This window comes from Lytechinus pictus, chromosome 6, assembly GCF_037042905.1.
Source record: "Lytechinus pictus isolate F3 Inbred chromosome 6, Lp3.0, whole genome shotgun sequence".
Taxonomy (NCBI): domain Eukaryota; kingdom Metazoa; phylum Echinodermata; class Echinoidea; order Temnopleuroida; family Toxopneustidae; genus Lytechinus; species Lytechinus pictus.
This window is the reverse complement of record NC_087250.1, coordinates 8,447,772-8,591,950: the sequence shown is the minus strand read 5'-3', so window position 1 is coordinate 8,591,950 and position 144,179 is coordinate 8,447,772. Positions and strand designations below refer to the sequence as shown.

Sequence of the window (144,179 nt, the reverse complement as noted above, 5' to 3'; positions counted from 1 at the left end):
TCCTCTTTTCATTCCTCGTTCTTTTCTCTTTTACCTCCTTTTCCGCCGCCAACAGAGGTAGGGGGTTGCCAGCGGCCGCTTCGACCCCATGGATCTGCATGCCTTGCCTATGCATGTACATCTTTTAGCACAATTCTGAATGATCCTGTCTTCATTACAGAACATTTTTACTTTGAATATTTACAAAGGCGGATCCAGGAAGGGGGGCGAGGTGCCCGCCCCCCTTGGCGGAGCAAAAAAAAACTGAAGAAAAAGGTTGAAAGAAAGAAAATTGAAAAATAAGGGGGAAAAGAGAGAAGAAAAAGAAATAAAAGGAGGAGGCGAAAGAATAAAATAAGATGAGTGGACGACTTTGAAAATAAAACAAAATATCAGCTTTTTATTAAGTGCGATCAATATCCACCTAGCAATTTTCCACCAAAGTACTTGAAACACAGAGCTTAGATGGACCCTTATTTTCATTTCAGATTTCCAAAAGTTTTCTGCTCGCGTTTGGCGCGCTCGCATTATTCATGTAGAAAGATTCCCAATTATTCATCCTTTTCATGATTTACAAAACATGAAAAATGTGTCCCGTTTTAGGCTAAATCTCAATTTTTTTACGCTCACGCTTTTCTCACGCATCAATTGTTCGGTGATATACCTATCATGTTCACATTGACAAAAAGAGCTTAGATTTTCCCTTCTTTAGGTAGAAATGTAAAAAAAATCAGCTCGCACTCGCATGCACTATTTGATTGTTGAAATATGCAACGCATTCATGGCCAACTGCAAGTATAGTTCTTGAAAGGTGGTCCCTTTTTGATCAGATCAAAACGTATTATAATTTCTGTTCACGCTATACGCAGTAATATTAATCAGTTACATGACGTTCAGGCTCACAAACATTGCCCAGAATGTTCAAGTTTTAGGACAAAATACATTTAAAAAAAAAATTAGTTCGCACTTTGCGCACGAACTAAGGCTTATGAGATTATGTTTATGATGATTTATTAAAATAAAGCTAAGAGATGCACTGTTAGGACTACCCCTTCAAATAAACATAAACAAATCAACTTCGAGAGGCCGATCAGGGAAAATTTTGGGCTGACAAAATTCGCCCCCCCCCCCCCATCAGCGAAGGCTGCCCCTGTATCCAACATATTATTTCTGAATAGGCCTCAAGAGCTATATAGTTCTTTACTTGTGTTTCTACTTAGACTCATTAGAAAGGTGCAAATTGGAAACTTGAAACTGAGCATGCATTAAATACCATTTTGCCAGGGTATAGGTGAACATCTTCTTTTTTTTCTTAACAATCATGGTACAAGAACGATTTATCAGTAATGTTTATGGCAATGTTCGGTCAATATCAAATTGGAATGAAAGTGTGTCAGGCAAGCACACCAATTATAGTAGAAGATTCTTATACAAAATTAACGTTGTGAAGAAAAAAATAAAAAGTGGTGGAAATAGCAAACAGACGGGCCCATAATGGCCATTTTCGAACATTTAGCTCTCTTGTGCAAGACTCTCTTACCTTGGGTAAATGAAACAGAATACATGATAAATGAATGAATTAATTAATAGATTAAAAAATGCATTAAAGTAAATAAATAAAAAATGTAAGTCCATGAGCAAATTTCAAAATATTCCTGGGGTGCCCCCATCCTGGATCCCTCAATTATATACTGTATTGTTGACCTCTGCTCTTTCTCAATTAATAAGATATGTTGTAATTTATAAAATTATAAAGTCAGCTCAGATATTTTTTCATTACAAGAGATTCGTGCTATGTTTCGTTGACAAACAAAAATTACACGTTTAATATAGGATATAGGATATTTTACAGGAAGGTCAACTACTTGCTCAGTATAATTTTGTCCACCCTCTGCGAAGGTGAGGTTGGGGGAGCGGTAAGCCATGTTCCTATTCACAAGAAAGTGTGTTATTTTTTTAATGAAGAAATAACATTATTTCAATGCACTATCAATTATGATGCCGATATCACAACATTTTTTTTTTGCTTTTCTCTCATAACAGTCCGATTGACAATATCCGGATATTTCTCCCTTTTATAATGAGGGGCGTGTACATGGCTTGTTTGTCAAGTTAGAAACGAAAAAAAAATGCAATAAAGTTTGTCAGACTAAAGAAATTCCCAACGACGCAATCCCATGCAGCCCCCATCCCTTCTCCATTTTTTTTCTTTCTTTATACTAATTTCTTTCTTTCATTGCATTTTTTCTCTTCGCACCGTTCTCAATTTCACCTCCTTGTGCTTATGACTTGAAAATCAGTGCTTATATAATGACTTGTAAATCATTGTCCCTATTTTTTTGCACCTCGCCACTAGCGTATACCTAAGGGGGTAGACTGCCCCCTGATGAGTCACAACTGATCCAGGGGATATCCCCCCCCCCCTGACGAGTCACAACATTACTGATCCAGGGGACAGGTGCCCCCCCCCCCCCCCTGACGAGTCATAACTGATCCAGGGGACATGCCCCCCTTTTGAGAAGCAAAATTAATAATTTGGAATGTAAAAATGCAATGAAAACAGACGTGTGGATCCTCTTTTGAACTTAAAGACCTTATTTTTCTTTTTTTTTTGGCTTGTCCATTTTTGTGTGGTACGAAATCCTTTATTTGTGGTTGAAGACCTTTCCTTTTTTTTGCTTGTCAATTCTTTTCGCGCACGAAATATCCTCCAAAAAATTTGCTCCCCTTTTGGAAAATCCTGGGTACGCCGCTGCACCTCGACCATAGTTCAATGTTTAAAGGTCAAGTCCACCCCAGAAAAGAATGTTAATTTGAATCAATAGAAATATCCAACAAGCATAATTTTGAAGATTTCAACAAAATCGGATGTAAAATATGAGAAAATTAAAACATTTCAAAATTTCGCATAGCGCACATTTTTCACAGAATAGTTATGCACAACTCAATCATATGAAAATGAGAGTTGATGATGTCCGATCGATCACTTTTTCTTTTATTTTTTTATTGTTTGAATTATATTTCAATTTTTAGAGATTTCAAAATAATAAGGACCAATTACTTGACTGAACCATAGAAATATAATCCACAGCGATAATATATTAATGAAAATGTCACATACAATTAGGAGAAAATTAGAATATTTATTTATATTTGACAAAGAATACAATTAAGTGTGTGACGTCATCATGCAGTCATACAGACCAGGATGTGCATATAACTGGTCTGTGAAATTTGATCATAAAAAATGTCCCAACTTTCTTTTTTTACATCCGATTTTGATTAAATTTCCAGTGCTTGTTGGATTTTCCTTTTTAATCAAATAAACTTTTTGTTGGGATATGGACTGATCGTTCCATCGCTGTGCTTCCTAATTCATGTTTCATTTAGATACAAAACTAGAAGTTATATAGTAGCAGATCAAATGACTCAGCTTTCGCCATATTTTTCACGTGAAAATGACCCCCTGCCCCCCTCCCCCCCCCCCAAAAAAAAAAAAAAAACTTTATAAAAATCATAAATTTATTTCAGTCTAAAATAGAGAAGGAAAAATCCTGCACATCGATCACTAAAAAATAGAGACCTGAGACTTAGTGAGACAGCTCTGCATGACAGTAACACTTTGGCGTCCCACAAAACAAATTATGGCGTCAGTGTTTCCCCATTGCCAGTTTTCGAAAGAGAAAGGGGAAAGGTATTTGAAATATGGGGGAAAATGATGATCGCGGCCTTAGTATCGACGTTACATCCGACACGACTTCTATATATTGCACATTATTATTTTTGGTAGGTCTATTTATTAGTGATATAGTGGTTATTACCCCGAAATGGTCTTCATCCAATTATCGAAAAGTATACGATCGAACTGAATTATGTACAGAACTTTATCCAATAATTAATTACAAAAAAATGAAGTTCATTACTAATTCCATAGGATTGCCAGTTTTCCGCAACTTGACACTGACATGCTAGTTGTTATAGGTCCATGCATGGTTTAGTTAGAGCTCGATTGAATTATCTCAGGACACGTACTCATTTATACCTTGGTCACATTTGTTCTACGGCGGCCGTACGGCGAGTTTTAACATTTTTTTTGTACCAGCTACATATACATGTATATAGATGGTTTGAATAAAAATGAATAACTGTTTTCGTTCGACTCGCCGTACGGCCGCCGTATGACAAATGTGACCAATGTATTATGAACCACTGGTCAGGAGCAATGGGTTGTAATTACATCGCCATGTACATGACCAGTGGACTGAACTCTTCATGACATTTTACTAGTATGCCTACACACACGAGTATATCGATATAGTAGGCCTATACAGTTCATGGTGTCATACAGTGCTGTTGACCTTACACCATATAGCTCTATGCTTACACACACTCCGGCCTCACACACACACAAGTAAATACAATTCCGCCAGGCCTACTGCATACATAGAAAGGACAGTGCAACCAACGTGGATAATGTACTGTACTAGTCTATGAATTCAGACACAATTTACCCAAAGACGGTTTACATAACATTTTAGTGAGAGTACAGTGCATTTCCAAAACATAAACAGGATGTATAATCTTGGAATTTCCTTTGTATGTAAGGGTTTCTTTCTGTTGGTTTCACTGCCCTTTTTTCTCTTGATTCATCAGAATCATAATAAAACTTTTTTCATCAATCTGAAACAACATATGAGCCGAGACTAAAACGCGGAAAGTCGGAGAATATGACCGAAAAAGAATGTGTTTTTTTCCCAACTGCTGTGCTGTACGTAGTGTTCACTCTGAAATCACTTTTCTAAATTGTTCCCGTGTTATATTGGAAATTAGACTTAGACAATAGGGGATGTACTCGCAAGCCCCAGCCCCCGCCAGCCAAGGCAAGAGCAAGGAAGGTAGGAAAACAGAATGGTGTTGTGTGTTGTGCATGTGAGGAACGTACTAATTGATGATCCTAATGTCGATACGCGATCAAGGCTTTTTAGATAAAAGTCTGCTCTGCCGTTCACTGCACCGAGTGACAAGGCAATGTAGCGGACTACATTATCGTTCTTGCGTAGCACACTCACGGCAGCGGTGGTGGTGTGTCTGCAGAGGGGTGGATAACTGGATTTGGGTGATAGAGGGGGTATGTTACAATTTTGAAATTACTTTGTCGGGATATCCGACAAGGTAAAATTCCCGGGGGGGCCACTTCCATTCACGAGTGGATACCATGCGCGACCATGGGGTCTCGAAAAGCACCCTAAACACGTAATTTCCATATTCTGAAAATGCACCCCTTAACAAGTATTGGCGTGTGAAACCCTACCCTTAACAAGTATTGGAAAAAAACGATACTCTTGGCAAATATTCCCTGAAATCAACCCCTAAACAAGTACAGGAATGTTATATTGTTACGGGTCCTTCGGTCGTCGGCTTTACCTTATTTGGTTAAGTACGACCCCACCTTCTACACCTCGCGCAAATCGGACTCTAAACACGAAGTGTTGGGGCAAAATGGACATCCTTTATAAAACGTTTTTTTTTTGTTGGTTTTATCATTCCCGCAAATTCGACCCTAAACACGTAATTTTCCTAGCGAAATAGACACCCTTTTTTCATTATTTTTGTGTTTTTGACACCCTTATCACGTTACGTTAGTAACGTGCCCTATCGTGAAAAGGACATCCTTTTTACGTGTTTTTTTGGTCGCGCATGGTATCCACTCGTCAATGTAAGTGGCCCCCCCGGGTAAAATTCACACATATAAGAGCATAATTTATCATGAAAAACACCTTTTCATTTCATATCATCCACATCACGACTGTTTTAGGACATACACATTCATATAATATACAAATTAATTAGAATGGTGACAGGCCAATTTCGAGGAATTACCAAAACTATCCACCCTGTTTAAAACCCACCTCTTAAGTTTCACCATCGATCCCATCCTTCGCTTCCATTGTGTTAGGTATAAAACCATTCCCCTCAGTTTATTTGCATTGTTAATCATATCGTGTTAAGATTCTTAAAAGTCGGATCATATTTTTTAATTATTAGGGTTATCTGAATTTACTTACGTAATTATCGACCCGTTGTATTTCTGTTGTATATTTACCGACTAATATCTCTGTATTTGCATGTATGATTTGTTTTCACTTTCAGTTTCTTCTCCGTCATGTCCGTTCTTTTACTGAGAAATCTTGTACATGTATATTCTCTTTTTTTCTCTCTCTCTCTCTCTTAGCCCTTTGAAACATCCGTATAAAGCGCTTTATAAATTTTGTATATTATTATTTATTATTATTTCACGAAACTCTCCCCAGACTACTCTCTATTTTTCTGATTTCTTCCTTTTTCTTCTCTTTGTTTTCCCTCCCCTGCCGCCGCCCCATATGTTTTTGCTTCTTTAAAAATTATGTAACGACGATCCGGTCAGAAAGTCAAATCCATAAAACATGCTCTGAAACTCATTACAGAAAAATATATATGAACAAATGCTGGTACGAAACATTATTTATTGCATATAGGTTAGTAAAGAGAACAGGGCTTGGTCATTCTCGAACATATGTCAGTCAGGGCCATAGTCTGGCTCCATATATCTCTATAGCTGGTAAGGATCAGGGGGGATCAGGAAGAAGCAAGAAATTTGAGTGACTGATACAGAAAAAAGGGGTGAGTGATATATATTTTCTGGCCTTAGTCAGTTATTCACAACGAAATGGGGATTATTGTGTATATACATAGATAACCAAACAAGTCCTTTTTCTCAGGTGTTGATTTTGTGTGTATGTGTGTGTGAGTGTTAGCCCAACACCCGGGGATGTCATAACAACGTATTTGGATGTTACTTTAATAATGCTCGTGTTGTGTTGAAACTATAGGGTGTAATTCTAACATCTTCTACGGACACCAACTGTTATCAGTTTCAACATCTTACAGTGTCTTATCACAAAGTGCTGTATGAATTATGTTTGTTTTGTACAATATTCGTAAAGCATTTTGCCTTTTATAATTTCGGTACGAAATATTTGAATAGTCATATAAATTTGTATAGGTTATATGACACTTGGGGCTAGGGAAACCACTTGCATTTCGCAACGTCACAACGTAAGAAATTCAACTCTTTTATCCTTCGAGTCTCGACAGTGTCTTTTTTTGGGGGGCGGTCAAACCTTCAAACTTTTGTAATTATTGTTATGATTTAATTTAAATGAACTGATCGTCATAGCAAACTCACGTTTTGAAGACACTTCTCATACTGTCCGGAGTTTTTCTGAGATTTATCTTTTACAGCGACATTAATTTGGAAGTCGTGGTCTAATAGAAAAGTTCAGACTTCTTTAATTAGGGAATAGCCCACAAATATAATTATTTTAATCCTGAAAGGAGAACTAACATCATTGCTCCATTTTTGTTTCTTCAGTTAAAAAGTGACGTCATAATGGAGTCTGTCATCGTCATCATATTCCTCTGCATTTGTTCGTCCTCTGGTAAGAAACTGTATGTTTCGAATTCATAAAAGTGTAATTTGTCTTTTAGATAATGTTGTAAAAATAGGGAATTTGTGGATTTCGGTGCGTAACGAATACAAGAACACACAACATGTATTGTTAAAGGAAACCAAAATACAAGGAGAAAATCTACCGTATCATAAATAATAAAATGAGAGGAGCAATCTAAAACTTGTTTTATCAAAATTGGTTATAGAATAAGTCAGTTATGGAAGTTCGACAACTCTTGTTGTACTTTCTATCGGGATCCTCCAATTGGCGAACGTGCTTCTAAATGACTGAGTTTGTGGACAACTCTCCATTTGTTTAGTAAATTTTCAGATTTTCCTCATTATCTTTCAAATTGCATCTTGCCTCCTTCTGAGCACAATATATGACATGGGAAAATATAATTCACACCACATGTCAAGGTCAGGAGGAGATAATGTGAAATATGTAAAATAAACGGGAAAATCTAAAAAATTTGTGTACAAAACAAATGGAGAACTGTCCACAAATCAGCCACTTTGAAGCACCAATTTGAGGATCTCCATAGAAAGTACAACAAGACTTATTAAACGTCCATACATAACTTGCTTATTTAACAACCGATTTTGATGAAGCTTGTTTTAAATTGTTCCTCTCATTTTACTTTTTCCAATAAGATTGCTTCTCTTCTTGGGTTTTTGTTTCCTTTAAAGATATCCTTGTCGAAAGTTTGTGAATAAAAACGGCAGTCAATTCCTGTACTCTGGACAAACGGCATATTTGCAATTTTTAATCAGCTTCAGAACTTAGGACGAAATTACTTTTCCACTTCACCAATTTTGGACAAAGACCTCCAGCTGTTCTTTGTCATTTGACGGTATTTTCAATACATTTTCTAAAAAAGTCACTCTTTTTAACTGAGACGTTTATACTATTATAGTGTCGATTTAACGATCCTAAAAAAATATGTTGTGGTAGTAATTGTATTGTGTATTAAAAGTTTTTCTTCTAAATATTCATTATTAATGTAAATTAAATATTTCACAGGCTGTGCGGTTTTACTGCCATAAATATGTAATATTTGGTTGTATGTTTAATCTCACACAGAGACCAACCCCACACCAAAACAGAACGACATGTACCATATGCAGTGTGATCTAAATTTATATATATTTTCAACTCTGCAGCCCATTCTTTTTATCATGTTTATAAAGACGATTAAAGCTAGTATTATCGACACAGAAAGAGTCGATTAAAATTAGAGGGGTAAATTTGTCTCTCAACACTGTCCTAACTGGTTTCATTTCGCTGTTTACTAAAGCCTCGTTTTCTGTAATGATATATATATATCCTTGTTAATCTATAAGTTGCCCTCGATCTCGAACCCATGACAGGGGGCCCGTTTCATAAAACCTGTTATAGTAACACATTTGCAATAACAGTTTAAAGCTACGGATGTCCTTCTATTTGATTGGCTGATAGTAAACTTGTAATAGAAATTAGGAATTTGTTATTGTAACAAGTCTTTATGAAACGGGACCTAGATGACCGTTTAATAGAACTAGTCATTATAGTGTTATATCTCAAGTACACACGAACATGAAGGCTTTACCTGACACTTTGGGAGGTGCTCTCTGCTTGGCTGCTAAGTAGTGAAGTGGCATTAAAGTTCAGAGTAGAGACATTCTTTCTATAGCCAATGGTATTCCATTCAGGTATCCATCTATTGTTCTATTGTCATGGGATGGCATGTAGATTACTGGGAAGCATGTACATTACATTGGTGTGTACATTACAGCTGGCACTTCTATTCATAGGTTCTTCAATAGTATACATAACACTCTTTCCCCATCACTTAGTTTGTTGATCATAATCAAAATAAATTTTCCTATCCATATTCCATGTCACTTGTATAATCAACATAATATCGTCCAAATAACATGTTCTTCTTTGCGTATGGCTTCCAAACATTTTCCTGTAGCACAAATAATTGATACCTCCTGGTTGCAAGTCAAATAAATCAAATGTTTCTCCTACTTGGAGATCCAATGAAATGATTATTACTCCTCCTCGGAGATCCAAAGAAATTATTATTATGTATATAGTACATAACAATTAGCACCAGTTATTAGCAAACGTGCATGTTAAATGAAATACTTATAATGATCACGTGATGATATTTCTAGCAAGTCATAGCACCGGTCTATTTCCAATTCGTTCTAATGCAAATTCGTCCAATTGCCAACTCGTCTACTATCATTTGGTCTACTATCAGTTCGTCCAATATCCACATGGTCTAATATCCACTTCGTCCACTCACCATTTCGTCCATGACCAGTTGTCCACTAACCATTTAGTCCATATACCATTCGGTTTAATTGGACCTAAGTCACTTAGGTCCAATTAAACCTAAGTGTTAATTGTGCAAAATGGATAAAATGAAATGGATATTAGACCAACTGGTTATGAGACGAAATGGTAATAGACCAACTGGTGATTAGACGAAGTGATGATTGAGCCAAATGGTTATTGGACCAAATGGTTTTTAGACGAAATGTTCGTGGACGGGATGGCATTAGACTAATTAAATGAATGTAGACCTTTTGATGAGTGGACGAGTTGGCCGTAGGCAATTTACCGCAGCATCATCTTATAATAAACATAATAATAATTATAATAATAATATAGGATTTGTATAGCGCACGTATCCAAGGCGCTCCTATATTACCCCGGCTAAGCTAGTCTACCGATTCTGGTGCGCACAGCCTTTGATGAGTTACTTCCTGCCGGTACCCATTTACCTCACCTGGGTCGAGAGCAGCACATTCTGGATAAATTTCTTGCTGAAGGAAAACACGTCATGGCTAGGATTCGAACCCACGACCCTCTGTTTGAAAGGCGAGAGTCAGAACCACTAGAACCACGACGCATCCACATGATAAATGATGATAAATGATTATTTCTCCCTAGCTGTGGACAAGGTGTTATTCGTGGACCAGATCAACTACGGAATCTACCACAGTAACATAGAGCATGGAAAGCTCCTGACTCAACAGGTGTACCAAAGGGCTCGGTTTGAACACATCTACCGTCCAGGCGTCATGACCTATGATTTCATGACCAATATGGTCATATGGGGCCAGCGGTCCCCCCATAAGATTGGCGGAGACATTCTGGACGGAGTGCCCAACACGGTTAACATCGTTCCAGGCATTAGTAAGTACAACCGACTACTAGTTTTATATAGTTTTTTTTATAGACCTGTAGTTTTGGTATAGTAAATTTATTTATTTATTTCACGTATTTAATAAAAAGTGTAGCCCAATCAACACAAACTCTGGTTTTCATTGGGGCCATGCATTCGAAATACAAAGGAAATATACAGATATGGGAGCAAGTTTTAAAGGTAGACAAACCTATGTAGACAAATTTAATTACTTGTATGTAAATCCTGAACGTACGCCCTATGCGTTAATTCTTCTATTATACATTAACATCAGTGAGGTATTCAGTAAGAATCGCCCCGATTCTTTAAGGACGGGTCTATATTTTATCTTCAATCACAATTTATCACTCGGGCTCCACTATTTGTATTCTAAACTGATGTGACTCATGAGTAGCTAGCTATCTTGGCGAATTCATAGCCATGCATACATGGAGCTGCCTTTGGAAGGTGTTACATACTAGACATATTCATGTATTGGTTTATAAGGTCTACTTGCTAGTTTACCCTTTTTTCCACTGCCAAGTGACATATTTACCACTAACATGACTGATATGTATCTGGCATGTTAATCTGTTGTCCATAATAAGCCCACCCCCCCCTCCCCCCCCCCCTCCCAACTCCCGAACTTTCTGATATGACCACATCAAGGGGATGTGTGTATGTGCGTCTTGCAAATGATATTTCCAGGTCGATTTTTAAAGTCTTTCTAAATTATTTTAGGCCTGCAAGTGATTACTTATTAAATCTTTAGTTTTACTGTTGAAAAGCGCAATGTGATTAAAATGTTCATGAGATAATATTTTCAATCGCCTGTGAATAAGATACCAGAACCTTATTATGATGAGACTTACTTATGTCGTTTATGTAAATGACAAGTAACAATGGACCTCGAATAATTCCCTGTGGAACACCACAACTTATTGGTCGTAATGTTAAAATGTTATCATTTATCTACATCGTTACATATTATGCATCATTCCGAGGCTTTCCCATGGGCACCTTTGTGTGATATCTTGTCCAGAAGAATATTATAGTTTATTCAATAAATTTAAATATATCGAAGACTTTGAAGAGTCCATGGTCTCGTAATACAAACAAATCAATCATCGTAGAGCTCTTTTTTAAAGATTGATTGATTGCATTGACTACAAGGTACACAAGGTACACAAAATCGTGAAAATCAACCTTACGGTTAATCACTAATCTCTGTGTTACGCTACCCAAAAGGGGAAGGCCGAATGTTTCCTACGTTTGTCAACATCAAACAATAATCTGCTCGGCCTATCTTCAATGTAAAATAAAAGATAATATTAATAATAATGTTAATAGCTATTATGAAAATGATAATACAGCTTCTTTTTCTAACAATAATAACAGTATTAACAAACATAATTTAAAACACTTAAATACTTAACGACTGAAGTAGGCCTACTTGTACTTCTCTTACACCTGAAAAAGATAATGACTACCCTACATGATCTTCCTGACGGTTGCGTAACTTCATGACTGTTGCTGGTAGTCGTAAGGAATTTTGCAAGGGTACTTGGAATTAAAGGGATGCTCCGGGCTGAACATAGTCTGATTTAAACAGATAAAGAAAAATCAGACAAACAAAACAATGAAAATTTGATCAAAATCGGACAAGGGATAACAAAGTTTTGGCATTTTAAACATTTGCATTATTCCAGTGACACAGATCTTAGCATTTAGTACGCTCTCCATTTTAAAAGTAGAGTATATCACAGAGTTTAAAAACATATCAAACTACATAATTACCATACAAATGCATGTAAAATTGAGATAAAATGGAAATAACTGGAAGAGGTACGTTTTTGTTTAAGATTTCTTAAATTGATTCTGTAGTTTTTGATGATTTGACAAAGGAGGGGATGTTGACCCATTCTTTAGATGCGGTTACACTGAAAAAAACTCCGGTGTTGATTTAACACCAGCCCGGAATCTATATATGTCCACACCCGAGAAGTATTGAAACAGCACCAGTTTGGAATCAAACCGATGCTGTTCTAATACTAGTTGGTGTTGTATAAACACTAATCTGGTGTTAGATCAAAACGAAACTGATGTTGTTTAACTCTTCTCTGGTGTGGACATATGTAGATTCCGGGCTGGTGTTAAATCAACACGAGAGCAGTGTGCGGTTACAGTAAAATTGGGATCATCTGATTTTGTACGGGTCTTCTTTCAGCTGGCCTTTGATGGACAGAGACAAGGGCGAGATGGTCTATGGGAAGCAAGACTGTCTTTGATATATTTTGGCATCTGGTTATGAAGTGCTCTGAAGACAAAAAGTAGTAGTTTAAAGGACATGTCTACCCCGACCAAAAGTTGATTTGAATAAAAAGAGAAAAATCCAACAAGCATAACACTGAAAATTTTCATAAAAATCGGATGTAAAATAAGAACATTATGACATTTTTAAGTTTCGCTTAATTACATGCAAATCTGATCAGTATGCCAATGAGAGGTGACTGATGACGTCACCCACTCACTGTTTATTATTTATTATCTTATATAAAATATGAAATATTCTGATTACAATTTTTTCTCATGATAATGTGAAACAAAGTTTTCCTCTTCCCCGAAACATAATGGTAGATAATAATAATAATTATAACGGTATATTCACCCAGTTCCGAAAACTGTTCTCCCAGCAAGCCCTGCTATCATTATATTATTACCTCGGCTAAGTTAGGCTACCCATTAAGGTGCACACAGCTTTTTAAGTAATTACTTCCTGCCGGTATCCATTTACCTCCCCTGGGTCGAGTGCAGCACATTGTGGATGAATTCCTTGCTGAAGGAAACTACGCCATGGCTGGGATTCGAACCTATGTTTCAAAGTCCGGGGACAAATCCACTGGGCCACGCGCTCCACACTGTTCAACATTTTATGGTTCTGTCAAGTTGGTCCTTATTGTATCATCGGTAAAAATTGAAACATTGTACAATTCATACCAAAAAAAAAGAAATACGACTCTTTCATTTCCATATCACTGAGTTGTGCATTTTGTTTTGTGAAGACTAAGCAAAACTTTAGAATGCCTTATTTCTTATTTTACATCCGATTCTGATGAAATTTTTAGTGTTGTGCTTGATTTTTCTTTATTCATTCAAATAATCATTTTTCTGGGAAGGACTTGACCTTTAAAGACAAATTTTTTTCTTCTTTATGGAAAGCCAATAGAGAGATTTAAAGGGGAAGTTCACCCTGATGAAAAGTATGTTGTAAAAATAGTTCCCCCCCAAAAAAAAAAAAAAATAATAATAATAAATAAATGAAATAAAAATAATAATAATAACAATAATAAATATTGCTGAAAATTTCAAGAAAATCCATTAAAGATTAAGAAAGTTATTAGAATGTTAAGTTTCAGGTTTGTGACGTCATAAACGAACAGCTGTCGCATAATTATATGCAATACAAATTGCATAAATATAAAATTTTCAATGGTTCGTGATGACTTGTGTTTTTTTTAGGAGCGGGTTTGAAATGATTTGTTTATTGATGTACTGAAGGAAGAGTGAAAACCATTTTCAATTTTCTGAGAAAATTAAATTTCATTGATTCTTTTACCATACGATATGTAGGAAAGCTGCTGGCATATAAAACATCACAAATCAAATAATTAAAATTACATTCTTTGATGGATTTTCTCAAACCTTCGGCAATATTTTTTTTCTGCTATTTGTACAATTAAATTTTCTTCAGGGTTAACTTCCCCTTAAATGACCGGATTCATGGCGTCTATCTACCTTAAAGGGATGGCCCGGGCTGGAAGTATTTATAGCTAAATAAATAGAATTCACTAAGCAAAATGCCCAAAATTTCATGATGTCACATCCCCACTTGTTCTTTTGTATTTTGTTATATGAAATTAGGTTTATTCATTTTTTTCCTCCAAGAACTAGAAAAATTGGATTGACAACTGATTTAGTGCATTAGATATTTTATTGCTGCAACTTATTTCATTACAAGGGAGACATATTATTTACACAAATATGAAATAATGAAAAAAATATGATTTTATGTAATAACATAAGAAAACGGAAAGTGGGGATGTGACATCATCAGCCCACCTAATAAATATTCATGACGACTGTTTCCACAAAATATTGCTAAACTTTAAACTTCAATAACTTTATCATTTGTTATTCGAATTTGATGACATTTTCGGCATTTCGCTCAGTGAATTCTACTCTATGTATAAAGATATAAATGTTTCCAGCCCGGACCATTCCATTAAAGATAATGCGGGCTGCCCAGTTTTGTAAGCAATAGCCGCTTCAAATACACGTGTGTAACAGGTGCTAAAAGGTTGTTAAAGTAATCTAATCTGGACAAAATATGACATCTAACTTCACTGTACGCAGGTACGTGACAGGTGTCTTCAGTTATATACTTTCTAATTTACGATATATTTTTGAGATGGAATCTTGCTCTAACATAGGCCTACTCATATCACAATCAAAGTAAGCACCATGCAATTTTTCTAAAGGCGACCGCACACATTACGATTGGTCTGTTACCCGATTTCAGAATAAAATGTAGTAGAATTTGGTGCTAATATTGTGAATTAGAATTTCTTACTGTGTAATGTTCGAAATCATCGTACGAATACCTATGTTTAAATCTGTGACTATGCTCAATTGGATACGATTTGAAACTAATTTGGCCTTAATTTGCTCCAAAATAAAGGCTTGCAATCTTTCAAAATGATTATATTAGTATTTTAACCTCAAATAAAATTATATTTTCCATTCACATTTTCAGAAAATGAGCAAAATTTGATTTGTTCCAAAATCGGATCGCGAACAACCGTAAGGTGTGCGGTGGCCTTAACAGATTTAGATGGTACAATCGTAGTATAGTCAATAACGAAGCCAACATGACTGAGGGAACAAGGATATGACTTGACCCTTTGACAAGAAATTCACTACTTATGTATTTCAGTAGGCCAACTTGTAGTTTTCTAACACATGAAGAAGATAGTGATTATCCTATATATATTCTTGAAATGTCTTCCCGACGATAATTACGTAACGTTGTGACTGTTACTGGTAGTCCTCTGGGATACTGAGTTATAATTTCCCAACTTGTCACCAAGACGTGTAATGGGATCGTTGAACTTTTGTTTAACATTCACTCTCGTCTTATGATGCTTCCACAAGTGCCAATCATCGTGTTTGTGTTAATGGTATACCTTCTATGACTGGGCTGATGTTACCAGTGGAATTCTGTAAGGGAGTGTCCTCGGACCCCTACTTTTGTCATGTACATTAATGATCTGCCTGATCAGATTTCATCGAGTAATATTTATTTATTTATGGACGATATTTGTGTGTGTGCGTGTGTGTTTTCATGAATTAAACAGCCGGAGGCCTGGGGCCCGTTTCATAAATAACTCGTGTTTATTACGTTGTCATCATGGTTTAATGTCAACTTGCCGTAGAGTCGTGTTAGCACGGTAGTTACAACAATCGTAAATATTTTTTTATGAAACGAGGGCCTGGGTCATGTTGCGATTAAGGATTTTTCACTCTGAGACGTATATATGGAGGTTTCAAGAACACAGTAAATGTAAATTGAAAATGCCCATCATTGCTGGGAGGCCTTTGTCGAAAATTCCTGAACTGGAACATCAGTTTCGTCCGAAGTTTCAGAGCTCACAAAAAGTGTGTTGTTTTGACTAGGGTCAAGGACCATAAACTGCTGTTTTGAATCACCAATTTTCGACAAAGACTTCTTGGTTGTTCTTTGTCATTCAGGGCATTCGACACCTTGACATTCATTCGCACTTGGGCTGTAATACTGTGGTAGAGTTACTAGTACTGTAATCGTGCCCCACTTGATATATATATATATATATATACTAATTATATCCTTGTATACATGTAGAGTGCTCGATGTCCTTTACAAGAAGAGCTTTGAATAATGAATACAAGTTCACAAGGTTGAATGGAGGTTCAACCTTGATGAACCTCCAGTGAACCTTATGAACTTGTATTTATTATTATTATATATATATATATATGTATGTATGTATATGCATGTATGTATATAATATATATATACATATATACTTGGAAGACAGAAATAACGACTAGTGAGACGTAGCTCTCATGTTTCCTTTTTTATTGCAAGCTGTCGGCCATCATCGGCCTTCGTCAGGCCTACAAAAGAGGAAAATCAGATGGAACGAACATAGTATTTACATATATATAAATAAGGTATAATATTAGGTATAATATTGCATGTGTTTATAGTACTACAGAGTTACGCTTTAGAGTTTTACATATGTGGTTAGAATATGATTAATTAACATTTAAAATTATTTAGTTGTAGTTACCGTAATTTTATTGCTGAACTCTCATCGACCTGAGAGGGCGGTGTGTTGTCTGGTGGGATGGTGACCTGTACGGGGCATTAATATCTGTATTATCAGTCGTCGTAAGGTTATGATCTATCATCGTATCTTGAACAGAATTTAACGTATATATATATATATTGTCCCATGTCCAAAATAATGTAAAAGTGGGTGTGAATTGACTTTGGGATACAAGTCATGACGTGAGGAAGTGGGCAGTATCTATCTACGTATCTGAAATTACAGATATTGCGGACGCATTAAGATGACTGGTCGGAACAAACGTCGTGGCGCGCCTCAAGAACATATAGCAATCATTTACCAAATATCGATGACTGGTGTGAATGGGATATTTGGATTATATGGCAAGTGACGGTGCTTCTTCCCGGCTTCTTCATGAAATGGGGCCTTGAATTTATTCCTTTCCTTTCCAGAACCCTTTCTCATTGCCTTCAACAAACACGATAGGAGGATCTACTGGTTCGGCAATGTCTCCTTGATCCTAGCTTCGGCCAGGCTGGACGGAACGAACAAGATCAGAGTCCACGTCAATGACAAACGTATCTTTGGATTGTGCATTGATGGCCAGAACAGGTAAATGAGATCAAAGTTATTTCAGAGCATTGTTACTGTATCTGGCATCTCCAGAGTCACACTGCAAAAACTCCGGTGTTGATTTAACACCAGCCCGGAATCTATGTCCATACCAGACAAGCCAGAGAAGTATTGAAACAACACCAGTTTGGAATCAAACCGATGCTGTTTTAATACTAAGTTGGTGTTGTATGAACACCTATCTGGTGTTAGACCAAAACGATACTGGTGTTGTTTAATACTTCTCTGGTATGGACATATACAGATCCCGGGCTGGTGTTAAATCAACACCAGAGTTTTGCAGTGCATTACTAGAGATATAGTTCGGCCAATCGGGACTCAAGATTGGTTACCAACATGGCGCATAATGCGTTGTTAGGCAAGCCCAATTTCACAAGAAATTGCGCCATGTTGGCAACCTATTGAAACCGGGTTGGCCGAACTCTTTCAATGGCTCTGGGTGGGTTCTTGGGCAGAGCGCCGTCCTCATGAACGGGAGGTCGCGGGTCGATCCCGGATGAGTCATACAAAAGAGTTTGATAATAGGACCTTCTGCCTTCTTGTCAAGCTCTCGACGACATGAGAATAAAAAATATTAATACTGCAGCGCATGCTGGATTAAAACATGAAGAAAAGCATCCCCGGTAAAATCCCATTCAATTCTCCCTCTTTCGACGGTGACACGACATTTGCTCCGGGCCTAATTTCATTTATGATTTGTAAAGTTTGGGTTAGGGTCAGTGGCGTACCTATGATTTTCTAAAGGGGGGGGGCAAAATCGTCCGCCAAAAAAATGACAAGCAAAAAAAAAATAAATAAATAAAAATAAAATAAAGGCCTTCAACCGCAAGTAAAGGACATTTCGCACCCCCACAAAACAAATTGAAAAGCAAAAAAAAAAAAAGGTCTTCAAGTTAAAAGGAGGGGGCCACTTGTGACTCGTCAGGGATCAGTTGTGACTCGTCAGGGGGGTAGGGATACCTCCATTGCGTGAGTTGTGACTCGTCAGGGGGGCAGTCTGGCCCCCCTGCCCCTCCCCTCTTAGGAACGCTAGTGGTTAGGGTTACAAGGTTCATTTTTAGACTAAGGACTCTGCCCCTCCTCTCCCAGCGGGAACCAAAAGAAATTAACTTGTACATTGTACGTAGCAATCGGACCTCTCCGTGCAAACATATTGTGGCGAAGGCATACATACCTGCACGAAAATACGCGTAACGATAATCATTTCCTTTTTTTTCTTACTTTTTTTTACTAGTATGCTCTATTTTTCCGAGGGGGATAGCATCATGCAAATGAACGTGGATGGAACTGGCAAAAAAAGTCTTGTCGATGAGGATCTTGTAAACGTCACTGCATTCACAAGAAACGCGCAGGGTAAGAACACTATCAACGGACGTAAAAGGAAGCAACAACGGCAAAGACGTGACGCCCTCTACGTTTGTTAATCACTATGTGGAATCAAGGGGCGGTGCTACGGGGGCAAGGGGCTACGCAACACAGAGAAAAAAAAGGGAGATCAGGGAGTGTTTCACAAACATTTAAGTGTGACGTAGAGTCGAACTTCAATTTCAGTTTCCTGCGCTATATACAAGGCATCACCTTATTGGTCAGATAATGCGAACGGGACGCGCACTATACATATCAATCAACCAGATAACGCGTTAAATGACATGTGCGCGTTGGCTTGACTCTCATTTTCACACTTGACCTTTTGTGGAACACCCTCCTGGAAAAAAAATAACGAAAATACAGGTCAATAACAGACATGGATGGCACAAGTATATTTTGAAAGGAGAGGGCCGGGGGAGATAAGATTGCCTATGTCATTATGTTTGCAAAGGCCTCAGGGATTACACACGCCTCTCTCCTTTTTTCTACATTCTTCCCTTACCTCCCTCTGAATTTTTTTTTGTGTTCACCACTTTAAAAGTCAAGTCCATCCCAATATTTGAATAAATAGAGAAAAAATCAAACTAGCATAACGCTGAAAATTTCATCAAAATCGGATGTAAAATAAGAAAGTTATGGCATTTTAAAGTTTCGCTTATTTTTCACAAAACAGTGATATGCACAACTCGGTGACATGCGAATGAGTCAGTCGATGATGTCCATCACTCACTATTTCTTTTGTTTTTTATTGTTTGAATTAAACAATATTTCATTTTTTTCAGATTTGACAATGAGGTCCAACTTGACTGAACCATAATAGCACTAAACAAGGCTAGTTCCACATGTTCAGGGAGGAATTAATCCTTGTTTTACTTGACAATGGAGAGAAAATTATAATATTTCATATAATAAAATACAAAAGAAAAAAGTGAGTGGATGACGTCATCAGTCTCCTCATTTGCATACCGACCAGGATGTACATATAACTGTTTTGTGAAATAAAGCTAAACTTTAAAAAGTCATAATTTTCTTATTTTACATCCGATTTTGATGAAATTTTCAGTGTTATGCTTGGTGGATTTTTCTCTTTTTATTAAAACAAACTTTTTGTTGGGGTGGACTTGTCCTTTAAAGACATTAGGGAAAACAGAGTGTAACCATAGAAAATAATACACTGCAAAAAATATTGGGCAAAAATGCTCCATAAGGGTAATTATGTGTCCACCCAACATTGGGAATTTCTTTGGGGCATTTTTATTTATCCAGTGTGATGAAAATATTGCCCATTCTAAAGTAAATGCTGCTTATTTGTTTAACCTTACAGGACAACATGCTTCCCGCATTGGTTGAAATATTGCCCCAAATTGGTTGGACACATAATGACCCTCGTGTTGGTTAAAATTTTACCCAATAGATTTAACAATGTAGAAGTCGGTTAATGTAATCATTTTTGGTCAAATTATAATTTTTGCCACTTCCTTCGGCCTCTTTGCCCTTCTTTCTTCTGGCCCTTTCGGCTGTGTCTTCAGGTTTAGGATCATTTAAATTGTGATTTTTTTTTTTCTTTACACTTTTGCAGACGGGAACCTGTTTTGGATCAACCACGATCGCACTATCGAGATGTACGATATCGTGAAACACGTGAGGAATATCGTGACAACGATATCGATAGAGCTAGGATATGTCGAACAGATTCTGATATACGACGATATTTTCTACTGGGTCGATATCGGGCGAGGTGGGATCGGTTATTTGAACCTGTTGGATCATGTAAGATCCGGATTTTCTGACTCCATACCGGTAAACGGGGAACATCAGAGCTTGGCCGGTATACTGCGTATGAAAGTATTCATCAACGAGAGTGGTAGGTCGAAAAAAGGGATATCATGCTCTATCTAATTTATATCGAATGATACACTGTTAGAAACAGAAAACTTTACAGAAGAAAAGTAAAAAAACAGATTTTACAGAAAGAAATAACGAAATCATTATGTAAATTGTTATAACAGGAAAGATTTTTTTACACTTTCACAGAACGGGCCTGTTTAAGAAAAGGGAAAACAGTTTTATTACAATAAGTCTGTAAGGTTACATACACCAAATACCAATTTTCTTTAATTTTACACAAATGCATGTAAAATGACACAGTGCAGTAAGATAACAGGTGTTCTTGAGACTCTGCTGCAGGAATTTTTTTGGGGGGGTTTTAAGTAGAATTTTTATAACAGTGTAGATAACTGAAGCGATGACATCACATTTATTTTTCTGGACGCGTGGTAAAAAATCGTGTAAATCAAATCGTGTTAATAATAATAATAATGTGACTTATAAAGCGCCGAATCCACTCTGTAGAGTGCTCAAGGCGCATAAAAAGCTAAGAGTTAAATAAAAAAGATTTTTGACAGTTTCGACAGAGGAACATTTTTTAATGTCTTCAGGAAGCAAATGATCTTTCCCCCAAGTTTTTGAAACTTTTGGAATAACAAGGAAGCCAGAAGTGGAAGAGCGCAAAGACCTGCTTCGTCTGTAGTAATTGATAAATGAAAGACTGCATTGTGGTGCTCATCCAAGAATACTATGAAAAGCAAGCAACAACAATCTTAAATATTCCGATTTTTTATAGGGTGCCAGTGCAGCGAATTCAAGATTGGAGTGATATGAGAGCGTTTATTTGATCTTGCTCAAGATGCAGGGTGAACAAGTAAAAATGCTGAGTGTGCATCTGAATGTGGCTTACGAGCAAATGAAGTGATTGAAAACACTATTTGGTCATAGTTCGGGACATTTTTTCTCACATAAAAAAAACAAATATTTTCTTCTATGTTGTACCAAAAGTCGTAATAAGGCGATTCCATACGTTTCGTACGGGACATTTTGACAACAATTTCTAGTTTCCTAGCCGAATGCTTAAGCAATAAAATATTCTCTTTTGTCAATGGTAAAGCTATAGTGGGTAGTCACGTGAAAAACTAATAACCAACACAAAAAAAAATTATTATGGGTAGATTATAGGTGAAAATGTTGTGTGTCACACGGGACGCAGAAATGTCCCGTACGACACGCAATATTTTAAGTTCTAATTCACCTATGGACAACATATTTTCGTTGGGTGTTTTTTTTGGCATGTCTACCCAGTAGTACATTAATATTACCACAAAGCAAATTGAAGTTCTTAGTTCGTTTGGACAGCAGGTTGAAAAATGATGTGAAAATGGCTGATTTTTCTAGCATGGAATCACCCAATAGTCACTAAAGAATGAAACTCAAAATCACCAACAAATCCGCTACACTTCTTGGACCCATTTCATAAAATACCTGTTGTAATAACAAATGCACACAGTTTCTATAACAAATTTACTATCAGCCAATCAGATTGAAGGATTTCAGTATATATCTATTAACTGTTATTGCAAAGCTGTTATTATAAGAAGTTTTATGAGACGGACCCTGGTCACAGCTAAACATGGCTGCTATTCGTTCGAGTTTTTTGCTTACCATAGCTGCCCACTGCATCCCAATTATTTGCTCTTCCTTGTAGCCTATTTTTTTAATCGTTACTATTCTGTAAATGTCACGTTTTTAATTCGATCAATGATTTGATTTGTTTGTCCGTTTAGTCATTATTGTGAACGCGTAATTGATATTTATCAATAAAAGGAGAAACACCTATACAGACAACATGGGAACATTTCCCAGGCCTATTTTTTTTTCCATAAACATGGTAAATAGTATATTTTCATTTCATATCGTCAGATTAAAAAAAATACTCTATCATCAACTTATAATTATTGTAAAAATTAATCATGTCATTACTCGTTTCTGTAAATATTATGTCTATATTCAAGTTGACTTGTGCCATCCATCGCCTTGTGAGCCTGGCCTTCAGTGCGTCAGTACAATATATAACTATGAGTGTGTCGCAACGAATCTCACCGGGAACGGCACGGGCAGTGGAGCGACAGTTGAACCCCATACCCGTGAGTAGGCCTTAAAAAATATATAAAACTTTTTTAAAGATAAATCTAAGGTTCTGTTTTGCAATAGATCATGATAATAGTAAACAATGCACAATTTTTATAACAAATTTACTATCAGCCAATGATATGAGATGATTTCTGTTAGCTTTGCATTGCTGCTGGAAATTTGTTATCATAACAAGTTATTTGAAACCGGACCCCGTTTGCTTGAGTCCACGATGGCATATATTCTACCTACGTTCAGCAGCACCCATCCATCTTCTCAGGGCATTCTCCCCTTTTTTCTTCTCTTTTTCTGGGGGGTGGGGTGGGGAAGGGTGGATATATTTTAGGACGGGTTGTTTTGTCCTATATCAAACTATATTTTTTGATAACTTCGTATTTATTTTGTGAGTATTATTTATCTCTCATTTATTTTTTTTTCTCATTTGATTACATATATCTGTATTTGTACTTTGTTATTTTGTTATTTGTTGTGTTATCTATTTTTTGAGGGGCCCACTTTGTACAAGCATTGCTTTTTAGTGGGTCCCTCCATTTCCATCTTAATTTATTTTTATTGAAAAATAGTATACATATTTAAAACCTACAATGTGTTGCCCAAATTGTCTAAGTGTTTTTTTTTCACAACATATGTATTATTTTTTTTTTTTGCAACGGATACCAATATTTATGGTTATATATGGTATACAATTTGTTTTTGTTTGATAGAAGTGAAATAAATAAATTTGAATTTGAATTTGAGTTTGACTGTCAATACAGACCATTCAAATTCCGACGGTTATTTGAATTTCAAAGATTTATTCTGAAATCTCCATTGGTTTGTAATCAATTAGGATAAAATACAATTAGGGCCTCCCTTTTAACTCACCTGGGTTGACTGCAGCAGAATATGACTAAAAATCTTGTTGAAGGAAATTGACGTCCAGAGAAGGACTTGAACCCACGGGGGGGGGGGGGGGTCAGAACCTCGTCTCAGTGAAGCCTCTGTGGCTCCATCAACCAACGTAGGGGGCGTCAATATTTCGCAGCAGTGTTGACGCCCTCTACGTTTGTAAGCTCCACCATCGATTCCATGTTTGTTTGTTTGTTTTTTAACAAGTCCACAGATTGGTATTCATAATGCATATGGCATTTTCATTTATTTCATGTACGATACAACATCAATGTGGGAAAAAAATGCCTTGCTCAAGGGCATAAGTACCGTGATGGGAATCGATCCCCCGACCCGAGGGTCTCCTATTAAGCCCCTTAAACCCCTCGGCCACGGCACTTCTATTTCGTTTTCTTGCAGACACTAATCTTTGTGAAGCAAGCGGTGAACACTACCCTTGCGATTATATTCGTGGCGTATGTTTGTACGTCAATGGATCGGCTGTGTGTGGATGTGAAGGCGGATACCTCCTTGCAGACGATAACGTCACGTGCTTAGGTATTACTTTCCTTATTATTATAACTAGTAGTAGTAGTAGTAGAAGTAGTATTAGGAGAAGTAGTAGTAGATTTGGTGGTAATAGTAGTAGAAGAAGAAGAAGTAGTAGTATAGTAGTAGTGATCGTAGAAGTAGTATATGTCGTAGTAGAAGTAGTAATAGTAGTAGTAGTAGTAGTAGTAGTAGTAGTAGTAGTAGTAGTAGTAGTAGTAGTAGTAGTGGCGGTAGTAGTAGTAGTAGTAGAAGTAGTAGTAGTAGTAGTAGTAGTAGTAGTAGTAGTAGTAGTAGTAGTTTTGTGTCACCTGTGCTTGGGAGGCGAAAAGCGAACTAAATCACTATGACCCACAGGTCTCTCACACTGATCTCTACACTATCTGTGGATGGGCGGTGAAGCCATCGCCCGCCATCTTAGGACCATCAACACAAATAACGAAGCCGTTTGCTTTGCATGTCGTCGACGGGATTGGTATGCCTTTCCCGTGTTTTGGCATCGCAGAAAATAAATACTTATATCATTTTAAATGTTAAGTATGAACAGCCATTTTAGAATCAATTTTTGGGAGCCATATTGGACTTTTTGGTCAAACCAGACCACTAACTGTCCTTAAAACATGTCCTAATATATTATTTTGAACCCTTTAAACCAGTGGTTTAGACACCAAAATCGCATCTCCCGGGCCGATATAAAATAAGCTATGTCCGCTTTAAGTAACAGCAGTCAATTTACACTTTTACACTTATTTTTTATTTCCTAAATAGTTTTTTGTAAAGCCTATTTGAACCTTCTTTACTATCTTTAATTTTTTAGAGTTCTTTAATTGCTCCCTTCTTTCGTTTTCCCTGCTCTTCACTTTGATATTATTTATTCCCTCCCTCTTCTTTTTGCTTTTTTTTTTAATCCTCTATTTACTTTGGTGTTTGCGAAGATATCCTTACGTCCCAGTTGTAAATGGTCTTTTCCTTGTTCATATAATTATTCAGTTTTAACTTCATGTACAAAAGGCCGATTGTTGCGTTTTCATCATGTATCATATCAATTTTTATTCAATAATTTGTTCCTTTCGTAAAAATCCTAAATTCGGACAACATTTGCTATTCTATTAACTATTATGATTCATTTTCACAACGATGAAAAGACAATTATTTTTATGCTATTTTATTAACTATTATGATTCATTTTTACAACGATGAAAGCACAATGATTTTTATATTGATTACATGGTCTGGATAGTCATTTTTACGGGGAATTCGCCGCATAAAACCTCAGCATTGAACAATTATTTTTATACAATTATGATTTCTGATATTCATTACTATAATAATAATAATTGTACATTATAATTGCGCAATTTCTATATGTATATACTCAACTGCGCAATACAATAATGTTTTTAATTATTATTATTACCCCGGCTATAGCCGAAATGGGCTCTGGCATTCAAGGAATTTCTTCCTACCGGGTACCCATTCATTTTACCTGGGTTGAGTGCAGCACAATGTGGGTGGATTTCTTGCTGAAGAACGCACGCCATGGTTGGGAATTGAACCCACGACCTTCGGATTGAAAGACGAGAGTCTTAACCACTAGACTGCGACGCCCCTACATGATTGTGATTGTTATCATTTTACTATTAGGCCCTTTTACTCTAAGTTTTCGTTTTTTTCAAATTTCATGATTTACAGCTTAGTATTATTTTTTATCGTTTTGCATTGATTAATTTGATAATTAATTAGGGATATAAATACCCAATTATGTTTCTTTCAATCAAATTTCTTTATTTTGGTTACGTTGTTCTTTCGAGTAAACCAAACCCGTTTCCCCCTCGTTTTGAACACACGGTCGTCTCATTTTAAACCTCCTTGGATCGATAGCTTAAGAAGTAATAGGATTTGCCTAATTAGTGTCCCAACTTTGGAACAAACTAAAAGCCCCCTAAACTTTAATGAGATCTAATCTTATTTTTTGTCACCCTTGCACAATTTTGTGTGAGGGTACATGTCCTTTAATAGACTTGTTAACTTTAATCCCTGTTTTCTCAAAAGGTTTCTCATGTAACATTCTATGGTAGTGAGCGTTCTCCTCTTGGTAATGGTATAGTAAGTTTTATAATATTTCAAAGCTGAGAATTACTCATTTCAGTAAGGCTATTGAACTGAAAATTCATCCCTGGCGACTTTTTGCCATGCATGGGGGCCGTTTCATAAAGCTGTTCGTAAGTTAAGAGCGACTTTAAAAACAACTGGTGATCCTTTCTTACGTGCCAAACCATCGACAATGAATATATCATTTACCACAAGAAAGGATCACCAGTCGTTCTTAAAGTCGCTCGTAACTTACGAACAGTTTTATGAAACACCCACCAGGTGACATAAATTATGTAGTATATCCTCTGTGAAACATTAACTGCGCTCATACAAAAGGTAACATATGGGACTATCTCCCGGGACTATCTCTCCTTCAAAAAACACTGGTTTTCCGGGGGGGGGGGGTTCTCTCCTTATCATCACGATTTAATAGTACCAAAAAAAAAGAAGAGTCTAATACAAGTTTATAGCGCAAAATAAAATTGAAAAACCTCACATTTCTTTAGTATTGGTGAAAAATATGATGGAAGCCCATGCCTTTTCGTGCAGAGCCGATGTCTTGTTGATGGTCCCTTGATGGCGACCGGTCCGCATCGGTGACTCCATTTCTGAATAGATCAACATGAGAGAACCCATCCAAACAATATTCAGATCCGTGGTCTCTCCTCCCAGCATGTGTTACTGCCCTCTAAGTTCGTTGGTTTATGAGCCATACTATATAGTTTCAAGTCAGTAACGTAATGAGCCAGAAAGTTTAAGGGGGTCAGATATGTTATGTAGGGCAAAATTTCTAAAAAGCCAAAAAATAAATAAATTTAAATACAAAAGTACAATGTGCTGGAATTTGACAAAATATTCAGAAATTGATATATTTTTTACCCCATTTCCCTTGCCTTTTCTTTTTTGTTCTATTTGTTTTTTGTTCTTAGGAAAATAATGCTGTATTACGATCTACTGTAGATAGTTAATGCATAAATCTACGTAAATATATCAATATAGCCTCAATGACATTCTGTATAGGCCTGGGCCCCGTTGCATGAGAGTTACCATTATAGCAACTCTGTCAATAGTAACTTGCATGGAATCCTTGATTCTGGCATGCTGTAGATCATCGTTACCATGGTAGTTACCATTGATGGCAAAGTTACCATTTTTTTCTTTTATTGATTTATTCAAGTCCATTCAAAGACATTGAGCATATAAAAAATAACAAAAACACATTAAGAAAAAAGAAACAAAGATACATAGTAAGATGCAAGTAAGATAAAATAAAGAAAAGAATAGGGCTAAGATTGTACAAGGCTATTTACAGTACATGCATAAAAATGAACATGAAATGGGAAGCTGCAAAAGAACAAGACAAAGGCTCTGTCGAGGCAGTCCCTATGGACAGTAAAATATGACATTCAAGACTTGTACTGATAAAATAAACATATGATGATAAGGAAATATTAAGGGATGAATTAAATTAGGATGTTGAATGATTGAAAAGAAAGTTTTTCAGTTTGGACTTTAAGGAATTTAGATATGAAATATGTTTGATGTTACGGGGAAGAGAATTCCAAATGTAATAGTAACTTCTTATACAACGGGGCCCTGGTAGGTATTATATGGTGTTCATGTCACACTGTTCAATGACGAGGTTTTCGCAATCACTACTCAGCCCTTTCTGTAGAACGTTGAAAATCTGAAAAACGCTGAGAGGTCATTGTCGAGAATTGGTGAACCGGGACAGCACGTACATCGTCCTATGAATCGGAGCTGACGAAAAGTTACGTGTATGTCGTTCGTGCAGAGTCAAGGACGGCACTGCTGTTTTGATTCAACGATATTCGACAAAGGCTTCTCTGATATGAAGGGTTTTTTGCATTAGGTTCTCAACGTTCAAGGAAGCGTCTGCGTAGTGGTTGCGAAAACTCCCTATTGACAAATGTAGTACAAACCAAGACCTGTGGTCATCAATACATACCAACGTGTGTTACGGTCTTAAACTGTAAACTGCTGCTATAGAGTAACTCGCTCCCTAGCTTATTGAAAATGTGTCCAGTGTGCGCGCGCACTGCATCTGTGTTGTTTGGTACCATTATTTGTTGGCGATATTACATGGAGATTGTAGATATATCGAATGAAGTGTATTAGATTGTATAAATTCACGCCCGCAATTATATAATTACTCCCTAACATTACATAACCGATATAGTACGATTCTTTCAATAATACGTATTTTATGGAAAATTGGTGGTACCATTTACTGACGCGATTTTCTCGCACAAACTCCCCATTCAGTGCGCGCGTGTACATTATTATTTGCAATAGAACACTTTTTCGCGAACTTACCCGGCAAGTTGCAGGTTAAGCCCGAGTCGCTCATAAGATCGTAACAAACGTGTCACACACGAAGATGAATCATATGCAACACACGGGGTAAATTGCCAGTTCGTCTACTGCCAACTCTACTTTTATTTCTCTCTTGTGTTTAAGTTCTTTTATGGTCACCACACCACATGGTCTTCCTTCATTTAGTCTTATGCCATTCCATCCATCAACATATTGTCTAAGACCCATTTGGTCCAATAATAACGTCTTCTAATCACCAGTTGGCCTAATACCCATTTTCTTTTCATTCCTTTCGCCTAATAATTTATCCGATTAGACCAAAGGGTTTATGGACTAAATGGCTATTGGACCAACTGGTTGTTAGACGAAATGATGAGTGAACGAAATGGCCATTAGACCATGTGGACATTGGACGAATTGATGATAAACCAAATGATAATAGACGAGTTGGTAATTAGACAAATTGTCATTAGACCAATTGGAAATAAACCTTGACAACTCGCAGTTTCCCCGCCTAATTTGGCTATGTTGAAACCTAAATAGAAAAAAAAACGAGGTAATCGGTTTTCGGGCAATGATTTGAACCAATTTTTCTAAAGGTAAATAAAAGAGTTTTAGACAATAACAGTAGTCACTAGCGGTTTTTTTTTTAAGATATGCGATTTTGGGTTCTTTTTTAAAGGATGATCCTAGTGCCATTGGGGATTTCTCCAGGTCGGACCTGGCAATTAACACTAATATTGCATTTATTTAATCATCTGATTTAGCCCTTTTGATAACCCTTTTTCCGATATGGATTTCCCATCGAAAAAAAATGAATACATATATCGCTGTGTACTGGCACCCATGACACATTTAACAGTATATAGGACCATACCAATCGTATGAAAGAACTTACACACAAGAGAGAAATGAAAGTATGGAATTTTGCACACGCTTGACTGTTTGAAGTACTTCTAAGTGTTTCCGGTAACCTCAAAACAACGCGTTATTGTTGCTCCGTCCAGTTTATGTAATGCATATAGTTGCCCCCCCCCCTTGTTTCTACATAAGCTCCTGAAAACTGCAGCCACTGTGACAACGGCGAGTGTGTCAATAGGAACGGCATGTATAGCTGTGTGTGTGACGAGGGATTCAGACCAGACGCCGCAGGATACTGCCAAGATGTCAATGAATGTGAAAACATCACTTGTGACGTGGAATTCGGCGTGTGTATGAACACGGTGGGAGGATACTATTGCACCTGCGCAGAAGGGTTTTTCATGGGTGGAGACGGCATCACGTGTCACGGTAGGATCGGTTATTATGACGTGCTGTAACATGTAAATTTGGATCCTAACCAAGTGATTGGCTGAAATAAATCACGTGACTAGTCATTCATTTTTATATCACATGTTTTCATCAATTTCTCATTCATTATTAACTCTTGATGCAACATTAATTGGCATTGAGAAAAAGTAGTAGATTTCTTTTTGATCTTTGGTATAATATGAAAAATCTTTGTTTGGTCTCAATAAGTGGAAATTAATCCGTAGACACAATACAATTGATAATGCTGATTTCAGAAAGCTTGTATTGCTAGTATACTATACTGTTCAATACTATTTTTCCTCTTTTTTTTTTTTTGCTTTTTAAAAACAAAATTAGTAAATGATAAACGTAATTCGTTATGATCAAATACAAAGTTTTACTTACCGTTGTTTGTTATGATAAAATTCAAAAGAATATAAAATAGTGAGCGAAATTTCATCATCAGCTCACCTATGGAACCATACATACAACTGCATGCCTTCCTGAAGTAGAAAATAACTACATGTAGGCCCATGTTGATTCTTGCATTTTCCAATTTTCATAATCTTTTCAGTCTTTTGTTTGTCTGATTTTGTCGGATCTGTTATCATGGAGTATCCCTTTAAAATCTGTATTCAATCCATAACATTACTATTGTATTATTATTACTATTGTTATTATTATTATTATTGCTGTTATCATTATTATTAATATCAGTATTATTAATATTATTAATTTTATTATTATCATCATCATCATTATGATTACTGTTGTTAATATTATCATTATTAGTATTATTGGCAATATCATTATTGTTATTATCATAATTATTATCATCATCATCATCATTATTATTATCATTCTTATTATTATTATTATTATCATTATTATTATTGCTTTTCTTGGAATACCATATGCCTACATTTTACCCCCGTTTTTTCAATATTGCAGGGGATGTGGAATCCGAAGATGATGATGATGATGATGATGAGTATAGCGAGGAGTCGTCCTTGTGCGAAATTTACGAAGACGTCCCCTGGTGGAAGCAACAAAATAATATCATCATCGTCGTCGTCGTGGTCATCCTCGCCGTCATCTTCCTGATCATCGTCATCGCGATCTGTTGCAGATGCAAGAAGCGAGGAGACAATAAAGCTGTATAACGTTAGAAGAGAGAGGGAGAACGGGAGGGTGATTGCAAGCCCTCTTGGTTCCATGAGCCTAATTACATCAGGAGGACAAAAGATATTCGTTCGACCCAACCCATTCGAATTTTTTTCAATTTGATATTGCTGATTGACAAAAGTGTATGAATATGATTCAAAATCTAACACTGATTCTAGAAATGGTAACTCTAGAACTTCCTTTGCCCAAATTGGGAAGATATATCTATGATTTGGAACTATTTTTTGACTGGCGGAAGAATCGGGACTATTTTACTGTTTCAGTTGATGAATTTGATCCCATCATAGTTATCTTCATAAATGGCGATTTATTTTTAAAATGAGCTGGCTACAATACCCTTCTCTGGTCAGATATGGAATGTCAGATATGTATCCTATCCGAAGGTAGTAAACATTTGACCCTCTAGTTTCACATTTATTTTTTATGAATTTTTCAAAAGTGCCATTTTAACACACAAGTCTATGGGGAATGTTTTACGCGCGTGACACCTCTTCCAGATGGGTCTCAATCACAGAGATATATCATGGTTAGTCTAAAAAAAACCTCCTACCTCAAAATTATTTTGATGGCAGCTCAGAATAAGCTAGGTTTTACAGTTGTAACATGGGTAGCAACCTTCTTTTGCCTCGATAAGAGTTCTTCACGGGCATCAGGAGACTGTTTTCAGACAATATGAGACTGACACCAATGCCATGTTTTTAAACAGCCTTTTCTAAGTTGCCCTCTTAATTTTCAAATTTTGAGGTATTTTATTTTATTTCATTGTAACATATTAATGTATTCAGGATAAAGATGATCAGCCGAAGGTTTTATCAACAAGGAAGTATCAGCCCAGCTTAATTAGTATATATCTCTATGGTCGTATGTCTTAATACGCTTTGGGTATTGAAAAGAGAGAGAAAATTGAGAATTAAGCATTTTTTCAGAGACTTCACTTAATTTCACTCTAAAATATGAAATCAACATTTAAAAGGCTGGAAGAGTGACAAAATTTTCGGAATTTTATATTCAACTTTGCATAAAGCTGAATCCGGATCCTCCGGGCTGAAAATATTTATATTTAAACAAATAGAGTAAAATTTACACAAACAAAATGCTGAAAATTACATCAAAATCTGATAACAAATAGTGAAGTTATTGAATTTTAAATTTTAGCAATATATTGTGAAAACAGTTATACGCACGTCGCCATGAATTTTCATTAGGTGGACTGATGATGTCAATCCCCACTTTCCTTTTTCTAATATCATTACAGAAAATCATAATTGTTCATGCATAAGTGAGTGATAATTATGATACCCTTATAATGAAATAAGTTGTAGCAATGAATATCTAATGCACTGAATCAGTTGTCAATCCATTTTTTTTGTCCTTGAGGAAAATAATTGAATAAATTTAATTTCATATAATTAAATACAAAATAAAAAGTGGGGATATGAGATCATCAGTATGCGTATTGGATATTGATGAAGACATGCCTATAGAACTTACTGTCGGAATAGTGCAAATCCCAAAATAAAATGCCATAACTTTGTTATTTCTTGTACGATTTTGATCAAATTTTCGGTGTTTTTATTTTTTCTTTATCTGTTCAAATCATATTTTTTTAACCCTGGAGAACCCCTTTAAGTATTGGTTCAAACCATTCAATGCTGGTAAGTGCAACATTTAGAAAAGGTTTCACTCCTCCAAGTTCCTTTCAATGTTGATTTGACATTTACTTTTCTAATCGTGTCCCAGAGTACAGTTTGGACACTGAATAAAGTGAGTGAGTAAAACATTTTGAATATAGGACCTATCTCAAGTGGAAAGTGACAAGAAAAAACAGTGGTGGATTTAGGCGATGGACTAAGGGACCCTGATGTATTTATGTTAACTGCTGTAGTATCAATTGTCTTACATCTCTTGTATATACATGTACTTGTAAATACTTTTGAAATGTCTTCATGGCTTAAGTTATTATTACGTTTACGTTCTAGGATATTTCCCGAGCATGACAACTTCCCTGTAAATCATGGTGACTAGCAAGAGTACTGTTTCATAAAGGCTTGTTAAAACAAATTTCCTATATTATATGACTATCAGCCAATCAGATTGAAGGCCTTCAGTAGCTTTTGACTGCCAAATGGAAATTTGTTATTATAACTAGTTTTATGAAATGGATCCAAGATGTACTCAAGGATGACTGTTAGGGTAAGCTGTGCTCCGTTGAGACTCGACCTGGGTGATTCAAACATATCTGGACCCGTCTTACAAAGAGTTACGATTGATCCAATCAACCAAAACTATGGAAAGCCAGCAACATCAACATCTAAAACAAATGTTTGATCAAAATATTTTCTATATATGACGTATATTTTCATGTACATTCATAATTTTCTTGAAAATTCAGTGTACTTTTTTTTGTTAATAAAAAGGACATTGTGCAAATTTCCTGACGAAAAAATTATGACGTTGATGGATTTCCATATACTTTAGGATAATCGGATCAATCGTAACTCTCAGTAAGACAGGGCCCTGGTGTCCGTTAACTTCGCATTCAAACTTCCAGATGCACTTGACGCGAGCTGAAGTGTAACAAGAATTCGTAAATTATACAAATAGTATGAAGTATAATTAGAATTCTATTAGTAATAATGAAGTATAAGTCGAGGAGGATAGCATTTCCCAGGTGTTAGGCAGTGAAATTCACACAATGGGATTCAAAGCAATCAAAATTCCACACAGGACCAGTTCTCTATAAAAGGCCCTAACCAATGAATAGGAACCATCTTTTCAAAGACGGCTAAGATCATACAAAAACACAAAGATCTTGTAAAGAACTAGAAACAGGATTGCTTTCCAATCCACTTAAGTAATTTTTCAAGATGTACACACCAAATAATCATTTGGTTTGTACAAATTTGTTGTATGTGTTTGAATGGGGCGCCGTGGTCTAGTGGTTACGACTCTCGTCTTTCAATCAGACGGACATGGGTTCAAATTCCAGGCATGATATGTTTTCCTTCTGCAATAAATATACCCACCATGTGCTGCACTCAACCCAGGTGAGGAGAATGGGTACCGACAGGATCAACTCCTTGATTGCACTGAGCGCTAAGAGGCAGCTCGTGCTTAAGTCGGGGATAATAATACTAACAATGTGCCTCGGAATAGATTATTTCTAGATAGATGGCGCTATATTCCCACAAAATAAGTTCTGCATTTCAAAATTGACTTCTGTATAATCGGGAGGGAATAAAATTGTTTTGATGCAGTCATGCAGGGTGGGATCCTCCTCGACTTATACTTCATTATTACTAATAGAATTCTAATTATACTTCATACTATTTGTATAATTTACGAATTCTATTACGTAACATTCGTATAAGTCTTCAGAGGATAGCATGTTCAAAGCCACATATCAGAAGTCAATTTCAAACAATTTGAAAGTTATCTCCCCTAATGATCTCATAAAGATCATATTACCTCAACGTGGTCATACGATGTTGCCACTTGCCAAACTAGAAATATTTATAACACTTCAGAATGAATTGACATTATGAAAATGTAATTAAGGAACACTGAATCAGCCAATGATTATATTTATATAATTATTAATAAATTGTTTCTCAATGAAGGCGAGGAAATTAATCAGTGAAATATTCCTCATCGATTCATCTTGCAAATTATCTCCGATCAATCAAGTACATATCATACTTCTATATAATCCATTGATATAAATGTGAAATATTTTCAAATAATTTTTATATCATTTTAAGGTTTTCTACATCAGCAGTAGAGGCGAAAATGGCCTCACTGGAAGAGCCATATATAATAATCGACGTTTAAGATAAGAATAACTAATGTTGGAAGATTCATCGTACTATATAAGGATGAAAATAATATCTTGCTTCAGATATCAAAAGTCAAGATATTTCTCTATGATCAAATCAAAAGTTTTAGTGGTGAAGGAGGTAGTTAATTATTGATGAAACGCGGAACAATTACTGAGGCATCATGGTCAGATGGTATAAAATGTAAAAACTAATTCAGTTTTTGATCTGAGACAAGGTTACTAAATATTTTTAGGGGGTTCCAATGGGTGAATACTAGACAGTAATCTTTGTCATGTTTGTGCACCTTTAACCTGAGAAGAGTAGTTTAGAAAAAGCAATCAACAAAGAAGAATTCATAATTGAAGAGAACAAAGTAGTGATGTTCAAATAATTTTCTCATCGTACAAAATAACTTTCATGACAACTCTTGAAAGTGACATTTGGATGGTTCATTCAGCGTTTGAGCACGCTGGACGTAATTGCTGTCAGCAGAGAAGAGCAGAATTATTGACGTCAAAATAAGAAGATATAATTTATGATTGCCCCCAAAAGATTAACATTCAACAATTTGGTACAATGAAATTGAATCAAACTTCCTTGTAATTTGGTGTGCCAAGTAAAAGGATATTCTCCCGAATTGGAAGTCCATAAAAGGCTGTAATGAATTTAGATGTAAGAATACCTGAAAAGAAAAGCTTCCTGAAAGATTTATAAACTTGATAACCATGGTTTAAATTAAATGAAATTTCATGTTTTCAAATTTTGTTCGACTAATGAATTTTATCATTACAATTGATAAAGAGTTATATTGCTGTCAAATACTGTAATTGAGACAAGGAGTTCAACAAGGATTTGTAGGCAGTAAATTGCCTTAATTCAATCATGGGTAGGTCCATGATTCAATAATACTTGATTATCAGCATAGTGGTGGTCGAGGGTGTAGTTTACAGCACAGCTTGCAAAATTGGAGTTTATTCTTCTAATCAAACATACGTATCAATTTGAATAGTTAATGATATTGGTATTCATTTGTTTGTGAAAAACAAATTTGTTTTAAAAAATTATTGTTCTAGGGCATAGGTGCCGTGCAAGAAATTGATTCCTAAACATTTATGTTGGTAGTTAGCAGGTCAGATACCTTACAAAACATGATCGCGACACCTATAAACATGCTAACGATATTAGCAGTGATTGAGATCAATCATAGGTTGTGGAGTATCCGGTTTGAGTATAAGCATAATTGACTGGCACAATAAGTAATGAATCTTAATGTTGATAATTGTCAGAAATTAATTTGAGATACAAGTCCAAAATGATGACACTTCGATCTCCAATTTTTTTATACATGACATAACATAGTCGTCTGATTGAATGATGTAAATAGTAAAAGAACCAAGCAGGTTAGGTTTTTAACTTTCCCCTGTAAAACAGACCTCGAGAGCTCGCTTCCAGAAATCCCAGTTTTATTGTTATTCATTTTTTTTTTTTTTTTTTTCAAACTATTTATCAACACAATTTCATATTTTTTTTTGGTGTATTTCCCTCGTGATCGAGGAGTTAGTAATGAAAAAACTCAATTTCAGCGATACAAATGTACAAATCAAAGCAGCATCCTCTAGGGATCATAATGGCTTATACAATATTTTATATCAGATGACTGATTGTTAACATTCATGAAAAGTTCTCTTGGGAATCCATGTATTATATAAAGTTACTTTAAATATAGTTAAGTCTTCTTGGTAGCATATTGTGTAATTTTGCATGGCACAACGTTGATGGTTCATGGTTGATAGTCTTGTACAAGATGAGTACAGGGTGGAAGAAATTTCAACTTTGATTAAACAATGGATCTCTGTCCAGTGTTTTTACCAATACCAAAATTGTCGGAATGCATGTCTGCATACATTCTAAACTTTTGAAAGGTTTAAAGGTTACTTAATCCAACTTGTTGTACACTTCGGGAATTTGGAATACTCTTAGTATCAACGGCTTGCGTTGGAAAGGATAATTAGGTGCTTTGTCAAGTTAGAAATCCGATCTGTTTAAATCTTCCTTGTTCAATCTTTTTAATTAAAATCTTCTTTGTTCAATGAATAGATAACAAGAATACATGTACATGTATATAGGTCCATGGTCTGACAAATCTTCAATGTAGGTTGTCAAGGACAACATGAATGAATGGGAAGGTCTATCAGCAAAAGAATGTTCAGGCTTGAGCATGTAGCCTATTTACAAAGTCTGGTGAAAATGTACTAGATACCTCTTTTAATATAAGAATATAGTAATGAGCTATTCATTTAGGCGCCTTGCACGGATGAACTACTAGTTGGAACAATTTTGCGTGTATTATATATTGTTGTCTGGTAAACCTCAGACAATGAGATTTGCATCTTGGCAATTAAAATTTATTTCAACATGAAGTTCCTTCCAGATCCATAATCATTTAATGAAGCATTTTTTATCATGCTTTTTTCCTTTGAGGAATGTAAAGCTTCATATTACAAGCAACAAATGGATGATAGTTGAATTTCGTGACAAAACTTGGCTTTTCCCAGCTTAAAAGCAATTCAAATGACTATGAATTTGCCACTAACCAATCGGGTTATGCGAATATGTAAAATGGCACAGTAGTAAGTCTATGCATTATCCACGCGAGTTGTGAGATATCTAGCGATAATATCGCTGTTGTGAAGCTCTTGGTACAACTGTTTAATTTGTTTTAAATTTAACACAAGAGCATATCGATCATCGTTTTATAAGCAGTGAAGAAGATTCCCTGCGTTGTGCAAAATGCCTTTTGTGTACAATGTACTCTAGGTTATAAAGAGAGGCCTGTGCCAGTCCATGTTATAGCGATGTCAGTTTATACTCCAAATCGATGCTTTTTAAACATGTTTAAACGAAAATGGTTCTTGTAAAAGATTCCTATGAGGGATAATTCAAAATGTAGGCATAACAATTTTTATACATAGATACACATGTTCATAATGTCCGGGAATGTCACCCATTATTATGATATGGCGAAAGATTCATGCCAATCTATGGCAAAGGAATGGTAGCTTCTATAGAGTAAGAAACTCTCCATCTTTGGGATGGTGAAAACAAAATCGACTGTCAGAGCAGTATTAACTAATACAAGTAAATCCAGTACACAGTTGGCCATGACCATCAGTATTATCGGTGCTCCGGTGTCGTATTGAATTCTTCTGTACACAATCCGATTGGAATATAGGCGTATATACTGTAGTAATTACTCGACAACAATTTTAAGAAGGGTTAAATTAAATCCCTTGGTCCAGCACAGTTGCTGTTATTGGTTGGTATACTAACCACACATTAGAACGAGTATTGTAGAAAATTTGGCAATGCCAAGTAAGAAAAAGTTGGAAGCAATTTTATTATTCGGATGAATTGAAGTCAAAATAAGGCTGTAATAAGGGTAAGGCTCGCAATCCAAATCAATGACATGGTTCGATGTCATATCAGCATATGGCTTAATTCGATAAACCAAAGAGTTTACAGAGTAAATCATTATAATGATGTGAAGGTGTGCTGAATCAGCGAAATTTCTAGAAGAAAAGATAGGGCAGCGCCCTAATGAAGAAACAGTGTAGGGCAGCCCCCTGATGTAGAAAGGTATGGCTCACATACCAAAAATATGGGTGGAGGAGCCCTCCTGCCCAAGTCAGCATGACTTGCATGCCTTAAAATATCAGAGACTGCCATGATAGCTGCCGCTTTTACTCAACTCCAGGCGGCTTTCCATGCCTGCTCCCCAACGGAGAGCAGGGCTGAAGGAGACCGTAGGCTTACGTCTCCTCAATACTCACCATGAAGATAAAGATGTGTAGTCACTGCCGTCACACTTGAAAAATATGGTTCCTATTCATTGGTTAGGGCCTTTTATAGAGAACTGGTCCTGTGTGGAATTTTGATTGCTTTGAATCCCATTGTGTGAATTTCACTGCCTAACACCTGGGAAATGCTATCCTCTGAAGACTTATACGAATGTTACGTAATAGAATTGCTATTATTAGGTACTAACTCCTCGAATGTTCAGTGTAGCTTAGTATTTATCATTTATCATTAGTCTTTATCATCTTGTTTTATTCTCTAATTTCGGTCGCAATTCGTCCTGTTTCTATTTATGTTTATTTCTCCTTGTGTCGTCCTGTTCTTGTTCTTGTTTTTTTTTTCTTCGTGGTATTTTACTCTTTATTAGTTTTGTCTTGTTCTGTGGGTTATCTTGTTCTTTTTAATCTATTCAGTAAGTCTCCGTAGGCAAATAGCAACCATTGCGTCTCTCTCCCCCCCCCTCTTTCTTTCTCTCTCTCTCCCCCCTTTTCTCTTCCTTGAGGGAGGTTCACATTATACAAGCTTTGCTTTTGAGTGAATCTCCTATTTCCACAGATTGTATATATATTTATATATTAATTATCATGGATGTTTTTTACTATGATTATAATGACAATGATTTGTATCGCAAATATTTGTTATAATGTATGAAAATGATTTGTATCAATATTCATGTTATTTCTGTTGGAAATAAATCTGAATCTGAATCTGAATCTATTTATTATGGTAGTGGTAGGTAACCCCCCCCCCCCTTGTCAAATTTTCATCGGAAAAATGTGCCCCCCCCCTTTTGAAAATACTGGATCCGCCCCTGGTGGTAGCAATGTTAGGCAAGAATATTCAACAAGTAGTTTTACCTCCATTGTATATATAATTATTGATGAATATGTTTATCACTAAACACTAAGTTAGTGTTTACCATTAGTGTTACTATTATTATATACATTGTTTATTCGTTTGTATTATGATTATCATATCATATCTGTGTAATGAGTTCCCATGTTTTTGAGTTAAGATGAAATGGAATGAAACAAACCAAACTTGAAACAAAACGAAGCATTGTATTTGGCTCTTTTCTCTATATAATGGTTTTATAAGCAAATGAGTGAAAGACGGGGGGGGGGGGGAGGAAGGCGGGCCACCATTCGGGTTGAAATGGCACGGAAGTCGTATGGTAGTTGGGAAAAATCCATTGCAAAATTCTAATTTGCCCCCCCCCCCTCTAAAAAAAATTATGATAATAAAAGAAAGAATGAATTGGGATAATAGATTCCTTTTTGCAACAATTGCATTCACGGGTTTTATAATTTATATATATATGTATACATATATATATATATATATTTATTTATTCAAATATTTTGTGAAAGAAATGGATGAAGAGAACAATGGTAGGCGTAGCTTAAATCAAGGTTCCCCAGAGCTATCTACCCTTTGGAAAATCAAATTCAAAATCCCACCTACACCCGACAAAGGAAATTACAATTAGTATAGTGTCAAAAATCCGTCTCTCTGACGGTCAATCGGATCGGGGTTGCCCTATCCACTAACCCGTCTCTGTGGTCTAATGGTTAAGGCAACGGCGTTCAAAGCTGCGAGCCCGGGTTCGATTCCCGGCAGAGACATTTTTTCGGCATCACAATTTTTTTCCAAAGGGTAGATAGCTCCGGGGACCCTTGATTTAAGCTACGCCTACCATTGTTCCCTTCATCCATTTCTTTCACAATATATATATATATATAATTATATATATATATATTATGTATGTATGTATGAATTGAAGATAGAGTCACACTCTTTGTCAGTACCCATTACATGATTTGACCAAGAAAAGAGAATTCAAAATCCGTTTCTGAAAGAAGTGTTCTTCACGACTGTTTCAGAAACGGATATTTCATTTTTATTTTTTGTCATATCATGGGCACGGGCGAAGAGTGTGACTTTATTTTGAGAGCTATACGCTCCTTTTAAAATCTACGATTTTGTTTTGAGGGCAGTTTACTATTAAACCAATTGTGATTATTTCATTGTGTGTGGGTGATGGTTGTGTGTATAGGGAGATGTGTGTGATGATGTGGGCGTGTGTGTGTGAGGGAGGGAGGAGTGTGTGAGGGTGATTTGGAAGGGGTGTCGAGCTGTTGAACGTACAGCATGCACGTTATTTCTGAATTTCTGAATGAGCTTGTTTTAAAACAATAATATATAATAGAAATAATAACGATAATAGTAGTAGTAGTAGTGGTAGTAGTAGTAGAAGTAGTAGTAGTAGTAGTAGTAGTAGTAGTAGTAGAAGAAGAAGTAGTAGTAGTAGTAGTAGTAGTAGTAGTAGTAGTAGTAGTAGTAGAAGTAGTAGTAGTAGAAGTAGTAGTAGTATTATTAGTAGTAGTAGTAGTAGTAGTAGTAGTAGTAGTAGTAGTAGTAGTAGTAGTAGTACTACTACTACTTCTTCTACTACTTCTTCTTCTTTTTCTGCTACTACTAGTAATGATAATGATAACTATAATATATACAAAATATCAATATAATGATAATAAGAATAGTGTAAATGTGTAATTTAAATCCAATATTTCGAGAGCTGAAATTTTTTGAAATTCGATCAGACCTGAAGAAAGGCAATCTAAGGCTTGTTCTTAGGAATTAAGGCCATACGTAACTCACTGACATTTAATGCTTATAGAAATTCATGAAGAGCAGACATATCTCATTAATCCACTATTGAATGCGAACGTAAATACGGACTGGAAATGATTTATATTCAGACCTTACAAATGGGCAATCCCTTTAAGCAGTCATGAAAATAACGCATAATACATAAAACAATAATAAATCGAAGTGCGAGGAAATATATTTGGTGTATATGATTTGATTTGATTTATTGTTTTCTTCTGCATCCATAACATTCGTATAATACATTTTTCATAACATAATAAACATAATATGCTAGCATTTTTGGCATGAATCATAAATAAAGAGTATTAAAAAGATAATTTCAGACAAAAAATGATTAACTATATGATATTTACAATTTGCAGGAGAAGGATTGTCATCATAAGCAGATTGCTTGAAAAAAATGACAATCCCAAAATTATACTTATTGAATTAATTAATACATTTATAAAGCAGAATGGGCATACATTTTCAAATACGAAACATGAATTCATGCAATATTATAGTATGAAGATGAAGATGATAAAGCTGAGGGTGACGGTGATATGATGTGATGATGATGATGATGATGATGATGATGATGATGATGAAGGCCATGGAGATGATGGTGGTCATGATGAAGATATTGGTAATGACTAAATCGAAGGAGGAATAAATTCACGATAAAAAGGATATGACACAGAAATTTTACTTCAAATATTCTGATAATAACATAGATTTAACGTTTGCCTTAAATGAGTGAAGAGACGAAGATTGTTTTACAGGCTCTGGTAGAGAGTTCCACAAATCTGGACCATGGTGTCTTATGGATCTCTGCGCAATAAGCAATTTAGGGTTGATTAAATGGAAATTTGAAGAGTTACGGGTAGGGTAAGAATGAATAGATGTATTCAGAGTATAAAAATTGTGGAATGAAGGTGGGAGCATGTTATTTACGTACTTAAACATAAGTAGTAAACTTTGAATAGTATTTATGTCAAATACTGTTAGAGTCTTTAGTTTATGGAATAATGGATTTGTGTGTGATAAATATTGGGAATCAGTACAGATTCGAATTGCTTTTTTCTGTAATAAGTATATTGTATTAATTTTAGTTTTTGCACATGTTGCCGAAACTATGTTGCAATATGATATATAAGGCAATATTAATGAATTGTAGAGTATGACAAGAGTTGTATGTGGAATAATGTTTTTCATTTTGTAAAGTATACCAACGTTTCTAGAAATACTAGTAGTTATACAACGTACATGTTCATTCCAATTTAAATTTTCATCTATTGTGACACCTAAGAACTTTGTTTCTCTTTTCCTTTTGAGAGGAGTATTGTCTATGTTTATATTGTAAGGAAATTCGTTATCATGTGAGTGTGTATGCTTGAAATAAATAAAGTTTGTTTTATCTATATTGAGTGAAAGCTTATTACACTTAAACCACAAAGATAGTTTTGGTAATTCACGGTTAATTATATCTACTAAAGTTTCTAAGCTATTATGTGAACAAAAAATGTTGGTGTCATCTGCAAATAATACATATGATAATAAAGGTGTTACAGAAGTCAAATCATTGATATATATTTAAAAAAGCAAGGGGCCTAGGATTGATCCTTGTGGAACTCCGCATTGTATTAACTGAAAATCAGAAGGAATATTATTGTGAATTACATATTGTTTTCTATTGGACAAATAACTCTTGAACCAAGATATTGTAATTCCGCGAATTCCAAAATTTTCAAGTTTTTTAAGTAATATCTGGTGGTCAAGAGTGTCAAAGGCTTTGCTTGAGTCCATGAATACGCCTGTTATATGTTCTTTTTTTGCCATTGCATTTGTAATTTTATCGTATATTTGTATTAACGCCTGATCAGTCGAATGTCCTTTCCTGAATCCATATTGGTTAGAATTTAGAAAATGAAAAGTATCTAGAAACTTATAAGGTCTATTGTAAATAATCTTCTCTAATATTTTGGAAATGCTGGGAAGAATAGAAATAGGCCTGTAATTTGTTATTTCATGCGGATTGTCTTTTTTAAAAACAGGATTTACCTTTGCAATTTTTAGGGAATCAGGACATATTCCGGTGCTAATCGACAGATTAAAAATATGACACAAAGGAGAGGCAATATAGTGTATGATCTGCTTAAGAAGGAAAGTACTAATTCTATCAATTCCCTGTGATTTGCTTGATTTGAGATTTTTTGTTATTTCAATTAATTCCTGAACATTTGTTGGGTTAAAGAATAAAGAAGAGTTAATGGGTGTGGGAAGAAATTTTCCAAAATTTTCATCAGTTCTGTCAAGTTTGTTTGCCAATGAGGGTCCTAAGAAAACAAAAAAGGAATTAAAGGTATCAGCTACATCTTCTGAATTTATCGCAACATCATGAGCTGTGAAATTATCTTTGGGTAATATTTTGGGTTTCTTGCCAATCAAATCATTTATAATCTCCCATGTTGCTTTCATGTTTGATTTGACTTTGTAAAGCTTCTCGGAATAAAATAATTTGCGAGAAGCTCGAATTGTATTGGTTAGTCTATTTCTATAAGTTTTGTATTTATTTTTGTTTTGAATAGAAGGGTTCTTTAAAAATGCCTTGTAAAGTTTATTTCGGGTACGTATGGATCTTAAAATTGCTTTAGAAATCCATGGCATTTTTGCCTTTTTTCTTTTGACCAGTGGTATCAGAGGAAAATTTTTCTCGTAAAATGTCTGCAATTTATTGTTAAAATTTGTGTATGCAATGTTTGAATTAGACTCATGAAATACATCCAACCATTCTTCAATAGCAAGATCCCTTTTAAACGATTCAATGTTATTTTGAGATTCTTTTCTATACATTGTCGATTTGAGTATATTTTCTTTTGGAATATCATTATCGCAAAATGAAAAAACCGGCAAATGATCCGATATATCAGATATTAACAATCCGCTGGTAATATCTCTGTTTAATATATTTGAAAAAAATGTTGTCGATAAGTGTTGATGAATGGCTATCAATTCTGGTCGGTTTATCTATATGGGGATAATAGCCAAATGAATGCATTGTGTGTAGGAATAAATCATGTTCATTATTTTGGGATAACAGGTTGATGTTAAAATCACCCATTAAATATATTTGTTTCTCTTCTTTTCTAATAGTATGAAGGCACGTTTCAAGGTCTTCACAAAATAAATTTACTTTATCATGAGGGGGTCTATAAATCAATCCAATAATTATATTTTTGCTTTTTGGCTTCGTGATTTCTATGAATAAAGTTTCACTCTGTTTTAATGATATTTCTTTCCTTACTTTGAATTGTAAATGTTCACTGATGTAAAATGCTACACCTCCTCCTCTTTGATCTTCCCGGTCACGCCTAATGAGATTATAGTTTTCCAAACTGAATATGTTAGGTGAAGTATTGTGAAGCCATGTTTCCGTGACACCAATAATGGAAAATTTGAAATTGTTTAAAGTGAAAAGTAATTATTCCAATGACTCAAAAATTTTGTTCAAACTACGAGCATTAATATGAAGCAAACTGAATTTATGTTCCATGTCTCTAAATCTAGAAGTAAAATGTTCAGTTGAGTAATAGTTATTATCAGATGATATATTGTTTGTATTGAAAATAGAAAAAATGTCCATGTCATTACTCAGGAGGATAATTTGATATTACCAAAAACTCAAGATTATTGGTATGATATGTGATTTGTGTGTAAATGTTCTGTGTCATAACAGCAAGATGGTGGTAATGGTGATGAGATGAAGAGAGGATGAAGTTTAAAAAAACTAATAAAGGATGAATGTGAAATCGAATTTGCTGTTGGTGATTATGATGATGATGATGATGATGATGATGATGATGATGATGAAAATGATGACAATGATGACAATGATGATGGAGGTGATGATTGGAGAATTGAAATCCTACAACCGGAACCTGATAATGAATATTCATAATCGAAATGTATAATGAACACTCTTATTTCTGAGTGTCTCAGCCATGATTTGTATGCGAAGGAACCTTTTAAACACGAAGTATCAGTGGCACTGTAATAATAAAGATACAAAATAAAGGTTTCGATCCTATATATGGACTTGAAAACTGGATGTTTAAGTAAATCAGTATTATATATCTCATTAAACATGTTAAACAGAAAATGCGAGCACCAAAAATTAAGAACACATAGGTCCTAAGCAAATAATATTTCAAATAATGTAAATGATAATATACAATAATTTCCTTTCCCCACTACGTTACTATTTCTTTTTCTTTTTTCTCCTCTCCCCCCCCCCCGGTTTTTTTTTTGGGGGGGTGGTAAAGCACTTACGCCACTGCCGCCAGGCATGCCTTAAATGCATGTTGTATGAAGACTACTCTTTTATGTGTTCATGAAAAAAATATCCATGAATATGTTGTCATACCACTGTTTGAAAATAATAAATATGACCAGATGGGTGTTTCATAAAGCTGTTCGTATTTAGGAGGGACTTTAAGAACGACTGGTGAACCTGTCTTACGCTCCAAAAAGAAACTTAAGGATCATCAGTCGTTCATAAAGTCGCATTTAACTTTCGATCAGCTTTATAAAACGGCCCCCTGAACATGCTGAAAGCGTAGAATTTTAAGCACTCTGGGGTTTCAACTTCTCATCACATTATGTGAGCGGGCTGACATTTCTTTACCAGATGCGGATCCAGCTCTCGCTAATGGGGGGTGGAAAGTATTTTCTTCTATATCATGTTTCCCGATCGGATATTTTAAGCACTTTTTGTAACCGTGAACATGATGGGTATACACGTATATCTACACAATTGCTGCGAGTGCGACACACGAGCTGAATTTTTTTTTATATTAACCTCAAATTTGGAAAGTCTGTATTAGCACTTTTGGTAATCAGGAAAGGGATGGATATCTATCTCAACATTCAGCGCGAGTTGAAAGCTTTTGAATTTCCGACCGAAAACGGGACATTCTCAGCACTTTTTGTAACCATGGACATGATAGGTATCTTTCTAAAATAATTGATGCGAGTGTGAAGCGCGAACTGAAGATTTTTTATATTCTAACCTCAAATTTTGACTTTCTAAGCACGTTTGGTAATCATGAACAGGATGGACATCTAACTATGTATTTGATACGAGCGCGAGCGCCAAACTCATGTGTATGAGTAATTTTAAGGACAAACCTCAAATTGGCGCCCCAAAGGTCGAATATGAATTTGGCGCCTCAGGACAAACATCAAATTGGTGCTCCTATGTCGAACATCTATTCGGCACCCTATAGGTCGCACATCGGTTCGGTGTCCCTTAGAAAAACTTCAATTTGGCACCCCCTATGTCGAACAAAAATTCGGCGCCCCTAGGTTGAAAATCAATTCTGCGCCCCTGTGTCGAACTTCAATTCGGCGCCCCCGGCTATGTGTCGAATATCAGTTCGGCGCCCGTAGGTAGAACATCAATTCAGCCCCCCCCCCCAAAGTCGAACATCAATTCAGCGCCCCCCCCCCCCCAAAGTCGAACATAAATTCGGCTTCCCCTATATCAAACTCCAATTTGTCGCCCCGAGGTAGAACATCGATTCGGCGCCTCCAGGTTGAATATAAATTCGGCACCCCCCCCCCCCCTAAGTCGAACGTCAATTTGGCGCCCCCCCCCCCCTTCCCACTTGTTTTTCTTCTCTCTTTCTTTCCCCTTTTTTTCTCTTTCTCATATTCTTTCCCTCCTTTTCTTTCCCATTTTCCCGGGGGCCGGGTCCCGAGCACCCCCTAGAATACGCACAGGTCATATTATACATATAGGGCCACGCAAATATCAGTTGAGCTAAGGTCATGTGTGAGGGTGTTTGTGTGTGTGTGTATTTTAATTTTGTCAGGCGTGTATCAAGAATATCTGAATATAAAAACGGCTCAAGTCTATTTTGGGGGCGAAAATTGTTCCTTATACAGTGACTCGTCTTGTGTATAAATTATAAATCTGCATTAATTTGACAAAGAGATGTTGCCGACTCGTTGTGATGGATTAAAAGTATTCATCTGAATCTTTAACTTTATTCAATTTTAGATCATAATTGTTTTTTTTTCCTTTTCTACATGAGGAGATGAGTATTTTCAATACTGATCAGATGTAAAGTGGAATCTTGTTTTGTTTTGGACCTTGTCTAAAACGTTTAAAAAGTAAGAAGTTTAAGTTCACGTGCAAATGTTTGTGCTTCTGAGTTAGTTGGGTATGATAATACCATGTGTGTGTGTGTGTTTGTGAGAGAGGGTGTGTGTGTGTGTGTGTCAGACGGTGTGTGAGGGGTGTTTGGGTGGGTGTGAGTCAATGTAAAAAGAAATAGCTCCTCACAAAGATAATGATAACAAATATTAATTCCTATGCTGATGTGCGTGTGTGGATGTGGGGCATATGCAGAGACGGATTCAAGATTGATGTGATTGTTTTTCAAAATTTGCTCACAACACAAATTAAGTTTTACTTTTTGAGAATCCCCCCCCAAAAAAAAAAAAAAAAAAAATTCACTGGCAAGAAAAAAAACAATGAAAAATTTTACCCATTTACAAAAGCATTTTACTCCCAAAATCTCTGTCAAGCATGAAATAAAATCCTTGCTAAGAAAAAGTTCTCACTTCATTTACACCCAAACCTCAACTTTAGTCAGGACGCTATCTGTATTTCTTGTTTTCCTATTTAATAAAAATCAAAGAGAGAGACCATCACTGGCGGATCCAGGGGAGGGGGGCACAGCTGGCCCGTGCCCCCCCCCCCTTGTGAAGCAAAATTATAATTTGTAATGTAAAAGTGCAATTAAAACAGAAGTATTTCCCCCTTCTTGAAAGTGAAGACCTTTTTTATATATATTTTTTATCAATTTTTCTCGGGGACGAAATATCATAATTATTTATTGTTAAAAACCTTCTTTTTTTTTTTGCTTGACAAAATTTTTCCTCGGAAAAGTGTGTCCCCCTTTTGGAAAATGCTGGATCCGTCCCTGGGACCATACCCACTCACCCACCCCTGCCCCCCCCCCCCCCGACTCTTGAACTGTTGTTTGTGTGCTTAAGACTTCTTTTGGTCATGGATGGAGGAAGAGGGAACTATAATACATGAATAGTACACTGCAAAAACTCCGGTGTTGATTTAACACCAGCCCGGAATCTATATGTCCACATGTGCACCAGAGAAGTATTGAAACAACACCAGTTTGGAATCAAACCGATGCTGTTTTAATACTAATTGGTGTTGTATAAACACCTTTCCGGTGTTAGACCAAAACGAAACTGGTGTGGACATATAGATTCCAGGCTGGTGTTAAATCAACACCAGAGTTTTTGCAGTGTACGTCATTTTGCAAACTCTGTTTTTGGTGTTTTTTTTATAGTATTCGCAATTAACACATATATGTCCTCACATTTAACGCCCACACCCGCTCGCCCATCCCAAAACACATCAGCTATGAAAAAAACTAAAAATACAAAAAGATAAGTGGCACTTTTTGTCCGATTTATAAAGCAAATCTCTTTTCTATCATTTTTATACATTCAGTACTACAAAAGTCTTTACCATGTTTATGCATTTAAGAATGACGTAAGTCCATATGATTCTAAAAACGACACAAGTCCACTAGACAAAAGGCCCCGCCCATAAGTAACGTAAATATTAATGTACATAAAAATTTACACTTAAATTTGTTTTACGATGCCCAAATTTAAAAAATATCAATTTTTTTTTTCATTTTCTCGAAATGACCTCCTATGGACTTGGGCCTTTTTTACATTCATATACTCAATTATTTACGTCTGGGACCGACCTTTAACGTTACCATTTGAAAGGCGTGACCAGGGCTCGAACCTCGAACCTCTGCATCCATTTTTAACTCAGTCTCCACATATATAGCTTGGATTATAGGCGCCAGCCCTGTCACAACCACTGAACTAGAAATGGTCACAACGCCCAAACGTCAATTAAGTTGCGTCGGCCACAAGGGGGCGGTATTTCTAAACACAGGAGATGTCAATTGGAGACCTTATATTACCACCGGAGTCAGATCTATTTATAGGCCTAGGCTATTACTGTGCACTATGCAGAAGAGGAAATTAAGTTCACCCTGACAGAAAGTTTATTTTATTAAAATAGCAGAAAAAGGGTGATATTGTTGAAGATTCGAGATTCGGAAAGTAAAAAGATTTTTTTTAGTGTGTGTGTGTGAAAGTATTATGTGGTAGTAAAATACGAAAGTGTGATCAATTTCTTGAGTCATTGAAAATGTTTTTTTTTTCTTCAGTTACAAAAAAAAAAATCAATTTTTTGAGAGGTCAACTCCGGGAGCACTCAAATCATTGTACCTTCAGTATTTCAAAAGGAAAAAAAAAGTCCCTTGGGAGGGCCTTGACCAATTAAGCAACCGGGCTTGACAATTAAATTCTATTCGGGAGTGGTGAAAACCCGGTGAAAACCTTTTCGGGGTGGGGCTTGTCATTTGTTTTTCTTAACAAGCCAACACCCCCTTTTAGAAAATCTTTCCCAGGCCCCTGTCAAACTCTATCATAAAATTACAATTTTCTTTGACAAAAACACTTATTTTTCCATTTTGCAACCGCCGCGCTGATATCCGAATGCTACCGGTATATCCTCATTGCAAATTCTGACAATGAGGCTCAATTACATCCGGGATATTGACATTTAATTTGTCATATCTATTTCTGCGCATGCGCTATTTGCGCAATTCAACTAGACTGAATTATAGTGTATTTCCCTGCGATCATCTTGTCGTAAGTGTCTCTAACTTAAACTTATTAGTTTCTTATTTGGTTTATTGATTTGTAATAAATTATGTATGAAATAACATTTCCAATGTACATGAAGATGTGATCCGTTTTGTGAGTTAGAATTCGAAGGTCGTTGTAATGGAGGAAATTAGGTGTGGTAACAGTGCACGGTTACAATAATTTTGGGCGTCCTTCCCATTCCATTGAGTTTACGTGTATATAACGTGAATGGCCTGTCAATGTCGTGCCTGTGTTTTGTTCTCGCGCAATTCGGTGCCTTTCTTTATCATTTTTTGTTTGGCTTTGCATGCATGAGTCAGTCGATGTTGATGCATGTGAATAGAATGTTACTGGAGAAGATGTGCTACCAAACATGCCAAAGGGGGGTCCCTATTGAAAGAATAATCGTGAATATAGAGGCCTAGAATTTAGAAATATGATTATGAATGATGAACCGGCCCAAATTTGCGGGTCGTATGGTGATTACAATATCTTTGAAAATATGTACCGGTATAGTCACGTACCGGGTATTGTATTACCAGACACCATTATGACATAAAAAATTAAAATTATGATTCCGGACGCGCATATTACTGCGTTCGAAAACAATTTCCTACCGTAAGACTTCCGTAATTCAATTTCACAATCACAGAGCAATACATAAAACAAGATTGCAAATACAAGAAAGTCAAGAACAAGAAGAAAAAATCCAACTTTTAGTTTTACCTTATTTATCTCTAAAAGACTAAAATGATAGAAAATGCTTAAAATATCATATAACATAGTTTGCGTTAACAATTGATATATTTTCTAATGGAAATATGGGCCTGATTTGCAGAATTTCAATCTCATCCACTCCTTCGATTGAATGATGAGGTGTGGTGTATTGTGGGTGATCGTCGACGGCTAGTTCTCAAGGTACCCGAGCGCGAGGTTTACCGTGAGTAGAGCTGTCGATCGGCAGCGCATCGATAGAACTTGATGAGCGTCAGACAATTTTGATTGATTTACAAATTGATTTTTAAAAGGTGCTCTGTAAAAACTTCTGTTATGGTTTGAATACGAACGCGAGCATATTATTATTGGAAAGTGCCATTGAACATGCAGCTAACAAGAAAAAATAAAATAAGTAATCAAAAATTTATTACCAACATCTGCTCAGATTCGATATAAAAAAAGCAAATAAGAACTTAGAATTTACTCATGATATGATATAAGAAGAAAAAAATCACACAAATTTGTTCTTACATCATTATAATCAAGGATATCTTTACCCGTCCGGCGCGCGTCCGCAATCATGATGTAATTTGTCGAGCACGAAAATAATTGTTTTTCGTGGAGGGGTACGCGGCAAGTGCGATGCAAAGAAAATGGTTGGTAAATATAAAATAATTTTATCATATTCATAATTTTCATAATATTTGGAATAGCAAGTGTGAATTTTTCTTGATTGTAATTCCTCTAGTTGTCATTTTTAAAGCACTGAAAAAAAGGTGTCCGGCAATAGGATACACTGCTATATTACAAGTCGGGATGCCACCCCAAAAATTGAAGTGTTGTAAATCTAGTTTTAAATAGTGTAACTGGAATAAGCTCTAAAACACGAGTAAAATGACACCAAGATCATCAAAATTGGACTAGGGGTTCTTGCGATATGTCATATGGCCAGTTTAAGATTTAAAAAATTATCGAAAATCTGCCAAAATTGGGCAAAGTACCTAAAATAGTGTTTTTTACTCATTTCAGAGCAATTTTTTAGATATTTAGAAAAGGAAAATGTGTTTAATCTTCATCTAAAAGTGGGATTGACCATCATCTGCTTTATTTTGTTGAAGGCCCTCTGATAGTATGTTGATGTGTCCATCACGTGAATTGAACTGTCAAGCATTAGATGTCAGCTGTCTTTCGAGCATCCCCATTGCTCTTATCCCGCCAACAATTATGGGATCCTCGCAGTCCCACAGACAAGATTTCTCTCACTTTCAAGATAGGAGTGCATAAGACTCTTGATATGTGGCATGTGGTAACAGACTGCCTTTGAATTCTCAGAAGGTATGTTGAATCGATTTCCTCTGAATTCTTGCAAATGCGGTTGATCTTGGTACACATCTTCAAGATGGACTAGATTACTAGAAACTCAAAAGAATACTGGTAACCACTTTGCGGATCAGCATCCGGTCCAAAATACGAGCAGATACTATGCACTGCAAGCATTGTTGCCGATTCATTACCACGAGTCCACAATGTGTGTTTCTCTCTTCCAAGTTTGCCACTGTTTGATTCAACTTGCTCCCATTCATAGAGTGCAGATTGTGCGTACTCTTGAAAATTCAAGACAAGATGCTTTCCACAGTAAATGTCATTGATTTGAACTTTGATTTGCTGTTTTATGCCATCGCTGAGTTCTTCCCACTGTGGTATTATTTTTGGCAAGACTTTAGCTCTCCAATCTGCAAACTTTTTCACAAAGGCCTTTTTCACTGCTGCTCTATCTCACTATCTGTCATGACATTCTTTACACTCACGAGCATCTTTAGAACTTCCTCCTGGTTATCATTTGCTAATTCACTTGGTAATATTTTGGTTACTCCTTGAAGACGTTCTTCAGCTTTGTGTACCAACTCGTCGGCAGTTTCAGAGTATATGTCATCCAGACCCATAGCAACTGTGCCACTGTTTGTTGTTGAGAGGTACAGTAAGTAACGAAATGTTTCCTTCTTTTGGTTGTTCCATCCAAATGCAGGGTTATATTCTCTGAGTTTCTCATGGAATGAAATGCTGCCTGTTTTGCTAGTAAGCCCTGCTCTGTCGCCATGTATTTCACAAGTGAGGGCTTTGGAAGTCTCCCTACTTTCAACTTACCAACTCTTTGGAGAACTGATCGTATTATGTCAGCCACCTTCTTTGAACCGACTCCCATGGATACATATTCATATACAGTCAGTCGAATGTCTTCATTATAACGTCCATTTTCAAATGTTGAAATAACCTTCTCTTCTTCCATTACTCCGTTTACCATATGTTCCATTTCTGTCAATGTTCTATTCTTTTGTCTGATTTCTTTCTGTAGGTCTTTGATCTTTTGAGAACCTTCCTTTCAGTCACTCAATTTTTTGTCCAGTCGCTGTAACTAATCTTGGAGTCAATGTTTTTTAGATCTGCTCTTCAAGTTGCTGACAATGATCATCCACAGTTTTCAATTGTCGTTTCAGCCTGTTACATTCAGTTCTCAGGTCTGAAGCCTCAACTTTGAATTGGTCTTTGAGTACCGTAAGTAACGGTGTATTAACCGCACCTGTGTATTAACCGCACCCCCAACTTTGGACCCCAAAAAAAAAAAAACTAAGTTAAAGATTTCAAAGTATTCAAAGAGATTACCGGTATGCGGAAATCTGCTGTTCTTGATCAATTCATCTACAAATGTTAGCAAGAAAGAAAGGTCCCAACAATATTGGCCACTTACACACTCACCTCACAGTCACAGTGTACACACACACATCACTGCCGTTCTTGTACATGTACATTGCAAACTTCGATACGGTACCACTACCAGTACATCTTTAATATCAAATTGTGAACTGTGTCTTTCACATTTCTTGCATCACAACCTCACAATCACTTTCAGAATTCGTCTAGCATTCGATGGCTTAGCATGAATTTTGGATACGGGATTACAGGAATGTTCAAGAAACAAAGAAATTGGCATTTTTTCCAGTTGTTTTACGGCTTTGTGCTGTCTCTCTCATACGTGGTGCACGGTGTACATGGTATCTTATGAAAAGCAAACAGGAAAGGAAAAATAAGCTGGCGCGAAACGGGACTTTGAGGGGTTAAAATGAATAGCGCCAGCTTAAGTCGCACTCAAACCACAATACAACGCAAGCTAGCTCTCGGCTCTTGCTCAGCTGTGAGAAATTATTACCGAGAATGCTTGGCGTCTCTTTGAACTTAGCCAGGGAACTTCGCTGCTTTGAATCGAGAATAAAGTTGAAATTAGTGTCATGAAGGTGGGTGCATTTGTTATGGACACTATTTGATTTAGATCGTAATAATCGCTTCCCATTACCCGCGGCTCATACCCCTCTAAACGACATTGCCCTGGGTGGCTACGCCCGGCCACTCGATGTGTTGTGAACTGGCAGACTTCTTACATGTTCGGGAGGGGTTACGCGGGCGGGCTCAGACCCGTCACCGTGGATAAACCGCACCCCCGACTTTTGCTTATATCCCGCCAAGAAAAAGGTGCAGTTAATACACCGTTACTTACGGTACCTCACAGCGTGCTTTTGACTTTTCTACCTTCTGCAGTTCCTGGGCAAGGACTGACATATTTTGTTGTGTTTTCTCCAGTGCCTTTTGGAGGCACTGATTGTATTCTGTTTCAAGTCTTTCATGTTCTTCCCATCCTTCACGAGTCATTGGAGGATTCCAACACCATGGAAGTCTATATGTGGGACTACAATATTTACAGAATGTAAGTTCAAATCAGAGTTGGGAAAGAGGTGAATATTCTTCATTTTTCTGATAGTTTTCAACTAAATCAAAATAATTTCAAGGAATTTTTTTTTTTTGGAGCAGGAGCGCGATATTTTGTAAACGTATTGACCCAGGCCTAGTTTCACCACAGATTAGCTACACAGCTACATGTATTGCATATACGATGTTATGAAAAATCTACAATTTATCATACATGTATTGTATTGAATTGATTTGAGCTCCTCGAAAGGAGAGCGATTCTGAGGAGCTCAATTGAGCTCCTCAAAAAATAAGGAGAGTGATTTATTGAGCTCCACAAAATTATAAACGTGAAGGTCTGATACCCCCTGCATTTCCTCTCAGAATACAAAAATAAATCAAAATGAGCGAAAAATAAAATACAATAGGTAGAAGTGGGACTTCCCATTTCACCTCCCCCCCCCCCCCTCAGGGGCTGATCCAGGATTTTTCCAAAGTTTTCGGAAAATTTTGACAAGCAAAAAATAAATAAAGTCTTCAACCACAAATAAGGATATTTCGTACCAGAAATAACTTGACAAGCAAAAAAAAAGAAGGCATGTTTACATTACAATTTTGTAATTTTAATTCTCAAAAGGGGGGCATGTGCCCCCCCCCCCCCCAATTTTTTTTTTTGACCCCCTGGCTATGCCTAAGACCTAAGTAATACCATTGGGAAAAGGCAGGTCTATATCAAAAATAAATTTCTATAAATCCAACATTGTTTTTGAATAGATGGAAACGCATGGAAGATTTTCAAAACGTAAAGCCAGCGTTTTGACATTTTCTGGGGAAAGGAGGGTGGGGTCTGATGAGATTATGAGTCAAATTTAACCTAATCCAGTAGGAGAAACCCGAGAAAGTCACAAAAATGGAACAGCTTTCGGCACTATTGCACATGCGCAATGCGTGAACAACATGGAAAGGGAATTCCACACAGTCAAGGTTTACGCGCTCTTGCGCTTATCGACTTTACTCCCTTTAAGCCTCATGGTTTTTCAAACGGTCAAAATGTAGTTCAAAACAAGCAAATTATACGAAATTTCAATTCATGTACTTACCAGGAACTACTTGTTCCTCCACCAAGTTGGTTATTTCCTGCCGGTTCTATCCAGTTACATGTAATTTCATGCACGTTGATATCATCGTACAGTCCGACGAGAAAGAGTCCAAGTTTCCACAGGCGGGTGCATCTGAATCGTGCAGTTCACAGCTGTCATCTCCCCCGATAACTCCGGGGTGTTCACTCTGGTTTTTGTCAACGCTTTCCATTGCTCCTCTGCGCACACACAAAAGAATGCGTCACTCGGTTACTGTAGAAAGTGAAATTGGTATACTGGTTATTATCTCAAATATGTGAGTGATTAAGTTTATCAGATCATCATGAAAATGGCTAGAAATAAAGTGTAAGAAATCAGGATTGTGCAATCACAAGCGAAATTGACGTAAGTTACTTTAGACATTCATAAATATTACTTCTAATCAATTTACCAACGATAGACGTTCCGGTCTTCCAATACTCAAATTGCTTGCCCTGCGGATATTTTCGTTGTCAAGGAAGTAAACTCTGAATGTTCGACTTTGACATGGGGGTTTAAAAAATGAAATTGGGCAATAAGATCACTCCTCTAATAGAGTTTCAAAATACCCTTCACATCGCGATCTCTCCCGCTTAAGATCAAATTCTCCGGTCCGGAAATCTTGATCAATGGGAATCATGTATGAATGGGTAGATTATGCTAGGATTTCATTGAAGTCATAGTTGAGTTATGTGTCAGCAATGGGTATGAAAATTTAAGAACTTGAAAGAGTTTTTCTTCAGGTTAATGTGAGTATCATTGTTTTTGTTGTTATATGTGTACTTTTTTACATTTTGTGAATAACTTTCATCATTCCTGCCAAGAATTTGTGAGGATAACCATCGGCAGTGCGCACTTCCGTTGATCTGTTTCTTTGATTTTTCTGTTTACACAAGTTATCTTGTTCCAAAGGTTTCATTTTCCTTTAACCACTAATAGTATCCCGTAATTAGTAACCAACTGGAATAAAATTATTGGAAATGGTTTTTTGACTGATTTGAGTAGGTATGGGTGTCAACATTTACCAAAAAAAAGTTAGGAGGAATACGGGTTGGGGAAAGTGCTTTTTTTCAAGGTCAAAGGTCAATGACCTTTTTAAATATACTGTATCATGGTATCTCCCAGATAAAATATTACAGGTTGGTGATCATGGTGTCAAAATGCATAGATTCTTACAAGAAGATCAAATAAAATAAAATCAAGTACCTACAATGCTCATTCACCAATGAAATTCAAGGTCAAAGCCTTTCAAAGTTCAATGACCTTTTTTACATTATATACCATATACGGTATCCTGGTATCTCTGAGATGAAAAGGTGCAGGTTGGTGATCTTGGTGTCAAAATGCAGAGGTTCTTACAGAAAGATCAAATGTAATCAAATTAAGTACCTACAATGCTCATTCACCAATGAAATTCAAGGTCAAAGCCTTTCAAAGCTCAATGACCTTTTTTTTACATTGTATACCATATACGGTATAATGGTATCTCTGAGATGAAAAGGTGCAGGTTGGTGATCTTGGTGTCAAAATGCAGAGGTTCTTACAGGAAGATCAAATAAAATAGAATTAAGTACCCAGAATGCACATTAAACAATAAATTCAAGGTCAAAGCCTTTCAAAGGTCAATGACCTTTTTTACATAATGTATCGTACTGTATAATAGTATCTCTGAGATGAAACAGCACAGGTTGGTGATCGTTGTATCAAAATGCCAAGATTCTTACAGGAAGGTCAAATAAGATAAAGTTAATCACTTAGAATGCATATTAATCCATAAAGTTCAAGGTCAAAGGTCAATAACCTTTTTACATATGCTATATATCATATAAAGGTATCTCTGAGATAAAACGCTGCATGTTGGTGATTTTGATGTCAAAAAGCAATTTTTGCAAGAAGATAAAAAAGACTCAAAATAATCATACAGAATAATCCAATATCCAAAGTCAAAGGTCAAAAGTTGATAAATATTTATATATCCATGCATGATTCCCCCCCAAAAAAGAAATTAATCCATTATATTCACATTTTATTTGTAAATAATAGAAAGAAAGATAACTATTTGTAATGAAAACATGGAAGTCTATTAAATAATTTCATTCTGAAATAAGGATAAAAAATGGCCATGGAAAATATATTTAGGAGTTAAAGGTCAATCAACTATGTCAATAACGTCAGGGAATTTAAGTAAATAGGTCGATATAACGTGATTGTGGCATGTAGGTATAGTGATTCTGATGGAAAAAAGACTGACCTGCGTGGAAAAAGAACACAAATTTAATAGTTGAATCCTTGACCAATTATGATGTCAAAATACAAGTTCGAGGTAAAATTGGATAAAATAGCACTTTTTCTTATAATATACTGTAATGGATTGACAAAAGTGTAAAAAAAAATAATGTGTGATACAATTTTAAATGGCGGTGACAATGGTGAAGTTACCTAAAGTAGTAGCATTTAGATATGCATTTTATAAATCTAAATCAAGGTACTAATTTCTCTGTAGCAATATGTCACTAACCTCAAATGCTACAATCAATACTATAAAACTATAACTTAATCTGTAAATGGAAAGGATAGGCCTAACTCTTTATAGGGCAAGCATCATCCGGTAACATTTTCATATAGCCAGGGACAATGACGAAGAATTAAGATAAGGCAATCATTAGAGCTGCAGCTAATTTGTCATAGATGAAGTTAAGTGTCTCAACTTCAATCAGCAAAGAGTAATTGGACTCTTGAAAACCTTCTGACATTTTCAAGACTTTTATCTGGCCCATTCAATGAAAGCCTTACGTTCTGTCAAGGGATATCAGACCAGGATCTATATTATGACTGATATGTTGCACAGCTTGATTCTCAAGAACTGGAAGTGGTGCTGTAGGACTTTTGTTAGGTCGATGGATGTGTACTTGTAAGCTATTATCTCCTTGTGAATTTCATTGTTATATGCCTAATTTGTGCATGATAGCAATCAGTTGTTCTGGACCAAAAACATGATCCTTGTACAAACTGATACCTAGTAGAAATAGCATCATGGGTGACGTACGGCAGAGAGCAGATATGAAGTTTTCTCCTGCAGCATTAGCATCACAAGAGATTCTGGCAGTTCGCAACGAACTGATGAAAGGTAATTAATAATAATACGGGAATTCACCTTTGTTGAAGTTGATATATATGTAATTTACTACATGTACATGTATGACAGAAGCTGCAGCTCTAATGATGGCCTTCATTTCATCATCATCATCATCCCTCTGCTGTTTGGAAATGCTCTCAGATGATGCTAGCTGTGACATGAGAGTTAGGCCTATCCTATCCATTTTCAAAAGATTAAGCTAATAGTTTATAGTATTTATTGTAGCATTGAGGTGAGTGGCCTATCGCTGCAGAGAAAAGACATGACAACCTTGATTTAGATATAATGATGCATTAAATGCTGCTACTTAAAATAAAAATCATTTCAAATTATATACTTGATTTTATTTATTTTTTCAGTGCTTTTGGCAATGCATCGCAGTACATGAAAAAGTGTTATTTGGTTATCAACATTTTTTACTTAATTTCCACTGATATTTTGGAAAGGGCTCATTGACATCTGACCCCTAAATACAATGTACATTCTCCATGGCCTTCATTATTTCAGACCGAAATTATGAAACCTCCATGTTTTCATGTTTTTTTTTGGTTATTTTTATGTCATATAGATTATATATTTCCTCTGATCTAGGATTTCAAGGGTGAAAGTTTATTCTTTATACTTATTTTAGTGTTGTTTAATTGTCTTGTACAAGTCTTTGCATTTTGGCACCAAGATCACCAACCTGCGGTGTTTTATCTCAGAGATACCATTATTATTATCTAATGTTAAAAAGGACATTGACCTTTGTCCTTGAATTATATGGGTGAATGTGCATTCTCGATGCTTAATTTTATTTTATCTTCCTGTAAGAATATGCGTGTTTTGACACCAAGAACACCAACCTGCGCCGTTTTATCTTAGAGATACAATTATATAATATGGTATATATACATGTAGTATAAAAGGACATTGACTTTTGGCCTTAGATTTTACGCGTGAATGTGAATTCTAGGTACTTAATTTTATTCTATTTGATCTTCTGGTAAGAATCTGTGCATTTTGACACCATGATCACCAACCTGTGCTTTTTCAGCTCAGAGATACCATTATACAGTATGGTATATAATGTAAATAGGTCATTGACCTTTGAAAAGCTTTGACCTTGAATTTTATTGGTGAATGTGCATTCTAGGTACTTAAGTTTATTTTATTTGATCTTCTTGTAAGAATCTGTACATTTTTAAACCATGATCACCATCATGTACCTTATCATCGCAGAGATACCATTATACGGTATGGTATATAATGTAAAAAGGTGATTGACCTTTTGAAAGGCTTTGACCTTGAATTTTATAGGTAAATGTGCATTCTAGGTAATTAATTCTATTCTATTTGATATTCTGGTAAGAATTTGTGCATTTTGACACCATTATCACCAACCTGCGCCTTTCCATCTCAGATATACCATTATACAGTATATACAAAAAGGTCATTGACCTTTGACCTTGAAAAAAAGCACTTTCCCCAACCCGTATTCCTCCTAACTTTTTTTTGGTAAATGTTGACACCCATACCTACTCAAATCAGTCAAAAAACCATTTCCAATAATTTTATTCCAGATTGGCTCTTTTGTGGTCTAATTTAGGGATACTATAAATTGCAGTTTGGACAGAGACTTCTTGATGAGAGCACTATTTGGATTGTTACTCTAATATTCAGAGCTTGGAGATAAATGCGTACCAGTACTCGGGGCTGAAAATCATTTTAAATGTTTCTAAATAAAATAGAGCAGGGAATAATTTTGCTTTACAAATTTGAAATTTTTCTTATGTAAAACTATGCTATAGAAAAGACTTTTAAAGAGGGTGGATAGTTTTGGTAATTCCTCAAAATCGGCATGTCACCATTCTAATTAATTTGTATATTATATGAATGTGTATGTCCTAAAACAGTCATGATGTGGATGATATGAAATGAAAAGGTGTTTTTCATGATAAATTATGCTCTTACATGTGTGGATTTTACCTTGCCGGGATACCCAGCTTTTTGAAACGTAGCTGCATGCAGACACTCAAAGTGCGCACCACCACCTCTGCCGTGCGTGTGCTACGCGAGAACGATAATGTAGTCCTCGCTACACAATTGCGTTGTCAATCAGTTTTACCATAGAGCTATTACAGCTCTATGGTTTTACAAAGCTCATAGTCGTAGATACATTGCCGTTTCCAGACTTTCCTTGCATGATTGCATCACATTACAACGAACGGCAGAGCAGACTTTAAATAGATCTAAACAGCCTTGATCGATATTAGGAGTACGTACCTCATTCCTACCTTCCTTGAAGTTTGAACTTGCCCTTGGCTGGGGGCCGCTTGCATATAACAAACCTCGACCGTCCCATCTTCCCCATTAAAAAAATGCAACCACGATATTAGCTGTTGCAAATAAGTATCTGCTCTCTGATTGCTAATATAACACTGGAACAATTTATAAATCAGAATGAATATAACGTACAGCACAGAATTAGAATTGGAAAAACTTCTTTTTTTGGTTCTTCTCCGACTTCCCGCGTATTAGCCTCAGCTCATGTTGTTTCAGATTGACAAAAAGTTTTATTTTACGATTCTAATGATTCAAAAGAAAAGAAAGGAAAATGAAACCAACAGAAAGAACCCTTACATTCAAAGAAAATTCCAAGATTGTGCATCATGTTTATGTTTTGGAAATGCATTGATTTAATTCTCACTAAAATGATATATAAACAGTCTTTGGGTTAATTGTGTCTGAATTCGTAGACTAGTACAGTGTGCACGTTGGATGTATGTTCTGTGTATGCAGTAGGACTGGCCGGGAATTTCATTCACTTGTGCGTGGGTGTACGGTATGAGTGTGTGTGTTTGTGTTGAATAGTGCGTGTGGAGACGTTACGTAATAAGGTCAACAGATACATTGCATGCAATGATCTTGTATACCGGGCCTCCTAAAGGTCATGAAGAGTTCAGTTCACTGGTCATGTACATGGAGAGATCCTGCGTGTCCCGAGATAATTTGATTCAATCGAAACCATGGGCCTAGTATACAGCTCAGCATGCCGAGTTTCAGAAAACTGGCTATCCTATGGAATAAGTAATTTATTGGATAAAGTTCTGTAAATAATGTTATTCAGTTTGATCGTATATCTTTCCATAATATGGCCATTTCACATGGTAATAACCACTATCTCACTAACTAAATAGGCCTACCAAAAGAACAATAAAAATAATAATGTGGGTCGGGTGTAACGTCGATATAGGGCCTCGATATCATTTTATATATTTCCCCATAATTTTATTTTTTTCCTGAATATGTGGAATAACCGCTGAGGATTATATCTATGGTTCAGTCAAGTTGGTCCTTATTTTCAAATCTCTAATTGAAATATAATTCAAACAAGCCAGGGGGGCGGTGGGGGCGGTCGCCCCCCCCCCAAAAAAAAAAAAAAACGTCCCCAAAAAGAAAAAAAGAGAAAAATAGAGGAGAAAAGGAAAAGGGAAGGGAGGAAAGGGAAGAAAGGTAGCTTTGAGGTTTTTTTTTCTTTTTATTCTTTTTTTTTTCTCAAAAGAGAAACTCCTTCACTCTTGCTCTAGATTTATATATGAATTTTGCTTCCGCGCTGCGCGCGGTTAAATGACAATATTGAAGATCTCCATTGTTCCCCCCACCCTTTCTCTAACCCTGTTTTTCCACCTCAGCTATATATGTGTTTCTTGCCGGGTAAAGTTCAAATGTATACATTAGGGCATGGTTAGGCCGAAGTATATGAAGTTATTTTTTTTTAAATTGATCGCGCAACTTCTGGTCGGGTCGGCTCCGGTTGGGTGAAATCTTTATATCAATTTCTGCCGTCACCTCCATAAAGTCAACTTCTCCCGCTTTTCAGCTCATTACTAAACAACCATAATTTTTGGGGCAAACAGGTTCCTAATTTAAAAAGAGGAAGGTATAAAATTCGTATCTTATTAAATAAAAAAGTACAATATTTTTTATCAAATTCTATTAAACTTCATGTCATTTCCCTGCACATTCATCTCCTGTCCTGTTTTGCGCCCTCAGTTTGAAATTTTGAATGACACCAAAGTTTCTTTATAATTCAAAATGAAGCGCTTCAGGATAAGTCAAAGAAATTAGGTATCCTTTTTATATAATTTCAATAAATCACAGAAGTTTCAACTTTTTGCGCACTATTTTCCTTGTAATGAAGTTCAATAATCTTAGAAAATTAATTGAATTAGAGCCGATCGGGTATTGGAGATATCTGCATTTGATGAAACGTCTGCCCTTTGAAATTTCAGAGTTTCGTTGTTCTGCGCGGGGAGGAATATCTTCCTCCCGGCATATACACTTCTTCTCCTCTGTTTTGCGAGTTAAAGATATGCACTGTCGCTAAATTGTTTGTAATCAAATCTGATCTTTCCAAGGGAAGTATCCAATATGTGTTTGAGAATACCGTTTTCTCGGGACCCTTTTCATGGCAAAAAATTGATAAAACGCTTTAGTTTCCGCGCTTCGCGCGGGGTTATTATCATTTTAATTTCCTCCATTGTATTCCTTTTTTGTGCGTTCACAATCTTTTTTGAAAACAATGTTCAAAATCACAATATAGTCAACTGAATTGGAGCCGATATATAGGTACTAAAGACAAGAGAGACGGCTCCTTTTCATTTTAATTTATGAAACACCAAAAGCTTCGCAAGGGAGGGGGAAACTCCCCCTCCCTGCACCCACCCCCTAGGGAGCGCGCTTCGCGCGCTCTGTAAGTGTTGGCACGCTTCGCGTGCATTTACCGCCCCCTCCAAAATGAAATCCTGGCTACGCGGTTGGTAGTGATCGAGGGACATCATCAACTCTCATTTGCATAATACTGAGTTGTGCATATAACTATTTTGTAAAAAATATAGGCTATGTGAAATTTGGAAATGCCATACTGATTTAATCATTTTTACATCCAATTTTGATGAATTTTTCAAAATTATGCTTGTTGGATTTTTTTCTATTGATTCAAATCAACATTTTTTTTTCTGGGGTGGACTTGACCTTTAATTAAACATTGAACTGTGGGAGAGATGCAAAAAAAAATGGCAGGGACAATGATTTACAAGCCAAGCGCTGATCGATTTTCAAGTCATTATCAGAAAAAGGAGGTGAAAGAACGGGAAGGGGAAAAAATGCAATGAAAGAAAGAAATTATATAGAGAAAGAAAGAACGTAGGGGAGGGGGGTTGGGTGGGGATCGAGCTGCATGGGAACGAGTCGTTGGGAATTTGTCTAGTCTGACAAACTTTATTATTGCAATTCTTTGTTTCTAACTTGACAACCAAACGATACACGTCCCTCATGAATAACCGGATATATATTGTCACTCGGATTGTTATGAGTGAGAGAAAAGCAAAAAAACCCAAAACAAACATGTTGCGATATCGGCCTAAATTAATTGCATCATAATTCATAGTGCATTGAAGTAATATTATTTCTTCACACACACTTTCTTGTGAAAATGCCTATTTGTTCATCTGCATGGCCTATCCCTTCCCCAATAGGCCTACCCCCCCCCCCAACCTCACCAATCGCATAGGGTGGACAAAATAATACTGCACGAGCAAGTATTTGGCCTTCGGCTGTATAAAACGTGTAATTTTTGTTTGTCAACGAAACAAAGTACGAATCTCTTGTAATGAAAAGATCTCTGACTTCATAATTTTATAAAGTCAAAACTTATTCCCAAAATATTTTATGAATGTGAGAAAGACCAGCGGTCGAGAATACTGCATATACGCCAGTTTTCCCAAATTTTTCTTTCCACATGTAAATTGGCGGATCAGGGCTGGGGGCGACCAAGGTATATTTTGAAAATTGCTCATAGACATACATTTTTATTTATTTACTTTAATAATTGTATGCATTTATTCATTCATTCATGCATGGTCATTTATCATATATTCTGTTTCATTTCCCCAGTGTAAGAGAGTCTTGCACAATAGAGCTAAATGTACGAAAATTGCCATTATAAAATATGGGCCCGTCTGTTTTGCTGTTTCCACCAATTTTTATTTCAAAATCCAAAATGATACATTTTCTTTTGTTCCACGTTCCAATAAATAAAAAATCTTACTTGACATCTAACACGAAACGAGTGACAATTTTTTAACTTTCTTCACAACGTAAAATTTTATAAGAATCTTTTTACTATAATTGGCGACCTTGCCTGACACAGTCCAATTCGATATTGCCATAAACTATATAAATCGCTCTTGTACCATGATTGGTATACCCTGGCCAAATGGCACTGGATGCATGATCAGTTTCAAGTTTCCAGTTTGCACCTTTCTAATGAGTCTGAGCAGAAACACAAGTAAAGAACTGTATATAGCTCCTTTATAGAGGCATATTTACAAATGATATGTTGGGTACAGGGGCGGATCCAGCTTCGCTGATATGGGGGGGGGGGATTTTTCAGTCACATTTTCCACAATCGGCCGCTCGAAGTTGATTTATGTATGTTTATTTGAAGGGGTAGTCCATTAGCTGTATTCCTATAAATCAACATAAATATTTAATAATCTCATAAGCCTTATATAAATAGTTCGAGCGCGAAGCGCGAGCTAATTTTGTATTTGAAATTTTAACATTCTGGGCAATGTTTGTGAGCCTGAACGAATCGTGTATATATGCAACTAAATAATTACTGCGAAGCGTGAACAGAAATTTTAAATATACGTTTTGATCTGATCGAAAAGGAACCATGCACCTGTCAAGGACGTCTTGCAGTTAGCCATGAATGCGTTGCATATTTCAACAATCAAATAGAAGTACATTTTTACCTAAAGAAGGGAAATTCTAAGCTTTTTTGTAAACGTAAACAGGATATGTATATCACTGAACTATTGATGCGAGGGCGAAGCGCGAGAGTAAAAAAAAGAGATTTAGACTAAAACGGGACACATCATTCATGTTTTGTAAATAATGAAAAGGATGAGTAATTTGGGATCTTTCTAGATTAATAACATGAATAATGCGAGCGCGGATCCAGGGCGAAGTTCCCGGGTCCCTCTAGGAGTGGGGAAAATAAAAAAGGGAAAAGAGAGGAGAAAAAAAAGGAGGAAAAGAGGAGGAAGACAAATGAAAAAAATAAGGTGAGAAGAAGACTTGGAAAATACAAAAAAAATAAGAATCTTTCATATCACTATATGAATTTTTTGCTCGCACTTGCATGTTTGATATCGAGATACAAATAATCCTCAATGGGCTGATATGGAGCTTAAAATATCACGTTGCTTGATTTACAAATTGATTTTTTTTTATGTGCAGCCGTAGTCCGTTTATGGTCTGATCGAGTATCAATGCAGCTCGCGCTACGCGCTCGCATTATTTGTCAAGTACCCAATCTCTAGTCTTCGTATTTACAATAAATTCTCAAAATATTCTTATTCAGGTCTGATTGTCAAAACATATCAGCTCTGATTGTCAAAACCTATCAGCTAGCGCTGCGCGCTCACATTTCGATTGGTTAGTTATTTATCTCTATAACAAACTATTTAAAATCCCTTTTCATGACAATTTATTAAAAAAAAATCGGTTCGTGATTTGCGCTCGCATTAATTGTTAAAGATATATCAACCAATGCCTTCTATTCATAAATAGAAAAATACTTAGAATATCCAGTTTTCAGAAATTGATATTAACAAATTTCTCGCTCTTATTGGGCTTATTAGAGTAATAAATAAGATAATAACAATAACATTTCATGAATTGCTAATAACTATATTGTCTTTTTTTATAATTGAAAGAATTTTCATCTCGCGCTTGGGGACACTTAATAGGTAGATAATTTCTATTTTCATATGACAAAATGTCCTTAGAATGTTCCCGTCCTAGGTCAGAATAATTTCCGAAAAATATCCGCTCGAGCTTCGCGCTTGAATCATTTATTGAGTGCGATCCACATCCAGTCAGTTTCATTTTCAGTGTTTGAAATAGTTTTCAGATTAGAATTCTGCTCGCACTTCCCGCTCGCATTACGTAGGAAGATGCCTAATTACCCATCTTCACGCCTTACAAAACATGAACTAGTGTCCCGTTTTTAGCTCTAAATCTTAATTTTCCCCATCGCGCTTATCGCTCGTATTGTCTAGTTATATACCTATTCAGTTTAGGATTAATGCTTAGAATGTCAATTTTCTTGTTGGAATGTCAAAAATGTTCAGCCCGCACTTCGCGCTCGCATTATTCCATTCTTGAAATAGGCCATCATAATTATATAGGCCTATGTATCGTCTTCATGGCTACTACAATCAGAACAGGTCCCTTGTTTATCAGGCCAGAATATATATGAAAAAAAAATCTGCTCGTGCTTCGTATTTGCAGTATAGTTATTAGTTAGATGTTTTATTTTCAGGACAAAATATGACATTTACGAAAAATTTTAACTCGCGCATCACTCGCACTATATTGAATAGTACGTATAGGATTATACATTTCAGGGGTCGCGGAAGCGAGGGGGGGCTCCAGCCCCTGCTTTTTTCCATAACCGTGTTCAAAAAAGTAAAAATGACCATTTGATTGTGATTTTTTGCATGGTCACCCCCCCCCCCCAAAAAAAAAAACATTTGACTCAGCCCCCTCACTTTGAAAACCATTCTGCGGCCCCTGCATTTATGTTGTTTTATAAGAATAAAGCTGACTGTTAGGTCTACACCTTCAAAGAAAGAAACAAACAAAAATCAACTCAGAGCGGTCGATCGTGGAAAATAATGGGTGAAAAATTCCCCCCCCCCAATATTCGTGATATTGGCCGCGAAATTGATCTGCCTCTGCTATCATGTTAGCTCGTTCCATTCTTATTTCCTGTTTCCCTTGCCTCATTTGTTCTTTCTTTTCCTTTACTTGTTATCCTCTTTTTTTTACCTTTCCCTTTCTTCTTTTCTCCCTTTTCCCACTTCCAAATTAATTTCCCTTCCCCAATGCATGCGCTGAAATATGACGTGAAAGACATGAACACATCGTACACGCAAAACTGTGTATGAACAGAATGCATAGAGTTGGATAAAGCGTGAGAGAATGTCAGGCCGAAGCGCCGAGCTGAGCGAGCGTGACCAATGTCCATCGCATAGCATCGCATGCAGCATGCAGTATAATGTATCTCGCAGTTTCAAGAACCATGAACCAATCTTGTCGCACGTGGAAATTTGTAGCCAAAATTTTGACAGACTCATCTCTAATACGTTTTCATGAACGTCAAAATAAACTACTGTAACATGTGAACTACAGGTTGGAGGGACAGCATAAGGGGTAAGTTAGTCCACATTTTTTTAAATAATTATCTAACCCATCTAACAAAAATTCAACGGTTTCCTGTGCTCCTCGCCGAACTCGCTGGGGGAGAAACTCGACGGAGGCCATGCTGAAACTAAGAACAATGATCGACGAGCGGGTACACGGAATTAGCAGACTACGCTCGCAGGGATATTTCGGTTTGCTAAAAGTGGAACGGCTAGTGATCAACTAACAGGGGGAAAAATCAGTCGTGGACGAAAGTGGGCGCTATATAAGTGCGCATAAATTCAGCGAACTGTCTTTGAAATTCAGCCGAGGAGAATGATTTTATTTCTCGGAGTTTATTTAAAATTTAATATTTCTAAGAAGAAATTCTGTCAATTTCGCATTGAATCATCATCAGCAATCGTTATTCAATAGGAAAGATCCATTCAACTGGAATTTTTGTATCCTTTACCAACACTATCCACGAGCTTTAATATGCATAGCAGTCTTTAAAAAAATGTGGAGCGAATTGTGATGCGATACCAAGAAAAGTATTCCCTGTATCAATTTACCAAGCAAAATGCTGAAAATTTCTTCAGATTTTGGTAAGAAATAAAGAAGTCATTGAATGTCAAAGTTTAGCAAGATTTTGTGAAAAATTGTGCAAAATCTCTTGAACATTCTAATGAAAAGTGTTCAACTCATATTTTTTCTCCAATGTTATTATTTCATTTCCAGTGTTCTACAGGGACTGTAAAGCAGCCATATTGACATTTCAACAGTTTGCAGTGAGCTTATCTACTGACTGTCTGTCTTCTATTACCCGAGCTTCTGTTTCTCTTCCCCTACCGTCAAATCACAATGTCGACCTTCGATGACCCAGCTGAGGTAATGTTCTTTTATTTAGTTAGTTTATTTTACTCCAACGCTGTTGTAGGACTAAGCCTGTTCATTGATCAAAGTAGAATGTCTATTGCTGCTCTACTTCAGAAAAATTAGATGTGCTACTTATGTTGGCAGGGGTATCGTAGACAGCAAAAAATTCCATGAAAACACAAGAATTGAAAATCACTCAAAATCTTAGGCAATCTTCTCCCATTATCCAGTCTGTTCTATTTTATTTTCCTTCCTTTATTGGATATTGGCTAACAGAAAGTTCCTGGAAGAGTTTTTTTTTTAAATAATATTTTAGGGATTACTTTTTGCATGTTTTTGTTTTGGCTCAATTGGTAGAGCGTCTGTCTCACAACCGGGGGGTTGGGAGTGTTCAAACCCTGGCCGGGTCAGACCAAAAGACTTCAAAAGATGGGCAGGGAATAATTTTGCTTTTATACAAATGTGATTACAAATGTGAAGAGCATTTTTGGTCATAAGAGAAAAGCTCCCAAATAAGTAATATTCAGTCCTATGTAAAAATATGCTATGCAAAAGACTTTATGCATAGCAGTCTTTCAAAAATGTGGAGCAAATTGCGGTGCGATACCAGGAAAATTATCAGGAGTTGCTGCTACCCTGTTTGGCGTTCTACGATACAAGGGATAGAGCTTTGTCGATCTGGCGCTGCACAGTGGCTGCCGGGCCCCATAATCAATTGGGCAAAACAAATTTTCAGAGTATTTCTGTTTCAGATTTCTATTTCTAACAATGAATTATGGATTTGGGGACATTGGGGTGAGTGCTGAATATGATATCTTGCGTTTTAAGGCCTACCTTTTTGGGCAACAAGCGATTATAGATTAAGTGAAACTATAGTTTCACTTTATTTGAAAGAATATTGATTCTACTAATACTAAATAGGTTCATTATTGCGGACTGAAATAATCGCTAGAGGGTATTCATTTGTCTCGCAATCTACTATGGTCAACAAGGAAATTTGTGATCACTCTCGCAAAAAGTGTTCACTAGCTTGCTAGGAAATTCGTGATCACTCTCGCAAAAAGTGTTCACTAGCTTACAAGTTCATGAGCTTTCGAGTGCCGCGGCAACTATTTATCAAGTGACGAAAATTATCTGATAACGTAGTCTATTTATACCAATCCCCAGGGCCGTATGCACGAACGCGGGAACAATAGGTGGGCACTGATCCGTTGTGTGATTGGTCGGGCGTTTCATCAATAAGTGCATCGATGTATTGTTGATTCTCTTACGTCTTATCGTTTTGAATAATGTTTGTAGCAATTCTTGGTGCAAAGTTCTGTCCAAAATATGATTGCCCTAAAGCACGTTATTTGAAGATTTTAGGGATGTTTTTGGCTGTTATGAGGGCGCAATGTTCCCGTATTTCCTACATTTACTCAGATTAAAATAAATGGCCCAATTTCAGGGTGGTGTTTTATGAAACAAAGTAAATAGTAATGTTGTGTGAAAAAAAAAAAAATTTGCCCTCATTGCAGAAGGTTCCTTTTTTGCTCACCCCATATTACAAAGTATGGTTATGAATATTTCATGAATTTGCATTTTGTTTTGTGCTATACTTTATTTCTTCTATTGTGGTATTATGGCAACAGAACACTCAAGGGTACTAATTTATCTTATTTCTTCATGTTTTTCTATGACAGTGCCCACTATGCATGGAACCTTTGGAATTGGACGATGTCAATTTCTTCCCATGCACATGCGGTTATCAGGTGAGTTTGGCTAATGTGGGATTATGTAATGCATTTTTTCGGGAGCAATTTTCTAGTGAAAAAGAAAATTCTATTTCTTGTGCATAAAATTCTATTTCTTGTGCATTCTTGTGCATAGAGGACCTAAATAATAAACTCTGTGCTCGACTTGCCAAATGGATATACCACACTCGGTCCTGCGGACCTTGGTGCGGTATATTCATTGGCTCTTCTCGCACATCGTTCATTATTTGGCCCTGCATGGACACGCTTACGTGCATTATTTGTTTTATACAATCCCCCCCCCCCCTTTCCGCCATGTTACTGAGTTGCCCCGAATGCTATATTTGATCTAAATTCTAGACAATTCTAGATAATTCCAGACCTCGCACTATCCTACAGTGCAGGATAGTACATTTGGTATGACGTCAGAGTGCAGGATTGTGCATTTTGGATTCAATAGTGCAATTTCGCTGAATATCATGTGATCCAATTTGGACCAATCAGATTACAGAACATTCTGGGGAGTTGCATAATTTAAAACACTGAACACTCTATATAGCATTGACTGTAGTTTAAAAAGACTTGTACACTCGTTTTCAAAGCCTCTATGGTCTTTCACCCCCATACATGTACCTGTGCGATCTCATTCATGTAAAGCAGTCTAGTTATAATCTGGGATCTTTAATAATGATCTAATAATAGAAAACCCAAATGTAAAAAAAAAATTAAACTTTAGAAGACTCAAGCTATAGTCCAGGAAGACAACATACAAGATAGACCTGGGGCCCCGTCTTACAAAGAGTTACGATTGATCGGATCAAAAGTAACCATGGAAAGCCAGCAATGTCAACATCTAAAATACATGTTTGTTCAAAATCTTTTCTAGAAATGATGTATATTTATACATTCACTGTTTTCTTGACAATTCAGTATGCTTCTTTTTGTTTTCAAAGGACATTGAACAAATTTCCTAGAGAAAAAAGTTATGACATTAATGGATTTCCATAAACTTGAGATTGATTGGATCAATCGTAACAGTGCTCTTTGTAACACGGGGCCAGGAAACTTTTTTTTTCAGAGGTTACTTTTGACAACCTACTGTTAAAATCTGGAACATTGGATAAGCTTTAACACTGCAGTGAATGCAGATTTTCTGAGCCTCTCTTCCATTTTCCAGAGCTCTTTTTAAGGTATCGGGAGTGAAATTGCCCTGAGCCCCGATTTAAATTTTTTCCCTGTGCCCAAATATGTAATTTGGTGCAGCTTTTAATCACTTATCTTAATTGTTTCATTGCGTTTTTTTTATGGATTTGTCAATTTCTGTTTGCTTCATAATTTTACAGATGAGAATGATGTATTATTGTAATTGTCTTTCTCTTTTATAAGATTTGTCAGTTTTGTTGGCATTGTATTCGTACAGATGAGAATGGCTTAATGTTAATGTTATAATTGTCCCATTGATTTCTTTATTGAATTATCGGTTCTGTGGGCATCGTATTCATATAGATGATAATGGTTTAGTATCATAATTTTTTTTATTGTTTTCTTAATAGATTTGTCAGGTCTGTTGGCATCGTATTCATACAGATGATAATGGTTTTTTACCATGTTTGTCGCATTGTTTTCTTTATAGATATGTCGGTTCTGTTGGCATCGTATTCATACAGATGATAATGGTTTAGTATCATAATTTTCTCATTGTTTTCTTCATAGATTTGTCGGTTCTGTTGGCATCGTATTCGCACAGATGAGAATGGTTTGTGTCCTGCATGCAGAAAGGCCTACCCTGAATGCCCCGCAGACTTCAAACCACTCTCCGAGGAACAGTAAGTTTTAAAGCTCGTCTAAAATTTTGTTATGGAGGGGGGGGGGGTTGTTTCACAACGAGTGGAGTATGGAATACTTTTATTCTATTATTTTATTATTTCTTTCATTTATAGTTGTCATCATCATTTGTATTACCATGAAATCTGGGCTGAAAAATGATCACAGTTAAGATCACCAACACAGATAAGCATATGTGGGACTGTGTATCATTGTTGCTTAGAAAAAGGCCCATCTTCTGGGTGGAATTGCATCTATTTTATCAATCTTTAGACACATCTTATTAATTTTGTTGGATTTTATGAATTCATAATCGTTTTTAGACTGTTACCACAACAGGGCCCCGTCTTACAAAGAGATACGATTGATCCAATCAATTGCAACTCTGGAAATCCATCAGTGTCATAATTTTTTCCACAGGAAATTTGCAAAATGTCCTTTGTAAACAAAGGAGAATGCACAAAATTTTCAAGAAATCAATTAATGTATGGATATACATTCATTTGTAGGGGAAAATTTTGAGCAAACATGCAATTTATACGTTGACTTTGCTGGCTTTCCATAGTTGCGATTGATCGGATCAATCACAACTCTTTGTAAGATGGGCCCCTGGTAACTGTTTTTCATGATATGTTTTTTCGTGCATTATTTTTCGACAGGATGCATCGGATAAAGAATGAAAAAAGACAGAAAGATATTCAGCGCAAGCAGAAGATAACAGAAAACAGAAAACATCTAGCCAGTGTAAGGTAAGTGGGAGAAAGACCTGAAACTAATCATGATACAAAAAGTAGGTTTTCCAGGAATTCTTTTAAAGTGGCATAAATTCCTACCAACGAAAACCTGGGAGGATTTTTTTTTTCTCTTGTTTGCTACCATTCTGTATTAACTGGTTGATTTAGCCTTTCCAAATTTAGGAGCGTTGCACATTTGTGGATAAAGTACTTGACCTTCAGTACTAGTTTTACAGACCAAATCGACTCTAGCTTACATATTTACTTGATTTAAAGGGGGAGTGAACTGTGTGTGGTATCTCATTGACTGTGTGTTATAAATACATAGTCTTAACCCTATCTAGGCCGGGGGGGGGGGGGCCTCGGAGGCCCCCTTCAAAGGGCCGCACGATATTTTAGCCGCACAAATTTTTTTGACCGTGCTGCTCGCTGACTTTTTTCTTTCAAGTCTTGCGCAACTTTTGAGACCAATTTTGCATCACCCGGGTACGCGGTTCCGAAATTACGCAACGTTATGTAAGTGCATGTCAGACCAAAAATTGCTCGAAAACGTGATTTCGTATACAAAGTCAATGTAAATTGTGTTTTCAACCAAAAATCATAAATGTATGATTATTTTTAGTTTTGCTGGTCTAAATGTATGTATTTTATGCTGTTTATGATCTTAGAAGAGTCCCCAACGAATTTCATTGAAAAATCAATGAAAAACAAAGGGTCCAAAAAACATAGAAATGCATAAGGAATTGCAAAAAACAATATAATACATATGAAATTGATCTGATATCACAATTTTTTTCATGTAAACTTGCTAAGAAAACCACAAAGAGTTTCTATGCCAAAAATTAGAACATTTGGAGCTTTATTTACAGAATTAGAGGAAAAAGTATGATATCGCATACTAATCAGACAACCTGCGTGCCAATTTTCGGCGCGGTCGACGGCCGAGATCTCAAGGCCCCCCCCGCCATATGAACTCCCAAAATACCCCGGCCTAGATAGGGTTAAAATAAACTTTTTCAGATATCTACTAATACTACAGAGAATAAATTGACCTATAATTGTATTTGTATAGAGAAGCTAAACTGTTTTGAGAGGAAAAGTAATTGTTTTGCTACTTGGTAACATAATTATTGCAGTATAACTGTATTGAGTAGTTAATTAGCATGTTATCATTCAAGTGGGTCTATATTACTAGACTACACTAGCATTATGGGTCAGGAAACTGGCTAGTTAGAGTAGTTGAGGACTCGAAATGGCGCTATTGGTTTGTATCTGCTTTAACCCTCAATCTCCCGGGGTATTTTGATTCTTGTCAATCCCGGGGGGGGGGGGGCCATTATGGCCCCCCTTAAGATCTCGGCCGCCGATTGCGCGAGCGACGCAAAAATTTGCACACTGGTAGTGTGCGATGTAATCTACAAGGCTGTATGGTAAAATTTTCCAAAATAATGAGATTTTATTTTATATGAATTAATTATGCTAATTTATGCATAAATCATACTTTTTGCTATAATTCACTAAATAAAGCTCCTAGAATGCTATTTTTTGGTAAAAAAATTCTTTGTAGCAATCTTAACAATCGCAATTAAAAAAACTTCGGTTCGGAAATCAATTTCTTATGTATTTTATTGTTTTATGAATTTCTTATGTATTTCTTTGTTTTTTTACTTTTTGTTTTTTATTGTTTTTTCAATGGAAATCATTCCAGACTTAGTTCTGATCATAAACAAGGCAAAATTAATTCAGTTTAATCAGTAAAAGTAGAAATAATGATACATTTATGAATTTTGGCTAAATACACAATTTGCATTGGATTTGTACATGAAATCACGTTTATGAGCAATTTTGGGTCTGACATGCATTTACATAATGTTGCGTAATGTCGTAACCGTGTACCCGGGCGTCACAAATTTGGTCTCAAAATTTGCGCGAGACTTCAAAGTAAAAAGTCAGTGAGCGGCGAGGTCAAAAAAATTTGCGCAGCAGATATATCGCGAAAATTGTCAAGGGGGGGCCATTATGGCCCCCCCCCCCCCCGGGAGAATTAGGGTTAATAAAGATGAATGAAAGAAGTTGCAGTAAACAATAATTTCACAGGAAATCTCTCAAACCAAGATAAATAGTCACTGTAGTATCTAGCTCTGGTACACGTGCATAAACTGAACTTTGTTAAATCTAATCCTGAAATCTAAGCTAATAAATGACCACACTGTAGAGCACCAACGCAGATAAGCACATGTGGGACAGTGTATTATTATTATTGCTTGGAAAAATACTCCATATCCCATGCATATTTGCTCATTTCTCAGCAATGTGGCAATTTTTTTCAGATTCCTTTACCACATCATTTTTAATGTATGTATGCAAACGCACTTGGATAGTCATTTTATTGGATTCTGTACAAGCTAACTTTGAAATCTTTACCACAATAGGCGTTTATTTTTGAAATATTTGGATATTATGTTTTTTTTTACTTACAGAGTCGTCCAGAAGAATCTTGTTTTTGTTGTTGGCTTGTCACAAAGATTGGCGGACACAGAAGTAAGTAACCTTCTCTGAGATTTGTTCCCAACAAATTTTCTTTATTTTTTCAATTTTCAACTTGCTCTTTCTTGTGCATGGTAGTTTAAAGGGGGAGTGAACTGTGTGTGGTCTCTCATTGACTGTGTGTTATAAACAAATAGTCTTAAAGTATACGTTTTCAGATATCTACTAATACTACAGTGAATAAATTAACCTATAATTGTATTTGTATAGAGAAACTAAAATATTTTGAGAGGAAAAGTAATTGTTTTGCTACTTGGTAACATAATTATTGTGGTATAAATGTATTTAGTAGTTAATTAGCATGTTATCATTCAAGTGGGTCTATAATATTACTAGACTACATTAGCATTATGGCTCAGGAAACTGGCCAGGTATGAGTAGTTGAGGACTCCAGATGGCGCTATTGGTTCGTATCTGCTTTAAAAAATAAAATGGTTCCATCCTCTTGCCTACTATAATTTGTTTTTGCCGTCACAAAAAAAAACATAATGTGCAGAAAGTCAGATTTCTTTGGACCGCAAACAATGTGTTTGACTATAACAAAATTTGATGTGGAAGAACATAATTATTTATTAACACATTTTTTGCTTATTTCGGGCCCGTAACACAAAGGCTAGCAAAATGGCCTATCAAGATCACCATTGCATGTGCATTTTGCTCAGTAGACTGACCAGGAACCAATCAGAATTGTTCTTTCATAATAGTCACTAAACACTAACCTTTGTTATACGAAGCCCTGGTCTGAATTAATGCTTTGTCTTTGGCGATTATTTGATTCAAGGAAGGTCAAATTTTTAGATTTCTAAAAAGTTAAAACAAAGTATTTCATCTTGGGCTTTAGCATATATTTTAACACTCCACTTGTAAATTCTGAAACAATAATGTTTTTGCTAACTTCAAATACTGGTACGCCATGTCGTCCATATTTTGTAGTTAGATATATGTTATGAAAATAATTTTGTATTGGCCTAAAGCTATGTGACTGGCCTTGCGGCTGCATTTGTCCTTGAGGTAAAAATTCAAATAACCAACTAAAGTATTACCATTAGATTTTGTTCTTCATGTTTTCAGATTTTGAGAAAGCAAGAATACTTTGGGAAATTTGGCAAAATTCTCAAAGTGGTTATAAACCAGAACACATCCTATGCAGGAAGTCAGTCTCACGTAAGTGTTTTTATACAATACATCCAGACCTGCCAACCAGTACGTTTTAGGCGTATTTAGTACGTTTTTTGCAACCAAAATACTTTTTTTTTAATTTTTTTTTTTAATTTTTTTTTTTAACGAAATCGTAATTTATTGAGAAAAATCATCTCTATATGTCTCTATTTCATAAAACGTACACAAATATGGTCATTAGATCAATGTAATTTCAGGTAACTTTTTTTTCAATCATTTTGTTAAAACCAGGGTGAAGATATACACATGTTTCAATGTGTTTTTTTCATCTGCAAGAGCAGTGCGCATTTTAGCTTGCATGCAGCTTGAGCGCCGCGATGAACGAGTGCGCCAAGCATTTTATTATGAAATTCACTTTTTTGCGGAAAAATACATTTTTTTTATCAAAGAATACAGTTTTTCATTCCCAGAGGTTGGCAGGTCTGTACATCAGGTTTTTATTGTGAGTTTCATTCCATCTGGGTCCTGTTGCATACAAATTAGTATTATTATAACTTTGCCGTCCAATGGTAAATTTATGGAATCCTTGGATTTGATAGGCAGTTGATCATTGTTGCCATGGTAGTTACCAATACCGTTGGAGAGCAAAGTTACTATAATAGTAACTTTTTTTGTGTAAGCACCCACTGGATAGGGTCAAATGGTCTTTATTGACTACAGTAATTCAGTGGACTTTATTTGACCCTGGCAGTCCAGTGGGTGCTCAATCTATAATTCAGTCTAGTTCAAACCTCCCTGTAGGAATAAAAGCAAATAATTAAATTCCAAATCATACTGATGTCTTCATCAGCTGCGACTTGAAGCTGATATGGACTTTACTCCGGCCAAAGGGCTTGCCGCTAATTAATTTTACTTCTTGGAAGTTTAATATTTAATGCAAACTGCGATTCATTTAAAAATTGTGTCGTATCGGATCGCATAGTGTGCTCTGAGCTTATTACTTGACATTTGGACCAAACGTCAGTTGGTCTAATTGTCACTAGGTTCAAACCATAACTTGGTGTATTCACCACATGGGGTAATCACAAGGTGAGCTGGTTTGCGATCACTCAAATGTTATACCCCAAAACAGGGGATCTGCTGTAATAATAATAAAAATATGCAACATTTATATAGCACTTAAAACAAATGTTTCTAAGTGCTGCATACTATTACCCTGGCTTAAGCACGGCTACCCTGATATGGTGCATCGAGCATTCAAGGAATTCCTTCCTACCGGGGATCCATTTACTACACCTGGGTGGAGAGGGGCAAATATAGAAAAACGTCTTGCCAAAGAGCGCGAGTGCTGTGGTGGGATTCGAACCCCAGACCTTGTGGTTCAAAGTCTGAAGACTTAATCCACTGAGCTACAACACATCTACATAACTCATTCAAATGGGCTCTGTATTCTATTTGAAGTGCCTCTCTCTCTCTCCCTCACCCTTTTTCCGGTTAAAGTGATTGGTTAACATTGGTTTGACTTTAAAAAAATCTGAGCTAGAAGGTCACACTTGTCACCTGTGTCTGTGATATGTTACAAAAAAGAAATCCAGAAAAAATTGTGTTCGAAAATAATTATTTGGTGCTTCAAAAATTGAAATATAAAGTGACCAAAAACACCATCTTAATTTCATCCCATACACTTATGTGTACTATTTAGGCGTCTATAAGACGCCTATTTACAAGATCGGGGTTTGCCTTGTAGTTTTAGCTTTTCATTCTCAATAATGGTTGTTTTCAGGGTTTATCAGTTCTAATACATGCACTTGTACACATGTTTCATCTTGGTTTGAGAATTTTTTAAATCGGCTGCTCCCAAAGTTAAACAATACCTTTAAGTCTTTTGGGAATATATTCCTACTTGTCTTTGCATGTTGTACTAGACTTTTTTTCCCCTTTTTTGTTTGAACCTTCAGGGGCCCAGTGCAAGTGCGTATGTAACCTACCAGAGGGCTGAGGACTCGTTACGGGCGATACAAGCGGTAAACAACGTACACGTCGATGGTAGGACGTTAAAGGCTTCGTTAGGTACAACAAAATACTGCAGTCACTTTCTGAGGAATTCGCAATGTCCGAAGCTAGTAAGTGAAGGATTCATTTTATGTTTGATGACGATGTGATTGTTTAGAGAGGGTGTTGTAGCAACAATTTGAGGACCTTGCATTATAATTTTGTGATGGATTTGCAATGTCCGAAGCTATTAAAGTAAAGGTTCCATTTGTTGTTTAATGAGGATTTGGTTGTTCTTGGAGCAACAATTCGAGGACCTTGCACTATTGTTTTGTAATATCCATAAAGGGTATCCCCAACCCCATTTACAGTGTTCTTTGGTTCTAGATTGTTTTTGTTATTTTTCTTTTTAAGTTCGCCTTTTCATGACTTGGTAGTGGTGAATACCACAGCAATAATGCTCAACCTACATTAACCCTAAAATGGGGCTATTTCAACACCTATGAAGACTCTACAATTCAACCAATTTTTTTTTCTCTTGTTATTTCAGGACTGTATGTATTTACACGAGTTAGGTGACGAGAATGCGAGTTTTACGAAGGAAGATATGCAGATGGGGTGAGTTCATTATTTGCCTTTTGATTTATATCCTCAAGGGTTGAAATTTGCTCGTTCACAAAGTTGTGCAAAGCGTATGATGTCATAAGCTTCATTAAACTCCTTCCAAGGCCCGGTCAACACAGTGGATTGTGATTGACCCAATGAAAAAGAACAAGGAGGAGGGAGAGGAGGAGGAAGAGGAGGAGAAGAAGAAGAAGGAGGAGGAAGAGGAAGGAGGAGAAGAAGAAGGAGGAGGAGGAAGTAGAAGAAGGAGGAGGAAGTAGAAGAAGGAGGAGGGAGAAGAAGGAGGAAGAGGAAGGAGGAGAAGAAGAAAGAGAAGAAGAAGGAGGAGGAAGTAGAAGGAGAAGAAGAAGGAGGAGGGGAAGTAGAAGAAGAAGCAAAAGAAAAATAAGGAGGAGGAGGAGAAGAGGAAGAAGGAGGAGGGGGAAGAAGAAGCAAAAGAAGAAGGATGAGAGGGGGGAGGAGGAGGAAGAAGAAGGAGGGGGAAGTAGAAGAAGAAGAAGCAAAAGAAGAATAAGGAGGAGGAAGGAGGAGGGGGAAGAAGAAGAAGCAAAAGAAGGATGAGAGGGGGGAGGAGGAGGAAGAAGAAGGAGGAGGTGGAAGTAGAAGAAGGAGGAGGTGGAAGGAGAAGAAGGAGGAGGTAGTAGCAGAAGGAGGAAGTAGGAGGAGGAAGTAGAAGGAGGAGGGGGAAGTAGAAGAGGAAGAAGCAAAAGAAGAAGGATGAGAGGGGGGAGGAGGAGGAAGTAGAAGGAGGAGCAAAAGAAGAAGGATGTGGAAGTAGAAGAAGAAGAAGCAAAAGAAGGAGGAGGAAGACTGATGCCAAAATTTGTGTTTGTGTGATGATCTCTATCATGTTTCAATTGAAATTCATTTTGTAACTAATAAGTAATATAAATGTGTTTTTTAAGTGACAAACGAATAAATAACTAATGAAATGAATACATGTAAATTTCAAAATATTCTCTTGCAGTAAACATCAAGAGTATGAACAGAAGTTACTACATGACCTCTTAGGAGGTGGTAGTAGTCACAGTCCCGGTTCCTCTACCACGACCACAACAACACACAACCACACAGCTGTAACTACAGCATCAACATCAGCTACCACTAACTCATCAAGTGCTACAAGCCATGCTGCAACATCGTCGGGAAGGGAAAGAGCAAAACCACAATCTAATACAAGGTATCGTACTTCTATTCTATCAATCTCCATTCAGGCGACCCTATATAGACCGTATGCACGTCACATCAGCGGCCTAAAGGCCACCGCACACCTTACAATTGGTCTGCGACCTGATTTTGGAATAAAACGTTTTAGAATTTGATGCTAATATTGAGACATGGTATATCTTACTATGCAATGTATGTCATTGTACATATACCTATGTTCAAATCTGTGACCATGCTATCTGAAAAAACGAATTTAATTATTTAGTTGTAATGACGTCATAGCAATCATACGATTGGCTACTATTTGAAACTGATTTGGCCTTTACTCCAAAATAAACGCTTGCAATCATTCAAAATTGTTTATATTAGTATTCTTACAGTTAGATTGAACCTCAAATAAATGATACTTTTCATTCACATTTATCTTGAATATTGAATGTAACTTCCCAGGCCCATATTCTGAAGTCAGGTTTAACTTAGACCACGGTCTAACTCTGTGCTAAAATTATAGGGAGCCAAAAGTTCAAAAATTCTGTTTATACTGTATATTCCTTATGTTCACTATTTTGTTTCCTTTTGCTTTCATAATGAAGAAAAATACTTCAGTTATCATTCCCAGACAATTACGATCAATTTGGGTGTCATATGAGTTAATATATTGAACGTGTACTGTAAGGGATTTGTGCTCCAATTGGCTCTCCATAGTTAAACCACAAATGTAAACCCGAGTTCAGAATACGGGCCTAGAATCTTAACAGGGCTTCAGACTGGCTGTGTTTCTGTGCATTGGGCTTACTGTGTTCTGGTAGTGTTACTTTCTATGATGATATTTACCCCTTTTCACATATTTTATGAAATATTTCCCTTTTCCTCATTTTGTCATTGGTCTTGTTCGTTTGAAGTCAACTTTCCTAACCCAAACCATGTATTGCATACTGTAACATGATTATTCCTTGTGTCGTAAATTGACAGAAAAAAGCAGCCATCGCCGCCCACCACACAGAAGTCGAACAGTAGAGGGAGCCCTAGTATAACGACAAATTCCTGGCCATCGTTAAGTAAACCCAACAACACTGAGGGAGGGGATGAAACAACTACACAAAGAGAAGAATCTACAATACACAGGTTAACTATGTATTTTGTTTATTTAATTTATTTATTTATTAATCTATTTATTTCATTTATTTATTTACTTATTGATTAATTTATTTCATTTATTTATTTTTTTATTTATTTATTAATATATTTATTTCATTTATTTATTAATTAATCGATTTATTTATTTCATTATTTACTTATTTATTCACTTATTTATTAGTTTATTTATTTCATTTATTAATTTATTTGTTTATTTCATTTATTTATTTACTTGTTTATTAACTGATTAATTTCATTTATTTACTTTTATTTATTAATTTACTTTTAAACCAAGTGCACACACACACAGTTAGCAATAATGCATATAGCATTTCCAGTTTGTTGGCTCAGTTGGTAAAGTGTCCATCTCACAACCAGGAGGTCGGAAGTTCAAACCCCGGCCGCGTCAGACCAAAAGACGTTTAAAGATGGGAGTTGCTGCTACTCAGTTTGGCGTTCAATGGTTCAAGGGATAGAGCCATGTCGATCTGGCGCTGCACAGTGGCTGTTGGGCCCACAATCAATTGGGAAAAAGGAGTTTTCAAAGTATTTCTATTTCAGATAGATCATTTCGAACAATGAAATATGGATTTTTATTTTTTTCTCCCCCATTTATTTCAATGTTGGATAAAAGAACACTGTTGATTAAAGACCTTGCTCCCAGGCATACAGTAAGTGCCATGGTCGGGGATTGAAGTTCCGAGTTGGTTTATAGCAATACAAAACGGCATTTTTGTTCAAAAATAGTGATTTGGTTTTCATAATCAACAACATCGTGTTACCACAGTGTTTCAACCTTATCATAAAACCATTATCAAATATTCATTATTTTTTATCGAAAAATCACCCAGCACTATTTTGGTTATTTTTTCGATAGCGAGAATTCAAACATTTACAGCTTCGAAAGGAAGCACCAGGGCCCCGTTGAATAAAAATTACTAGTAACTTTGCCAACCAATGGTAACTACCATGGTAATGATGCTAATCAGCCAATCAGAATCAAGGATTTCCTTGAAGTTACCACTGGATGGCAAAGTTATATGAGGCGCCGAATGTACCAATATTATATAGAACAATTATTTGTTATATAATCATTATTTATTAAATAATAACTATTATTTATATATAATTTACATTTTATTTGTAAATAACTACTATTATATAAAATATCATTTCTAATTATTTATATATAATTCCAAGTAATACTTCATTATTTGTAAATAATAATAGTTCGACATTCCATTATTTATAAATAATGATTATTTGTTTTTCATTATTTATAAATAATGATTATTTGTTTTTCATTATTTATAAATAATGATTATTGGTTTTTCATTATTTACAAATAATGATTATTTGTTTTTCATTATTTATAAATAATTTTGTTGAGTTTTCCATTATTTATAAATAATGATTATTTGTTAAATAATGAAAACGTCTACTTCATTATTTATAAATAATTTTTTCGAGTGCACCATTATTCTCATTATTTATAAATAATCATTATTTAATGTTCGAGTTTTCCATTATTTATAAATAAAGATTATTTGTTAAATAATGAAATATCTACTTCATTATTTATAAATAATAATTTTGTTTCAATATCCCATTATTTATAAATAATCATTATTTATAAACAATTTTTACAGTTTGCCATTATATACAAATAATCATTATTTATATACAAATAACCATTATTTATTAAATAATGCCATTATTTATTAAATAATGCCATTATTTATTAAATAATGGAAAACTCGCTATAACATGCAAATGTAGGACCGCCCATGATATGAATATTCATGATGCGATTTCCTTTTTCGTGATTTTTCTTCACAATTTTTTGTCCATTTCCTCTTCATAATGACATTTCTTGAAGCAATTTTCTAGGGATATGGTCTGATTGTAATATTTTTCATTTTCTATATAACTTCGTCTTCGTAGAAATATCAAAAAGTGTAATTTTATACGATTTTTCCTACAGTTCACAATCCCCATAGGCGCGCGTGTATCGTAGGGACAACCGGTGAATCGACGGAGTGCTCTTCATCGAAATACTACGTTGGTTGGTCCCCGGAAGTGGCGGGCGGAATTTAGCCCGAATCCTCGATGGAAGTCGATCAAGTGCATATGAGCTGAGAGAGTGAAATATCAGTGTACTTGTACACTCAGGCCCTTTCACTTTTTATAAATATTTCTTGTTGCTTTTTTTGTTAAGTTAATTTTTCCTGGTGTAGAGATAAGTTTCAGTTCTAATAATGCACTTCAAATACATTGTGGAGTGTCTGTTTGAGGCGTTTGGGGCGATTTCACCCTGGCCCCAAAATGCTCGCAACGACAATACGGGGGCATGATGACCCCTAAATTTTTAAAAACTTATTTTTCTATTGAAAATTATCACAAAATTCACCAAAAGTGTGCACGAAAGCCTTCGTATTTCACTTTTAAAAGTCCAAAAAGTGCCCAAATGACAAGCTTGGTCGCTTCGCTGTGTCGCTTTCAACTTGAGAACGTTTACGCATCTGCTTCGATCGATCCCCCCCCCCCCCCCCCCTCTCCGTAAGAAATTCTGTATACGGCCATGCTCTAAAGAGCCTGGCACATTGATTTATGTATACTTTCATTTTCATTATTTTTATCTCATTATCAACATGGCCTTACGCAGAATTTTTTCCGGGGGGGGGGGGGGGGGGTGCAGGACGCGCGTAAACTTTCTCATAAAAATCTTGAAAAAGCGAAGCGACCAAGCTCATTTGAGCTTGGTCGCGTCGCTGTCTCGCTTTCAAGATTTTTTTGAGAAAGTTTACGCGCGTCATGCTCCGGCCCCGGCCCCCCTGGAAAAAATTCTGCGTATAAGGCCATGTTGATAATGAGATAAAAATAATGAAAATGAAAGTATACATAAATCAATGAGCCAGGCTCTTTAGAGCATGGCCGTATACAGAATTTCTTACGGAGGAGGGGGGGGGGGGGATCGATCGAAGCAGACGCGTAAACGTTCTCAAGTTGAAAGCGACACAGCGAAGCGACCAAGCTTGTCATTTGGGCACTTTTTGGACTTTTAAAAGTGAAATACGAAGGCTTTCGTGCACACTTTTGGTGAATTTTGTGATAATTTTCAATAGAAAAATAAGTTTTTAAAAATTTAGGGGTCATCATGCCCCCGTATTGTCGTTGCGAGCATTTTGGGGCCAGGGTGAAATCGCCCCAAACGCCTCATAAACAGACACTCCACAATGTATTTGAAGTGCATTATTAGAACTGAAACTTATCTCTACACCAGGAAAAATTAACTTAACAAAAAAAGCAACAAGAAATATTTATAAAAAGTGAAAGGGCCTGAGTGTACAAGTACACTGATATTTCACTCTCTCAGCTCATATGCACTTGATCGACTTCCATCGAGGATTCGGGCTAAATTCCGCCCGCCACTTCCGGGGACCAACCAACGTAGTATTTCGATGAAGAGCACTCCGTCGATTCACCGGTTGTCCCTACGATACACGCGCGCCTATGGGGATTGTGAACTGTAGGAAAAATCGTATAAAATTACACTTTTTGATATTTCTACGAAGACGAAGTTATATAGAAAATGAAGAATATTACAATCAGACCATATCCCTAGAAAATTGCTTCAAGAAATGTCATTATGAAGAGGAAATGGACAAAAAATTGTGAAGAAAAATCACGAAAAAGGAAATCGCATCATGAATATTCATATCATGGGCGGTCCTACATTTGCATGTTATAGCGAGTTTACCATTATTTAATAAATAATGGCATTATTTAATAAATAATGGCATTATTTAATAAATAATGGTTATTTGTATATAAATAATGATTATTTGTATATAATGGCAAACTGTAAAAATTGTTTATAAATAATGATTATTTATAAATAATGGGATATTGAAACAAAATTATTATTTATAAATAATGAAGTAGATATTTCATTATTTAACAAATAATCTTTATTTATAAATAATGGAAAACTCGAACATTAAATAATGATTATTTATAAATAATGAGAATAATGGTGCACTCGAAAAAATTATTTATAAATAATGAAGTAGACGTTTTCATTATTTAACAAATAATCATTATTTATAAATAATGGAAAACTCAACAAATTATTTATAAATAATGAAAAACAAATAATCATTATTTGTAAATAATGAAAAACCAATAATCATTATTTATAAATAATGAAAAACAAATAATCATTATTTATAAATAATGAAAAACAAATAATCATTATTTATAAATAATGGAATGTCGAACTATTATTATTTACAAATAATGAAGTATTACTTGGAATTATATATAAATAATTAGAAATGATATTTTATATAATAGTAGTTATTTACAAATAAAATGTAAATTATATATAAATAATAGTTATTATTTAATAAATAATGATTATATAACAAATAATTGTTCTATATAATATTGGTACATTCGGCGCCTCATAAAGTTACCATAACAGTGACTTTTATGCAACGGGGCCCAGGATAGAATTGAGCTGTTCACGTCAATATTCATTTTACATTGCCTCCTCCTAAACAGCCACACAACAAAAGACACACCTTCAGATATCGTGGACAGAACAGACCCCCTGCCTACCAGCTTACCGCAGTCCTCAACGCAGGCCTCCAACGGATTGACCACAGAGGCGCACGAAAACCTTCCACATCCGCATAACAGCGCGGCGCCCCCTATTGATATACCCCAGAAGAGAGCGATAACGGAGACCGGTAGCCTGAGCAGCACGCCGCATGAGGCTTCCCCACAGGTGAGTGGTATTTTCTCGCTGAAGGGGAAGCTCACCCCAAGGACAAGATGGATTTAATAAAAGGAGACAGAATAGAGAAGAATATTGGTGAAGGATTGATGGTTATCATCTATATAGTGTTTTAGCCATTCATTAAAAACGCGTATTTTTGGTCTGCATCAATTGCCTGTGCAGTATCAGAGCATATCCCTAGAATGACCAAAATCCAAAGAATATCCCGTAGGCTCCTGTACAAAATTTGCTATTGAGTATGAGAGCATATTCAACAGTATAGTGCGCATGCGCGAATGCGTGAAATATACAACGCGCACATCAATGAAAGCAATGCGATGCGCAGCATAAGAGCACAATGACACTCTATTACGGTCATAATGAACTACATGCAAGTCGCATGTCAACGACCAAATTTGATCATATGAAGTGATGTCGCCATTATGTGATAAGTGGATATGACTTGTTCAATCAAATTTCTCTCTTTTTTTATTGCAAGGGGTGGGATAGATGATAATTATATTGGATGGCTTTATTTCATGGAATACCAGAAATATTCCACTCCTTAGGGCCAATATTCCACTCATCTGCGATTCGTGGAATATTTGCCCAAACTCTTGGAATATTTCTGGTATTCCATTCAGAGCCATCCAATATAATATAAATATCCTGCAAAGAATATGATAGTATATGAAATATCCATGTTGTGGCTTCCTATGTGGCAGTTGCCACATCTATGTTCAATAAATTCCCATCTTTTTTTCATGGTTCATGATGAATATCAATATTTTCTTACAGAAGGGGGTAGGGAAACGATGTGTCCGATGAAGTATTGAACACTCCCCATTCCTGTCCCCACCCCCAGTGGCAGACACCTGGCTTCTACCCCTTGGAAGTTCTCACAAAAGTGGTGAAAATTCATTATTTTGTTATTTGTCATTATTCAGGTGCAATCAGTCCCTGACCTGCCCCCACCCCCAGTGACAGACACCAGGCAACAACCCCTGTCGGGTCCCACAGGACCCCCTCCAAACCTGCCCCACCCCGGTAGAGGGGCCCCCTTTGGTGACATCGCCCATCTCTTCGGAGGCAACGGGTTCATCCCCCAGGCTAATCTTCAGAGACACGTGCCGGCGGTGCCCATACCCGGCATGCCACCGCAGAATGGTGAGTCTAATAGTATACAAATAGCAAATTGGCACAGGTACGATCTGATTTCACATGAGGTGAAATAAAGATGCTCTATTCAACTTGGCTAACGCCTCGTTGAATTGAGCGTCTCTTTCTTTCACCAAATGCTAAATCTCGCACCATTATACAAATAAGAATATTCGCTATTTGTATTGTAGTACGCCTCGGAGTTAAGCGAAATAATGAAAGAAAAACGAGTTTTCCCTAAAGTAATCCATGAAAAGGGAGCAAAAATATTGAAAGCGAAAAGCAAAATCCCACAAGCACACATGACCTCGGGCAGCATTACGTATTTAGCCAGGCTATTAATATACGCGTATATTTTACCTTCATTTTTTTACTCAGCGCAATGAATTGAATCATATTGTGACGTCACCTCCTAAAGCCGTGCAACGGTACATTTTGGATGGTACATTGTGTGTGCAACAGGAAAGATGTTTATAGACATTCAGCCTCCCATTTGCTCGCGTACAAGCTAAGTAGGCGTTGTACAACGGCGTTTATTGTGATTGAGATTATTGTAGTTTTATGATTGTTATAGATGAATGAGGATGATGATAAACTTAATGTTAGTTGTGTTGATGTTGTTGGTGTTGGCTATGGTGAGGATGATCGTCATGGGGGTTGTGATTGTGGTGATGATAATGATGATGATGATGATGATGGTGATGATGGTGATGATGATGATGGTGATGATGATGATAATGATGATGATGATTGTAATGATAGTAATGATGATGATGATGATGGTGGTGGTGATGATGGTGATGATGGTGATGATGATGATAATGATGATGATGATGGTGATGATGGTGATGATGATGATGGTGATGATGGTGATGATGATGATAATGATGATGATGATTGTAATGATAGTAATGATGATGATGATGATGGTGGTGGTGATGATTACGATTATGGTGATGATGATGATAAAGTATGTGATGATGATGATGGTGATGATGATAGTGATGGTGGTGATAGTGATGATGATGATGATTATGGTGATGATGATGATGGTGATTATTGGTGTTTTTAGAAAGACAGTCTCAAATTCAGAGAATTCTCATTCATGTTTATGATACTGATGTTAAATTTATGTTTCTTACTAAAATAAAGGAACTTTTTTGTATGTCTTTCTTTAGATTGGAACAATGGTAGCAATTGGACAGCTGGCAATGAGCTTTTACCGGTAGACAGCCATACAACAGACTGGCAAGCTGCTTTTGGTTTTACATCGGACCCTAAAGAAAAGCACAATGAAGATGATTTAGGTGGGCTCATTTCCTTATTTCCAGGAATGTTTCAGAAACATGTAAATGTGACTAAAATTTACAATTGTCAATCAAAATCAAGGAAACCATGGAAGTTACCATAATAGTAATAGTTACAGGCCGCCACCTTATTCCCGTAATAGAAGATTATGACGATGAAGATATTTTTTTTCATGAAATACTTAACACTTCTGGGGCCCTTTGTATAAAAGTTACTTTTATGGTAACTTCCATGGTTTCCTTGATTTTGATTGACTGTTGATCATTGTTACCATGGCGTAATTTCCTTCGGCAAGAAATTTATCCACATTGTGCCTCACTCATCCCAGGTGAGGTGAATGGATACCCGGTAGGAAGAAATTCCTTGAACTCGAGCGCCCAATCAAGGTAGCCGTGCTAAAGCCGGGGTAATAATAGCAGGGCCCGCTGGGAGAACAGTTTTCGGAACTGAAGTGGCTACCCTGGGTAAATATGCCGTTATTATTGTTATTATTACCATGGTAGTTACCATTGGATGGCAAAGTTCCCATAATAATAACTTTTTATGCAACGGGCCCCTGGGACCCGTCTTACAAAGAGTTGCGATTGATCCGATCAACCTCAACTATGGAAAGCCAGCAACGTCCACATCTAAAATGCATGTTTGTTAAAAATGTTTTTTTTAGATAATGAAGTATCCCATCAAATCATTGTTTTCTTGACAATTTGGTGCGTTCGCCTTTGTTTACAAAGTACATTTTGCAAATTTCCTGTAGAAAAATTTATGGCACTGATGGATTTCCATAGAGTTACGATTGATTGGATCAATCCTAACTCTTTGTAAGACGGGGCCCTGGTGTCATTTCAATGGATTCTGTTTGAACTTTTTTTCAGATTGTTACCGCTATTGGCATTTATGTTGAACTTTGTTTGCAGGCTTTGACCCCTGGCAGGAATCTAGTCAAGGATTAGCAGACTTGCTGGAGAAGGAGCTCCAGCTCAATCAACCTTCAAAGATCACCCAGCCTCCTCCCGGTTTCAACAGTCACAGTCAACCGTTTGTGCCCATGCATAGACATGGAAGACCAGGTAGGGTAGAGAAAGAAGATCAAGATCGAGAAAGAGAGAATGGTGGAAGGGGGATTAGAGGTGGAATAGGACAAAAGGTTTGGTAAAGGATCAGTGATTCTGAATTATATAATTCCCAAGAATGTTCTGTAATCTGATTGGTCCAAATCGGATCACATGATATTCAGCAAATTGCACTATTGCATCCAAAATGCACTATCCTGCACTCTGACGTCATACCAAAAGTACTATCCTGCACTCTGACGTCAGAGTGCAGGATAGTGCGAGGTCTGGAATCATATAGAATTTAGATCAAATGTAGCATTTGGGGCAACTCAGTAACATAGGGGAGGGAGGGGGGTTGTATAAAAAAAAAAAAACATTCTTGTGCATAGAGGACCTAAAAAGTGAACTCTGTGCTCGACTCGCCAAATGGATATACTGCACTCGGACCTCGGTGCGGTATATTTATTTATTTATTTATTTATTTCTGATATTTTGACAGGGTAGCCCATTCACCAATAAGTAGTGGTCTTCCATGGGGCCCTGAATAACAATAAACATATTTACAAAATGCATAACGTATGTACAGAATGTTACGGCATTAAAATTCACATTAGGATTTGAATGTAAAAAGAAACATTAACAAACTTAGCAGCAAACAAAACGCAGACGGACACTCGTTTGACGTATAATCAAATATCAATAAATCAAATTAACTAAGAACGACATCTTGAAAATACTGATGATATACACCAAATCATCAAGGTCATGCTAAAACAAAATACGCACAACAGTGGATGTTCCGCAAGTTATTTATAAATTACAAGTTCTTTTAAACATTCTCTTAAATGAAATGACAGGAGGAGCTGTTCTAATTGAATTATCAAGCTTATTCCATTCAAATATTGAAGAAACAATTGGACTACACTTATAACAATCAGTGCGAAACTTGGGCACGCGTAAATATCCACTGTCTCTCTGTCTGGTATGATGTTCATGTACATCATTTGGATTGGTTAAGTTTACCTGAAGGTAAGAAGGTGCTAAATTATGAACACATTTATATATCATCAAAACGCGACTGAGCTCAAATCGTTTGTCTAGTGTCATCCATTTAACCCTCAAGCTCCCGGGGTATTTTGATTCTTGTCATTCCCGGGGGGGGCCATTATGGCCCCCCCTTAAGATCTCGGCCGCCGATCGCGCGAGCGATGCAAAAATTTGCACGCTGGTAGTGTGTGATGTAATCTACAAGGCTGTATGGTAAAATTTTCCAAAATATTGAGATTTTATTTTATATGAATTAATTATGCTAATTTATGCATAAATCATACTTTTTGCTCTAATTCACTAAATAAAGCTCCTAGAATGCTAATTTTTGGTAAAAATATTCTTTGTAGCATTCTTAACAAGCGCAATTAAAAAAAACTTCGGTTTGGAAATCAATTTCTTATGTATTTTATTGTTTTATGAATTTCTTATGTATTTCTTTGTTTTTTTACTTTTGGTTTTTTATTGTTTTTTCAATGGAAATCGTTCCAGACTTAATTCTGATCATAAACAAGGCAAAATTAATTAAGTTTAATCAGTAAAAGTAGAAATAATGATACATTTATGAATTTTGGCTAAGTACACTATTTGCATTGGATTTGTACATGAAATCACGTTTATGAGCAATTTTGGGTCTGACATGCACTTATATAATGTTGCGTAATGTCGTAACCGCGTACCCGGGCGTCACAAATTTGGTCTCAAAATTTGCGCGAGACTTGAAAGTAAAAAGTCAGTGAGCGGCGAGGTAAAAAAAATTCGCGAAGCAGATATATCGCGAAAATTGTCGAGGGGGGGGCCATTATGGCCCCCCCCCCCCCCGGGAGAATTAGGGTTAAGACTTGCGAACAAATCAGCCGACGGTGTGTCGTATGTCTTGTTCAATATTATTCTTGCACCCCCTCTGAATTTTTTGCAGCTTAATTGTATGGGATTGAAATCTATTCGACCATACAGCAGAACAGTAATCAAATCTTGGCAACACTAAACTGTTATAAAGCAACTTTAAGGACTGCACAGGCACAGAACTTTTCGCTCTCTTTATTATGCCAATACTTTTCTGAGTAAGTTTACATACTTCAATTTGTTTTGACCATTTCAGTTCTTCATCTATCAAAACTCCTAAGCATTTGGTGAATTGAACTGAACTATCAAATCACCGTTTAACGAAATCGTGAAAGAATCTATTTTCCTGAGATTAGCACGAGAACCTATTATCATATCCATTGGCTCTTCTCACACATCGTGCATTATACAAATAATGCACGTAAGCGCGTGCATGCAGGGCCAAATAATGAACGATGTGCAAGAAGAGCCAATGGATATACCGCACCGAGGTCCGCAGGACTGAGTGCGGTATATCCATTTGGCGAGTCGAGCACAGAGTTCATTATTTAGGTCCTCTATGCACAAGAATGCGTGTATTGTTTGTTTTATACAACCCCTCCCCCTCACCCAAGTTACTGAGCTGCCCCGAATGATATATTTGATCTAAATTCTAGATAATTCCAGAACTTGTACTATCCTGCACTCTGACGTCAGAGTGCAGGATAGTACTTATGGTATGACGTCAGAGTGCAGGATAGTGCATTTTGGATGCAATAGTGCAATTCACTGAATATCTCAGATTTTTTTTGTCTCTCTCTTTATTTCATTTCAAAATTAATTAGTATTTATTTGCTGCTACCCTGTTTGGTGTTCAACGATTTAAGGGATAGGGCAACTTTGATCTGGGGCTGCACAGTGGCTGCCAGGCCCAATGATCAGTTGGGTAAAATTAATTTTCAGAGTATTTTTATTTACGATATCTACTTAGAACAATAAAATATTGGTTTTCATTTATTAAATTTTTGTTTTCCCTCTTGTATGAAAGCTGGAAGAAGTAAAATTCTACCATGGGTCCACAGTCAATCTTCACCTACATCAGAAGCCACACCCACTGGACAGACAGGCCCCGCCCATCCCCCGCCAGCCAATCACGTGCCAAGGTTTCCTGCCCCTCGTTCATCGATGCCAGGTCACTCCCCGCACAACCCAAATCCTCTGGTAAGCATCCTACTTGAATCTTACAATTTTCCTGTAAGAGTAATATAGTTTTTCAACACTTGTAATTTCCCAATTTTTTAATATAAGAATGCTAAACATGTCTTAATTAAAAAAGGTGAGGGAGACACACCTGACATCGAGCAGAAAAATACGCTGTTCGATTCGGACTCCTTTTCCTCATTTTCAATTGTTGGCAGGCTTGGGTATGTTTGAAATTTTGGTATTGGCATTGCGAATGTGGCATTGCCCTAATAAGGGCATTTGGCATTGCCCTAATAAGGGCATTTGGCATTGCCCTAATAAGGGCATTGATTGCTTGTTTCAGACTGACAATGTTCATCTTAAAACCTGGCAGGACGGTCTGAGGGCGCTTCTTCCCAACATCAACATCAGCTTTGGTCAGTCGCAACAGCCTCCGCAGTCCTTCCTACCCGAGATGACGAGAGTCAATAGCCTACAACAGAACGCAGGTATGATGCACAAGATTGCATTCAATTTCACCCTCTTTGATTGGCTTACAATGATTGCAATCTCATTGCATTATCCTATATTGATTACATTTCCCAGGATTGTAATCGTTAAAGATAGCTAATAATGATTGCAGATATTGGCTTATGATTGCATTCTCTTATTGTTTGCTTATGATTGGCTTTTAATGATTACATCCCCAGATGATCGTTTTACAATGATGGCATCCTTTTATTAGAATTGGAGTGCATTCTTATATGATTGGCTTACAATCATTTTCATCCAAAAATTGACTTGTGATGATTGTCATTTATTAATTTAATCTCCCATGATTACAATATCCTATTAAATTATTATATCGTGATATGACTGGCATATATTGATTACTTCTATCTCAGATTTGTGTGATTGGTTTAGGATTATTACAATCTCTTCATTAATTGATTCAAATCTTTATGATCGTGCGAATCCCCAAGATTGAATTACTTTCTTTTAATCAGGAGAATCTGGGTTGGTTTCCCTACCATTTCAATCTTGTGTGATTGGTTTAGGATGATTGCATTCTCTTCATGAATGGATTTAAATGATTGCAATCTCTTCATGAATGGATTCAAATGATTACAGTCATGCTAAGATATATCTTTTGATTGCATTCTGCTTTTAATTTGGTGTATCTGGGTGGGTTCCTCTACCATTTTAATCTCAAGTGATAGGTTTAGGAAGATTACAATATTTTCATGAATGGATTGAAATGATTACAATGTCTTCATGAATGGATTTAAATGATTACAATGCAATGTCTTCATTGATGGATTTAAATGACTACAATCTCCATATAGATGGATTTAAACCATTATGATTTCTTCATGATTTGATAAACATGATTACTACCTGTATCATGCAATCTCCCAAGATTGGCTGACTGAATACATTCTCCATTTAATCAGGTGAATCATGGGTGGCCTCCCTAATGGTTCATCATTGAAATCTCCTTTGATTGGTTGGGTTTGAAGGATTACAATCTCTTCATGAATGGATTTACATGATTACAATCATACAATCTCCTAATCTTGGCTAACGGAATACATTCTGCTGAATCATGGGTGATTATTATCTCTCCATGCATATATTCGAATGATTACAATCATGCGATCCCGAGATTCATTTACTGAACACATTGTTCTTTTAATCAGCTGAATCATGGGTGGGTTCCCCTACCGGTTCATCATGGGCGGTACAAGATCCAGCGATCGTCAGCATCAGAAGCACCCTCCCCAACTCAGCAGAAACAAGTGGCATGGAGGGTAGGTCTCGGGGTCTGAAGTGACTCTGTCTTCAAGCAGTCTGATAGTCTAAAATAGACCTGGTGGGTGTTTCATAAAGCTGTTCGTAAAGTTACGAACGACTTTACATGCACGACTGGAACATGTTCCTAGGTCATAACTCAATTACATCTAGATGATCTAGGGATATCACATAGCACAAGAAAGGATCACCAGTCGTGCGTAAAGTCATTCGTATCTTACAAACAGCTTTATGAAACACCCACCAGGGGGCCGTTTCATAAAGCTGTTCGTAAGTTAAGAGCGACTTTAAGAACGACTGGTGATCCTTTCTTGTGATAAATGATATTCACCATTCAATGTTCATTTGTGATTATTTAGAGTGTAAGAAAGGTTAACCAGTCGTTCTTAAAGCCGCTCTTAACTTACGAACAGTTTTATGAAACACCCACCAGGGAGTAGAATTTGAACAATGAATGCAATTGATCAGTTTGTCAATAATCAGCAACTGAATACTACTTATGACACTAATAGAATGTTTGCCAGATATTGATTACTGATTTGAGATATTTGATTATTAAAAGTTCATGGCTATAATCTTTGACATTTGACAATGATGTGCAAGATAACAGATAAAATCTTTGCTAAAATATCATAAATTCCAAACATTCTACCTGTTTCAAGACACGACAATGACACCATTCTTACTACCTACCTAAAACTAGTTTACTGGGAACTAGTTTAACGTGTAATGAGAATGGTCGAAGCGATCTTCCAAACCGGTTCATTAAGGCCACCGCACACCTTACGACCCGACCAGTCGCCGACTGGCTTGCGACTGGGTGAGGGGAGATGTGACGTCACAGCGCATGTCAGCTTCAGAGTCGCAGACCGGTCAGAGACAAGTCGCAAGGAAAATCGGAAGGATTTGACATGTCGAATCCTTATGACTGGATCGCAAGCTCAATCCAACTTCCAGCCAATCACACAGCAGAGTTGCACGATGCGTATTATGATAAACAACGCGCATACGCAGTAGAAAGCGCACTTTCTCAGTTGCAATGCCAAAAAGCAAAAAGCGCATGCGTGAGTCGCAGATCGGATCGCAAGGTGTGCGGTGTCGAGGCTTATGACTGCCTTGCGATTCATCTCCCCTCTCTCAGTCGCAAGCCAGTCGCCGACCAGTCGGGTCTTAAGGTGTGCGGTGGCCTTTAAGGCCGAAAACGAAATAAGGTTCGTAATTAACATTATCAAATAAGGTTTGTAATTCCGAAGGGTCGTTAAGGCCACCGCACACCTTACGACCCGACTGGTCGGCGACTGGCTTGCGACTGGGTGAGGGGAAATGAATCGCAAGGTAGTCATAAGCCTCGACACCGCACACCTTGCGATCCGATTTGCGACTCACGCATGCGCTTTTTGCTTTTTGGCATAACAACAAAGAGAATGCGTTTACTACTGCGTATGCGCGTTGTTTATCATATACGCGTCGTGCAACTCTGCTGTCTGATTGGCTGGAATTTGGATTGAGCTTGCGATCCAGTCATAAGGATTCGACATGTCAAATCCTTCCGATTTTCCTTGCGACTTGTCTCTGACCGGTCTGCGACTCTGAAGCTGACATGCGCTGTGACGTCACATCTCCCCTCACTCAGTCGCAAGCCAGTCGGCGACTGGTCGGGTCGTAAGGTGTGCGGTGGCCTTAAGTCCGAAAACGAAATGAGGTTCATAATTCCGAAGGTTCGTCAGTCCGAAAACGAAATTTTCTACACCCTGAGTCGCAAGCCAGTCGCCGACCAGTCGGGTCTTAAGGTGTGCGGTGGCCTTTAAACCACCTCGCGATGTAGTTTTCAAGATCACTTTGCCTCAAACTGGTTTTAGCGTAAGTGAGAACACGTTCTGCGGGAAGCGATATTCACACATTTTGAGCCCGCTACTCCACACAACAAGTGTAGAATGCCTACGCTGTGGTTTCAAATTTTGTGCAAAAAGTGTCACCCCACTGAGCGCATTTCCATAGCAACAAGATCACCTTACATGAACTGATTTTGAAAACCACTTTTGTGTGATGAAATGGGAACGCTAGCAAAGCGATCCTCCAAAATGGTTTCCTGAACCGGGTTTCTAGTAAACTAGTTTAAGAAAGCGTAGTGAGAACGGTGTGAATGACAGCTGCACTGGCTTCCGTGCATCATTCACCTGTGTTGATGTGCAGGTCATAGACGCTGTACCGGGACACTCGACTGAATAATGCTTAAACTCTTTGTGAAACTACACCTTGGGTTTTGATGTCTCTATTTCTCTTCTTCTCAGGTGAGGAGAAGCCGCACTGGTTAGAATCCCTCCAGAACCTGACAGAGACAGACTCGCCCACACACACACCCACACAACAACAGACAAATCGATTCTTCCCTGCAGACCACATACACAACAGAGGTAGGTCTCATATTACCACTTTGCCTCTCTCCACCCAGGGTATGTAACACAAAGTTTAGCGATTAATTTGTATGCTTGATTTTCACCTTTAATCGTATGTTGTAGTCAATGCAATCAATTGTTTAAAAAAATGTTTTGCGATGATGTCTAAGCTTTGTGTTACCGGCCCTAGGTGTTAAATGGGTCCCTGGTAGGATGCAAAAGCCTATGTAGTGTGCCTAGTAAGTGATCCTTGGAACTCTTGTTGGAATGCTCCCCAGGGAATGGAGAAAGTGCGTACCTTGTGTGCGGGCATGCCAGGATCCGATGACCAGGGTAATAATAATTTCAATGTAAAGCGCCTAGAAACAAAGTATTAAGCGTTATAAACCTCTCTTTAAGAATGTTGAATAATCCGTTTCTCTGATTGGTCAAAACTGAGGTCATGTAAACGACCATGCCTTCAAAACAACAAACTAAGGTGGTAACCAAGGGCAACGGGCATAGTTAACAAGATTTCTGCCCGTTGCCCCCTGACCCGCCCCTTAACGACGGGCATAGCACAATTTGGCTGAAATCCCCATTTGATTGCACGCAAAATGTTGCTTTCTGCGGTGATTGCGGATACCATAAATATCCGCGCGATTTGATAGAAAGTTTTAGACAATTTGCGCATTTACGCGCTTATTGCGTAAGTACACGCAACGGATATGACATATCGATGGAACGATGCCGATCTTTGACTTGTGCTTGTTAATTCCTGTTAAAATATATGGCATTTATTGAAAAGAAAACTAACTTATTAAGGACACAACGGATGTATCAATCACCAAGTCCTGTCGCAATTCGCTCAAATGCATGCTCGCAAAAGGTGAGTCGGGTGAAAAGATTAGATGGTCACTGCACTTTCTATCAATAATAAACGTTTACTCGTTCATGTCGTTACTTAACGTTAGGACAGTTACTGGTTTGGTATGACAAACGACAACGTTAGGACGGGTAGATCTAATGTTGTTAAAGGGATGGTCCGGGCTGAAAGTATTTATATCTAATGTTTAATAATTCCGTTCATAAAATATATATGGACTGCTTTTATATTCGAGACATGGTTGTTTCAATTCGGCTCGCGGGTACCGCATCAGCCAGACCATGCCCTCGGGCAAAGCCCTCGTGCATAGTCGCGTTGCGGTCCCCTTGAGCCTCTAGAAACAACCATGCCTCTCAAAGCAGTCCATATATCTATACTATATAAATGTGACTATTATATTCTTTCTATGGTTGCCTTAGTTTAATTCTTATTTAGACCAAGGCCCCATCTTACAAAGAGTTGCGATTGATCCAATCGATTACAACTATGGAAGGGCAGCAATGTCAACATCTATCATGCATGTTTGTTCAAAATATTTTCTAATTAAGATGTATATTCATGTATTCTTGAAAATTCAGTGTGCTTCTCATTGTTTACAAAAGACATTGTGCAAATTTCCTGTAGAAGAAATTATGACACTGATGGATTTCAATAGAGTTACGATTGATTGGATTAATCGTAACTTTTTGTAAGACGGGCCCAGATGTCTGTTGCTTTTTCAACAGTTCTAAGGCCCCAACCCCTTCCCCGAACTTGAACCTTTGTTAACTTTGGGCAGAAATTATTTGGAGCAATAGTGCATTCGATGGCCAGGATTCTGAGATGGGTTGTATGATCTATAAAAAATAGCCAAGCCTAGTTGGGGCTAACTTATCATGCAATAAGTTAATGTAATGTTATACAATTTAATCGAAGCTGGAAGAAAAGAATTTTAAGAAGTTTATCAAACAGATAATGTAGATAGTATAGAGCAGTGATGAAAGTTCCCTTGAAATTTCCTGGATTGCATTTCTTGCATAATGAGTTTGGCAGTTGGGAGGAGCTGTGGTGTAGTGGTTCCGACTCTCACCTTGTAAACAGAGGGTCCTGTGTTCGAATCCCACCATGGCCTAGCGTCCTTTGGCAAGGCGTTAATCCGCACTTTGCCACTCTCGATTCAGGTGCTCAATGGGGACCTGTTACAAATGTGAACGTCATTGTAGCTTCCCCCAACGGCGACTGATTGGAATACTCCCCAGGGAGAGGAGGATATGCATACATTGTGTGCGAGATTGACCTATTGAATCTGTAAAGCGCTTATACACGTTCCAACATATTAAGCACTATATAGAAATGAGGAATATTATTATTATATTTGCTACTTGTTACATATACTTTAAGTGACTGCTTTTACTACATGTTTATCACTTATTTATCACTTATCTGTTGATAAGCTGTACTTTTTCTAATGTAAACTAATAATGTGTGCTGCTTTTTATTATTATTTTTTTTTTTCGTTTTCTTTTCAAATTACTTGTATTATTTATATGTGATTTGTTACATATAGTAATAATAATAATATAGGTATATTTACCCTGGGTAGCCACTTCAGTTTCGAAAACTGTTCTACCTGCGGGCCCTGCTATTATTATTAGCCCGGTTTAAGCTGAGCTGCCTAGGCGCTCGAGCATTCAAGGAATTTCTTCCTACCGGGTACCCATTCAGCTCACCTGGGTTGAGTGCAGCACAATGTGGATGAGTTTCTTGCTGAAGGAAATTACGCCATAATATCATGAAAACCCAATAAAGACTTTAAAAAAAAGAAAGAATAGCAGCTAGTTGTTTACATTACTTTTCTTTTCTTTTTATTGAACAGGTGTTTCATGGGGTAACCACCTTCCCCCTCCAGGCTTCAACACCACGCAGATTAGACCGATAGCACAGAATACAGCTGAACCACACACAATTACAGAAAGTAAGTCCACCCCCACAAATATAATGGATTGGCCCACAGATGTGCAATGATATGGGTTTGTCCATTTGACTCTTTAGGGGTAGTATATCGTACTAAGCTTGCAAACTAATTCACAAAAGGCAACCACCCCTTTCCTGGTTTCAACCCATAAAATGTTATACCATAAGAACAGAACTCAGTCGAGCCCCACACATTTACTGAAATTAAGTCCACCCCCACAAATTGAATGGATCAGCCCAAAGTCCATAGATGTACAATGATTATGGGTCAGTCCATTTTACTGTATAGGGAAGGTATGCAGTTTCCTTGCAAATTAATTCGCATGGAGCATCCATCTTCCGCCTCCAGGCTCTAGCGGTGACAGATTAAAGCATGAAGACAGAATACAGCGGAACCTCGCACAATTACAGAAATCAAGTCCACCCCCACAATTTAAATGGATCGGCCCAAAGCTGATAGATGTACAATGATTATGGATCAGTCTATTTCACTTTATGGGGGTGCAAACTAATTGCCCTATCTTGGATATTCAATTCTGATGTAAGTTTTCATGATTGCCATTGAAAGTGAATAACGTCTTTCATTTTCTCCCCTTTTTGTTTCAAATCCAGATTTGTAGCATCTCGATATCAACAGTCTGGAACAGAACATTCAACATCACCCAAGCCTCTCCTGATTAATATTGTATAGAAGCATGCAGACTTCAGCTACTACGGTGACCCTTGACCCAAGTATGGAGTGACCTTTGACACAACTACAAAGCTCAGCTGAGAAGATGAGAGTGACCTTGACACAACTATGGAGGTCAGATGAAAGTGACCTTTGACATGACTACAAAGGTCGTATGAAAATTGGCTTCGACACAACTGAAGGTCAGATGAAAGTGACCTTTGACATGACTACAAAGGTCATATGCAAATGGGCTCTGACAAACTGAAGGTCAGATGGGATGACATTTGACAAAACCTTCGAAGGTCAAATGAAAGTGAGCTTTGACAGAACTGAGGGTCAGACAAGAGTGACCTTTGACATAGCTACAAAGGTTGGATGAAAGTGGCCTTTGAACTGCGATGCCATACTACATCTTCCACTTATGAATTTCAATGCTTGATTGAATTGTTTCTTTTTTTCTTTCATTACATGCTAGTCATCATATTTGACTGATATTAATTTGATTTTGCGTGATTAGAGAGATTCCATGTATTGGTAGGCCAATGTGTGCTCCATTAGTTAAATTTGTTCCCACCATTGCGAAAATCCAAGTGAAAAAAGGGTTAAAGATTAATCAATGACATTTGTAAAGATATTGATCTAGATTTCACACTCAAATGCTGTATATTGAACTATGGATCAAATTAAATTCTGGGCTCCGTCTTACAAAGAGTTTTGATTGATCCAATCGTAACTCAATGGAAATTCATCAGTGTCATAATTTTTTCTACTCGAAATTTGCACAATGACCTTTGTAAACAAAGAGAAGCACAGTGAATTTTTAAGAAAAACAATTAATGCATGAATGTACATCATAGGTAGGAAATATTTTGAACGAGCATGCATAATACATGTTGACGTTGCTGGCCGTTCATAGTTGCGATTGATTGGATCAATCGCAACTCTTTGTAAGACGGGACTTCAGGATATGGGCCACAGACTTCTGAGTAAACCTCGGAAATTTGTTTCTCTTAGGGCTAAAAAAAAGTCAGAAAAAGGGGGAGTGATAGCGCAGTCACATTTCCCCTACGGCAAGCGGAAAGCAGCCGTTCTAACATTTTTGTACCAGCTACATAGCAGGTGGTTTGGATAAAGATGAATAAAATGGCTGTTTTCGACTCGCCTTACAGCCGCCATAGGGGAAATGTGACTGCAAAATGTAGGATTGATTAACCCTTTGCGCGCTGATGTTTGCACATTCATACAATTAAATTTAACAATTGTAATAATTAGTTTTCTCCTCTACATACATATTAGAGAAGCTTATAAATTACAATAGTTCTTGGATAACATCTATTATAATAATCATAAGTATCAATTGAGCAATATGTAAATCATGAATTAATGAAAATATCATGGAAACAATTGTCATTATCTTCCCAAATTAATTCAGCCTGCAAAGAGTTAAAAATGGAATAGAAATGTCTATCCTTTGTATGGGCATCGGCATAGATTTGAACACATTACGTTGGTTAGGTAAATTGGTACCTGTGTGGAACTTTCTCGTAGACAATGCAACTGTAATTTTCCCAGGACAAACTATTCTGGTGAAGAATAGTCGTCTGCGGCATTTAGTATTTATTTATCATCAATAGGGCTTTACATTCTTGGTTTGTTGTTGATGTCATTGCGCCTACATATTCTCCTCTCATTCTTCATGATCTTTGTTGGGTTTTTTTTATAGCAGATGCAAGCCACCCCCCGCCCCCCCATCCCTTTCCACGAAAAAAGAAGGCTTATCTCATATAGGGCCTTTTCACACGTGAATCTTGAATCATCATTGTAATGATGATTGCAGTTGGTCTTTAGAGTCATCGGACCTTTCACACGCTCACTCGAAAACTGATTTTAATTTGAATTCAAAGCACTGCATCGCATATACAATATGATGAGTGCATGACAATTGTATTATCTATTTGAGTGAAACTTAACTGGAATTCACCTCCGGAGTAGACTTTGAATTCGTGATTGTCATTAGCGTTATTTTTCACTTTAATCATCGTTCAAATTTTGATTATTTTACCGTGTGAAAGGGTGGAAAGTTGCAGCAAACAATGATTTCATTAGAAAACAGACTTCTAAAGGTCATCAACTGATTATACCGTATTGAATTAACCTAAGTTTGTTATCATGATGGTCGCCACCACAGATAAGCACATGTTGGACAGAGTTGGACACTTTATAATCATAGCATGGAAAAGACCCAACAATTACCTGGAATACCGTGATTATTACAGAGCTGCCAACTATTAAGAAAAGTCATAAATATTATGATTTTCATGTCAAATTATGCCATTATGTTTTTGACCTTTATACCTCGGTCACATTCGCTCTACTGCGGCCGTACGGCGAGTTGAAAACAGCCGTTTTATTCATTTTCGTTCAAACCACCTATGTATAGCTGGTACAGAAAATGTTGAAACGGCTGTTTTCGACTCGTGTACGGCCACCGTAGAGCAAATGTGACCAAGGTATAATTATTACTCTTTTGGGCAAATATGTAACATTTAATACTATATATATATAGTAATGCATTGAGGCAGTGTCGCCCATCTGTAGGCAGCCAAGGATGCTCATTATTCCCATGATTGTGTATGTGTATCTTTGTTTACATCGCTCTTAATGTTATCATCGCATGCTTAAATACTGACCCGATCTTGTGGTTTTAATGCTCTTGGATTTTTCATGGATTTATGCAAAAGAGAAAGTACCGGATATGATTCTGAATCTACGCCTTAAAATTCATTTCTTTTTAAGGAATCTGTTCTTCATATTACCATTTCAAAGAAATTTATACTACAGCGAAATGAAATTCTGAGTTTTATGTCAAAATTATGACTTTTGAGCTTCGAGATAACTATTCTAAAGAAATTTATACTACCACGAAATGAAATTATGACTTATATGTCAAAATTATGACTTTTGAGCGTCTCGATAACTATTTAAAAGAAATTCATACTACTGCTAAATGAATTCTGACTTTTAGGTCAAAATTATGACTTTTGAGCTTCTAGATAACTATGTACTACTGCGAAATGAAATTATCAAGATCCATATTTTATTGTTCGAAATAGACACCAGAAATGAAATACTCAGAATTTTTTTTTTTCCCCAATTGATCGTGGGCCCGGCAGCCGCTGTGCAGGGCCAGATCGACGAAGCTCTATCCCTTTTAATTGTTGAACACCAAACAGGGTAGCAGCAACTCCCATCTTTTAACGTCTTTTGGTCTGACGCGGCCGGGGTTTGAACCCCCGACGCTCTACCAACTGAGCAAACACACCGGTTGGCTTGTATGACTTGTATGTCAAAATTATGACTTTTGAGCGTCTAGATAACAATTTTTTTTTTACTCTTCATGTTGGCAGCTCTGTTATTATGCTAATTTCCCAGCAATTCAAGATTTTTTACCAGAATCGTGAAGCACATATCTTGTTTAATTAATACATACAAACACTTAGGTGGCAATTTCATTGAATTCTGTTTGAACTCATTTTGTGATCCTTACCACAACTGTCATTTATAGTTGATAAGTATCTGATTTCCGACTTGAGATAGTTTTATGATATTGATAAAATATAGGTACATTGGTCTGCTGCATTTGGTTTATTCACAATATTTTTCGAGTTTTAATTTGGATTTGATATTTCAATTTAAGAATCGATATTTATCATTCAAGCAAGTTAATCCACGAACAGTGTTGTGATTCTTTCTATGGGATATATCATTAATGGTAGAAGTCTCTATGAGAATGGGAGAATACTTCCAACCTAGCTGAAATCACAGTAATCTCTAATGTGCATTTGCCCCTAAACCTCTGCATTTGATAAGAAAGATTCAGTAGAGAAGTATTAACAGACCTTGCTTTTCAGACATAATTGGAAAATGCTGTGGCTTTGGTTTTTGTCTCACCTGCATAGCAGAGTGAGACTATAGGCGCCGCTTTTCCGACGGCGACGGCGGCGGCGGCGGCGGCGACGGCGGCGTCAACACCAAATCTTAACCTGAGGTTAAGTTTTTGAAATGACAGCATAACTTAGAAAGTATATGGACCTAGTTCATGAAACTTGGCCATAAGGTTAATCAAGTATTACTGAACATCCTGCCTGAGTTTCATGTCACATGACCAAGGTCAAAGGTCATTTAGGGTCAATGAACTTAGACCATGTTGGGGGAATCAACATCAAAATCTTAACCTAAGGTTAAGTTTTTGAAATGTCATCATAACTTAGAAAATATATGGACCTAGTTCATGAAACTTATACATAAGGTTAATCAAGTATCACTGAACATCCTGCATGAGTTTCACATCACATGACCAAGGTCAAAGGTCATTTAGGGTCAATGAACTTTGGCCGAATTGGGGGTATCTGTTGAATTACCATCATAACTTTGAAAGTTTATGGATCTGATTCATGAAACTTGGACATAATAGTAATCAAGTATTACTGAACATCCTGTGCAAGTTTCAGGTCACATGATCAAGGTCAAAGGTCATTTAGGGTCAATGAACTTTGGCCAAATTGGGGTATTTGTTGAATTACAGCCATAAATTTGAAAGTGTGTTGGTCTAGTTCATAAAACTTGGACATAATAGTAATCAAGTATCACTGAACATCCTGTGCGAGTTTCAGGTCACATAATCAAGGTCAAAGGTCATGTAAGGTCAAAGAACTTTGGCCACGTTGGGGGTATTTGTTGAATTGCCATCATATCTCTATAAGTGTATTGGTCTAGTTCATAAAACGTGGAAATAAGAGTAACCAAGTATCACTGAACATCTTGTGCGAGTTATAGTAGTTTTCAAAATCAGCACTGCTGCTATATTGAATCGCGTGATGCAGGTGAGACGGCCAGAGGCATTCCACTTGTTTCATATTACAAACTGCTGTAGAAAGTTTATAAGTCAACTTACAACACATCAAAGCATTTTTTAAAATATATATATAAAACTGGTTATTCACATATTTTCTGTCAAATTTTAATTTCAGTTGAAGAGATTTCCTTGTTCCCAAGAGATTTGATTTATGTAGATTCAACTGTCCCTTTTTCATTTGTGAAGTACTGCAAGGCTATTTCAACATTTGGCATCTCCTGGAAATATAAGTAATGGTTGATTTATACTTGTTTTGACATCTTTATCAAACCAATATATCATTCGATGAATATGAATTATATTTAATAGATATTATTGTATCCTATTACGCATACATGTAGTACAAGAGAAACCCAGTCTGTTTGATGAGCGACTCTTCCTCGCTGAAGTTATGTGGAAAATGGATTGTTTTACTTTCTCATACAGGACTAACAATGAAATTTTAAATTATTTACTGACATACGATTGATATGTCCTGTTGGCCATGTATTCTTATTAATTCTCAGTAGTTGACGAATGGAGTCGTGTTTTTTTTTTTTGAAGCATGCTTTATTATGAGGACTATGTGACCTATTAAAAAGAGATGCTACAGAATTCAATGTGAACGCATTTTTAACGTTGAAGAATATCAGGAGTAAACTAAACAAATATTCTATGAGAACAATGGCATATTAAAGAGAGAACTGGTAAAATATACTAGTATAAATGCATTTTGTTGTGTTCTTTTTTTGTTGTTGATTTCTCGGGCCCATCTTACAAAGAGTTGCAATTGATCCGATCAATCGCAACTATGGAAAGCCAGCAAAGTCAACATATGAAATGCATGTTTGTTCCAAAAAAAATCTAGATATGAATGTATATCCATAAAGTCATTGATTTCTTGACAATTTGGTGTGTTTTCCTTTGTTTACAAAGGACATTTGGCAAATTTCCTGTAGAAAAAATGATGACACTGATGGATTTCCATAGTGTTACGATTGATTGGATCAATCGTAACTCTTTGTAAGACGGGGCCCTGGTGTTCATAAAGTCTCTTGAAGATGACAAGAACACACTTGTTGAAACGTCAAGTTTGGATGCTCCTTTTCAGGACCAGCAATTGCCTGACAAAGATACATGGTCTACCGTGAAACCTACACTGTAAAAAATGAAGTGCTAATTTAGCACTTACAGTGCTTGTATAGTGAATGCACTACCCAGGACCAAAATCCAGTTAAAACCAATTAGGGCAAAACCAATTGAAACCAGTTGGCCAACTGGTTTCAATAGGGAAATTGGAACAACTGGTTCCAATTGAAAACCAGTTGCCAATTGGTTCCAGTTAAAAACCAATTGGTTCCAATTGAAAACCAGTTGCCAATTGGTTCCAGTTAAAACCAATTGGGCAACTGGAACCAGTTGGCAATTGTTGTCAATTGGTTCCAGTTGTTCCAATTTCCCTATTAAAACCAATTGAATCCAATTGGAGGCAACTGGTTTCAATTGGTTCCAGTTGAAACCAATTGGAGGCAACTGGTTTCAACTGGAACCAGTTGAAACCAATTGGTTTCCAACTGGATCCAATTGGAACTTCCAGTTGGAACGAACTTAATTAGTTACAAATTAATTAGCATTTGCACTAACTATTTCTCATGCCAACACAGAAGCAGTGTTATATGTCTATTAATACCAATGTAAAGGGCATTGATAAAATACAGACTTTCATGTGTATATATTTATATGGAAGATCTTCAAATATATGTACTTTTATTTGATGTAATTTGGTAACAGTTAGTGGTGTACTAATTATCCTTTAATCTGTTTTAATTATAATCTATAACATTTATGAACATGGTTTTCACTGCTAAGTATTCTAAATACTTATCTTTAAAAAGTGTGGTACTTGAAATTGTAAAGAATTAAATAGATACATTGTTAATGATGATTAATCTCATAAAACATTAGCTGTGCACACTGGCAAATAATATGCAAATTAACTGGTTTCAATTGGATCCAGTTGGGTAACTGGAAAATTTCCAATTGGAAACCAATTGGAAATAATTTCCTGTTACCCAACTGGTTCCAATTAGAATTCATTTCCAGTTACCCATCTTTCCAGTTAGAAGTCATCTCCAGTTACCCAATTGGTACCAGTTAGGATTTCCAGTTACACAACTGAATGGTTCAAGTTAGGATTTCCAGTTACCCAACTGGTTCCAGTTAGAAATCATTTCCAATTGGAAGTCATTTCCAGTTACCCAACTGGTTCCAGTTAGGATTTCCAGTTGCCCAACTGGTTCCAGTTGGGATTTCCAGTTACTCAACTGGTTCCAGTTAGAAATCATTTCCAATTGGAAGTCATTTCCAGTTACCCAACTGGTTCCAGTTAGGATTTCCAGTTGCCCAACTGGTTCCAGTTGGGATTTCCAGTTACTCAACTGGTTCCAGTAAGAAATCATTTCCAATTGGAAGTCATTTCCAGTTACCCAACTGGTTCCAGTTAGGATTTCCAGTTGCCCAACTGGTTCCAGTTGGGATTTCCAGTTACTCAACTGGTTCCAGTAAGAAATCATTTCCAGTTAGTCATTTCCAGTTACCCAACTGGTTCCAGTTAGGATTTCCAGTTGCCCAACTGGTTCCAGTTGGGATTTCCAGTTACTCAACTGGTTCCAGTTAGAAATCATTTCCAATTGGAAGTCATTTCCAGTTACCCAACTGGTTCCAGTTAGGATTTCCAGTTGCCCAACTGGTTCCAGTAAGAAATCATTTCCAATTGGAAGTCATTTCCAGTTACCCAACTGGTTCCAGTTAGGATTTCCAGTTGCCCAACTGGTTCCAGTTGGGATTTCCAGTTACTCAACTGGTTCCAGTTAGAAATCATTTCCAATTGGAAGTCATTTCCAGTTACCCAACTGGTTCCAGTTAGGCCTTTTCCAGTTGCCCAACGGGTTTCAATTGGTTTCAACTGGAAATTGTTAAATTCCAGTTAAAACCAATTGAAACCAGTTAAAACCAATTGAAACCAATTGAAACCAGTTGGAAATCCAACTGGTTTCAATTGGATTTTGGTCCTGGGTATGAGTGCTGATTTTCTAGTTCAAATTTAAACTAGAAAATCAGCACTCATGGTGCAGTCACTATACAAGCACTGTAAGTGCTAAATTAGCACTTCATTTTTTACATTGTACTACACTGTTAAATGGACGCTCCAGGTTAAGTAAAAATAATGTGATTTGAACAGATAAAGAAATTCTGATAAACAAAACACTGAATATTTCATCAAAATCAAACAAGGAATAACAAAGTAATGACATTCTAAAGTTTTGCATTATTTTGGTAAAACAGTTCTATGCATTTCTCCATGAATTTTCAGTGAGCTAGCTGATGAAGTCATATCCCCCTTGTTCTTATGTATTTTATCATATGAAATTAGGATCAAATTCTGTTGACCAAGAATGAAAAATAAAGGGATTGACAACTGATTGAAAGATACATGTAATCATTCCTCCAAATTATTTTGTGACAATGGAGATATGCCAAACACATGTATGAAAATATGTTATAATCATGATTTCATAAGAAAAGGGAACTTATGGATGTCATATCCATACTTTTCCTTTTCTTATGATTGATATATTACATCAGTCCATTTAATGAATATTCATGGTGACAGGGGCAGATCCAGTTAGCCTATCTTCCAAAGGAGGGGCGGGGGCACTTTTGTACAGGAGAAACTTGACAAGTCCCCCCCCCAAAAAAAAAGGACCCTCGTGCATGTCATGTTCCCTTTAAAAGTATTTCTTGCGCCTCTTAAAAGGGAAAGGGGGGCACGGACTGGATGTGCCCCGCCCTACTTGGATCAGCCGCTGCATGGTGGCGTGCAAATAACTGTCGTTTATTTTATTTATTTATTTCTGACATTTTGACCGGGTAGCCCATTCACCAATAAGTAGTGGTCTTCCATGGGGCCCTGAATAACAATAAACATATTTACAAAATGCATAACGTATGTACATGAAATATATGCACTAAACTTTAGAATTCAATAGCTTTGACACTTTGTTTTCAGATTTGCAAGAAATTTCAGCAATCTGCTACATGTAGGTGAATTTAAACTGTTTATGTATGATCATTTTCAGCATGGATTACCCCTTTAGTGTAACACCGTTTGAAAAACGAAGCTACTTGGGCTTGTTAAAGGTCAAGTCCACCCCAGAAAAAAGTTGATATGAATGAATAGAGAAAAATCAAACTAGCATAACTGTAAAAATTTCATCAAAATTGGAGGTAAAATAAGAAAGTTATAACATTTTAGAGTTTCGCTTATTTTTCACGAAACAGTAACAGCACAACTCAGTGACATGCAAATGCGACCGACAATGACGTCCCTTACATACTATTTTTGTTTTTTATTGTTTGAATTATACAATATATAATGTTTTTACAGATTGACAATAAGGACCAACTTGACTGAACCATATGGTATTAAACAATGATAAATCCACATGTTCAGGGAGGAATTGATTGTTGTTTCACTGCTTGACAATGAGGAGAAATTAGAATATTTCACAAAATACAAAAAATCTAGCGAGTGGACGATGTCAGTTTCCTCATTTGCATACCGACCAGGATGTGCATATAACTGTTTTGTGAAATTAAAAAACTTTAAAATGTAATTACTTTCTTATTTTACATCTGATTTTTATGAAATGTTCATGGTTGGACTTTTCTCTTTTTATAATCAATTTTCTGTTGGGGTGGTCTTGTCATGAAAGTCTATTTTTTCATTGCGAGTTGAATTTTATATAATGACCTGATGGATTTATGCCCGGGAATTTTATATTATTAGTGACAAAATTATTTTTGGGAGTTTACAGTAAAGGGATTTGAAAATTTTCAAAATTTAAAGAACAAAAAAGCTGTTTATTTGAAGCACTTTGCAGCTTTAGTAGGATGCTTATGACAACATTTTACTATACTTTTTTTATTTTTCAAAATTTCGGGGGGGGGGCAACCCCAGTGCCTCCCCCTTTGGTGCTGCCACTAGCTGGTCTGGGGTGCATGGAGCACCCGGAACCTTGTGATATTTTTAAGTATTGCAGATGGTCCACTTTTTATCATATTATACACATAACACATAATTAGATTGACTTCAACGCAGTTGTGGAAAATCAACGAAATGTTTTGAGGCAGCACAACATAGCAAATGTGGAAAAAAATTGTAACCGTCGCGAGCGAGCGAAGCGAGCCAGAAGAATTTGGCCTTTTAAAATTATTTTGAAATTATATATTCTAATTATGTGATAGTAGCTTTAGAAATTCAGCCAGAGGCTTTTTACGGTGTACGTAAAACTTTGTAGGTTAGAACATAATATAGGGGGATAAAACTAGCCCGGCCCTGGCTAGCGCTTGCATAAGGATTTTTTTTGGGTCCTCGATTGCGACCATTTATTGCATAGAATTTAGCAAGCTTATATACATGTAGACGCCGTCCACCCTTCTTCCCGGTCTTTATATTTTTCAATCCTCGGCAGCCGGCCCGGTCGTACGTGTTCTTGTCCCTTTTCTTCATAATTCTGATTTTCAAATTGAGCTTTTGGCTATACCTTCATTTCCCGTTTCTTTTTGCCTCTTTTTCCCATTTTCCCGCCATTCTTGCCCGGACGTGCCATGCGTTGATCTTTTGATTTTATATCTCTCTTGCTAATGATGCTAATGTATTAGTATTTCCGCGGGATATATTGTACTTCTTCACATGTTCTTCTTTCCTTCCTTTCCCGCGCTTCCTTCCATTTTCCCTATTTATGCTCTTTATTTCTGTCCCTTAATTTTTTTTATTTTTCCCCTTTCTTTCCCGCTCCCTTATTTTTCTTTCTTTCTTTTTCCGTTTTCTTTTTATTTTCCCAGTGAAATCCGCCAGGATTCCTTGATTTTGGCCAACAGGGCCAAATTTGGGCTCGCTGTATCATTGCCCGATTTTTTTTATAATCAAACTTGAAAATTCCAGGAAATATCTATGAGTTTCCGGAAATTTGGGATTCAGTTTCGGGAAATTTATTTTAGAGCTGTACTTGGAAACACTGCCTAGCGTTAAACATAGATCATACACAGTTTACGTGCATGCTCTGCTCATGCACTCATGTAGCTGACGTTTGAATACGTTACTTCCATGCTGATCGATATACAGCGTAGATGTTTATCAAGGTAGAGACTACGGACTATAGATCTAAGATAAATTTATTTAGATCTAGGACTAGTTCAGTACATAAGGACTAGACAAATCAAAGGTAATTGGTCTAACCTATGTACGTAAAGTTCGGAATCAACCAGTTGAGTTCCAAGCAACGTAGTCGGCACTATAGACAGGTTCAGATTAGGCCTAGGCTAGCCCTAGTCTAGCTATAGCATTTTGTCTTGTCATGGCAGTGTTTAAGAATTGGATCTAGATATAGATCTAAGCCTATAAGGCCTTTGTAACTAGGGCACCGGTAATTTGAGGGGGCTCCACTGACAATTTTGTCAAGATGGTCCATGCACGCACATGCGTAGATATACTCTTATTCCGAAGACTCAAGTCATTAATATTCATGTTGGCTTCCACAACTGCGGTACTGAGGGGAAAAATATGCGGATCCACCCTTGTCACATGAATATTAATTAGATGGACTGATGTAATATCAATCATAAGAAAATTAGGATAAATGACATCGATCCACACTGTCCCTTTTCTTATGATTTATAATAAATGAAATCATGATTATTTTCGTACAATCTGTGCTTGGTATGTCTCCATTGTTGCAAAATAATTTGGAGGAATCATTATCTTAGACATACAATCAGTTATCAATCCAGTTAGGCCCATTTCATTTTTGGTGAACAGAATTTTAATCAGTGAAATTTCATATAATAAAATACAAAAGAAAATGTAAAGGTATGACATTAGCTTAGTTGGCTCATCGCATATTTAATAATCCGGATTAGTAATGTGTGAAATGCGCTAAATCCACTCGGCAGAGTGCCCAAGGTGCAGAAGATGAAGGCAGTCATGCAACGTTTTACCAGAATAATTCCAAACCTTAAAATGTCATAAATTTGTTATTCCTTGTCTTTTTTGGTTTACATTTTCAGTGTATTACTTATCAGAACTTAATTTCTTCATCTATTCAAATCATATCATTCTTACTTAGCCTGGAGCATCCGTTTAACCCTAAAAGGACCGGGATCCATGATGCCCCCCCCCCCCCCCCCGACGCTCCGCGCAATATTTCCGAAAAGCCGCAAAATTTTATGACTTTTTCTTTGAAGTCTTGCGCAACTTTTGAGACCAAATTTGCGATATACGGGTATAGCATCGCGACGCTACGTGACTCAATTTAGGGTTTAATTTAGTTGTTAAATGGTCTAGCTGTACTAATTTCCATTGAAAAAACAATGAAAAACAAGATTAAAAAACAAAGAAATACATAAGGGAAAATTTGGCTTTCACAATATTTATTTGTGGAAACCTTTAAACCAGTTTGCAAAGATGATATCAGGAAAAAAAAGAGACAATTTGAAGTGAAATAGGGTGTTAGATTTGCAAATAATGGTTTTCATAAATAAATTTGCATACTTTAATCATAATACATAAAAAATCATTATCTTAAAGAATTTGTTTATACTGGCTGGTAAGTGTAGGTGGAAAAGAATGTGCATGCTTGATTTCGGCGCGATCACCCAAACGGCGGCCGAGATCAGGGGAGTGTTTCATCAAGATTTTTGTCCGACAAGTTGTCAGATCTGACAACTTTCCTTGATTCTGATTGGCTGTGAGGAAGTGTTACTATGGTAACTGTCGTATAAAATAAGACTTGTCGGATAAAACGTCTGACAAGTCCTTCATGAAACACTCCCCTGGTCCTCAATACGTCTCAAATAGCCCAGTCCTTCTTGGGTTATAAGGACTTAGATGAACATCAGAAATTGTAACAACAAAAAATAAAGAATTCAACAAAATGCATTAATATTTTACTAGTTCTCTCTTTAATATGCCATCGTTCTCATAGAATATTTGTTCAGTTTACTCCTGATAATGTTCAACTTTGATAATATACGTTCACTGTGAATTCTGTAGAACCTCTATCAGGTCACATGGTCTCATACTAAAGCATGCTTTAAAAAAATTAATAAAAAAGACCACACCATTCGTCAACTACTGAGAATTAAGGGACAAGTCCATCCCAACAAAAATTTGATTTGAATAAAAAGAGAAAAATCCAATAAGCATAATACTGAAAATAAAATCAAAATCAGTTGTAAAATAAGAAAGTTATATGACATTTTAAGTTTTGCTTAATTTCACAAAACAGCTATACGCACATCTTAGTCGATGAGGAGACTGATGGTGTCATCTACTCACTATTTCTTTATTTTATTAATATGAAATATTCTGATTTTCTCCTCATTGTCAAGTGAAAACAACAATTTATTCCTCCCTGAACATGTGGAATTAGCATTGTTTAATAGTATATGGTTCAGTCAAGTTGGTGCTTTATTTCAAATCTGTAAAATATGATATGTTGAATAATTCAAACATTAAAAAACAAAAGAAATAATGAGTGAAGGACATCATCAACTGTCTCATTTGCATGTCACTAAATTGTGCACATCACTGTTTTGTGAAAAATGAGCGAAACTTTTAAATGTCATAACTTTCTTCCTTTATATTTGATTTTGATAAAATTTTCAGTGTTATGCTAATATGATTTTTCTCTATTTATTCAAATCAACATTTTTCTGGGGTGGACTTGACCTTTGATAATACATTGCAAACAGGACATATCAATGTCAGTAAATAATTGGAATTCCATTGTTAGTCCTGTATGAGAAAGTAAAAACAATCTATTTTCTACATAACTTCAGCAAGTAAGAGTCGCTCATCAAACGGGCTCGGATTCTTACATGTATGCATAATGGGATACAATCATGTCTATAGAGTACAGGCTACAAGTTTGGGGCCATCTTCAGATTTTAAGAAAATCATACAATACACTGCATTCTGCATTCATTCAAAAACAGTGATTCTGGATTTGCTTTGGCAGTTCCATGACATCACACAAGTATGTTTCCAACTGTTTCTGATCGCACTTTGTCAAACCCCAGTCTGTTTTCATATTCAAATTATATGCGTAACTTTAAGGTATGCATAAAATTTGAATATTCAAAGCAAAGGTTGTTTTTTGACAACCTGAAAGCTTGTCAGAGGCTTGTCTGACATAGCAGCAAATAATTCATGTCAATCTGCAGATATGTCAACCTGTCAATCACATCGCCATCCTGCCTGAAATGTCGAGTCTTCTCTCCCGCTCCTGCTCTACAACTCCACTAGCCAACTCGAGCCAGCCTTCTCTCATCAACTCAATCTTCTCTCACCCCTCCAACTCAACCAGCCTTCGACTCAAGACTCTCATCCTGCCTACTGCTCAAGCTTTCCACTCTTTCTGGTTTACAGTCCTCTTTAAGACTACACTCATTTCCGAAAGATACTCTACTTTCTAACCTCTCCATTTCTCTATCCACTTTTTTCTCAGTTCTTTCCAGGTCTTTACATATTGTGCACCATATAAACAACTTCAGGGATTGTTTATGCCACCATGCAAACCTTCAATCACCTTCTGCTAGAATCCAATTTGCAGATATTATTTGGTGCTATGTCATCACGTCTCGGACAAACTTCTAGGTTTTCAAAAACCATTGCTTTAAATATATTCAAATTTATCCATACCTTAAGATTTTAAAAATTTGCATTAAATTTGAATATAGGCCTATAATGAAAACTGGCTGGGGTTCACAGAAGTGCAGTCAAAACCGGTTGGAAACAAGCTTGTGTGATGTCATGGAAATGTCTTAGCCCATTCAGTAACAATACAACTCGTTTCTATTGGTAATGAAAAGTCTTCTACAAAAGAAATTAATGTAGGTGTCCCTCAGGGCTTAATTCTTGCTCCGGTTCTGTTTTCACTATTTATCAACGACTTATCGAATCATGTTACTAGTGCCTCAGTGTATATGTACGCAGATGACACTACTATTTCAGTATCTGTTAAGAATAAAGCAGAGGTCGAAACCAATCTAACCCAGGCACGTACTACACGAGACCTATTCATGGATAAGAAATAACAAACTGATCTTGAACTAAAATGAAACAAAAGTAATGCTATTAGGGTCAAAACAAAAACTAAGTACTACTCATAATAAATATCAATAATAAACATGGCTGTACTCTAGAATGTGTGAATGAAGTGAAGTGTCTGGGCGTAACATCGATAATTGCCTTGACTTTAAGCAACATACCAATTCAATGTCAAACCTTATCAAACGTAAGCTTGAAATTATTCGCAGGAATAAACATTATTTTAATCAATCTCAACTTTCCAAACTTTATTGGGGATATGTCATTCCCCATATTCTTTATTGTTCTGTTTGGTTTGGCAAATCAGAAGGAAATTATGACACGCTTAACTGGTTACATAAAATGGCAGCGTACCTGATATCAAAACGCACATGGAAGACATGTTCTGAAATCGTATTTAAATAACTGAATTGGCCCTCTCTAAACAAAGTTCTCCATAGAGCCTCATGTGTTCTTATGTATAAGTGTCAACAAATTATCGCCCGCCATTTTATACGATAGACTTTCTTTTGTCGATGACATTTCTACGAGAACCACACAGTTCCGAAAAATTTGCTCTTGTACGACTTTTTACCAAAAAATCTTTCCTGTTTCTAGGCTCTTTCAATTGGAACCATCTGCCTGACCATATAAGGTTTTCAAAATCTGTTCACTCTTCAAATACCAACTTAAACACATACAAATCACATCGTTCATTTTAATCAGTATGATATAAAACTTATCATTCACTATTCCATTGTCTGTGCCGTTCTTAAATTCACTTAATCTTAATTCATATTCTTTTCTTGTCTTTCTGTTACTCCCACTTCATTCCACAACAGTGAAATGTTTGTGAATTTTTTTTTTTTTTTGGGGGGGTTATATCTCGATGTACATGTATATTAGTGATAAAATTACCAAATGTCTTCTGCTTGATTTTCTATTCCTAGATTAAATTGTTAGTACTGTGTAATACATTGCCTTATTTATCTTTGTAATGTTTTTTTTAAATAATAATCACAGAGCCCTGAGAAAGACAAGCTTTTTAATGTTTGTATTTGCATATTTATATCATGTATCTTGCCATTTGTATCTCGTGCATATTCTCGTGTTTTTACTTTTTATTTTGTTCTTTTTTTTCTGTATCTCATAATGTCCTGTTACTATGTTTTTCGTATATTGTATGTTTTTTATGCTGATCAGGCCACCGTGTTTAAATATTCGAGAATAAATAAATCACCTGTATGGACTTGCCTGTGTATTGTGAGACTATACGATTGACTAAATGCCCTTTCACATTGATCACAAACATAGGGTTTCTCACGTGGATGGATTTGTTTGTGTGCAGTGAGCTGTTGTATTTGATTATGCCTAACCACATCGATCACATACATGGGGCTTTTCACCTGTATGGATGCGTTTATGTGTTTTGAGGCGAGATTCTTGATTAAATGCTTTACCACGTTGATCACATACACAGGGCTTTTCACCAGTAAGGTTTCGCATGTGCACTGTGAGATTGGATTTTTTGTTAAATGCCTTACCACATTGATCAAATATGACAGGCCTTTTACCCGAGTGTATGGATTCGTTTATGTAGAGTGAGATTTCATATTTGACTAAAAGCCTTACCACATTGATCACATACAAAGGGCTTTTCACCTGCATGGATACGTTTGTGTACTGTGAGATTAGATTTTTCATTAAATGCCTTACCACACTGATCACACTCAAAGGGCTTCTCACCAGTATGGATTCGTTTATGGCTTGAGGCTACCTTTTTGACTAAACACCTTACCACATTAATCACACACATAGGGCTTTTCACCTATGGTGTTAGGGGATTAGTAGGGATTATTAGTAATTAAGCACACGATGTCACATGACCCACCGGCGGGACGAACAAACACAAGACCTGCATTCAGCTGTATACAACACACACATATACCGGTATTCTACACACGCCACTAAACCACATCATTCCATACCCAACCCCCGGTCGTAGCGGACCTGTCACAGTGCCTGGATAAGAATAAGGTAAGGCTTTCTCCCGGTGTGAAGTTTATATGTGTATAGCGAGTGTAATATTATTTATGTTATCGGCCCACCTCTTTACACCTGTATGGCTGCGTTTATGTGTTGTGAGATGATCTTCACGATTGAATGCCTTACCACACTGATCACACACATAGGGCTTTTCACCTGTATGGATGCGTTTATGTGTTTTAAGATGAGATTCTTGATTAAATGCCTTGCCACATAGATCACAAAAACAGGGCTTTTCAACTGTATGGATACATTTGTGTACTATGAGTTTGGATTTTTTATAAAACCCCTTACCACATTGATCACATAAAAAGGCTTCTCACCAGTATGGATTCTTTTATGTATTGTAAGAGTACATTCAAGATTAAATGCCTTACCACATTGATCACAAACATAGTTGTGTCCGTTTGTGTCTTTTCAATGAACTTCCATCACTAAATGCCTTACCACACTGATCACACTCAAAGGGCTTCTCACCAGTATGGACTCGTTTATGGATTGTGAGGCTACCTTTTTGATTAAACATCCTACCACATTGAACACATACAAAGGGTTTCTCACCTGTATGGATTCGTTTATGTGTTGTGAGATTGGATATTTGATGAAATGCCTTACCACATTGATCACACTCATAGGGCTTTTCACCTGTATGGATGCGTTTATGTGTTTTAAGATGAGATTCAACATTAAATGCCTTACCACACTGATCACATATATAGGGCTTCTCACCAGTATGGATACGTTTGTGTACTGTAAGATTGGATTTTTCAGAAAATGCCTTACCACATTGGTCACATACAAAGGGCTTCTCACCAGTATGAACTCTTTTATGCATTGTAAGAGTATAGTCATGGTTAAATGCCTTACCACATTGATCACAAACATACGGCTTCTTACCTGTGTGGATCCGTTTGTGTCTTCTCAATGAACTTCCATCACTAAATGCCTTACCACACAGATCACACTCAAAGGGCTTCTCACCAGTATGGACTCGTTTATGGATTGTGAGGCTACCTTTTTGATTAAACATCCTACCACATTGAACACATACAAAGGGTTTCTCACCTGTATGGATTCGTTTATGTGTTGTGAGAAGATCTTCACGATTAAATGCCTTACCACACTGATCACACACATAGGGCTTTTCACCTGTATGGATGCGTTTATGTGTTTTAAGATGAGATTCAACATTAAATGCCTTACCACACTGATCACATATATAGGGCTTCTCACCAGTATGGATACGTTTGTGTACTGTAAGATTGGATTTTTCAGAAAATGCCTTACCACATTGGTCACATACAAAGGGCTTCTCACCAGTATGAACTCTTTTATGCATTGTAAGAGTATAGTCATGGTTAAATGCCTTACCACATTGATCACAAACATACGGCTTCTTACCTGTGTGGATCCGTTTGTGTCTTCTCAATGAACTTCCATCACTAAATGCCTTACCACACAGATCACACTCAAAGGGCTTCTCACCAGTATGGACTCGTTTATGGATTGTGAGGCTACCTTTTTGATTAAACATCCTACCACACTGAACACATACAAAGGGTTTCTCACCTGTATGGATTCGTTTATGTGTTGTGAGATTGGATATTTGATGAAATGCCTTACCACATTGATCACACTCATAGAGCTTTTCACCTGTATGGATGCATTTATGTGTTTTAAGATGAGATTCAACATTAAATGCCTTACCACAGTGATCACATACATAGGGCTTCTCACCAGTATGGATACGTTTGTGTACTGTAAGATTGGATTTTTCAGAAAATGCCTTACCACATTGGTCACATACAAAGGGCTTCTCACCAGTATGAACTCTTTTATGTATTGTAAGAGCATAGTCATGGTTAAATGCCTTACCACATTGATCACAAACATAGGGCTTCTTACCTGTGTGGATCCGTATGTGTCTTCTCAATGAACTTCCATTACTAAATGCCTTACCACACTGATCACACTCAAAGGGCTTCTCACCAGTATGGACTCGTTTATGGATTGTGAGGCTTCCTTTTTGATTAAACATCCTACCACATTGAACACATACAAAGGGTTTCTCACCTGTATGGAGTCGTTTATGTGTTGTGAGATTGGATATTTCACGAAATGCCTTACCACATTGATCACATACATAGGGCTTTTCACCTGTATGGATGCGTTTATGTGTTTTCAGATGAGATTTACGTTTAAATGCCTTACCACACTGATCACATACATAGGTCTTCTCACCTGTATGGATACGTTTGTGTACTGTGAGATTGGATTTTTCATAAAATGCCTTACCACATTGGTCAAATACAAAGGGTTTCTCACCTGTATGGATTCGTTTATGTGTTGTGAGATTGGATATTTCATGAAATTCCTTACCACATTGATCACAACGATAGGGCTTTTCACCTGTATGGATGCGTTTATGTGTTGTGAGATGATTTGCAGTAATAAATGCCTTACCACACTGATTGCATACATAAGGTTTCTTTTCAAGTATCATATTTTCCCTATTTCCTGTTTTCAAAATTCTCTTTTCACTATGGGTAAAATAATTAATTTCACACATGTATTTTTGTATTTCTCCTTCAACAAACTGTAGAATGCTTTCCTTTGATGCATACGATGGCAAGACAACACCATTAAGCCCATGTTTGTACTTGAGATGCCTTGCTAAGATGAGAGGAATAGCATAGACTGATCCGCAATACTCGCATCTGTAGATTCCAGAATCTATCAAGAAAAAACAATACATATTCATCAATTATTTGAATGATTCATTGAGGTGACAGGTGCTCTATTACGTTCATCTATCATTGAAACTAAAACCCACCACTATAACACGGGAACCTATGTATCTCAGGCAACCCCTATTTTGTTTTCCTCATTTAATCAGTGATCAACACCTTGCAGCTTCCCATGAGAGATTATCTTTTTTTTTTTACTTCAGCTGTACTTCTCATTTTCTTACATCATAGTTTAAACTCTTACTGGGGTTCTGCCCAAAAACGACAGGAAAAGTAGGAAGTTATACTTGTTTTAAAATAATTCCATGTCCAAAAGTCACTCATGATTGAGATGAAGACCAAGATGAAAGTCTGAACGACGCGAAATATCACATAATTTTTTAATAGTGATGTAAATAATTTTAACTGAAAACTGGCCCGACAAGTTGCGATGTCATGTGCTGGGCACATGGGGAGTTAGCTGTGCTTTTTCTCTCTAGCTCTCTCTCCCCCTCTCAAGGAGGAAGATTGCAGTGTGCCCCTATTTACTTTATCTCAGTTGCGTCCAAAAGTGGTTTCAAGTATAAATGCTAGGTTTTCATCATACTATATTACTGTGCTGGAAGGACTAGGTGTCTATATTACAAAGGGCAAGAATAACATACACAAGGTATCCTTGGAACAGGAGAGCGTTTCATGAAAGGACTTGTCAGACATTTTATCCTACAAGAACTGTTTTATCTGACAGTTACTATGGTAACAGTGCCTCTTAGCCAATCATAATCAAGGAAAGTTGTCAGACCTGAGAACTTGTCCGACGAAAATGTTGATGAAACTGCTCCTCAGATCTAACATTCCACATTTCACAACATATTGAAATAAAACATTTGCCAAAGCTGTAATCATCCGAACCATCGTATCACACATGACGGTGGAAACCCATTTTAGAAAAAATCGGCTTCAAAGTTTACTATAATTCCACACTTTGTTCCCCAGCCTTACAACATAATCCTTGAAAGAAAAATACATGATTGGAAAGACCAAGACAATTGCTTGACGTGTATAACTTCATTTTTACATACAACCAAGAATCAGAGAAAATATCGCAAAAGAGCTACATATACTTGTAATTTTGGTTTAAGCCATTTATATTTTGTCTGCACAAGAACGGCATAGGAGATGCAACAACCCTGACCGTGAACTCAATGAGCGTTATCAGTCAAAACGTTGTATCGCTCTTCCACCTGCAAAGTCAATGACAGTTTCAGTGGCGTAGCTAGGATTTTTTTCCTAGGGGGCACTGGGGGGGTCCTTGCTTTTTCAGGGGGGGCAACATTTTTTTTTCTGTGTGTGCGTATATACTATGTCACAAGGGCAGATCCGACCAAATGGGAGTGGGGCCCGAAATTATCTTCACCTGTATTTTCCGTGATCAGTCACTTCTTAGCTTTAATCTTATAAAACAACATAAATATGAAATGATCTCATAAGCCCTATATAAAAAGTGCGAGCGCGAAGCGCGAGCTAATTTTTTTTTTATCTTTCATTTATTTTGTCCTGAAAATTGAACATTCTGGGCACTGTTTGTGATCCTGAACAAGATGCATACGTAACTAGATAATTACTGCAAACGCGAAGCACGAGCAGACATTTTTAATAAATGTTCTAGCATGATCGGAAACTGACCTGTTAAGGACTGTTTACAGCTACCCACGAATACAGTACATATTTCAATAATGGGAGCTTGAAGTGTGAGCTAACACTTTTTGACATTTCGACCTAAAAAATTGACATTCGAAGCACTTTTGTAATCATAATGGGATAGGTATGTAACTAAACAATTGATGCGAGGGAAGAAAATTGAGATTTTAGACCTAAAAGCCGAACGCTCTATTCATATTATGTGAATTATGAATAGGATACGGTTAATTGGGTATCATTGATAATGCCAGTGTGAAGCGCGAGCAGATACATTGTAATTATTGATATTCTGATCTCAAACTGGATAAGCATATTTTAAATAAAGAACATGCAGGCTATCTCAATAAACATGCGTGCGCATTTTTTAGATTTAGACCTAGAATTTTGGCATTCTGAATACATTTTTATAACCCTGAAGATCAATAATGCAAGCGCTATTTCGATCTCAAAAGGGTCAATTTAAAAAAACTATTTCAAGTACTGTGTAGGAAAATTGTGAAGTGAATGTAGATCACACTTAACCCTTATTAAACTGGGGGGGGGTCAATTTGACCCCCCCCTCAACAAATTTCATCACTACGCCGTCGCGCAAAGTTTTTTGATCGCGCTGCTTACTGACTTTTTATTTTTAAGTCTTACGCATCTTTTGAGACCAAAATTGCAACGCCCGGAGACGCGGTTTGAAATTACGCAACATTTTGTAAGTGCATGTCAGACCCGAAATTGCTCAAAAACGTGAGTCAGTGTACAAAGTCAATGCAAATTGTGTTTCTCAACCAAAAATCATAGATGTATGATTATTTTTACTTTTGTTGGTTTAAGGACGTTCCACAGTTAAAATGAAGTCCATGCCATTTTCACCAAATTTTGCAGAGAGTTACTTTGGTATCTATGCATTATTAAAATGCAAAAAAATAATATAGGTTCATGTGCTTATTTTTTTTTCTACGGGTCTTCAAAGTCGCCGTATTTGAATGATATGCAATCTTGCGCAATCAAGAGAATTTTGCCTCTCTTAGACTTCACGAATTCACCAAATGAGTTTAAATCATCTTTACTCAGTGGATACCGTATCAAACTTCATCAAATTTTCAAGATATATAACAAAGTGTATACCAAAGTAAGAGAAAGTCTTTTAATTGGTAAAACTATACCTATTTGGAGTCAGCAGCGCCCTAATTTGGCAAGAATGGTGCAAAAACTCGGAAAAAGCAAATCTTCAAAGACGTGAATCTACTCAAAAATTAAAAAAGTATTTTGTAAGCTGCACTTTTTTCAAAATCCATGTCGTTTTCATCAAATTCTGCTAATTTGTAGAGGAATGCATATCGAAGGTGTATGGAAGTTAAAAATATGGGGTCCATGTGCTCGTTTTTAAACTATTGGTGTCCCAAATATTGCAAGTTGGCTTGAAAATCGCCTAAAAAGCGCCGAAAGCATGCAAAAGTCTCTTAATACCCTCTAAAATGCAAATGGTTCCATATTTCGCTCCCAAACATTCAAAATCCATGTCATTTTCATCATACTCTCTAGATTTGTAGAGAAATATATTCTAAAGGCATTAATATATTAAAAATATGGGGTCCATGTGCTCGTTTTTAAACTATCAGTGTCCAAATTGTTGCGAGTTGACTTGAAAATATTGAAATCCACCTAAAGTGCATGTATGCGCCGAAAACGAGCAGAAGTCTATACCCTGTAAAATGCAAATGGTTCCGTAGTTTTGCTCCCTAACATTCAAAATCCATGTCATTTTCATCATACTCTTTAGATTTGTAGAGGAATATATTCTAAAGACATTAGAATATTAAAAATTTGGGGTCCATGTGCTCGTTTTTAAACTATTGGTGTCCAAAGTGTTGGAAGTTGGCTTGAAAATATTGAAATCCACCTAAAGTGCATGTATGCGCCGAAAACGAGCAGAAGTCTTTACCCTGTAAAATGCAAATGGTTCCGTAGTTTTGCTCCCTAACATTCAAAATCCATGTCATTTTCATCATACTCTTTAGATTTGTAGAGGAATATATTCTAAAGACATTAAAATATCAAAAATATGGGGTCCATGTGCTCGTTTTTAAACTATCAGTGTCCAAAGTGTTGCCAGTTGGCTTGAAAATATTGAAATCCACCTTAAGTGCATGTATGCGCCGAAAACGAGCAGAAGTCTATACCCTGTAAAATGCAAATGGTTCCGTAGTTTTGCTCCCTAACATTCAAAATCCATGTCATTTTCATCATACTCTTTAGATTTGTAGAGGAATATATTCTAAAGACATTAGAATATTAAAAATTTGGGGTCCATGTGCTCGTTTTTAAACTATTGGTGTCCAAAGTGTTGCAAGTGAGCTTGAAAATCGCCTAAAATGCGCCGAAAACATGCAAAAGTCTAATAATATGTCTAAAATACGAATGGTTCCTTAGTTCTGCTCCCAAACATTCAAAATCCATGTCATTTTCATCCTACTCTCTAGATTTGTAGAGGATTTTATTTTGAAGACGTTAAAATATTAAAAGCATGGGGTCCATGTGCTCGTTTTTAAACTATCAGTGTCTAAAATGTTGCGAATTGGCTTGAAACAGCCCAAAATGCACCGAAAACAAACACAAGTCAGATAATACCGTCCAAAATGTCTAAAATACGAATGGTTCCGTAGTTCTGCTCCTAAGCATTCAAAATCCATGTCATTTTCATCATACTCTCTAGATTTGTAGAGGAATATATTCTGAAGACGTTAAAATATTAAAAGTATGGGCTCCATGTGCTCGTTATCAAACTATCCGTGTCTAAAATGTTGCGAGTTGGCTTGAAACAGTCTATAATGCGCCTAAACCGTTCAGGCAAAAGTCTAATACCGTCCAAAATGTCAAAAATTTGAATGGTTCCTTAGTCCTGATTCAAACATTCAAAATCCATGTCATTTTCATCATACTCTCTAGATTTGTAGAGGAATATATGCTAAAGAAGTTAAGATATTTAAACTATGGGGTCCATGTGCTCGTTTTCAAATTATCAGTGTCCAAAGCATTGCGGGTTGGCTTGAAACAGCCCAAAATGCGCCGAAAACAAGCAAAAGTCTGTTAATACCGTCTAAAATGCGAATGGTTCCGTATTCTTGCTCCCAAACATTGAAAATCCATGTCATTTTCATCATACTTTGCACATAGATACTTTAGCACCTGAATATTCCAAATATACAAAAATTTACATGGGTCCATGTGCTTGATTTTTTGCTATAGAGCTTCAAAGTTAACACAAAATGGATGATGTTCTTAAGAATTGCGCATCCAAAAGAATTTGGCATTTTTAGACCTCACGAGATCACAACAATGAGTGTAAAGCTCTATCAATCAGTCAAAATCCGTAAAGATTTCATCAAATTTTGCAATATGATTAATAATTGTATCCGTAAGATGGATAATTGATTTATATTGCTGTCAATTGTTTGCTCTCAGTTCTTCGAAATTGTGGGAAAGATACTCAACCTCAAACATTTCAAATTTCAATAACAAACTTGAGAAGTAAAAGAAATGCTGCACTTTAGTCAAAACCCATGTAATTTTCACCAAACTTTGTAAAGTTGTAGAGGAAAGTATACCTAAGAGGTGCAAACATTACAAATTATGGGTTCATGTGCTTGTTTTCAAACTATCAGCACTCTTATTAGAGCAAATTTGCTTTTTCAAACACCCGAAAATGCGCCAAAAGCTTTGTATCTATATATATGTGAGGAAAAAATCCGAACCAATTTTCCATTTATTCAAACTCGGGGTCATATTCATCATACTTTGAGGCACTACAGAGAAACTATTTTGAAATTGTAGAGGAATAAAAAAAATGGTCCATGGAATAATTCCAGTTTATTAGCTTCATAAAATAACACATCGGATCTGCAGTTGGTGCAGATAAGGAGAAAAAGCAGCTCACATTACCTACAGCTGATTAATCACCAGTTCATCCATTGTGACGTCAGCACGCAGAGTGTAAAATATGCGCAGATCATGATGCGCACAAACATAACTGTGGAACGTCCTTAAATGGATTTATTTTATACTATTTATGATCGCAGAAGGGTCCCCTACAAAGTTCATTGGAAAAAACAAAGGTTTGAAAAAACAAAGAAATACATAAGAATTTAAAAAACAATAAAATACATAAGAAATTAATTATACTTTTGCAACGTCTTTGTACATATTTGTTAGAAATGTAATAATTGATACTCCAACCAAAAATTAGCATTCTACTAGCTACGTAAATTGAGTTAAAGGCAAAAACATACACAAAAAACAAAATTTAGGGCAAATTTCATACGCTTATTTGCATAATTAATTAACTAAAATTAAAAACATAAAGAATTTTTTTTTTTTAATTTTACCATACAGTCTTGTAGGTTACATCTGGTTCTACGCACGTGCAAATTTCCGCGGCGATCGCGCGATCAGCGACCGAGATCTGAGGGGGGGGGGGTCAAATTGACCCCCCAGTATGATATACTGGTCTGAAATAGCCCAGTTAAGATAGGGTTAATGAATGATGCGAGCACTTCGCGCGTTCTGATATTTTTTGTTATTATTTTAACAAAGGACCGGGACGTTCTAAGGACGTTTCGCATCATATGAAATACTATTCCTAAGCTTGTCGATATTCCATTCTGAAAAGACCCAATTTAGTTATCAGGAATTCATGAAAATTTTATTTTCCTATTGTTTATCCAATATGCATAATGACAGCGTGGAAGTTGTTGTTTTTAAAGAATGAAAACTAGAAATTTTAAGCATTTTGTAATTATGAATACACATTACAGTGGTTAATACATTTTTAACAATTAATGAGAGCACAAATCGCGAGCTGAATATTTTTTAAATGAAATGTACTGAAAAGGCCTGGGGTGTTTGTTTGCATATAATTGATAGAGTACTCACCAGTCAAATGCGAGCGCGCAGCGCTAAGTTAGGCCTACGTTTTGACAGTAACATCTGAAAATTGATATTTTGAGAACTTTATGGAATACACGAAGACAATAGGAACTTGGCAAATAAAACGATTCGACCACGCAGCGTGAGCTTAAAGCTAAATGAACGTAGTTGCAGTAAAACACTGATTTCGTGAGAAAATCTGTAAAACCAAGGTAAAGTATTGATATATCATCGTGGATCTAGATCTGGTACAGTTACATATAAACTGAACTTTGTGAAATCATAATATCTAGCTAAAAAACGATCACACTGAAGATCGCCAACACAGATAGGCACACGTGGGACAGTGTATTATTATTGCTGGAATAAAGACCCGACGGAAGTGACCGAATCCGCGCTTATTTTGCCTATTTTTCAGCAATTGCACAATTTCTTCCAGAGTCCTTTGGCACATTTTTTATTCATACAAACAGACACTTTGGTGATCATTATATTAAATTCTGTAAAAAGTCATTTTGAGATCGTTCCCACAACTGGAATTTATCTTTAAAATGTTGATATGTTAACAGACACTTTACAGAGTGCATTAAATTTGTAAATGGAAAAAATAATGAAAGCTAGATGTCCGAGATGAGATATGTTTTGTATATTGACTTCAAAACTTGATAGTTTAAGCTCCATATCAGCCTATTGAGCAAGATATGAATCTCATCAAACGGGAAATTCGAGCGTGAAGCGCGAGCGAAAATTTTATTCAGTAACAAACTAACATGAAAGATTTTTTGTTTTGCAAGTCTTCCCACATTATTTTATTCACTCATTTTCCTCTTCTTTTTTCCTTGTCTTTCCCATTCTTTTTCTTCTTTCTCTTTTTTTTTGCTTTGCCAATTTTTCCAGGGGGGGGGGGCACCTGGGGGGGCACCCCAAATCTCAGGGCCCCCGTAGCTACGCCACTGGACAGTTTAGCTGACCACGTATTTGCATATTATATGAGCTCAGCTGTTGTTTGCTTTGCCTTTGCTACTGTAATTGTTTCCAATGGGAATTAAGCATTCTTATCAACAATTTGTATGGCATCGCCATGAAAATCCCTACATATCTCAGAAAATAAAATAAATTGCTGCCTAAAAATTTTAGTATATAAAGAATAGGACGTTTACTTTTAATTTCTGCAAAAATATCAAAATCAATTTTTTTTACCATAATTGACTGATACGACGGTTCGCATGAACGCCGACAATGTGATCTCCTACTTTAGTTTTCCAGACCCCAATATTCCTGTTGCATTCTAGTTTTCAAGAGCCAAATTAGGAGACGGGCTAAATCATCAAGCCCCTTTAGTCATAAGCAAATTCAATTTTTCAGGGTATGGTTTAAGGCCACACATGCTTACCCTTTTCATACATGGATTGGAATTGGGTTGGAGACTGGCTGCCTCCTGAAGCTTCTTCTGCCTTCTGATCACATGACAGAATGATGAGATCACCTGACTTGGTCCTCTGATCACCTGATAATATTGGATTGGTTTGTGTCTGGGTAATTTGATCATAGTTCTTCCATTCCAGATCAGTAATTTTCCCTTCTGCATCGTGATTAGCCTCACCTAGCAGATTGCCATCATCATCATACTCGGCCTCTACTTTTATAGTGAACTAAATATAATAAAAACAAAGAATTACCGGTAAAAAAAAATCAAGATACCATACATTCCAAAAATAAAACCAAACATTTTGACATGTCAGATCATGCAACAAAAACACATGCTAAGAAGAAAAATAAGAAAAAAAATTATCATAGAAATGTGGGATTTTTATTTAAGCATATGCCAGAACTTGGCCCAGGACATCGTTTCATGAAGCTGTTCTTAAGAGTGACTTTAAGAACGACTGGTGAACCATCGCCAATTCAATATACCATTTACCACAAGAAAGGATCCCCAGTCATTCTTAAAGTTGCTCTTAATTTACGAACAGCTTTATGAAACACCCACCTGGATTAAAAAATGTATGATCTTGTAATCATTGGCAGCGAAGCATGTACTAATGTGTCCTAGTGAGCTCAGAGACATGCAAATACTTTCTTGCATACTCGTACTTACTGTATTCAAATTCTCTTTATGTAACTCATTCTTCTCTGTATGACATGTATTTCCCTGTTGATTATGAACGTCAGAAGACCCTAGAGAAGAAAAGAGATGGATTAATATTTACCCGCAAATATATATAGATATAGAATGATTACCATGCATAAGTAATTACTGACGCATGGCTAGCCATGCATCCGGTAATTACTTTTGCATAGCAAATTTACTGGATGCATGGCTAGCAATGCATCACTAATTACTTATGAATGGTTGTAAAAAATGATTATTCTCCAGAAAATTCAGTTATTCTATAAAATAAATGATACACAGGTTCTTGTATATTAATCAATGCCACCGCCATTGCTGATGTAATTTACATACAGACTCGACTTCAATTTTTTGTTACATACTGTAATCTTCTGGAATCATCACGTTCAAACAATGAACCAAGTTCAATTCCAATCAATCAGCAAAAATGTTATTCTGACTCTGGACAATTGTGAATATTTGTGATACATCATACAACACTCGACTCATTAGGCCTTTATACGTGAAAGATGAGACAATTGAAAATCACCTCAAAATTTAGTGCGTAACTTTCACAAAGAAGGTGATATTCTTTTCCTTTTTTCAAATGACACAAAAAACAATTTACCTTTGTATAAATTGCCCCCAAAACATTATCTGTCAATAGAGCAAATCACAATTTCAGTGTAACATTCTGTTGATTTTATATTGCTAGGTTACATGTAGAAACATGGGAAATTCACAAACCTCTTGTCTCTGTCCCCTCACTTTCCTCAATTATCTCTTTATGAATTCCCTGCTGACGCTGCATGAACATTGGTGGGTTGACCTGTACCCCTGTGTATTAAAAACAAAAATTGCTTTTTCAATGTTGGTATGAAACACCAATATTGACAAAAAACAAATTAATTGACATTATTAAAACAAAATTCCCATGAAATGACAGCAAAAATGTACAAGCAGGGTGTTCTGTCATAGAGCTGTTCCTAAGTTTTAAAGATTGAGTTTAAAGGACAAGTCCACCCCAATGAAACGTTGCAATAAATAAAAATATAATCCAATGAGCATACCAATGAAAATTTCATCGAAATCAGATGTAAAATAAGAAATTCATGATATTTTAAATTTTCGCTTAATTTCACAAAACAGTCATATATATATGCATATCCTGGTAGGCATGCAAATGAGGAGATTGATGTCATCCACTCAATTTTTCTTTTGTATTTTATTACAGTATGAAAAATTCTAATGTTCTCCTTATTTCCAAGTGATATAATTCCTCCCTGAACATGTGGAATTAGCATTGTTTGATACTACATGGTTCAGTCAAGTTGGCCCTTATTGTCAAATCAGTAAAAAATGACATATTGTATTAAAATTCCGACAATAAAAAACAAAAGAAATAGTCAGGGACATTAAAGACTATCTCATTTGCATGTCACTGAGTTACGTGCATCTAACTGTTTTGTGAAAAGTAAGCGAAATTCTAAAATGTTATAACTTTCTTATTTTACATCCGATTTTGATGAGATCTTCAGCATGATGCTAGTTTGATTTTTCTTCATTTATTCAAATCAACATTTTATGGGTTAGACTTGACCTTTAAGAACGACTAGTAATTATTTCTTGTGGTAAATGCTATTCACCATTGTTCGTTGGTGATTATTTAGCACGTAAGGATCACCAGTTGTCCTTAAAGTCACTCTTAACTTACGAACAGCTTTATGAAACATCCACCTGGTTATAATGCTTCTGATCTAGCCAATCTCCCTCTCAAAATAGGTCTAGGAATGATAAGTTCCAGGGACTCTATTCAATTGGAAGTATTGATTTTTGAGGTCTTGTAGGCCTACTTAAAATTTTACTGGGCTTGTAGAAATATTTAAAAAGCATGTTCAGATTACATCCAAGTATTTTAGTTTATCAAGTCAAATTTAAGCAAACCATTGTGACGTCATGAAATTTGAGCCAAGAAACGTGCAATGATTGTATCCATCTGTGTGCAGTATGTATGACTGCATGTATTGTATCATAACTAATATTGCACATAAGCCAGTCTTAAGTCTGGTAGGCGGCTGACTTAGATTTAAGAAAAATACTTAGCCAAAAATACAGTTGAATACCAAAGATGGATAAGTATTTTACTCAAACAAAAATGCTGAGTAAAATACTTAATATTCTGGCCTAAGAATCAAATTGAATGCCGGCCCAGGTCTTGAATTAATCTAAGGAACCAAATTTCAATGGCTAAATCTTTTTTTTTTCAATGAATGGACAAAAGTTCTTCTGACAAATTACTGCACCTACCAACTTGTGTCATCATCTCATAGTTTTCCTTGACATTCTGGATACAAATCCTTTCGTAATCGCTGATATCTGCCCATTCATTGGCTGTGAAGTAAACCTGGACATCTGAATATTCATCTGTTTCTGGCAGAGGCATGGTGATTTGACTTTACACGTTTGCAAACTGAATGCACCAAGATAACTCCGTACCTAGGATAAGATGTAGACAGAAACTGTGAGAAAGTTTTAAAAAAAAACAAGTGGAATGCCTCTGCGGTCTCGCCTCCATTATGCAATTTGATGCGCAGCAGTGCCGACTTTGAAAACAGCTCTTCAATAATTATTCACAAAAGAAATCATGCATATGGTAATGAAATACTCTGTCCATTGACCCAAAAAGACCTTCGACCATGATCATGTGAGCTAAGATGTGTGCAAAACAATAATTCATGCTTGATTAGTAATCAATGATTACCCTTCTGTCGATGTTTCATCGGGGGGGGGGGGGGCAGTGAAATGTATTGCTGTACACATACGTGACCAAATTATTTCCAAACACCCCCTAAATGAGTTTTTCTCTGTGTGCAGTATAACCCCCTTTCATTGGCTTCATTTACACGTTTTGGCCCCTAAACAAGTTGTCGCTAGAATATGACCCTGAAGTTTTGTCTACTTGCTAACAATAAGCTTAAACAGACAAAACTACACTAGCGTACCTACGGGGGGGGGGGGGGCACTCTGCCCCCCCTGACGAGCCACAACCCATACAAAATACATATCACTGCCCCCCCTGACGAGCTTGAAAGACCTTTTATGCCCCCCCTGACGAGCTTGAAGACCTTTATTGCCCCCCCTGACGAGCTTGAAGACTTTTTTTGCTTGTCAATTTTTTTTCTGGTACAATAACCTTTATTTTTTATTTTTTTATTTTTTTTTTTTGCTTGTCAATTTTTTTGGCGGCCGATTTTGCCCCCCCCTGTGGAAAATCCTAGGTACGCCACTGCAAAACTATATCCATGGGTATTGCATCCCCCCCCCCCCAACCACCTCTAGTGCAGTTAGGGTTAATATACCACAAACTAATACATTGTTAACACTTGAAATAATTGTCATCCAAATTTCATCACGTAATAATCTAAAAAGTCTCGGGGGAAAAGGCTTGGAGAATAAACTTGGAGAAAAAACATACCCTAAACACATTTGACCTCCTGATTGACCAGTCTTTCAAAACGACCCTTTTTTGAAAATCGGTGTTTTTGATACCCTTTACTGTATAATATTGTTTTGTTTCCAATACTTGTTAAGGGTAGGGTTTCACATGCCAATACTTGTTAAGGGATGCATTCTCAGAATATGGAAAATACGAGTTTAGGGTACTTTTTGAGATCTCAAGATCGCGCATGGTATCCACTCGTCAGTAGAAGTGCCCCCCCCCCCCCCCCCCCCCCGGCATTACATCTAGGCATATAGATCTAACTAGAATATGGAATCACGTTTTTGAGCAATTTTGGGTCCGACATGCACGTACAAAATGTTGCATAATTTTGAAACCGCACACACAGGCATCGCAAATTTGGTCTCAAATGATGCGCAAGACTTGAAAGTAAAAAGTCAGCGAGCGGTGTAGTAAAAAATTTCGCGCAACAGCGTAGTGACAAAATTTCTTGAGGGGGGCTCAAATTGACCACCCCCAGTTTGATAAGGGTTAATATTGCATTAGGGGCCTACAATAGGCCTTAAATGCACACTCAGACCTAACTGATAAACAAAACAAGCATGGTATAGAATACATATTCAGAAGAGTGTGAAATACTTTATATATTTTTTTTTCATATCCAATGTTTTTATTCATAATTATGTTTGGGGTAAGTTGGAACATGTTCCAACTAGCCCCTTCAATTTTGTTCCAACTAACCCCGGAGGCCCATTTGATGTTTATAAGCTTACAGCACAAAAAAGGGACTTCACCATGGCATACCGGTATTAATAATCTCATTTTGTAGCTTGGTACAAGTGTCTATTATACCCCCAAACTGGCCAATTTGATCTATAAACTTCTCTGAGATAATAAAACATTTTGAACAGAGAAAAAAATTACTCAGTCTCAGAAGGTCAAAAAACAAAAATTCCTTTCTAACTTCACCAGGCTTGTTGCACATGTGTTGTCTGTAATATGGTGGATGGCTGTTGATAATAACAATAAATTGAGGGCCGTATTGCAGAAATTTATTTAAAGACGTTAAAGAAAATTACAATGTTTCAACTTACCCCGCGTTCCAACTAACCCCAGTCTCCCTAGCTACTCTCCAAAATGGGGCAGAATGGGGTCGCAATAGCACTCCAAATAAAAGGGGGAAAAATAAATTATGCACTTAATTAGGTCTACCTCGATGAATATGACAGTCTAGTATTAGTATTGTGACACAGAATCCCGACATCGAGGCACAAACTGAAACTGGACCTCCAAAGGCTCCATATGGCATGTCACATGTCGCGTTCGTTCTCGGACTCGGTATCGATCAGCAATTTTGTTCTAAATTTTGAAAGGAGAGCAAACGAGACAGAATTTTTCCTTTTTTGGATCGAGAGTCTAACTTTTTGTTAATGTTAGTTAGTAGTTGTGGCGTTGTGCCTCGATGAAACTTGTCAAGATTGTGTGACCTTCGGCTTCGTTCGTTCGATCATTCCATTTCCAGGACCAGGCCCCAGGGCCGGGGCAGGGCCAGGGATCTTTCCAGGCATTATATTATAATCGAGGTAGGCCTAGGCCTAACGCAGGCGTAAGTGCATAATTTATTTTTTTCCCGTTTAATTTGGGGTGCTATTGTGACCCCATTCTACCCCATTTTGGAGAGTACCCGCTGCCTAATAGTAATAATAAATATGCACAGACGAGTCCTGTCTGTGCTCCAGCACGCGAAGCGGACCGGAGCTCCCTGGCCCGGGCCATGGCCAGCGGCTGCGCCTGACTGGGATTGGCCGATCCGAATCACGCCGCATCGTTTGTATTAGATTAGACAGCTGGCAGCCGTCTGTTTTGAGGAGTTTTTTAACATTTTTTTTTTTTAAGTTCTAGCTGGCAGCCGTCTGTTTTGAGGAGTTTTTTAACATTTTTTTTTTTTAAGTTCTCCTCATACACAGACGGCTCGCTAGCGTGCAGCCACCATTAGGGGACTTGCAATGCAAAATCCCCCCGTCGGGGCTCTTCAATTTTTGTCTTTAATCAATAAACATTTTGAAAATTAATGCGACCAAAATGCAAATTGATATTCCCTCTTGGCATTAATTGCCAAGAAACGGTGAAAAATCAAGTTAAAAGGAACAAAAACAGTGACTTACCTCGGCTGTCGCGCAAATTCACTTCCCCGTTTTATCCGATCTTAAGTACATAAACATATGGCCATTGAGTCCCCTGTACAGATCGCGCTAGAACTTCGGTCTCTGTATTTGGTGAGTGAAGCCAACGGAGTTCAGCTGAACAACCAACATAACAGAGACCGAAGCTTTTGGTCTACGTTTGTATGGTCTATGCCTATGGACGGTTTGAACTCGACCACAATATGCACTGAATGAATGAAATTAACTCACCAAAAATAATTCCCATGAATAGTCTAGGCCTAGGCCTACATTGGAAGATTGCAAAAGCCTGCGTTGATAGTAATGAGTTTCTTGTAGGACTGAGAAAAAAAACTGGAAATTGGAACGCCGTATCGGACCGGTCGACCGCCAGCGCAGCATGCAATTTCAGACTTTTGTCCTTTTTGCTTAATGGGGAAAGTATGGAAAGCTATTGTGCGCGCAAACTTTTGGCCAATCACGAGCGCAAGCGGTCACTGATCAGTATCCCAATAACCCCGGGGGGGGGGGGGTACTCACGAAATAAGGCATACTGGGACGTGCCTCTGGAAATATTGTCGCTTTTTTGGAAGAAATCCTTAAACATTGGGTATGGTCTTATGTTGGAAAATCCCTAGACATATGCCCCCAATTTTTAGATACTGGCCTTAAACATGGGTTCGGGTTCATATTCTCCTCCAATTTTGGGTGATAACTTTTTTTTGCTCGTCAAATTTTAATAGATCCCTAACATGCACCTTTTTAACCAAAATGACCTGTAAATATGGGTATGGATTTTGAACCTTCAGCCGCACACCCTCGTCCAAATCAAATCTAAGTCCCCCCCCCCCCGCCCCGCCCGGGTTGGAAAAAACCTGTTAACTTAATGACAAATTTAAGGGACGCACCATTAAATATATACCCAGGGGAGGGGGAGGGGGTGGTAGTTTGGGTTGATGCAATTTTATTTCCTTTCATCTTTGAGCAAAGTTTTTTTTCCTTACTCCCTTGGGACAAGTTTTTTTTTTTTGGCACCATTCAAATGTGATCCAAGTTTGTTTTTTTTTTTTTTTTCATTTAGCAAGTCAAGTTTTTTTGGGGGCCAGGGAACTTCCAGCCCCCCCCCCCTCCCGGATATGGTGCGTCCCTAAAGCAATGGAGATCATTCATTTTGATTGGCTGATAATGAAGAAGTATGCATTTATTATCATTACAAGTCTTTATGAAAAGGGGATCATGATCAATGCAAACATTCAAGTTTGTAATACATGGGGGGGGGGTGATGACCTGCTATCCTAAGAAGGTTTTTTTTCTTCTTCTCAGTTAGGTTTGAGTAGAAATGGGAGAGAATAATGGCTGAACCTTATTTTTAAGCACAAATATGAAAATATGAAATCATCATAAAACCATAGCCAAATGTTCGGGAATTTCTTCCAAAAGAGCGACCCATTCCTGCCGCACATCCCCGTATGTCTTATGTCGTAAGCATGGGTGTCGATCGGTATTCTTGGTTGGGGGGGGATGATTGACACAAATATTCTTGTGGATGGGGATCTTTCAATATAACCCCCACTAAAATCACAAAATTCAATTTGTGTTACAAGTAAGCCCAGTGGCGTACCGTGGGTCATGGCATAGGGGGGCACCAGCAAAAATTTTGAGTCAATTAGTTTATTAGGTTCGCGCGCTCAGTTGCCAGGTATACTGACCTAATAGACACACTTTAAGGACAGTGCCATATATTAAACAGATATGTATCTCACTGATGAAATAATGTGAGCACGAAGCGCGAGCTTAAAATTTGTGATATTCGGACGTAAAAAGGGACATTAATCAACTTTTTGTAATCATGATACTTACCTGTCTCGCTTAACAATGCGAGCGCGAAGCGCGAGCTGAAATTTTTGTATATATTGACCCCAAAAAGGGAGATTTTAAGGACTATATTTAAGGAATCCACTACATATCTCACCACAGTCATCTATTGCGAGTGCTAAGCGCTTGCTGATTTTGTTAGAATTACACATGAAGCACTTGAAGTCATTGTAATCATGATTATTAACATACGCATCTCAATAATCAAATATTGCGAGCGCGAAGCGCGAGCTGAAAATTTAGAAATTCAGACCTGAAAAGGGGCATTCTAAAGCTTGTTTGTAGGAATTCACTAAGACCATACGTATTTCATTAACCAAATGATGCGAGCGCGAAGCGCGATCTGAAAAGTTTTGATATTGAGATCAGAAAAAGGGACATTTTAAGGACTGATGCTAGCATGGGCGGAAATCCCAGGGGGGACAGGGGGGACGTGTCCCCCCTACTCAAAATAGTAGGGGGGACACAATATCAAATGTCCCCCCTACTATTTTTTGTCTTTTATGATGGTAAAAAATACATCATTCTAGGCCTAAATCGAAATAAAACATGTATTTTTGGACGAGTTGGGACAAGATGACCGTACTTTTGGGATGATAACCTTTTTTTTTTCATGTCAAATTTCCCCGCCCCTTGTCCCCATAGGCGGAGCAAAAAAAGAAAAAAAAGGAAAGAAAGAAGGAAAAAGGGAAAAAGGAGGGAAAAGAATGGAGAAAAAGAAGAGAAGAACGACGATTGCATAAAATAAGATGAGGGGAAGACTTTGAAAGTAAAAAGAATCTTTCGTGCCACTATAAAGTTTTCGCTCGTGCTTCGCGCTCGCATTGCCTGTTAGGTGATTTACATATCTTGTTCAATATGGAGCTCAAATATCAAGTTTGGAAGTCAGTATACAAAACATATTTCACCTCTGAAATCGAACTTTCATTATTTTGTGTGATTTACAAGTTGATTTTTAAAAAGTGCTCTGTAAAAATGTCAGTTTTATGGTCTGAATAATTTCATCAACATTTGCTGCTTGCGCTGCGTGCTCGCAAATTTTGATTTATCAGGTACCTATTATTTTCGTGTATCCCATAAAGTTTTCAAAATATCCGTTTTCAGGTCTGATTGTCAAGACGAATCAGCTAGCGCTGCACGCTGGCATTTTGATTGGCGAGTTATGTATGTTTCAATATTGATTATACAACAAACTACTTAAAATCCCCCTTTTCATGACAGTTTATCAAAAATTTTAGCTCGCGATTTGCGCTCGCATTAATGGTTAATAATATATTAACTGATGCATCCTATTCATAATTACAAAAGTGAAATGTCCAGTTTTTATGCCATAATATCAGATTTCGCGCCCTCATTAGGCATTAATAAATATGATATTAATTGAATAATTAAATTGTCCCTTTTGTTTCATCTCGCGCTTAGCAAGAGGAATAGGAAGATAGTCATCATTTTCATGACATGTTGTAAGGATGTCCCGGTCCTATGTCAAAACTCAAAGTAATAATAATGAAAAAATTTTAACTCTTCTTTTTAAGTGCGATCCATATCCACCTTACAATTTTCCTACAAAGTGCTTGAAATATAAAGCTGTAATTGACTCTTTTTTCAGATCGGAATATCAAAGTTTCATGATTTTCATGATTACAGATGTATTTAGAATGCCAAGATTTCTAGGTCTAAATATGAAACACGCGCGCGCATGTTTATTCAAATACTCAACTTGTTCTCTATTTAAATCATTATCCAGTTTCAGATCACAATATCAAAATTTTTCTGCTCGCGCTTTGTAGGAAGACCCCCTATTACTCATCCTTTTGATGATTTACAAAACATGGATTTTGATTGATTTATTTCATTTAAACACGGTAAAAAGCCTTCGATCAGCCTATATCTGTTTACAAAACATGAACAGAGTGGCCAATTTTTAGGTCTAAATCTCGATAGCTATCCTGTTCACGATTACAAAAATTGATTAAAATTTTCCATTCTTTCTTTAGAAATTTTCAAAAATTTTCAGCTCGCGCTTCGCGCTCACATTTTTTGATTGTTGAAATATGTAACGCCTTCATGGCTAAGTGCAAGCAGTCCTTAACAGGTACCTTTTCAACAGGTACCATTTCAAAACGTATATAAAAATTTTCTGCTCGCGCTTTGCGCTCGCATTATTAATACTCATCCTTTTCATGATTTACAAAACATGAATAGAGTGTCTCGTTCAGTAAATATTATAGGACTAAATCTCGAAATTTTCCGCTCGCATCAATTGTCTACTTATATACCTATTCTGCTTGAGTTACAAAAAGTGCTTAGAATTTCCATTCTGTAGGTGAAAATGTCCACAAAAAATCAGCTCGCGCTTCGCGCTCGCATTATTTGATTGTTAAATGCTAACTGCACGCAGTCTTTAACAGGTATCTTTTCCATCAGTTCATTTCTGCTCGCGCTTTGCGTTTGTAGTAATTAGTAAGTTGCATACACATTTTTTTCAGGATAACAAACATTGCCCAGAATGTTCAAATTTTAGGAAAAAATACATAAAATTTCCAAAAAATTAGCTCGTGCTTCGCGCTCGCATCACATAAATAAGGATATGATATTATATATGAATTTATAAGAATAAAGCTAAGAAGTGACTAATGAGGACTACCCCTTCAAAGAAACAAACACAAATCATCGTCGAGCTGCCGATCGGGGAAAATATGGCTGAAACAAATTTCCGCCCCCCCCCCCCCTATTGGCGAAGGCTGGATCCGCCCCTGTGTCCCCCCTACCTTTTGGGAGAGATTTCCGCCCCTGGATGCTAGGAATTCATGGAGAACAGACATATCTCACTAATGCGAACATAAGCACGGACAAGAAATGTTTTATATTAAGACCTTAAACTGTGGCAATCACTTTAAGTAGTCATTAAAAGAAGCATACTATTGCACATAAAATAGTAATTCGAAGTGCGAGGAAGTATATTGAAAACAGGAGGTTTTAGTCCCACAGGATTATATATCTCGTTAAAGTTAAACAGACAATGTGAGCACCAGGAACAATGAAGACATGGGCCCTAATCAAATTATGATTCATAAAGTTATGAAAAATGCGTCTTATGTAGTATAACAGAATTATAGTATAATCTAACATCATAATGAACAATAATTTCTTCTTTCCCATTACATTCCTTTCCTCTCTCCCTCTTTTTCTCCTTTTTCTCATTTTTGGATGGGCATGTGCCCCTCATGCCCCCCCCCCCGTAGTTACCCCACTGAGTGAGCCTATTCTAAACTCATACGAAAGAAAAAAATGACAAAAATTGTCTGGACCATGTACAAAGTGATCTGTTTATTGAGCATGATGTAAACAACTTCTCTCTTAAATCTAACCCGACTGGCAATATCTTTTTTCTTCTTAATGCGTGATGATAAAATGCAGATTCGGACAAATTAAGACTAGCACAAATTACAAACTGTGTGGCTTCTCGTGCGCCATCGGGCTTACCGTCAGACGATTTTTACCCTGGATTTTAACACGTTTTAAATATTTTATAAGTGCATGAAACAAAACAAACATAAAAACAATCAAAACTCAACTGTCGATCATGTTATGATATTTCTCCAACATCTTCTTGAATCATCAGTGTGTAATATCAGCTAATATATGTGTTAAAATGAAATTAACATACCGCATGAGTGTGCTCATATAGAATGCAAAACTGTCATCCCTTTCCAAACTAAAAAAAGATTTTTTTTTTGCCAAAATAAGAAAAAATCAACCAAGTTTAGTTATTCAAGTCCATAACAATTACAAGAATAACATGGGGAAAAAAACCCTCCGATGTTCATATCCGAAGATACGCTTTAGAGAGAAATGAATGATTATTCTTTCTGAAACCATTAATTGATTTCACTTATTAAAAAAATGTAAAAATATGATCATATTATATTGAGCTCACTGAACCTCAATATTTTCATGAGAGGTATCTGATGGGGTCACATGATAAAATGTTTAATATTCAAAAGGGTTGTAGATTAAATGGGACAAACATCATGCACTTGCATGTGGGGAGGGGTAAATCTGAGAAAAGTACGTTGTTTTTGTTGTACTTTTTCAAGATCTACCCCTCTAGGATTTACGTCCATGGAGGTTTCCCTGCTTATCTTGCCACCCTTTTATTTTTCCACCCTTTTTAATCAATTGATTTCTTAAAACTAATTTATTCACCACTGGTGGGATGGAACACCCTATCAACAAAAGTTTTTTTTCGGCGGGGTCCTTTTATGTCATGTGTTTAAAAAATATCATATACCGGTACATAAACTTTCATTCATAATTTCATTCTTTTTCATCTTGAACCTCCACCCATCTGTTTAAAAGCCCTGGAAAAGAATGTTTTTTTATTTAATAACAATATACACAAATTGCGGGGGAAACAAACTGATTGATGGCATACTATAATCATCACTATATAATCATCATTATCAAACTTTTCATTTTTTCATCATCATTATTACAATTTTTCTACCCTGAATTATTGGGGGGGATGATAATACAGGCCACCTCCCCCACTTGAAATATTGGGGGGGATATATCCCCCCCATCCCCCCCGTGATCGACACCCATGGTCGTAAGTAACCCCTCCCCCAGTGGCGTAACTACGGGGGGGCATGGGGGGCACGTGCCCCCCCCCCCAATCGGCTGGCAAAAAATAAAAAATAAAACGGGGAAAAGGAGAAAAAGAGGGAGAAAGGGAAAGAAACGTAGTGGGAAAGAAGAAATTTTTGTTAATTATAATGTTATATTATATTATGATTATCTTATGTTATATTACATAAATAAATTATAACTTTATGAAAAATAATTTGCACAGGGCCTATAGTCTTCATTGTTCCTGGTGCTCGCATTGTCTGTTTAACAATATAATCTTCTTGTACTAAACCCTCCCGTTTTCAAGTCAATATACAACAAATATATTTTCTTAGACTTCGAATTATTATTGTTTTATGTAGTGACATATACTTTTTTTTTATGACTACTTAAAGTGATTGCCCGATTTTAAGGTCTTAATATAAACCATTTCCTGTCCGTACTTACGTTCGCATTCGTGGATTGGTGAGATATGTCTGTTCTTCATGAATTTTCTAAAATCAGTCCTTAAAATGTCCCTTTTTCTGATCTGAATGTAAAAAATTTCAGCTTGCGCTTCGCGCTCGCATCATTTGGTTAGTGAAATACGCATGGTCTTCGTGAGTTCCTAAAAGCAGGCCTTAGAATGCCCCTCTTCAGGTCTGAATTTCCTAAATTTTCAGCTCGCGCTTCGCGCTCGCAATATTTGATTTCTGAGATGCGTATGATAATCATGATAACAATGACTACAAAAAGTGATTCATGTGTTTAGATGTAATTCTAACAAAATCAGCATTCGCTTGGCACTCGCATTAGATGACTATGGTGAGATATCTGTACTCTTAATGGAACCCTTTAAAAAAATAAATAGTCCTTATCCCTCTTTTGGGTCAATATATACAAAAATTTCAGCTCGCGCTTCGCGCTCGCATAATTTGGTTAGTGAACTATGTATGATCTACGTGAATTCCTACAAACAAGCCTTGAAATATCCCTCTTCAGGTCTGACTTTCCTAAATTTTCAGCTCGCGCTTCGCGCTCGCAATATTTGATTAGTGAGATGCGTATGTTAATCATGATTACAATGACTACAAGTGCTTCATGTGTTTAGATGTATATTATTCTAACAATATCAGCAAGCGCTTTGTACTCGCATTAGATGACTATGGTGAGATATGTATACTCTTAATGCATTCCTAAAACATAGTCCTTAAAATGTCCGTTTGGGGTCAATATATACAAAAATTTCAGCTCGCGCTTCGCGCTCGCATTATGTGATCAGTGAGATACATATCCGTTTAATGACACTGTCCTTTAAATGTCCCTATTATGTCAGTATACCTAGCAACTGAGCGCGCTTCGCGCGCTCTATAAGTGACTCATAATTTTTGCTGGTGCCCCCCCAATGCCGTGACCCACGGTACGCCACTGCCCTCCCCCACCCCCTCCCCTCGGGGTGGATCAAGGATTTTGCATGGAGGGGGTGGGGGTATTTGTGTACAATGAGAAACTTGATAAGCAAAAAAAAGGACCCTCATGCATGTCATACTCCCCTCAAAATTTTCTTGCGCCTCAGGCTCATGGAAAGAGGGCCGGGGGGGGGGGGGCACGGACCGGATGTGCACCGCCCTATATACCCGGAATCGCCAGTGTATGGTGGCGTGCACTTAACTGTCTCCATGAAATATGCACTATACTTTAGAATTCATTAACTTTGATATTTGCTTTCAGATTTTGATTAAAATTTTCAACATTCTGCTGCATGTAGGTGAATTTAAACTGAGATTCGCAAAGCTAGGTAGAGGTGTGGGGCCCTAAAATCTATAAACCATGCATCCCTTGGAAAAAAGTTGAAGAAAATGTACAGAAATATATTTTTCCAAATTTTCATTTTCAGCCATGTCATTTATTATCAGGAATTTCATTTAGATCCAAAAAAAAAATGATGTATATATAATTTTGAATTATGCTTTATACACCATTTATAAATGTTTCGCTGGAAAAGAATCCAAAAGGAAAATAACGATTCAAAGGCTGTTTAATATTTTGTTTTACCTATTAAGATATCGTTTACAGATAGAAGAAAATGTGAAATCCAGAAAACCATGTATTTCCCTCCAGAAATGGAGGCAAATGTTAGCACTGTGAATATATTTTGTTTGATGAATAAAGAAGACCAGCAATGGTTATTTTACCAAAAAAAAAATGCATCCCTTAGGAACATGCAAAAGTTGCTTATGAAATGAGGGGATTAAATGGATACTCTGGCCTTTAAAAATAATTTTAAATATATCCTAGAGTGATGAGCAAAAATTCCATTAAAATCTGATAAATATTCGAAGT

At 36.6% G+C, this 144,179-nt stretch overlaps 4 protein-coding genes and 1 long non-coding RNA gene across 7 annotated transcripts; 2 read left to right on the top strand and 3 right to left on the bottom strand.

The window, feature by feature from the left end:
* The first annotated feature begins 6,503 nt into the window (after positions 1-6,503).
* Positions 6,504-40,071, top strand: LOC129263847 (pro-epidermal growth factor-like). The gene is made up of 10 exons (XM_054901761.2): positions 6,504-6,639; positions 7,391-7,457; positions 10,416-10,661; positions 17,492-17,651; positions 18,907-19,025; positions 20,620-20,904; positions 22,886-23,017; positions 24,312-24,449; positions 29,925-30,161; positions 31,113-40,071. Exons 2-10 carry the CDS (start codon positions 7,409-7,411, stop codon positions 31,322-31,324), a joined length of 1,578 nt encoding a protein of 525 aa, XP_054757736.2. The 5' UTR covers positions 6,504-6,639; positions 7,391-7,408; the 3' UTR covers positions 31,325-40,071.
* A 29,047-nt stretch (positions 40,072-69,118) lies between these two features.
* On the top strand, positions 69,119-104,697 carry LOC129263848 (CCR4-NOT transcription complex subunit 4-like). 3 transcript variants are annotated; one of them, XM_064100830.1, is made up of 21 exons: positions 69,119-69,268; positions 70,939-71,007; positions 72,703-72,815; positions 73,473-73,562; positions 76,028-76,088; positions 77,166-77,258; positions 79,172-79,336; positions 79,756-79,823; positions 80,797-81,009; positions 81,969-82,121; positions 86,700-86,925; positions 87,864-88,083; positions 89,253-89,381; positions 90,297-90,449; positions 93,355-93,527; positions 93,853-93,997; positions 95,189-95,299; positions 97,592-97,714; positions 100,417-100,515; positions 101,127-101,387; positions 101,455-104,110. In XM_064100830.1, exons 1-20 carry the CDS (start codon positions 69,242-69,244, stop codon positions 101,132-101,134), a joined length of 2,439 nt encoding a protein of 812 aa, XP_063956900.1. In that variant the 5' UTR covers positions 69,119-69,241; the 3' UTR covers positions 101,135-101,387; positions 101,455-104,110. The 3 variants fall into 3 exon arrangements, with proteins under 3 accessions (XP_063956900.1, XP_063956901.1, XP_063956902.1); XM_064100831.1 differs by having other exon boundaries at positions 93,883-93,997; positions 101,455-103,477; XM_064100832.1 differs by having other exon boundaries at positions 93,883-93,997; positions 101,127-104,697.
* Positions 102,730-106,811, bottom strand: LOC135154523 (uncharacterized). The gene is made up of 2 exons (XR_010293869.1): positions 106,109-106,811; positions 102,730-105,138 (listed from the first exon to the last, which is right to left on the bottom strand). It is a non-coding gene; the product is annotated as an uncharacterized LOC135154523 (long non-coding RNA).
* A 7,269-nt stretch (positions 106,812-114,080) lies between these two features.
* LOC135154522 (zinc finger protein 100-like) lies at positions 114,081-118,628 on the bottom strand (the record flags this gene model as incomplete). Its single annotated transcript, XM_064100829.1, is given in 5 exon segments — positions 114,081-117,809; positions 117,811-118,000; positions 118,002-118,059; positions 118,350-118,586; positions 118,589-118,628. Coding segments are annotated over 5 exon segments (732 nt in total), but the record flags the coding sequence as incomplete, so codon positions are not given.
* Positions 118,505-135,762, bottom strand: LOC129263426 (zinc finger protein 493-like). The gene is made up of 6 exons (XM_064100828.1): positions 135,603-135,762; positions 132,036-132,224; positions 130,476-130,565; positions 129,717-129,796; positions 129,012-129,270; positions 118,505-121,010 (listed from the first exon to the last, which is right to left on the bottom strand). Exons 2-6 carry the CDS (start codon positions 132,169-132,171, stop codon positions 118,663-118,665), a joined length of 2,913 nt encoding a protein of 970 aa, XP_063956898.1. The 5' UTR covers positions 132,172-132,224; positions 135,603-135,762; the 3' UTR covers positions 118,505-118,662.
* Positions 135,763-144,179: the final 8,417 nt, after the last annotated feature.

What these genes read in the sequence shown, in the direction of transcription:
- LOC129263426 (XM_064100828.1), bottom strand. Translation starts at nt 132,171, where the DNA reads ATGCCTCTGCCAGAAACAGATGAATATTCAGATGTCCAGGTTTACTTC. An exon ending in TGAGGGGACAGAGACAAGAG is followed by an intron (nt 129,797 to 130,475) that starts GTTTGTGAATTT and finishes TTTCTTCTCTAG; the next exon opens with GGTCTTCTGACGTTCATAAT. An exon ending in ATAAAGAGAATTTGAATACA is followed by an intron (nt 129,271 to 129,716) that starts GTAAGTACGAGT and finishes TATTATATTTAG; the next exon opens with TTCACTATAAAAGTAGAGGC.
- LOC129263848 (XM_064100830.1), top strand. Translation starts at nt 69,242, where the DNA reads ATGTCGACCTTCGATGACCCAGCTGAG. An exon ending in CCTTCGATGACCCAGCTGAG is followed by an intron (nt 69,269 to 70,938) that starts GTAATGTTCTTT and finishes TTTCTATGACAG; the next exon opens with TGCCCACTATGCATGGAACC. An exon ending in GAAGAATCTACAATACACAG is followed by an intron (nt 82,122 to 86,699) that starts GTTAACTATGTA and finishes CCTCCTAAACAG; the next exon opens with CCACACAACAAAAGACACAC.
- LOC129263847 (XM_054901761.2), top strand. Translation starts at nt 7,409, where the DNA reads ATGGAGTCTGTCATCGTCATCATATTCCTCTGCATTTGTTCGTCCTCT. An exon ending in CTGCATTTGTTCGTCCTCTG is followed by an intron (nt 7,458 to 10,415) that starts GTAAGAAACTGT and finishes ATTTCTCCCTAG; the next exon opens with CTGTGGACAAGGTGTTATTC. An exon ending in AGTATTCATCAACGAGAGTG is followed by an intron (nt 20,905 to 22,885) that starts GTAGGTCGAAAA and finishes TCTATATTCAAG; the next exon opens with TTGACTTGTGCCATCCATCG.